Raw genomic sequence first — 107,500 nt, forward strand, 5'->3', positions numbered from 1 at the left:
GAAGAAGATGGAGAAGAAGAAAAGAAGAAGAAGGAGAAGAAGAAGAAGAAGAAGAAGAAGACCCTTTTCAATATGGAATAGCCTGACGCTTAGTTGTTCGTCCCCCCCCCAAAAAAAAAGAAGGAAAGGAAGAAAGGAAGGAATGTGAGGAGGAAAGGATTCAAGGAAGCACGCTCAATGTGTACAAATATCGATAGAAATATACAAGAGACATGGACACAGCTGAGTCGTCAGGCAAGTTGTGGCTGTGTAGATGTTTTTCGTCTTTCTCTTTATCTATCTCTTTCTCTATCAATCTATCTACCTACCTACCTACATACCTATCAATCAATCTATCCTATCACCTCAACTTCGCGACCCCCTCATCTGCATCGGAAAGATACTCCGGTGAAGAGATGAAATTAGAACCTTTACTATAGAGATAAGAGGATGGAGTGTCCTGACATCAAATAGAATATCAGGTGGAGAGATCAAGCTAGAACCGGTATATGACGGAGTAGGCTAACTATTAAGCATAGAAAACCAGCTTGAAGACATTAAATCAAAACATTTACCAGATCAACGCTAAGTACACTAACACGAGGCAAAAGGATATTAAGAGCAGAACGTTAGGAAAGAGCTTTATCCTGAAGTGGACCAATAGTGGCTGATGATGATGATAATACTGGCCCTTCCATGCGGCATCATCCTTGCATGCATATGATGGGTCTTTGGGACGCCCGTACAATGCTATTCAATGTGTGGGTGCCGGATGCTGCTGACGTAGCGTGATAAGATGATCTGATAGCATTGAGGGACGGAAAACAGAGGAAGTTCACTTTCTCAAACTCTTAAAGGAGATGTATATATATATATATATATATATATATATATATAGAGAGAGAGAGAGAGAGAGAGAGAGAGAGAGAGAGAGAGAGAGAGAGAGAGAGAGAGAGAGAGAGAGAGAGAGAGAGAGAAATAAATAAACAGATAGAGAGATAGATAGACAGACAGATAGATAGACATAGAAAGATAGATAGACATAGAAAGATAGATAGATATAGATGGATAAATGAATAGAGAGAACGTATACAGTACTGACAAATGATATATGGTCCTCTGTCAGAGCACTTAGGCAGTCTTATACATTCACAAATACGTTCCCAGTTGATTGATTCAGTTCCCCTTCCCGTGACCACGATTACAACGATTATAACGATCACAACGCACACGAAAAACTGTCTATACATGCCGCCTTTTTTCTTATTAGTAAAGAAGGTATACTAAAGCTCAATCGTGAAAACAATTAATTAAAACACTATAGTAACTTCCTTGCAAACAGAGGACAGTGAGAGTAGCCGAGAGAAGGGATCAATAATTTGGTATGAGAGGCTTCTTGATACTCCTCTCTCAATAAAACACCGCAACGAAGAAGGCTACTCTGTGCGAAGACCGTATATGATAAGCCGGAATTCTAAAACGTCTCTCCATGCACCTCGGTTCGCCTGTTTGACAACCCTTTCGTGGAAGCTGCTGGGCTTTTCATGGACTGTTTTGTGGTGCCAATGATGGTTTAATCCGATTTATGCACCTTCAACGGGAAAAAATTACCCATGAAAACTGTTTTGTGGTGCTAATGATGGTTTAATCCGATTTATGCACCTTCAACGGGAAAAAATTACCCATGAAAACTATTTTGTGGTGCCAATGATGGTTTAATCCGATTTCTGCACCTTGAACGGGAAAAATTACCCATGACAACCCGGCTAATCTCCTCTATGGCCTTGGGAAACAGTCGTAATGTGAGTCAGAAACGTTTAAGAATATGGACCATGAAGTTAGGGACCCACAGTAATAGGCTATGTGGAGATAACTTTCGTAATTTCGATTCCCACCCGAGAGTCGAAAAGAGGTAAGGGTTATAACATCCCACCCATATGGAAAAACTATACCAACGCGTGTCACTATCTACACGGCATTGAGATCCTACAGAAGAACACACATATATAGTCACTAAGGAACATCGAGTATTAGGATACATATTTCTATGTAGTGAATTAGTTTCCCTTCCCGCTGAAACAATCACCACACCACCCCCGTGAAAAAAAAAGTTAGAAACAATGAGTGTCACCTCCTGCAAAACAACGGGACACCATGGAAGATCACAAGTAGGTTATATAAATAGGCGCTTCGAGTATAATACATTTCCTGTCAGTGATTTTGTTTCCCTTCCTGCTAGCATGATCACCACTCCACCCACGTGAAAAATTTTACCAACGATGCGTGTCACTGCCTATAAAATAACGGGATTCTACTGAAAAACACGAGTAGTTAGCCTCATCGAGTATAAAGGTGGCGTCACACTGGACCAAATCTGTCGAGCACGAGCTTTTGCTGGCAGCTTTTGCTGGAGGGATGGCTTGCTCCCGAGCTTTTGCTCCTGCGTTTAGCTCGCCGCTTGGACGGGGAGCAGCTCGGCGAGCCGCAAGCAGGCAGTCAAATGAGCTCTTTGGTGCACCGATATGTGAATAATATATATATCCTAGTGTATTGAATCCGTATACCCATGATATTAGAAAACTTATTCTCAAACTCCTTTTATGTTTGACGGTGTTTGTAATATTTTATACTGTTGAGAAAAGTAGTGTTGGATTTTATTTTGATTTCCAAGACCAAGACCAAGACCGCCCAGGCCAGCTGATATAAACACTCGCCATGGCCACCTCTCCTCGTTCAAAAGTTCACTTGTCCTCCTTCATTGTACACTCTTTGATAGCAAGAGTCAGGGACCATCCCGAGTTATGGGACCACAGCCATCCAGATTTATGTAAGTCTACGCTGAAGAAAGTTATGATGTTATGATGTTGTACACATCATGGGTCTCCCTCCCTTCTCTTCAGCCATGACCGAACCCAGACTCGTCTTTTCTTCTTCTGAGCTCGTTGAATAACGGCAAGTAATGCCGTCACAGCTGCACACTTAGCCGTAATGCGAAGCGTAGGTGTAGTAGGCGCCATGGTCGAGGCTTTGTTTACAATGTTGCTCGCCGCTCGCCCCTCGTCGCTCGTCAGTGTGACGTCAAGTGACTTGCTCGCGAGCAAAAGCTGCCAGCAAGAGCTCGTGCTCGCCAGATTTGGGTACAGTGTGACGCCAGCTTAACACATTCCTATCAGTGATTTAGTTTCCCTTACCGCTACACGATCACCACTCCACCCACGTGAAAACTTTACCAACAATGCGTGTCACTGCCTATAAAATAACGGAATTCTACTGAAAAACACGAGTAGTTAGCCTCATCGAGTATAATACATTTCCCATCAGTGATTTTGTTTCCCTTACCGCTACACGATCACCTCTCCACCCACGTGAAAAACTTTACCAACAATGCGTGTCACTGCCTATAAAATAACGGAATTCTATGTAAAAACACGAGTAGTTAGCCTCATCGAATATAACACATTCCCCATCAGTGATTTAGTTTCCCTTCCCGCTAGCACAATTACCACATCACTCACGTGAAAAAAGTGTAGCCTCACTCACGTGAAAAAAGTGTAGCCTACCAATGCGTGCGTGTCACTATTTAGAAAGCATTTTCCAATGTACCAATGTGTCACCACTCACAAAGAAACAAGGTCCCTTTTGAAGAACCCATATAGCTAGGCGCATCCAGTAACGCATTTTCTTTTACTAATTATTTGTTATGATTCCTCTTCTTGTGACCCCTAACTGTTACACCTCTGCGTCTACATGTTGAAAGAAAGACAAGTTGAAACAAGGCCCCTTATAAATTAAATTATATTGGCACATCCAATTGCACATTTTCTTTTACTATTTGTTTTGATTCCCTTTCCTGTGACCATCAAGTATTACGACACTTCTCTGCACTGATGCATAACGAAAATAGACAAGTTGAAATAACCCAGACAGGAATCAAATAGTTTACATGGGGTCTTTCGCCACCTCGTTCACTACTTTATATACATGCAACGAGGAAATTCCGGTAAATACTTTTTTTATGTGGCTGAGTGGTTAGCGTGCGGGCCCCGCATTCACCGCGCCATGGACGACGTCGGTTCGAATCCCCACGCTATCATCTGGGATTTTTCAGTCACCGCCGAGTGGCCTAAGACTACCAACATGCTGTCCAGAAGACCACCCATCAACCCGGACTCTATCTAGAAGAAACCGTCCAAGTGAATCAAGAGTGATGTTCCGGGGGGCAGCATGAGCCAAGCATAACTGGCGCCACTATAAAAATTACCTGCGCCATGACGGGCTGGGGCCGACCACCAGGCCCCTGAAGAAAGCCTATTGGCGCTACAGGCGAAGACGTAAAGAGACAAAAAATGTAGTTAGACATGGAGTAACACGCTTCCCTATAATGTCATTGCTGTCCTTCAATCAACTTACACGAAATGAAAGACTATACCATAACAGGTGTCACCTTATGAGCATGGGCGTGGAGTCGGATATAAAAATAAAAAAACTTTAACGTTGCGACTCCGACCCTGAATCCCTCCCCCTTCTCCTCTTCTGCAGTACAGTGGCATCCAAATCAAACCCCGCCACAACACACACCACACCCCACCACACCACACACCAGTCCACCACACCACACCCCACACCACACCACACCACACTACATCCCGCCACACCACACCCAGCCGCACATCATACGTATCATACATGAATCGGAGTCAGATATATTTTTGCCGACTTCGATTCCGTACGCGTCTCCGGCGACTCCAACTCCGACTCCACACCCCTGCTTAATGAGACCATGAAACAAGGAACTATCGCACACAGGTAGGTAGGCTATTGTTAGATACACATCCAGTAAGACGAATCCCTTCCCGTGAGCCAAGACAGACGAGTATCATCTCACTCATGAACGCCTGAACCAATGGGTGTCACTACTTACAGAGTATTGAGGTTGCGCGGGAGAATAGCTGTACTATATATATATCCAGTGACAGGCTTCCCTCCGTGCGCAAGGAAGACAGGTAAAGGACTCCAGTAATATCTTCCTTCGCCAAGAGTGTCAGCTGAGCCACGTGAGGAAGGGAGGAGGAGAGAAGCAAGGCGCGTGTATCACTGACGGCCACAAGAAGCACTATGGCGGTGCGTGACGTGTTCCCGTGTGCGCCACGCTTTGCCTTCCACGCTCACTTCCCACGGGCGGTGGTTGCTGCTAGGAAGACACGAGCCTGCCTGCAAAATTCTGGAATCCCTGGCTGCCAATGTGCCAACAGAAGGTCCAATTCATTGAAGAAAAACTTATGCTCTTTTTTCCTTGCGCAGATCTACGTTTTTCAACACTTGTTCAGCCTCCATGTCGCTAAAACAGTATTTCTTCATTGTCCTTGTTATCAAAACTCAATTGATTACTGTAGACCTAAATAGAGGTATTTACAGCGAGATCACTACTTTATTTAAAAACTACATGTTATTTCAAGTGAATGGCTACATCCGTTTCCTGAACTTTTGTTCTGCTAAATTTAGTTTAGTGTCGCCTATGATCTTTAAGCTGTGCAGAGCCCAAGCCCACACCAGCCAACGGCTAGGCTTCCCTTCTTTTTTAGTCCTGTCTGTCACGAGCTCACTTACGTCACGTTTAATCAGCAAATACTCATTTTCTCTAGAAAGCCTTTAATGGATTCGCTTTCTAGTTGTCCATTCTCCCTATTGTCTCGTTAATTATCTCCCCTTTCCTTTCCCTTTCCCTTTTGTCTGTCATCACTGCTAATCTCTGCCATTCCGCATGCTTGTCTGTTTCTTTCTCTGAAGGAAAGTTGCAAAAACCGACAGAATTCATGCACTTCACAGCCCTGTGGCTCGTGACCACCAGACCGGTGAAAGTCATTATGTGGCAAGTGACGTGACGGTAACGTACTGAACACTTGGGAACACAGGGCTCGAGCCCCCCGGCGACGCCGGTGTGGTGTATCCGGCGCTCGGTGACAGGAGAGTAAGATGCAACAACAACGTTCATTTATATATATTTACATCCAACATTGGCACAATTCAAATTACATTATATACACGACGAATATAACGTCAGATAGGAGGTGATCGGGTAATATATAAATATAATATATATATATATATATATATATATATATATATATATATATATATATATATATATATATATATATATATATATATATATATATATATATATATATATATATATATATATATATATATATATATATATATATATATATATATATATATATATCTATATATAATCTTTATATACCACCTACAACATGACTTAACAGGGAGGTTTATTAAAATTGTAAAAGAAGTGTTTGCTATGTTACCTAACCATCATTTTTATGAGGTGAACAGTAATGGTTCCCCTGGGGTAGTAGTACAAGGGGTTGGTATCCTGTGTCAGGGTTTCCACACAAAGGAGTTTTCTACATTGAATAGTGACTCTACAACCTTCTACTGACACAAGCATCTGCCAGAAATTCAACGATGTAAAATAACTTTTCAATTCAATGTTTGCAGATTTGTCATGCACGAAACAAACATAATGATGGATGTTTTAGATATTGACACGTGTTTCTCACAATCAATTTGTCACCTGGGACTGAGAGGTGCTTGACACTTCACACTCAAGTGTCTGCCAGTGATAGGGGGGAGCAGCCTCTTTATGAGAACTGATACCGGGACTTCAGATATTACATACACTAATATTTGGCTTTAGTTCACGTTATGTAGAACAGTCACTGACAAAGCTTACGAATGTTACAGTTCTCTACAGAGACGTGACAAACTGTGGGACTGCCTGGATAATGAGATTGTCTAGAAAAAAAAATTAAACAAATTTCAAGTTAAATTTAACTGATTAAGACTTTGAGACAGGATCGTATGAGATTAGGTTATTTCCTGCATATCACAACTAGGTAAACACACCCACACCCACACTGTCTGTATATTTCTTTGCTCCACAGTCCTAAATTCTGTTCTGTTCTTGACTTTGGCTGTGGCACCTGAGGCAACACCAAAGTTCTATCTGTGACTGTTTTACAGGAATTTTCCTTTGGATTTGGGGTATAGATGTTACAAGAAAGCTGTTTACCTTCTAGTTTCATATATGTAAGACTCAGGTAATTTATGTTGATGAATTAAACATTAATACTTGATAACAGTGTTTTGGTCAACATACAAAAAAGTTATCTATAGGTACTTCCCATACATAGCATGTCTGTGTACTATTCCTATGTAACTCAAAGAAGCATGAACTGTGTACTCTTGAATGCATACAACAGTCCTCTGAATGATCCACTGTTCACATGGCCACATTTCAAGTCAACCATTCCCAGAAGGGTTTACTCATGCACTGAAGACAGTTCTGTAACTAAGAATTTTGGCTGAAAGTAAACCTGAGTTTGGATTGCTTTTTTTTGACTGCTGCTTCCATCTTAACCCCTAAATAGTGTTAAGCCTATAAATGTCTTCATTAAATACAAATATACAATACAGCAATTTTTATACATTTCTACTGGGATCAACAACACTTGAGGTACTGGTGACGGGGCTGCCATGCCACACCTCTGGGCAAACCACAGGGTCATGGGCCACTTAAATGTACTCGAGGCAGCACAATACATTTTGCAATGTGACAACTTTCATATTGCATAAAGTTCTCTGGTAATTTCCAATTAATTGCTAATTTTGTAAACTTAATGGCTCCTATGCTAGCAGTGCAGCTGATGCTTAATCACAAACATGTTTGTGAACATACACATTAACACACACCTGTGTGAGCCAACAGGAGGAGCCACAAGGAAAGGCAAAAGAGACATTTTACTGTTCTCCCCTAACAGCCAAGCAAAACTGAATTCCTATCTAATAATGTGTTTGCATTTTGTTGCAGTTTTGGCAAAGACCTTTTTAAATACAAGTGACTTAGTGCAAGTCAACATTATATACACGGCATAACCAAGGTAAACGTGCCATCTGCTAACATCCAACATAATGATTAAGGATACAAAAGCAGAGTGTTTTCTGCAGATGACCGACGAACTCAACTCTACTCAGGAGCGCACAAGACGGTATACAGCAGGGAATGCAACCACTCACAGGAACCTTTGGGAGGCCACTGGTTACACAAAGGTCATCCAGCTATTCAGGCCCATCACTAAGTCTCAGAGTCATAAGGACATTGACAGCTCCTATAGTTGCTACCATGGACTCATCCTCAAGTCCCAACCCCTTCTTAAAGTTGATGCTAATTGGCTGAGATTATTTTTATTTTTGACAGGAAAGATGCTCCAAACCTTGAGAATGATTATATATGTGAAAAAACTTTGGGGATAAAGTTGGGAATACCCTGGAGAGGGTGAGGGAGAGGATGGGGGTTTGGGGACAAGTTGCTGGCAGTGACTACAGTATTTTTTCGCACTACCCAAAAGCCCTTCTGGAGGTCACCTCCATGTAAACCAAGACAAAACAAAGGCAGAGATCATAACACAACAAGGTTTGCAGTTTAACATTTTGTGGTTAGGGTTGACCTTGTATCACACACACAACTACTAGATGATTGGGTTAAGGCCTCTTACATGGCAGATATATATTGATTCAAGAGCTGGCAGGGGCACACACCCTCTGTACACACTGCAGACCCTCCACCACCACTCTTTCCCTCTCTGCTTCCCATACATGATCTTACCCCTACAAAACACTTGAGTTAACCTTTCACATGCATTCTCTTGCCAGGAAATGCAATAAAAACAACACTGAGTGGCTCATTGCATTAACAAGTATCTATGAGGTTCGGTTCAAAGCTATTATTAAGAGAAATGTACACCATACATGGATTATATGTATTGCCATGAGTATGACGGCTTCCTTCCGCTACACAATGGAATGTTTCTCTCAAAGAAATATCAACAAAAACAGACTCACCGGTATTCTCAAGGCCACAACCCGGTTCTCCACCTGCCACTCTCTCTCACCCCTAAAACAACTATTACAAAAACAAGAATATTTTTATAAATAAAAATTCTATTTCTAACTAAGCTTACAACTAAAATATTATTGACTTTCCTCTCCATGCACACAGTAGTTTAATATTGTACACAACTTCAATGTACAGCACATTGTTCCTTCATGTTTAGTCTGACATGAAGGATGGGAAAGAAGTAACAGACATGACATAACAACAGCCTTGCATGTTACAGAAGGAAAATTTTGCAAAATATGGAGCTTTCAGTGTTGCAAAGGAATATTTAACAAGTGCAAAGGTAGGGAGCTAATGGTTGGTCATATACATTTCATTGTGAAATGAAAATGTTGATTTTAACAGCTTTATAAAAATAAACACATTAAAGGTGTAGTTTGTTTCTAGTTGTGATGACGTGAACAATATCAATGGATAAGTGTGAAGGATTAATAAAGAAGAAAAGGTAAATGGTAATGGGAGAATTTGTGGAACACACACACACACACACACACACACACACACACACACGAAGTATGAAAGAAAATAAATTAGTGGAATTAGTGTCAAACAACAGATGGGATTTTTTTCATATGTGGTTTTCCTTTCCCAATAACTTTCCATAAGGATCTCAGCACTGAAAGTGTATCCAGACACAGAGCAAACAGTACACTAGAACACTGGGTCTGTGAAAAACGGTGATTCTCATAAATCAGTGATAAATTACTTTTGCAACAAAAATTTTGTACCTCCTGTATAATGAAGTTCATTATGTAAAGTATTTTTTTTTCTTATAATGGAGAATGAATCTTTTTTAATATTAATGAACTACTCATAATTTTGTAATTTCATATTTGACCCATACCAGCTGCACAGCATGCTGCATTACATATTGGTGTTATACTTGTGGCCATTGGAAAATGTCCTTGTGATATTCCAATGTTTGTTTAAATAGTTCAAAGGTACCAAGAACAATATTTGGCTTGTCAATACTGATGACTACAATAGTGATGCTTAGCTACAAGCCTCTTCCTTTCCCTCACTCCCTTGTTGATTGGTCATCCTGACTTTCACTCTTCTCAGCTATGGCGAGAGAGTGATGTCTTGAAAGTTTGACTAAAGAGACCCTTGAGTGGCCCTTTTGTTATGCCCCAATTGGTTATGCTGCACCTTGGTACTCTAGAATAGAATGCTGATGTTGTTAACATTTTGGAGCAAACACTGCAAAACAATAATGAGAATAACTGAGTTACTGATAATTACTAATCCTCAACACATTATGAGACAAGTGTACTGTAATCATAAATATTAGCCAAAAATAATGACCCCCATCCACACACACTCAATTTAGACATAGGACTAACCTTCTTTCACTCCTCATAAACAAAGCTTTTCATCATGCTATGCAGCCATTATATTTGGGTACGCAAAATGCTTATATATATATATATATATATATATATATATATATATATATATATATATATATATATATATATATATATATATATATATATATATATATATATATATACTAACACATAATTCTCGTTCAACTATACACTATGAAAAGCTAAGGAAATAATTATTTACAACTTACCACAATAACTGCTACTTAGATATGTATATAATTATAATGACACCCACAACATGTATTAAAAATACTATATTTTAATATACATTTACCTCCATTAATGTGAAGTACATTGCTATGGTGTTTTACTAATACAAATAATTGTCTAGAGAGCTTAAAAAAAAAAAAAAAAAGAAGTGAGAAGGAAAATAATAATTACTAAGCAATTTTGAGACAAGTATGAATTGAAGGCATCCAGCAACAAAACAGGAGATTTATGTGTGACGGGCGGAGTGAGGCCGAGGGCTGTGCTGTGTGGTGACTGGTTGCACGCGGCAGCAGCAGCAACAGCACAAGTGTCTGGTGTATGGGAGGCTGGTGAGGCGCGCCTTGTCCTTCCCACTGACTAACAACTACTGTTACAAACACAGACATGTTGTTGCTTTCAATTAATTTTCAATTTTCTTAATGTCCACAAGCTTTTCCCTATTTGGGGTCACTGCCAGGTTTCACTTTTCATTTTTTTTGTCTAGCAAGCCTTCTCTTGTGAGTCCAACTTTGTTCACATCTCTTCAAACAGTCTTTCCCCTGATTCTTGTGTCACCCTTTGTATAAACTTGCAATGATGAAATTGACAATCATGTAACACCACAATGTTAAAAACTGAAACACTACTTAAACAACGAGGCAGTACTCTTAGTATGTGAAGGATCTCTCATTAGTGTATTCAGGTTTACACTCATCACTGTCTTTGTGTGGTAGGTGGTGGTTTGCATGAAAAGGCAGACTGCTGTGCCTCATGGCTGTGCCTCATGAAGCACAAAGTAGTGAAAGGCTCCACCTGCACTCCATACAACGGCTACTCAGGGGTATCAGAGGTCATGATTCACTGTGAATCCAGAAGGGAACCACACACATAATCATACTTGAAATTTATTTTGAGTGCATCACTTGTGTTTGGCAGAAGCTTCCCTCTATTGGCTGCTGTGTCTGCCAGTGTGCAAAGAGTGACCACAAAGCCACCATGGAGGAAAGATGAGGGCAGAGTTTATGGCATGGAGAAAGAGTAAGAAAAATCAAGGAGACAAAAACTTACAAAATATTCATCTGGAATCTATAGAACATATACACTACACAAAATGAGAAGACTGTGCCAAAATAATATTATATTTCTTCATGATGTTTATACAATTCGTCTCAGAAGTTAATAAGATTGCCTTAAAAGATTTAATGGATGAACTTGGAAGTGGGAACACTTGCAAAAAAAATATCTGAAGAAAATAAATTTTTACAAATAACATTCAACTTGTGGAAGAACTGATATTAATTTTACAATGCTTAGTTTTGTTGCACTCAACATGTATTTTCCCCTCACGGCGGGGGTCATCTGCATGTATATGTACGGCACATGGTGCACACAGACACTGGATATGAGACTATGAAACAAGCAAGTTTCTTACACTATCAAACAAGATCAGTGAGGTGAGGAAGAAGTTAGCCTGCCCTGGCCAGCCTGTGCTGCCTCCTTTCTGTCTTGAGTGAAGTCTTCAAACAGTGTTCTTCAAGGTATGGTTTGCACCCCATTAATGGGTGATGATAGGAATTTTCCTGGGTTGCCCCTTCTGTACATAACATAACACCAGACAATTGGAGATACTAACCTCTCCATATGATGTCAAGAGACTTGCAAATGGGTTGTGACAGTAATGCTTAAAAAAAAAAAAAAAAAAAAAAAAAAAAAAAAAAAGGAAGAAGTTTGAAGAGCACATCTCTCTACCATGAGTTCTGACAAATGAGATTTACGGTATTTACAAATCTTACATTTCAAAATATCCATTTTCAATTAAATAATGGGGCTTTGAGAGTGACAATATCTCAGTTAAAAAAAAGAAAAAAAGACATGCAGTTTTAAAATATGTGAAATTTCATCTTGCAAGAAGGGTTTTAGCAGCGTGAGGCAGGCTGAAAAAGGAATCCAAACAACACTGGAAAAGGAAAGCTCATGTCAAGCTGCCTCCACCTGTGGCCCACACAGTGGCTCTCACTGACTTCTTGGTCACATCACCCATGAGGCACCTCACAAACTGTGCTGTGAAGTGCTATCATGTCACTCCTAGGTAAGGGAACACTGAGACTGTCAACAAGATAGCTTCTGAAGAGAAGTACGTATGTATGAACACACATTTATGCAGGGATACACACACTCACCCCCAACCACCCACCCACCCATCCCCACCCCCACCCCCACACCTATTTGTAGCCTGGTAGACTACAAATAGGTAAATACACACACACACACACACACACACACACACTTTATATATCTTTGCACAAATTAACATGATACAAAATTTTGGCAGCAGCCTTCAACCTTACATTTAAAATGTTTTGTGTATTAAATGTTCGTGAAATCTCCCATCAGTAAGATGCAAAAGGAAACTCAAGAAAATAGTCAGAAAGAACAGTATACAGTGGATACTTTAGGAGTTTCCATTTGTCTGTACAGTTAAAATCTAATGCCCCTGCTTTATTCCAGTAATACTGCAGATCTGGCCACATTTACTATTCCATAGATTATATTGCTTCAGGTCTGGAAGAATGGCTGGACTGTACACAATGACTGTGCAAATGGTCACAGGCTTGTACGAGAACTCTGTACCACATCACACAAGGACACTAAGAAACAGCTTGTAGAGGGGGGGCAACACCATCAGGAGGTCACAAAACAATATCCGAGAGAGACGCTCAGCTTAACAGCCATCAACACATTACTGATCTAGGCCAGTATCCATTTGTTTGTGATCCATGATTATGTCTGTGTCTGCATCTGTATCTGTATTCATGGCATACTCTTTGGTAGTCAATAAATATGCTTTTAAGCTCACCTAACTGAACTTTTGAGGAAGGGCAATTTTAATGGGGAAATAAGTATTGCAGTTACTGCCACTAACATAGCTGTGGCAGAATCAATGACTGCTTTTTAGATTTTCCTATATGCTCAATTTTTCGCTGACCTGGATATGGAGACAGACACAAACATATCTCACAGATAAATGGATGCCAAATCTTATTTGTAAAAAAGGTATAGGAGAGTGACCTTAGGAAAGAACATCACACCTCTGCTCTCCTTCCCTATCACCTGTAACTTTACTAAATGCAACATTATATTGAACTGTAAACTCTATCAGCATTGAAAGAAATATACATCTGTGAACTGAAAGAGAAGTGCCAAATCAAACACTTTATAACTTCTTAATCAACTTACAAAAATAACATAAAAATAACCAAGTTCAGGTCACAGATATCATGGCCAAGGCAATAATCTTGCTTAACAGACACTCACACCCCTGCACCCTCCCTGACAGTGACATCTAATGCTCTAACACACTGGTTCTCAACTCATCACCGCCCATGGACCTCCAATCCAATAAAAAAGAATAGTCAACCATCACTTTTCTAGAGTAATAATAAAAAGCGAACGTAACAAACATGTTGATTTCAAATACATTTCTTACAGAGCAACTTTTTTGAAATTATATATAATAGTAGACAGCTAACACTTTGCTTTGAAATTTATTTCCTGTACCCAGAATATTGAAGCATGAGAATATGACAGCCAGCTCATGCCAACAGGCCAGCCAGCATTGCTGCTTCCCAGAAGACTAGTACTTCCTTTCACTACCTTCCTCAGATAATTCATGTTGCCATGGCAAGAGCATTGTTTTTGCTTACTATCAAACGTGCTGAAGACAACCAAAAGAGTAATCAAGAACCACCAGAGGTCCATGGACCACCAGCTGAGAACCACTGCTCTAACAGATCACAGGACATAGATACAGGCGAGATACAATCAACAAACCCTACTTGGCCGGGCATCCACTTGTCTGTGATTTGTGATCTGTGTCCTGCGTTTGAATCTCTATCCATGTCTGTGGCATAGCTTTTAGTGTCTTTAAGCTCAACTTACTAAACTTTTGATGGGGGGAGAATGTTGCAATTACTGCTGTAGTCATAGCCATCATAGAATCAGTGCATGCTTCTAGGCTGGATTTTTCACTGACAAGGATACAGGTGCTGACATGAACATGGATTACGAATGACAGCCAATTGGAAGCCCAGCCTTACCCTGCCCCAAAGTTTCTACTGAACAGTATGTCTGTCCCCACACAAGGAACAGAGAAATAAGTACCCACCAGCCCACAGCTTGAGGGGCCAAAGGTCTGTACTGACTAGTGTACCTCAGCACTGCCACAACACTCACTACTCTTACTCACTAATACTCTTAACGTACAGTCTGAGAATTTGTAGATGAGCACTGAAACCTGACTTGTACTCTTCAAATTAGTAAATAACTGCTGACCACAACAAACCTTGTGTACCTACTCGTGGGAAAGCCAAATTTTTTTGAACAATTTCTTAAGGCCAAGTACAGAGGGGCTGAGTTTGACATGGGTGCCTCTTTTCTATGGGCTACTACTGCTACTGCTACATTTCTAGGGGCTTAAATTTCCTCCTCAGTTGAGCATATCATAGCCTTGGGCAGGGAGGTTGGCTTTTATAAGAGACTGACTTTTACACGAGTATATACACAATGTAAGCAGAGTCCTCCAGGCAGTCAAGATAACTCTTATGTCTGCTGGGAAACATGCATATATCAGATGGAACTAAAATCTGCAGCAGTTATGCACAATGGAAGATTTTACTAGTGTTCAAACAAAAAATGGTGGTGGATCATAGGAGGTGTATGGGAAGATCCCTCAAGGTTCATTTCACAATAATTAAAAGATGAGTTGAGTTGAATTGTAACTGCCTTTTGTATTGAGAAAAAAATCATTAACAAGGACAGAGATGAGTGAAAATGCAGATAATATACAGAAAACTGACAACAATGAATGAACTGCTTTTTGAATTTTCAACAACTGTAGTATTGAGATAAAATAAACAAAACACTGACAGATGCAATAAACAAGTTGATGAAAGTGATGACAATGAATGCCCTGCTTGTTGAATTTTCAGTGACTTTAGTATTGAAACATAATCAACAAAATGTTGACAGATGCAGTACAAGAGCAGATGAAAGACAGGAAACTGAATGGCAAAGAATGGACAGCCAGATAAATTTTCTCAGATTCTCTTGTATTTAGCATTGGGATGAAATCCACAAGACAGGGAAGATGTGATAAAAAAATACATTAAACACACACACAAAACTCCATGCTAAACATAACTAAGAGATCCACCAGCACAAGTATGACACTTTTGATGAAGAGATGCAGAACTGTACCACATCCCAGCGTCTCAGTCAGAAACAATACTCGCCCTGTAATAGCTTTGTTCTTTACTGTTAGCCATTTTTCATGACAATATGAAGTGGACAACTGCATCATTGATTCTTTGATCATTGTCATTCAGATATAATGCCTTTTTGATAGCATTCTTCATCTACTGCAGGTAATAATACGTCAAAGAGTGTGTTGAGAAATTCCTGAAGCAACAGGGTGTTGATGTGCTTCAAGGCAGTCATGTGGTGAGCTTAATTTTTGACAGACTCACCAAAATGTGATAGAGTGTGTGGCAAAAGTGAAACAAAAACAGACTTACAGTAAGTGTGGCTCTGACCTGCCAGCTCAGAGGATTTTGGGGATGTGGTTCTGTGCCCCGTTGGCCTCTAGTGGACTACTTCTGGTCTGATGGGATGGCGGAAGGCTGTCTCCGTCCCTGTGAGCCTCACCCTCCTCCCCGCCCAGCAGCACCAGTTCCTCCCCACCACTGCTGCCCTCATAGTGTCTTGGGGACTTGGTTAAGATCACCTTCATTTCAATTTGCTGTTGTTGCTGCTGTTGTTGCTGTTGCTGTTGTGGTTGTGCATGTGTTTGTTGCTGTTGCTGAGGCTGCTGCTGCTGTGCCTGCTGAGGCTGCTGCTGTTGTTGCTGTCCGGTGGCATCACTACCACCATCAGAATCGCTGTTCATAACAGCACTGTTGCGGTTGCTGTTGGTCCCGTTGCGGTTTTCCTTCTCCTTCTCATGGCGGTGCTTCTCCTTCTTTTCTCCCTTCCGGTCACTGTCTCGCCGCTCACCATTTCTAGCCTTCTCCTTGTCCTTCCGTTTCCCAAGGTTGGGCTTCGAAATGATTGGGTTGGCAAACTTGAGCTTCTCCTTTCCCTCCTTCTCCTTCCCTTCCTTCTCCTTGCCTTCCTTTTCCCTGCTGGAGCCCTGAGGAGTGCGGATGGGCTTGCTCTTGTCATCAGCCACATCCCCTTCTTCCTGGATGGAGGTGAGCGGCCGCCCATCCTCCGTGTTCTGGATGGGAATGTCGTCTGTGGAGGAACGAGGGGTCAGTGGTGTGCATTGGGGGGCGGAGCATCAAGGAACAAGTGATGTGCACAAACAGTGAGCTGCAAAACACCCTCATCCAAAAATTAAAGAAACAGTTATTAAAGAAATAGATAAGTAAACATATCAGTAAATAATATAAAAAATAATAATAATAATAATAATAATAATAATGATAATATTAACAGCAATGATAATATCATAAATGTAAAATACTACAGCATCTAGAGATTTAGGATACATAATATAAATCATAAATGCAATACCAGCTTTTGAAAAGAAGTCTTTATAGTTCAGATTTCATTATTGGCCCCAAGGTCTTTTGACTTGCATAATCTCATTCTGAACAAGTGATCACTTCTCTTATCATTCAGACAAAACGAACAATTAAAGTGAAAAATCATTAAAAACATGTATTTAAGCAAGACTGTGTGTGTATAAGGGGAGCACTTTGTAAATGAAGCGTGTACCAGTAATTAAAGATGAAAGGAGGCTGTATTCATGGCTCTCCTGGAGGGAGTGTCCAACAGGGGACTAAGAGCCGGGTTCACAGACTAACCCAGTGGCTTTGTAAGTGACTAAACCAGCAAACTCCTCAAGTTTGTTAAGTGTTCCACAAAGCAGCAGGCCAGAAATTTCTTGTATAGTATCTTCAAGTTCAAGTCTGTTATATTTTCCATAACCATCAAAAACTACACAGGGAACTTCAGATTAGTCTTTGGCACCATGTAGAATACCAAACAAACTTGGGAAGTTGTTTGGTTTGGGAGCTCATGAAGGCACTCACTGTGTTGGACCGGAGAGCTGCCACTTACTGTTGAAAATTTGTGGGAAAAGAGGCACTGATAATTTTGCTTCCCTCTCTCTCCCTCAGGCAAAAGAAGTACATTTATCAAGAGTGGAGGATGGTTTGGTGGAGGTCTTTGTCACAGTCTCATTCCTCACCACATCTAAGTAAGTTTTATTGACAAACAGTTGATAGAAATAAAATTACTTTGTTGAATAAAGTAAAACAATAGCATACAGTTTTTGATAAAGCAATATTCTCAGCTACTTTTACTACTACTACTACTACTACTACTATTACTACTTTTGCTCCTCCTCCTCCTCCTCCTACTGCTACTACTACTACTATACCTACAGTTGCTACTCTTGCTACTACTACTGCTACAACTACTACTACTACAACCCATACCACTATTACTACTACAATTACTCCTCCTCCTACTACTACTACTACTACTACACCTACAATTGCCACTGTTGCTACTACTACTACTACTACTACTACTACTACTACTACTACTACTACTACTACTACAACCCATACCACTATTACTACTACAATTACTCCTCCTCCTCCTACTACTACTACTACACCTACAATTGCCACTGTTGCTACTACTACTACTACTACTACTACTACTACAACTACAACCCATACCACTATTACTACTACAATTACTCCACCTCCTCCTACTACTACTACCACTACAGCTACTACTACTATTACTACTACTACTACCACCACCACCACTATCACTGCTACTATTACTACCACAACTACTACTGCTATTACTGCTGTTAGGCTACTTACTACAACTACTACTACTACTGCTTCTAGTACAACAACACTTCTATGGATATTGGCATCAATAATAATAATTCATGACAAAAACAACAAAAGATAATAATAATAATAATAATAATAATAATAATAATAATAATAATAATAATAATAATAATAATAATAATAATAATAATAATAATAATAATAAATAATAGTAATAATAAAGATAATAACAACAATAATGATGGCCTCTTCCAGACCCAGAGTGCAAGGGAGGTGCAACACTACTCTATGAAACAGTATATTCTTCAAGGTCCCTGACTCAAACACTAAAGTTTCCAACACTGTATACAAGCTAAGTTTCAGGTCTTGGTTAACTAGATGTAATACCATGACACTACCAATGGAATACATTAGTACTTGGCTGACTGGCACTATCTGATCCACAGCAATCATACAGAAGCAATCATTATGTAGATGTATCATACAAAACTGAGGCAACCATGCTCATACCATGCATATGAAAGGAACTGATGTAATGGAGTACCAATAGCATTTTACCCAAGACATCATGGATTATTTTTTTTCAAATTGTAACCCAAACTAATGCTGTTGGTGTATTATTGCATAACTCATGTAAAAGTTGTGCCATGAGAAACTGATCTTTTCAGGATAAATCTTTTTTCCAACAACTTGTCTGGGATACTAACCTGTGCCCTTGAGATGTGAGGCTGACTCTCTAGTATTGAGCTAAAGAGGTACCTGCATGGCTTAAGGCTTTTAGAGCCTTTATCTGCATCTCAGACCATTACAGTTGACTCCCACAAAAAAAGTTAAGAATATAATTAAGCCACAAGACAAGAAGTGTTACCATGCCAAAGTCCACTCAGAGTTGAGATAAAAAAGTGGCTAAAAAAGATTCAGACTTTTACATGAGTATGCACTCTACATTACAAAAAATAATACATGATACTCAGGAGGAAAAAATATACAATTTTACATAATGAAACACATGAGATACACAAGAATAAGTGTCCAACAGTACCATGGCAGGAACCAGTGGGTGAGCAGGTGAATGTTGCCACTTACTAGTCCACCAAACCTGCAGCTACACACTCCTGGCCCAGCTCCTGCTCCAATGCCTCCTCCCTCCTGCCCCTCCACACTACACACACAACTTTGGAGCAAAATTCTTAAAGAAGCAAGGACCGTAACTAGAAATGGATTTCTTGGGGGGAAAGAGTAAGTGAAGCATACTTTGGATGCTGTTAAGCAATTAAGGATCATTTACAAACTATGCCAAAATCCACTTTAGACCAAGTAATATTACTGGGAGGTGGGATATATTCCCATAACCTCTCCCCTTAGATACACGCAAGAAGTAAGCAAGGATTCTACTCTCTGTAAGGAGGATGATACTGAATATTCACAATGAGTTGCTGTGGGTGTCCTCTTCATGCTGAGCTTTGCTGTTGCTGAGGATTGTGTTCACAGGTCCCACAAGCCTTCCTGCACCCTGTTGCCATCTACCACAATGCTGCGTGGCCTCAGTGGCGGCCCAGAGAGGTCAGCAGAGTGACGGTTCTGCATCTTGCTGGGTGTTGGTGGGGCAGACTGGTGGTGCAAGGCAGTGGTCCTCCCTGAGTCAGAGGAATGCCTCACATGGCCTTGCTGCCTCAGTGACCCACTTTTGGGGGAGGTGTTGGGAGCCTCCTCCTCGGGGGTACTGTTGGGGAAAGCCTGAGGGCGGAGGCTTATTCCTGGAGACTGGGCCGGTGAGCTGACAAAAGGGATGTGTGTTTTCAGAAATGATATGAATCTTCTGTCTGAGGTGGGGGAGGCATCCTTTGCTAGCTGTTCTGAGGATGTGGCTGGAGACTCACAAAATTTGCCTGCGGCATTGTCAGCTGTGCCTTGTCCCCCTGAAGAAAAGCGACCATGTCTGTGATTGATGTGTATGTCCAGAAAGTTTCCCTTGGGTGAAACTCCCTCTGCCTTGCCACCTGGAGCTCTAGTAGGTATGTTGGGTGAATCTCCAGGCTTGTTATGTTGGGCCTCAAAGCCAGCCTGAGAGCCTGACAATGACCTCTTGTGTTTGCGACCAATGTGCAGGTCCAGAAGGATTCCCTTGGGGGACTGAGCCCCCTCTCTGCCTGGTCTTGGGGACATGCTGGGGGACTCACCAGACTTGTTTGTGTGGTGCTCCCCCACACCCTGACCTCCTGAGGGCGTTCGTTTGTGTTTGCGACCCAAATGAAGGTCCAGCAGGTGGCCCTTGGGTGACTGGGAGCCAGTCTCTTGCCTGGCACTGGAGGGCCGGCTGCTTGAGTCACCTGAGCGCCGAGTCTCTGGACTCTTAACAACCTTGGACTCTGGAATCATCTTGAGGGCAGTGATGCCCATCTGGGGAGTGTGGCGGGTGGAGGAGGAGGAGGAGGCGGCGGGCTGGGCGACTGGGCCAGGTGCATGGGTGTGGCCTTGGCCGGGCTGGGTCGTGTGGCCAAACGTTGGGTCACGGCTAACATCCACATACCGGTCCAAGGCAAATGGGTCCTCCTCATCCCCAGTACACTCTAACAGATCATCTACCATGCCGCATGCAATAAACATGCAACAAATATTAATAAATACAGTTTTATAATGGCATAAGAATTTTTAAAAGGCTAGAGATACCTAAAAGCTTTTGTTAACAATCTAAACACATAACTATGATCATCTAAGACTCTAAGAAAGGCAGAGCTTGTGTGTGTGGCTGGAAGTGACCAGGACTGCTCAAACATACAACCTTGTGCTGTCTCAAAGCTAATCATCCCCAACCTTTCCATGAAAACATAACAAATTTACTGACCAGTTATAAATCTTGTGACAAAGTAGTACAGGTTGATTGTACCAAGACTGTCAAATAAATGTGTGTGGCTTTCTGTTATTAGGAAGGCAGAAAGCATGTGTGGATGTTCAAAATAGTAAAACCTAACAAATGAAAGGGACTGAAACTATCAAGATTCATCATGGGTCAATAATCTCTCTCTCTCTCTCTCTCTCTCTCTCTCTCTCTCTCTCTCTCTCTCTCTCTCTCTCTCTGTCTCTCTCTCTCTCTCTCTCTCTCTCTCTCTCTCTCTCTCTCTCTCTCTCTCTCTCTCTCTCTCTCTCTCTCTCTCTCTCTCTCTCTCTCTCTCTCTCTCTCTCTCTCTCTCTCTCTCTCTCTCTCTCTCTCTCTCTCTCTCTCTCTCTCTCTCTCTCTCTCTCTCTCTCTCTCTCTCTCTCTCTCTCTCTCTCTCTCTCTCTCTCTCTCTCTCTCTCTCTCTCTCTCTCTCTCTCTCTCTCTCTCTCCTTGGCAAGTGTTTGGTACAGTTGTGAATGAGAATATTAATCCACTTTACTCTATAGCTGTGACATGGCAGCCCTTTCTGTGGAGGGAGTCACACAGGGCAGGAAGAGAGTGGAGGGAGAGGAAGTGAGAGAGGGGGCAGGGGCAGGGGGGAAAGAGGAGACTTGCCATGCAGAAAGAAGCTACCGAGTCATCATCATCATCACCAGCAGTCCTTACTAGTACCAATATTCTCTGCCTCTTTAAGCCTATGTCTGTTGTTAGCATACTCCATCCTGGTAGATCAAAGGTTCTGATTTCATCTCTCTGCCTAGTTCTCTGTCCGCCATAACTAATTCAAAAATTCCTGGGTTGCCACGCTGCTACTTTGGTAGTGCGTCTTAACACAACACACGGTATGACCTGCCTATTTCTTCCAAGTCACAATGAATTCAAAGTAAGGTGGACTGATATTTTTGTCTACAACTGTACAGAAAGACAAGTCATCCACACAGCATATTTGTATTTGTGGTGCATCTTAAGAGGAACAGGTGGAGGAGGGAAGTGGAGGGAGGGGGAAAGAAGAGAGAACACATCCCCGTGACAATCAAATTGAGGGGTGACACAAACAATTGTCCCTCCTTGAAGTCTATGAGTCTCACCTTCCCCCTTCACTCACGCATTGCATGGCTAGTCACATTTGCATGAGAGGCTCACCCTGGTCACTCCACCACACCAAGCTCCCTAGGGGTACATGAGAGTGGCTGTGAGGAGGACAGACAAGTCAACGGTGGAGGGCATGAATGTTGCTGCATGGATGACTCGGATACTAGAGAACATTTGCTAAACACTGCTGTCCCTTAGGTCATCATGGGTTTTATGAATGGATGACTTGGCTAGCAGAGAACATTGGGAAAGCACTATCTTCATCCCTGAGGTCATGGCTCTTATACAGCTAAGGTGGTTGACCAGCTGCACTAAGCTATCGTTCCTCTAATACCTGACTGATATTAAGTGATTTTCTGCCTGCAGAAAGCCTAGACTCTAGCTTCTTGGTTGTTAGCATTAATTGCCCCTTTAGGCAGTAATTTCTTAATAACAAAACCTATCTTGACAAGTAAAAGCTCATAAATCATAGAGCTAAAAAAGTTCATTTAGGCAGCAAAATAATGAAGCAGTGACTTCTTGTCTACAAGAAACAAACAGTAGTTTCCCAAGGGAAACAGATGAAAAAAATATCTTTATCCCTGGCCCTGGTAAATTCTGAAGTTCATACAATGGTTCTAAGCTAAAATGAAAACCACTATATATACTTGTGGAAAGTTGATATCATCTATAAAGTATCCTTCCAGGGCTGTGCTGTGTCTGACTGAGGAATACATTTAAGACTCCTAAAATGTAGTGTCCAGTTGAAAGTTATCCTGCTGAACTTAACCTTAAAGAAATCTTTAATAAAATAACTTACACAAGCATATACATTGGCAATTCCTGGCTCTGATAAATTACAATGGCAAGACAGTGGTTTGTCAAAGGACACAGATAAGCTATAGAGGTAAGTCAGCAGTGTATGTGTCTTCCTACTTGATATCAGACTGATGACAACACCACCCCTGCACACTGCCCTGCTGCATCATGACCTAAATCCCAAACCTTCAACATGTTTCCAATTGTGAATACCAACACATGAAAACACAAATATTAGCAACAGCACTTTACCATGAACTTTCTTCCATGAACTCCAACTTTTTCTGTACTCAAATAATTATTGGAGTTGTGTGTTAAACTTGTGGGAAATAAACAAAAGATGTTATTGAGACAGAGGCTAGTTACAAATTTCTTATTGAATTCTGCTCCATACTGACTATACAGTGTTTTAGTCCATAAAAATAGTTTAATAAATGAATAAATTAATTCACTAATTTAGTATTTTTTGGTATGTTTAGAATTCACAGGACTGAGTCAACCTTATATGTTCCATACTTTATAAATCTTACTCATATAGTTCCTATTGCTGAGTTTTAAATTAGATAATGATATGATAATTCTTGCTTTTGGATGGCAATGAGAATTTCTCTATGATTCCACATATTATAAGTGTGAAATTGAAAAAAAAGAGGAAACAAAAATCCACTGCAAACTAACTATATATATATATATATATATATATATATATATATATATATATATATATATATATATATATATATATATATATATATATATATATATATATATATTTTCTGACTAGTGCATAAACATCTGGAAACCGGCACTTGCTTCAAATATTATTATAAGCATGAAATAGGAAAACATGATAAAATGTTGTGATGTCTTGCGACGGGTCAGGAGGTTAAGATAGATAGATGCATTGACAAAAAATATAAACACTTTTACATGTAGATGCTTCAATATGCATTTGAAAAATGAATCACCATAATCTCTTTAGCAGGAATGAATTTATATGTTTTGAGTTGCAAAAAAATGTTCTCTATTTTTGGCAGTTAACTGACGTAAGCCTTAACTGATCATTGTAGGGGTGGAGCACATGATGATGATTTTGCCACACAGTGGGGGGGAGGGGGGATGCCACTGTCCAATAAGAGTGAAAACTTTTCATTCACTAATTAACAGGCTAACCTTGTAGCCTTGTATATTAGTTCCCTTGACAAAACTTTCAATAAATATGTATTCTGCACCCTGGAGGTACAAGATCATAAAAAATTTGAATGAAAAAAAAAAAAAAAATACATGTAAAAAATGTCAGTAAAAAGACAATAGTACACGTTATGGATTTGTGTTTCTTTTGCGAAGAAAAACTGTACAGAACACAAAATGCACATGACCAGATTTACAAAGGAATTCAGTGTCTTGGCCTTTCTTTGTGTCAGGCGGCAACAGGGTGACTTACCTGGCAGCTTTTTGGTCCTGAAGGAGGCATTGGTGATGAAGGTCTTGGAGAGCGGCGTGTTGGTCGTGGTGGAGGGTGTGAGTGCCACGCTGATCCCCATCGGCCCATCGCTGGGCTGGCCTGAAAACACCACCAACTTTATCATCATCATCATCTATTCTTAGTTCACTGTAGGAATAAGACCTTTCCCAATGTTTTTCATCTCTGTCTGGTGCTAGGTGTACTCTTTCCTACTCCAGTAGCGGTTCTAATTTCATCTCTACCTGGTCCTCTATTGTCACTCACTTTTACAACTCCTGGTTTTCCACTTCTCTGTCTGATGTTAATGTACTATGTCCTCCTCTAGCAAGGATTCTACTTTCATTTCATCTGTTCCTGTTTGTCTTGACTTCTACAATTTCTGTGTTGCCACTCTGTTGATATGACCTGCCCAAATTTACTTTGTTCTTGATTGCAATAAGAATATTATCATACTCTCTTCACATCTCTCCATGATTCATGCAGTATTTTTCTCTCCATTTCTTATTGTGAGCTTTTTTAGCCTTGTCTCAAGATCTTTTGTGATGTGCCAAGTTTTTAATCATAACCTTAACTCTGGACCTGAGCCTAACACTACTCACTACAGTAGCTTATTGGCACAATTGCTTAACATCTGGCCTTCATTTTTAATTCTAACTATGGATGGATACAACACTGTTTTTTCTATGTTAACTCTGTTACAGTGATGGTCTCTGTCTGTATCTGTGCCTTGCTACTCACCACTTGGGTTGACCTTTAGTGAGTTCTTGATGCCATTTGTCATGAGGAGAACATCTGCAAACAGTTCATACTGCGCCCTCATGTGTATGTCTTCAAGAGCCTGTATTCCCAAGCTGGCAAACTCGTTGAACCTGAAGACAGGCTAAAATGAGGAAACTTCTTGGGTCCATTAACTGTTTTATGCATCAGCAGTAAAACTTGACCACAGACATCATTATAGTGACAATAATATGTAGCCAAATGAAGACAATGTATGTAAATCAAAACCTATAGACACAGGCTCAAATAAGGAGTCTCTGTGGGTCTTAACTGCTCCTAGGGATCAGTAGTAAAGCTTGACCAAGGATACAATTATAGGGACAATAATATGAAGCAAGATAATGATAATGTGTGTAAATAAGAAGACACAAGGGATAAATAATTATACAGCAATCTATCATAAATATGCAGAAGAAATGAATCTGTACAGGATGTCAATGAAAGAGGGAAATAATGTTAACAAACACCTTGTTCATGAAAAAATAAAGTGGTAGAATATTTAAGTATTAGTTGTACATTCATCTATCATTATTGGAGGTATATTTACAGGGAAAGAGTTTTTTATCATGCACAATCTACACACATGCCTCCGAGTGGACCTCCTGCTCACTCCACTGACTCGAGACTCAAGTGGCTGGCAATGAGAGAGCCAGGAGATAGATGGATACATGTATAGGTAGAGAGAAGCAGAGGTAGAGATAGTGGTAGAAGTAGAAAGATAGAGAGATTGAGGTGCGGTTAGAGGGGAAGAGAAAGAAAGATGCACAGATGGACAAATACAGGCAACAACTTGACAAGAAAGAGGTAGGAAAGGAGTGAAAGCCTTACTCTGCTTCCTGACCAAAACAAACCTTAATGAGAGAGAGATAGCACAGGCGTGGAAGCCTTGATACCTTTCCTAACTGAGACAACACCAAACTAGGAAGAGGTAGAAAAGGAGGAGAAATGGCAGCCTTGAACCTCTTTCCTCACCAAAGCAAAAGCTAACAAGAGAGAGGAAGAAAAGGAGAAATGGTAGCCTTTAATTCCTTTCCTCAGCAAGGCAAAAACTATTGAGAGTTAATAAAGGAGGTGACACAGCAGCCTTTAATCCCTTTCCCCACCAAAGCAACAACATCTGCTAAGGGAGAGGCAGGAGAGAAGGAAGAGCAGTAACTTTGCTTCCTTTTCTCACCAAGACAATACCTAATAAGATACTAATACCAATAAGACATTAATGTTGGAAGCTTTGCTCTTGTTGTATGCCATGATACCTGCAATTCATGTATACTAATTTTCTGTTGTACATGTTTTCATATTGTTCTCTATCTATTATGTGTACAACTATTTGGGATGTTCCTTCTTCTTGGTACTAGTATATTTACTTTCTTAGAAATTAATACTGTACGGAATAAAGCTTGAAAGTTTTCAATAAGTTCATAATCTCATGAGGTAGAAACCTTGCTCCCCTCCCTGAACAAGACAAGACCAGAGTGAAGAGCAGGAGCAGACCACGGCAACACAGTGCAAGAGGAGGCCCACCCAGCAGACACAACCATTACACACTCTACACCATGGTCCAGGAGACCCTAGGAGTCAGTGCTGCTACTCTACCCTGCTGTGAGGAAAATCAAACTGTTAAAATAAGAAAGAAGCATCCGAGAGCCGGCCCCCAGCCAGCTGCAACAAAAGAAGTCATAAAAAAAAACATCAGGAAGCAGTGAGTTATCTGTGGCTGAGGTGGATCCCCTGTGAGGGACATTGAAGCAGCTGCAGCTGATCATGTCCCAAGACACAGTATTAAAGGCTTTTCAACACTATACCTCACACTAGCATCTGTCAGAAACAATGCTCATCCTAAGGTATCAGCTTTGTTATTTTACTTCAACCCTATTTACTGTGATGGCAAAATGAAGGAAGCTGCATCATTAATGAAAATCGTGTATTAGGCACCATTCTTTATTTCCCTGCAGATATCGAGAGCTTGCTAAAACATAGCTTAAAGGAGCAGGGCAAGGCAGTCATGGTGAAGCTGTTGCCACAAAAATGAGCATAATTTTTGACACTCACTGCCGTGGGGTATATTGAACAATGACAGTGGCAAGGAATGGGACTCCTCATGTCCAGATCTGTGAGGGTGTTGGCTTCATTACAACATTGATTTACAGTGATCAGCTAATCAAAAGTGATCAGCTACATTTAAGTGATTAGTTTTTAGTTTTGTAAGTAAAACACTTTCTAGTTTCTAATCTACTGATAAGGTACAGTGAATGGGGAGCTGGGGAGGTCACTTTAGAGCATTAGTACTTAGCAAGGGAAGCAAGGTTCACTACTGAAGGATGTTTCTAAAGTCTTTCTGAGGGGATTTACAGCAGCAGGTCAGCTACACTTAAGAGCACGAACGACCCTGAGTTGGGGAAGAAGAGATGTGAGACAAGGGAGTACAATATGCAACTTGTCCAGAGTCAAACATCATGGACATTTACTTACTCAGAAAAGATAAACATATAATAGGAATAATAGCTACACTTCAGAGCATGAAATCCCTGGGTATTGAGGGAGAGGGGACATGAGACAAGGGGAGTGCAGCTTGCCTTGAGCCACAGGGCATGGACTTTTATTTACGCAGAAAATAATAATAATAATAATAATAATAATAATAATAATAATAATAATAACAGTGATAATAATAACAATAATGACAATAATAATGATACATAATAGGCTTTTCTGGTTCATGCAACCTTTTGAGGGGACAAGAGGGAGCCCGAGGAGTCATCGAGTCCCTTGCAAGCACCAAAGAAGCTGATCTATTATGGCAACACTACCTGCGCAGCTTGACATGGGGACTATGGTAACACTGGCCGGCACAATTGGGCATCATGGCGGGGCAAAGCATCCCCCCTCCCTTGGCTGCATTGTGGCTGCAAAGACTTCCATCATGAGCAACAACAAAAGGAGGAACCAGGGAGTGTTTGAAGACTTCTGGGGATAGGGTATGAGCTGGTGGTGATGTGACGGCATTTCAGGGGACAGTATGCAGGACTATCAGCTTCCCTGTTTTGTACTGAGACGAGGCTGAGCATAGTGAAAGGAACAAGAGTTAAGACTTCACAATACATTACCAGTTAGTGACATAAACCATTTACTACGCCTCTCCAAGCTTCCCTGCAATCACTGGCTACACCTCTCCAAGCCTCTGAGCGTGCTGCATACAAGTTCAGTTTCTAAGGCTCGTACACACTAGGGGTGATAATGCACACTATTGCCCATGTCAAGCTGCCAGGACTCATTTTCTGTCCTCTTTTCCTCACCCAGCATGGACTAGCACACTGACCCAATGAGATCTGGCAGGAGGCATTTATGGGTGGTGATGCACATCATCATTCATGGGACTAATTGCCATATTGAATAGGTGTATCATTGGTGGCCACTGTAAATGTCATAATGGCACAAGAAAATTTGTTTGTGGCGTGCAGCCCACCGCTGTCTGGCGTGTGGACTGACACCTTCAATCAGCATTACCCCCATACTTTGCGGAGTCCCATCACACAGCACAGGTGATCACTCCTAGTGTGTATGCCCCATTAGGCAAGGCTGTCACTCAAATCTGGCAGGACATTCGTACAACTTGTGTCCAGCTGCTGTTCCAAATCTTACTGCTCAAAGGATCTGACACAAAGCATATCAAGCCATGCCTGATGAGTACAAAAATCCTTTAGTTTTCTTTTGATAGTTTCACAAACTTTTAAGAAGTCCCTCTGACTCAGTTAGACATAGAACAGCATGATTTTGCTTGTTAATTTGAACATCTAGAAGACAGAAATACAAGAATTAGACAGTTAAATATTGCAAAAACTCCTCTATTAAATATATTGTAAGTACATTAGGCACTAACTCCAGTTGCTCTCTTCTAAGATGTGCACACATCTTTCTCTTCACCCTGAAAAAAGTACTGCATACACCTGTGTAAATCAATATTTTCTGAACAGTTTCTTTAAGGCTAAGTTTATAGGGTCAACATTTACAAGGATACCATTTTTTTGTAAGGGGTAAATGAAACTTAATATTGCCTAGAGGATTGTTTGAATATAAATGAGTATATGTGGCCAGTAATGGTGGAGTGAGCAGCAGCTAGGTGCATTCTGCCAGGAAACTGTTAACTACAAGCAGTAGAAGGGGAACAAATGAAATTCAGATATTCCTTACCAGCCTGAAAAAGAAGAAAATTTATTGATCATGGTTATAAACTTAAGTTATTACAGATACAGAAGCGCTTCAATCTAAAGCGATGCCTCCCTCTGTCTTCTACGTGGAGGCTTGAGTAGTGGGTACTGGTTGCTGACGTATTAAGGCAATTCTGAGTTACTCCAAACATAGTCACGCTCATCAATACACAGCAATTAAGAGTGAAGAACTGCAGTTTAGGGAAAATACTCACATCCAACCTGAACTATGTGATACCTTTGGAATCTAATTTACTACTGGCAAGTTTGTAGTCTACACCCGTTCCAGCACACCTGTCAAAAACACGCTCACCCTCTGGTCTATCGTTAAAAAAAAAACTGGGGAGTTGTGAAAAGAATTTTTCAGTAGTTATCAATCCATTGTAAAGGGCTGATAAAGATGCATACATAATTCAGTTGCATTTTCTATTAATCTATGGGTGAAAATATGTCACGAGTGTGTGTCAAAATGAAACTTGAAGGAAAAACAGGGTGTTAGTGCACACCATGGCAGTCAAGACAAAGCTCTTGCCATATAGTGAACACTGTATTGACAGATTTGCTGAAACAAGGTATAGTTTTTCTTACGGTGGCTGACCACTCAAACTGATGACGTGTTGACAGATATTCCATAAGTTGAGGGATGAAATGAAAGAAAAAGATGTGAGAAATAGGTCATACAGCTTTAGAAGGCAGAATAAGAGTTTCATCAACAAGAGATCCCAGAGAGAAAGAAATGTTTGAGTATAACATGAAGGTACAAAACAGACAAAGGTTGAAGAAATTTGAATGACAATTAAGAATGAGAAATGGACTTGGGAAGGTCATACCATGCCTAGGAATGATAACAGCTGGGGAACAAAATTAACAGAGTAGTAACTCCAAAACAGTAGAAGTACACTAACAGACGTGGAGGGAACAGGAAAAGGACTTGATCCTTTAGCAGATTTATAGTGACATGCTCTTCGTCATCATGTGGCTGGATATTAAGAGACCAATGGGGTGTATATTCATCCTTACCAGGTGCTACCACCAACTACATCTTTGTGTCCAAGAAGCTTGAACTCTTCTTTCAATTATTGTAAATTACCTGTGTTTCTCTGGGAATTATAACAATTACACTTTGCAATAAGTGATACTATTGTTAAAAATGTAGTTAATCATTCTTGTTTTATTTATTGGCAAACGAGAGAAAATAAATGACAACTGGAAGTTTCTCTGCATTTAAAATCTTTCTTGCAAGAAAGCCCTGCAAAATCAAGAAGAACTGGACATTTAATAAAATTCTAATTATCTACTATATAAAGGGCGACTCATGTCCATCTGTATGTGCTTTATAGACGTCCAAACGGTGATAGCTACAGACATAGGCTTTATATGTTTTTGACGCATACTTTGCTCCCGAGTAATCGTGGCACATAATATTTTTTTAAAGTTATTTAATAAAAACTATCAAAAATGGTCCAAACTTTGGGACCATCAGCGTTTTTATTTTATTAACCTAATAAATTATTTCTTTTATATTGTGAAATACAATTGTTTATCATATAAGAAATCTGTTGTTTTTCTGTGTCTTATTTCTTCTGGGCAGCACCGGGTACTTCAGCTAGTATTACAATATTTGCTGAGTACAAGCTTTGTGTGTATAAGTCTCACCTTTGACAAAATTCATCAAAAACATTAGGTATTTAGCATCTCAACAGAAACTGTAGCATCCATTGTTGCATCTTCATGAGGGTCACTGGCTTCCACTCCCATAATGTTACACCCCACCCTCAACTGGCCTTAAACGTCATCATCTTTGACCCGCCCACCCTCCTGGTAGTGGCAGGCATCCATTCCATGTGGTTCATCCTACACAACAACCATCAGTCAGTTGTTGTAACATGCTGGGAGCGGCAGCCAGTGGTCCTCACCGAGACCCAAACACTGGATGCTGCCTGACCATCCCAGCATTGGGATGATCTCTGTCAAGTTGCTAAACACCCTAAAATGTTTCTTGATAAATTTTGTCAAAAGCAAGACTGATACATCCTAAGTAGATACTCAGCAAATATTGCAAAATAAATAGAACTTTTTTAAATGCCCAATTCTGCTTGATTTTGCAGGACTTTCTACAAGAAAGATTTTTAAGGAAGATAAGCTTCCAATAGAAATTTATTTTCTCTTGTTCACCAATAAATATAAGAACGAGAATGATCAACTACATTTTTATTAACAATAGCATCACTTATTGTACTGAAGTGTATTTGTTACAAGTCCCAGAGAAAACAGGAATTTTATGATAATTGAAAGAAGAGTTCAAGTTTCTTGGGCACAAAGACGTGGTCATTGGTGACACCTGCTGATTGGCAACTCTGAATATACCCCATTCACAGGAAGGAGTCCTGGGAGCTACGTCATCCATTTATCAACACACAATGACAACAAGGAGAGGCAAAGGGAAGGACATGTGAAAAACTTAAGATGGTTTAATCAGCTGTAGAAGATGTGTAGGACAGAAATGGTAAAGGTAAAGGTGTTTTCCAATACTCTTACAAGCATAAGGAATAGATGAGAAGCATCACCTAGGTACAGAGCCAACAAGTTTCTTTCTCCACTGACTTTGTCCTCCCTAATTTAAGTGTAATCAGATACACTTCAAGGCTGGGTGAGCCTAGGAGATGGCCAGCAAATAAGACAAATGCCCTGGATGTGAGAAAGATATAACCTTGGTCACCAGTGAGTTAACAGAATGAGTAAGAAGGGTAAAGTAAGTAGGTATAAGAGGAAAGTCAACCACAACATTAAACACATAATGTTTTAATACCAAAGAAAAAAAGAGAGTTGGAAAAGCAAGGTGACAAGAGTAATGAATGTAGTTTAGACAGGAACAAGTACAGATTTTTAACAGTCAATGTTAACATGTAATTGTAGAATATCAAAATACAAAAGAGAGAGGAAACGGGAGATGATCAGTACCAATGAAGTGTGAAAAGATGGAGACAAATAGACTTATACCATGGCTTCCTCCTTGAGAAAGCTCCGAGGAGCAGCTGGAGCAGGTAAAGTTAGAGAAAAGACTGACGCACCTTGAGTAATGGAAGTGTGCGAGTGGCATGCTTATACAGGTGAGAGGTGGCAGGTCATGCAGGCTGCGCTCAGCTGGCCTGCAATGATAACACTCACATTCACACACACTCAAACAAATAAAGGCAAAATGCACACTGATCATGCTCATGCTGAAAGGTGCAATACTGTGGTGCAGAGGTTCTCAAACTGAGGCACACGACGGGAGTTTTGGGGGAACACGATGTGTCACAGAACATCTGCTTGATGGAGTAGTTTGCTTTGTACACAAGACTGCTGGGAGAGGGGCAAGACAGGGGTTAACAGTTTAGATCATGAGGTTGTCATCTCAAGATTTTCAAACTACAAATGACACACCAAACTAAGTCAGTGTTCCATTTGCTCCTATCTGAGCCTCCTTGAATTTATATTCTGGGTTATAGATATGTGACCAGCACTGAAAATTTCAACTGTTACTTTGGCTAATAAAGTTTGAGAACCACTGCTGCAGTGAATGCTTTGATGACAGCTTCTTTAATCAAATCAGTCCTACACAGAAAATAGTTGAAATAAAAGTGTACATAAATTATTAATTTCTTGTGAGCAGCAAATAAAACAAATTAAAAACAATATAACACAGCCAGTCTCAGAGTAGCCATGTAGGTGTGATGTGGAGCACAGCCATTCACACCAATACAGACGGCTGTCCAGGTGCCTCCAGAGCCTGCTGCCCTGACCCACACCAAGCAGCAGGTGTGATCACAGAACCATATACCTGAACACTTCACTGGAGAGCAAAGATACATGACCTCTACTGTATACAACCTGGACTATACCCTGCTCCAGCTTCTTGGCCAAAGACAAAACCCACCCTACACCAACAGCTATGTTTTTTTTACCTCAAAACAGTTTTAACAGCGTGAATCAGGCAGCTGTGCCATCAACTTTAAGATACTTATCAATCAGATATATTGGGTTGGTGAACAAAAGACATTTGATTGTGTTTTTATCCTCTGAAGATAAAGATATGTGGAGAGAGCTTGTCAACACAGACATTCTGGAGAAACAGGGTGTTTGCATATGGCAAGGCAGTCATGATGAAGCTGTTCTTATATAATGAGTGTTGTGTTTAAGGCTAACTAGAACAGGGTAGTCATTAGGTTAGGTTAGGTAGACACTCTTCCACAGTGATGGTTTAGTTATGATTGTGTTGTAGTAACTTGCCTGAGAGTCAAGTGTTCTGGTACTAGTTCTGAATTAGTGCTTGCCTCCTTCTGTGCTTAGATGCTTTACTGCCTACTCTACAAATGCAAGAACAACTGATGTGTTAACTTTCATGGCAATGGTATCTCACTGCACTGAGTGTTTATGAAATCCCTCAGGAAGAAGGTTTAAATAGTACGAGCAAAGAATACTTCATTTAAATCCTGTGTACATTGAGTATGTGTTTTCCTTCTCTCCTGTTCACAGTACCTAGCTGATACTAACTCAGTTTTAAGACAACTCTGATTATCTCTGTGTACTACATGAAGCATGTGTTCTTCCTTTCTACTCATGGTATTTCATAAAAATTCTATTGTTACTTAGATACTTCTAATAAATTCATCCCATGTGCTCACATCACTGCTGTTCAGAGCCAACATGCATCCTCCACATGATGGCACCAGCACATTAGTGAGCAGCTTTAGCACCCACTGGACCTGCAGTTGAAGAACCTCAAAATGCTTACTTGTCCTCATATATAGTCTCATGTTTCCCTTTTCAGGAAACCTCCTCCTACAACTTCCCCCACTTCAGGAAGGCAACTCAGCTTTAGCTCTTCAGTCAAATCTTATGTTATTATATCTGTATAATGAGTTAAGATTAATGCATTATTTTGAACTCCTAAGTTGATATCAATGTTTAACAATTTGGGAAGAAATATCAATAATCACCATAATGAACTAACACTATCCTGCTGACTAAGCACTGTCAGTCTCTTCAAATGTTCATCTTTTCCTGGTGCATGTAATTAGTGATTTTTTAGAACAAAATGTAAGGATTGATCAAAGTTGGATGGATGAGAGGAAAGCTTTGCCAGGCATCTGTTTTTCCATGACCTGTAATCCATATCTGTACTGGTGTGCATTTCCATGTCTGCAAAAAATTGAACTCATGGGAAAAAGCTGCAGTGCATCTATTGATCCTACCACAGCTATTATCATGGCAGTAATTACAACACTTTAATAACCCTTTGCCTCAAGAGTTCAGTAATTTAACCTTAAAACATATTTCTTGCACATTAAAGACAAAGCCAAACCACAGATATGGGAGCTTGCACAGACATGGATCATGGGCCATGGGAAAATGGATGCCTGGTTTTATCTTTCAAATCACCCTAAACAGACAATGGCTGCCTTGATTAACAGGGCAGCACATTGTTGAATGCCAAAAATGAAAGAAGAAACAAAGCATATTTAGTCACTCCTATGTTTGGATCACAATGCTTCTAAGCTGAACAAGAACAAGCTTAGTGCATTCAATTTCAGATGCAGGGCCGACTCACATGGCAAAGTACACGGCATGAAGGAACTCCTTGAGCAGCTCAGAGGTGACAGGTATCCTGGGCGTGGGTCGCGGGTACAGGCCAAAGCTGCTCTCGTTGCCGTAAGAGGAACGGTGGTGGTGGCCCGGCCGGTTGAAACCCTGGCACAGCAGCCTGCATAAGGAACTTGGTCAGTCTAAACAAAGGTCTCAGGATCAGTACATAGGAAACTGGTTAAAATTATCTTAGGGATAAAAAATTAACATACAGGTGAGGTGAGACAAGAGGTGCTGATGATGCACAAAGGGAGTATAAGGAGATGGAGGGATGGAGATGTTTATGTCATGTCTACTGCATCATGGGGAGAGTTACCAGAGGAATCAGTTTGAGCATTATAGAGACAGATGCGATACTTTGGTTGGTCAGCATGAGGATACATACAAAAACATCTACTTCTGAATTCAAAGGTAACCTGGACAGAAGAAATATAGAAATAGATTTCAAGAATGCAAGAGAGGAAACAATTTGACCCCATTACTTGGAAACAGCCTTGCAGAGGTGTACTAGCGCAATCTTTGGCAAGGTGGCCAAGCGTGCATTGAAGGCCACCATGATGGCAGTGGCCAAGTGATGTCGTGTGGAGGCCGTGATGGAGGTCATCTGTGTTGGGGGTCCCCATCGCACGGACTCCGTGTCCCAAATCTCCAGACGCTGCAGTGAGCCCACAGTAAAGGAGGCTGGTGCTAGGCTCTCAGGCTGTAAGAGGGGATGTGTTTTTGTTAATCTGTGTGAGTACAGAACAATTCAAAATAGCAAAAACAGAATGATATCAAAAAGTGTGATTCGTGACAGTGCAAACTAAAAATAGTCAACCATGAGTTAAATATTTTGGACTGAAGGATTGATCAAATATTGTAAGGCATCTTGAATAATACTAATCATAGACCAATATGAACTAATTCTATGGGAAACAGAGTTATAAGAGTAAAAATCAACACAGCAGCCCATGGGTTATATATATTGAAGGTAAAGTTTGGGGCACAAGCTATAGCTACACACTGCCTCAGTGCTCATCTCAATCTTCATCATCATCATCATTTCATCGACGCCTGCTCCTAGGAGCTCCCACCAGGGGATGGCCACGACAGAAGAGCTTCCAACTTTCTCTATCCAGACACTCCCTCCTTGCCTGCTCAAAGTTTCTCAAAGATCTTTCCCCCCTCTCCCCAACATACTCTTGCACCCTATCCCTCCATTTCACTGGAGGTCGTCCTCTAGCATTCCCTCCCTCTATCTCACTCACATACACCCTTCTGGTTATCTTACTCTCCTCCATTCGCTCCATGTGGCCAAACCACTTTAAGGTCTGTCGCTTCACTTTTTCCACCACTCCACACTTCTTCCCTTCACCCGTGACACATTCCAAAATGCTCGTACACACTTTCATTACTCATTCCATCCATTCTACTCACACCACAAGCACTCCTCAAATAACTCATTTCCACTGTCTGCACTCTAGACCTCTGACTTTCATTCCAGGCCCACGTTTCACTTGCATATGTGAGGGTTGGTACTATTATTGTATTTCTCATATCCCTCTTTACTTCCATGCTCACACTTCTGCCATTCATGATTCGTCCCAAAGACCCAACCACCCTTCTTCCTTGCAATGCCCTTTCTCTTATCTCTCCCTCCATACCACCATGCTTACACATAACTGATCCAAGGTACTTAAACTCATTGACCTCCTCCATTTCTTCACCATTCAAAATTATTCTGCATTCTTTTTCACATTCAATTCCCACTCTATATGGGCATACAAAATCTACAACCTCACTTTGGTCACAAACCATCACTTTACTTTTGTTGACATTTACTTTCAGCTTTCTCCTATTACAGACACTATCAAAAACACTGACCAAATTTTGTAGGTCACTTTCATTTTCTGCAATGAGCACTGTGTCATCAGCAAACAGTATCGAATTCAGTACCCACTTCCTTCCCTCATCGAACAGTCTTACTCCAACTTCTCCAACTTTGTCCTTCATTTCTCTAATGACACCATCCATATAAATATTGAATAACCATGGTGACATGACGCACCCTTGTCTTAAGCCCACTTTTATCTCAAAATGTTCACTTGTTTCTCCAGTAATTTTGATACATGCAGATGCATCCTCATAGAAAGACTTTATTGCACTAAGCAGTTTTCCTCCTACACCATAAATCTTTAAAACATCCCACAATGCAATCCCATCGACTCTGTCATAAGCTTTTTCCAAATCCATGAAGGCAGCGTCTTTGCCCTTATACTGAATAATGTGAATTAAACCAACATGAGCTTGTGGATTCACTAAATTATTTGCTATTTGGGATGCTAATGTGGTATGGGACTTTCATAGTATACCTGAGTGATACAAAAAGAGGAGGGAATACATATTTAAAGTAATAATTCTCCATTTTGAAATAGCCAAGCATAGGGGCAAATTTTGCAGAGATTTTGTGATCTGTACTCATATAAAATTCAATGATGATGAATAAAGTTCTTGCTATAAAAAACACATAGACACCTACAAAGGCCAGGACCAATAGAATGTCTCTCAAGAAAGCTAAGAGGTGCCGTGAGATCAAGAAATATGTTCTTTTGTCATATGTACTTGCAAATAAATTGGTATCATGTAAAAGGTATATATCCCCTCCAAGGCTACAATATTATGCTTGACTGAGAAACAAATTAAAGCCTCGAGAAGAGAATCTAAGCCTCTAGAAAATAATTCAAGCCTCTAGAAATTAATTTAAGTGTCTAAAAAAGTATAATTTATGTAAAAGTCAACCTCCTAAACTTTACCTTACGGAAATTGTTTAAAAACTACTTTCACACAAGTGTAGAGTTAATTCTCAAATGTACAATGGTCAGACCAAATTTGACCCTCCTTTTTCCTTTCCTATACTCTTTACAGGAGCAATTAAGAGGGTTTCATTATCTATTTATGTTTTGCCTTAGATCTAACTTCTTCAGTGTAAAAAAATGTAGAAGAGTCCGGTTATGCTAAGGAATTCATTTCTAAGACATTTATTATCTTAGCAAAATATCAGTTTCATTTAATGTTTATTGTGGTACTAATTAAGAGATATACTTGTTATTAAATGCTTGCTTCAGTCTTATCAACTTAAAATTTATTAGTGTCCCCACTTCTAATTAGTTTCTGATTTTATGCTACAGATGACTATGGAGGAGTTATGAGTTGAACAGAACATTGTTTCAGGAAGGCATTTGATCCCATACTACAGGCGCCATGGCACAACTCACCTCATGAAAGACTGACTGGCGTGCTAGGGTGGGCAGGCGGAACGGTGCAATCCTGGGTTGTCCCTGCTCGTCCAGCACCTCCATGTTGTACAGTGCCAGGAGAGCCACCTCCACACTGCCCACACCCTGAACAGAATACATTGGGATTCATTAGATTAGGTTAGGTATAATTCCCAGAGCTGGCATCAAAAAGTTCTTGCTCTGGGAAGGTGATGCTAGGCAAACATATATAAACTACTTTTTGGTGTTCTGATTATTAGTAAGCAAACTCTCACATGAAAAAAAAAAGTCATGTTATTTTGAGGGTCTCCATAAACACACTAATTGACCACAGTGAACTTTCTAACTTTAATTTCTATGGAGCTGAAATTTAAGAATATTCAGATTCAGATTACAGCATGGATAAAAAATCCAGATAAGAGTGAACTTGAGTATACATCTAACTACATGGTGTATTTTTGAACTTTTGACTGATGAAAAATATTAAGAGTCATCAGGCAACAGTCAATCCTTGCCCTCATTGAAGAAACTGAGAGTCATGAAATCACTTAAGCCCAGCTGGGCGAGAGAGTAACCAAAGCTCAGGGCAACATACTGTACATATTCTGCTAAGGGAAGCCCCCAAGAGCTGTGATATGTTCAAATGAGGAATTTAACCCAGTAGAAGAAGTAGTAGTATAATGCCCCAGATTCAATCATTATTAATAGTGTAGTAGAAATAATAGTAGTGGTAGTAATAGAAGTAGTAGTAGTAGTAGTAGTAGTAGTACTAAGCCCCTAAAAAGTACAGTTTCAATGTAAGAAAAAATACCCCTTGAAACTTAGACAATATTTTTAAAAACTGCACTCTTACAGAAGTACATATATATGGCAAGGAGAGAAAGTCACAGCTGATGCATCACACTTAACTCGAATAACAGACATGACACAGCAGTAAAACAAACAAGACAGCGCCTTGCCTATCCCCAGGGAAGCCAACAAACCTGATCTGACTAAAAAGAAAGCCTTGAGCACCAGGCATCTCGCCTCCCCTCTCTCAGCACGGGATTACACAAGTCACCTAATCCCTTTACCAAAGCTGCCGCAGAAAGCCTTGCTGTAGCCTAGGCCAAGAGTACCTAATCATGTCCAATGGAAATGCAAACCCATTGAGTAGTTTTACAAACAGTCTAGCTATGAAAAATTAACTATACAGCCATGGAAAAAATAATAAAATGAATAAATAAATAATTAAAATTTGTCCTTCAGTAAAGATATGAACGTTGTGCTCCATGATACTTATTGGATCCTAAAACCCAGTGAGAATAATATGTATTTCTCTTTATGGTAAAGGGATTCATTTCAAAGACAATAAAATAATCAAATAATTATAAAAAATATCCCTTACAAAACTGCTGCAGAAACCCAAGCAGTAAGATAGGCCCAAGTACCTAATCATGTCTTCTGCACTCACAAATCCAGTAAGGAATAGTTTTATTAATGACCAGGGGCTCAGGGGATATGTAAACAATACAAATAAATATAATATGCTCAGGGGATATAAAAAAAAAACTAAATAAATATAATATGACCTTAACCAAAGATGCTGCAGAAAACTATGCTTCATAATGTCTAATGGATCTACAAATCTAGTCAGAGGAATAAATCTTTTTGTGATAAAGGGATACAGTTCAAAGTTAATATTATAAATAAATAAATAAATGAAAAATATCCCTCTATAAAGATGTTGCAGAAAGCCATTCAGTGAGATAAGCCCGAGAACCTAATGGATCCACAAACCTAGGAAGATAAATATATCTGTACATTTTTTGTGGTAAAAGAATAGTTTAGAGATGATAAAGTAAGTAAATAAGTGCATGAAATAAACGAATTGCCTGCAACACACTACTCATTTATATATAGGATAGAAACTGTCAGAAAAGATATCAACTTTTACAGTATTATGCAACACTACACCTTCCTTTTATATTTACAATATAGGAGATTAGATGAGAATAAGACAAGAAAAAGAAAAGCTTAAAACATGCCACACGATATATAAAATACGACAGAGGAACAAGCTGAAAAGAATATTAAAATTTAGCTGGAGGTGTCATGATACTCCCCTCCTGAAAGAGTCAAAGTGATAGGGAGAAGGATATAATACGGTGAGAGGAAGGCTTCACCAGAGTTTACAATTTAGTAAAAGGAATGAAATAATGATAGTTAATTCTTCCATTAAGGAATTGAAAAACATAGATGTGAGCATGAGAAGAATCTAGCTAAATTGTGAAAAATATTCCTGCCTGCCAAGTACAAAATATCAAGTAGCTACCTTTTTATCCCCGAGGCTGATGGATGAAAGGTATATGAAGAGCAGACTCGGGGAGAAGAGGAGCACAAACTCCCGCAGCCTCTCATCCTTGCTGCGCGCTAGAGCAAACAACTGCTTGACTGTGCTCTCAAACAGCTCAGGACACCTTGGATGGGAAAAAAGACAGGATTATTATAAGATGTAACAACTTATTATATATTTTCATGTAAAAGTTTATCTCATGCAAGCATTGACCCCCAAGGTTTTGATATGTTTGATCAAGGAACAACTAAAGTCAATAGATGGTGTGTGTTGTACTTTGTCAGTAACTCAGACAGACTCACCACTATCATGGGTGATTAATCAACACTGTCTGTGATTGAATTCTGACCGAGTTGAATTATGGTATGCCGGTGTGATTCATATGTTCCATCTATTTTTCTGACAAAGACAAAATGTTCCCCAGAAACATGTCAAAGTGATTCGTCCTCCCTTCCTGCCCTACCTGGAGCGTTCGTCACAGAGGGTGTAGATGGCATGGCAGAGGCGCTCCTGATCGCACTGCAGACACTCATACAGTTGTTTGCTGTCTGAGGCCTGTTCACAGTCTGCCAGCCACTCCTCCACCACACCCACCAACCCATCCATGGTTGCAAGCGTTCTAGCTTCTGCAAATGGGAACAGATTAGTTTGATAAAACAAGGATATTTGCATATACACACAAACACACATACATGCACACACACCAGTTTCCATCATTGCATGATTTATTTCATGTTGCCACATGAGATTTACATCAGGTGACCATGTCTGTTCCATGTCTTTAGTTCCTGTTCTATTTTGACAGCGACTACCCATGACCCAAATGGAGTCAATGTTTTGGGGTTAGGGCGTGGAGTGGACACCAGATATCCTTTCTAATGATATCATGGGGAATCTGTCACTTTTTGAGACACGTGAGAAATATACCGACTTGGAAATAAATGTCTTTTCCAACAACCTGCCCAAGAATCTCAAGACAAGATGGGGACTCTTTAGTGTCAAGGGTATCTTAAGGTTTAAGTCTTTTAGAATCATTCCCAAATCATACATCATTGCATTGTGGTGGCACTGAGGTTAAAAGAACCTTATCCCTGCTTATTGTTTCCATGGCTTGATACCCAAACCCCTTGACCACTACATTCACACATTAGTCTTTAGTGTGCACTTATGGGGGCATTTTTTTCATTCACTTTTGCCTTTGAGCTGGAGGCCATGGTGACATATGGCAATCAATAGGGCACTCCCAGATCAGTTGACATTACGAGTGTCAGGGCTGTATGCCAGCCGTCACAAACAGGTTTATTTTATAACCAAAAATAGCTGGTAGTCACAATGATACGAGTACAAAAAAAATATGCTCAAAACTGCAAGGGTATGAGAGGGGCACACTAATGCACACCCCATGCTGTTTTGCTACCCTCATATTCATTCCTTATTTAGCCGTTTCTCAGCCACTTGCAGCTAAAAGTTTGCTGAAGCGGACGGGTTAAGGTACAGTTAGGTTAGCCAAGGTTGACTGTTATATCTGACAGGCCTCACCAAAAATACTGTCACCTGGGGGAGGCAGCAGAATGAAAATATAAATACCATATGTTGATTTCCACTAAAAACTGGTATTACTTAATTTAAAATTAAGTGAAAACATAAAAAATTGTTTCATCTGCCTCTGAAGTGAAAGAGTCATGCCACACACTCAAGGCCTTGCTCATTCCTGTTTTCACATAAGGGCTGCCACAGATTTTTCATTTGAATTTCTGCACTAGGACTTGAAATGCTGATGTTTTCTGCAAATAATCGTGAATCTGAGGAGCCTGCAGTGGCCACGCTGGGAGAACATCAAAATGGGACCCTTCACTGATTTGCTGACTTAGATCTTCCTTGCCACTCTTAACTGTCATTTAATTTTACTTCCTAATTTCAACACTGGGATAAGAGCCACTCATGTTTTCTAACAGTACCAATGGATCCGAAAGCTTGCAGTGGCCTGTCAGAGGTGAGAGATCTTAGAAAATAAGCTCTTTACTTTCAATGCTGGGGCATGGACTGCTGGTGATGTCTTCTGAGGGTAATTCATTGACCAAAAAATGCTTGCTATGGCCCAGTTAGAAATGATGACCTTCACTGACTCACTCCTTTTCCTTCATTTAAGTTGCCATATCATCCACCTCGTAATTCCAGCACAAGAACATGAACCATTTATATTTTCTGAGGGTAATGTGTGGACCAGAAAATGATTGCCATGGCCCAGTTGGAAATGACACCCTTCACTGGCTCACTTCTTTCCCTTCTCTCTTCAACAATCACGTCCTTCATTCCATATTTCCAGCACCAGTACATGAAGAACAGATGTTTTATAAGGATATCCATGGACCAGAAATTGCTTGCCATGGCCCAGGTAATGATGCCCTTCACTGGCTCACTTCTTTCCCTTCTCTTTTCAACAATCAAGTCCTTCATTCCATATTTCCAGCACCAGTACATGAAGAACAGACGTTTTGTAAGGATATCCATGGACCAGAAATTGCTTGCCATGGCCCAGGAAATGACACCCTTCACTAACTCACTCCTTTTCCTTCTCTCTTTATCTATCACGTCCTTTATTCCATATGCCCAGCACCAGTAGGCCTACATGAAGAACAGACGTTTTATAAGGATATCCATGGACCAGAAATTGCTTGCCATGGCCAGGTTGGAAATGACACCCTTCACTAACTCACACCTTTTCCTTCTCTCTTTATCTATCACGTCCTTCATTCCATATTTCCAGCACCAGTACATGAAGAAAAGACGTTTTGTAAGGATATCCATGGACCAGAAAATCCTCCCAGTGGCTCCTATAGAAGTGGGAGGATCCTGAAAAACGGGTACCTTTCCACTTTACCAGTCACTCTTCTTTTCACTTTCTCTCCCTTTCAAGCTGCCAGGGCCTTTTATCTCCTCATTTCAACAAGAGCACATGTTGAAATAACGTCCTCAAGAGCAACCTGCCGTGGCCGTGTCAGAAGTGGGAGGACCCCGAGACGAGACCTTTCACTCGGCCACCTCTCTTTTTTTTTTTTCTTCTCTTTTAACCTCTCACGGCCTCCATTTTCCTTAATTTGAACACCGGAACACGGATCACAGTTCTCTCTTGCCCATGGACACAAGAAAAGACGACGGGAGGAGGCGAGGAAGGGTAAAATGAAGATTGAGAAAGCCGAACTGGACCTTACATTCGCCTGGCACCACTAACTCGCGTCTTCTTTTTCTCTTCTTTTAACCTTCCATGACCTTCATTTCCCTTAATTTCAACACCGGAACACGGACCAAAGCTCTTTCTCGCCCATGAACACACGATAGGACACTGGAGGAGGCGAGGAAGGTTGAGAAAGCAAAACTCGACCTTACATTCGCCTGGCACCACTCACTCACGCCTCCTTTTTCTCTTTCATTAACCTTCCATGGCCTTCATTTTCCTTAATTTCAACACCAGAACACAGACCACACTTCTCTCTTCCCCATGGACACACGATAGGAAACTGGAGGAGGCGAGGAATGTTGAATAGGAAGGTTGAGAAAGCCAAACTCGACCTTACATTCGCCTGGAACCACTCACTAACGTCTCAATTTTCTCCTCTTTTAACCTTCCATGGCCTTCATTTTCCTTAATTTCAACACCAGAACACAGACCACACTTCTCTCTTCCCCATGGACACACGATAGGAAACTGGAGGAGGCGAGGAATGTTGAAAAGGAAGGTTGAGAAAGCCAAACTCGACCTTACATTCGCCTGGCACCACTCACTAACGTCTCAATTTTCTCCTCTTTTAACCTTCCATGGCCTTTATATCCCTTAATTTCAACACCAGAACACAGACCACACTTCTCTCTTCCCCATGGACACACGATAGGACACTGGAGGAGGTGAGGAAGGTTGAAAAGGAAGGTTGAGTAAGGCAAATTCTCAGGCGCACAGATCACTCCCCGACCTTCTTCTCGCCTTCCTGACCTTTTTTCTCACCTCCCCTCTCATTTATGGCCGCCAGACCCCCTTGACCCCCCTCGGACGCCCATAATTACCAAATCCAGTGAGTCCTGTGTCATTGGTACCTCGCCATGTCGTCTGCCACCCTGACACTGAGCACTGACAGGCGGAGATACACTGGGCCAGTCTCCCCTCCCTCCCTCTCTCCCTTTTCTTCCTCTTCCTCCTCTTCCCTCCCAGCCCCTCTTCCTCCCTCTGCTTCCTCCTCCTCCTCTTCCCTCCCAACCCCTCTTCCTCCCTCTGCTTCCTCCTCCTCTCCCTCGTTTCCTCCCTTCCTTCCTCTTCCTCTCCCTGGTCCCTTCCCCTCTTCTCTGGTTCTCTCCTTCCCTCCCTCCTCCTCATCATTCCCTCCTCATCCTCCTCCCTTTCATATCCCGCTAAATACAAATACCGTGAGTGATTCATTTATTCTGCTGCAGTCTACCCTTCCCACATGTCCCTATTTTCTCCTCCTGAAGGGAGAGAGAGAGGAGGGGGGGCCTCCTCTCTCTCCCCCCCTTTCTCTCCCTTCCCTAGCTCCTCCTCCTCCTCCAGTCTCTCTCTCTCTCTCTCTCTCTCTCTCTCTCTCTCTCTCTCTCTCTCTCTCTCTCTCTCTCTCTCTCTCTCAGTTCTTATAAATATACTAATTCTACATGGAATGGCAATGATTTCAATGTGTAAACTTCTATAATGCAAATGATAGCTATCCCGTCTCTGGCACATACATACTAGAGCTTTGTTTTTTTCCTTTCTTTCTGGAGTGGGATCAAAACAGCTTTATCTTGGGTGACATCCGCTGGTAAGTCCAAGGTTGCTATGTGGAGCCTTGGGATAACGGTTGATACAATGATATAGCCGCTCCTTACATAATTTATTTCCAAAGGCTAAAAAGATCAGTCGGGTTATAATGAGTGTTTTTTTAGGTTCATGGTACATACAGAAAAAGCGTGAAACTACTAAAGGGGTCAAAAAATTACTACTGGAAAGCTCCGACCACAACTCTTACGAAAGTCTTGTCAAATATGTATGCTCGGGCGCCGATATGTTTAATGAAGAATATATGGTCCCGATACCCCGTGCATCTATATAGAGACCCCATATAGAGTCTCTACCTTGCAAAATTATAATATGAGTGTGTGTGTGTGTGTGTGTGTGTGTGTGTGTGTGTGTGTGTGTGTGTGTGTGTGTGTGTGTTTCAAAGGTAGAAAGGAATCAATTAAGCGTGTATGCTATAATTATGTACTACTTATTTTATGAAGCGGTAAATAAAACAGCCAAGTCACGACGCAGGAACAAAACCATTTTAATACACATATACATTGTACTTTATTACCTAATTAGACACTCGTGAGGCTGGTCATGACATGCACACTGACTACTGAATTACCACCTTATGTAGGCACAGAGAGTCTCCCTCCCTTCTTTACCTTAAAAAAATAGATGCTGAGTAAATGGCATGTAAATTTAGTAACAGAAAGATGAACAAAACTTCCCACGTTCGAGAACAGACAAAGGTTGAACAATGATGATTAAAGTAAGAAGAATACATGGACTTAGGAATATTATATCATATGTAAAACCGACAGTAGAATGATGGACAACCGAAGTAATAGCTTGGCAAACCCCGAATCTAATTAGAGGTCAGGGAATAGGTACAGAGAAGATATAAAGAGAGAAAATTAAATCAAAACCCAAAAACTGTGTAGATCTGAGTCAGTACTGATAAAGAACTAGATGGAAAGATGAAAATATATAACCTTTGCCGGAGCAGGATGGAGTGACGTCACCACCAGACAGGAAGTGGATAATGTTGGGAAAGGCCTTTATGCTGCCGTGAACTAGTAATGACTGCTGTTGATGATGACAGTGGGAGAAAAAAAGGGTGCAGTGAAAAGTGACGTAATGAGAAGGGGAAATAGATAATATATAAAACACGGAGCCCCCTTCCCGGTTGTCTGTACGAGTGCATGGTGTGTGTGTGTGTGTGTGTGTGTGTGTGTGTGTGTGTGTGTGTGTGTGTTGGGAGCAGAACAATATATAATTTTCTTTTGCAATACAGAACAAAGCATATTACTGAACACACACACACACACACACACACACACACACACACACACACACCTGTTCACCAGAGTGGGTGTGGGTTCAAGGCTGTTCGAATGCGTTTGCTGGGTCAAATAAGCTGGTTAAGGGGGACTGTGGAGGTGTCTGGCTTGAATGGCTTGGTGAGGGGAGGTCAGACTCCTGTTGTAAGTCCCTATGCTTTGGCAGCCTTGGTGAGAGTGGCAGGGGTATCGCAGGCTTGTGCGGGAGTTGTGTGTCGTGCTGTGGGTTTAGGTGTGTCCCTCTGCTGGGGTAGGAGAAGTAAGAGCATTTACGCCTCGTGTTAATTGCAGAAGGGGCCGAGTACCCGGGTGTGGATGGGTCTGACACCGGGCGAGGCTTGTTAGACCTGTGTGGAGGCGGCATTGCTGGCCTGGATGGGTTCTGGGTGTGGGTCTTGGACAGGGGCATCCTTGACGTTAGAGGTGGAGGTGGTGGGGGGGGCTTCTGTGGAAGGTTGGGGTCTGGTAGTTGAAGTGGATGCGGTATGGAGGGTTTGCGTTGTCGCAGAGGTGGACGCGACAGGGGGGGCTTGGGTGGGAGGAAGGGTTTGGGTAGATGATTGACGGCTGGCGGCGAAGATGAACACAGTTTGGAGTGCTCGCGTGGAGGGCTGGAGGCTGGCGGCAGAGGTGGACGCGCTAGGGTGTACTTGCGTCCAGGTAACTGAGGCGGGGTTGCTGACGTTGACGGCTGTTGTTTTGGAATCTTTTTCTTCTCGTCTCTAATCATTCCTATATAAGGGGGTCCTTCTTCGGACGATGATTTAGATTCTTCAATCATGAACCCTGCCTGAAAATCACTTGACACATCACTATAAATGGAGTCTTCTTTATCCAAACTCTCATCCACGCGTTCTTCATTAGCACACTGTACGTTTACATATCCAGATTCCTCCTGGATATACGAGGCTTGTAATTTTTTGTTGAGGTTAATGTATTTGGCCTCTGGAGGAGTTCGACAGGGCAAGTAGATTTCCTCTGAGCCTAGGCTGTCGCGGAGAGCGGAGCTAGGCGGGGCACTGTAGTCATACACTTGCTCGTACATGGACTCGTCGAACCAGATCTCCTCACCGTGAACCCTGCCGGAGTGAAGAGTGATATAATGATGCAGGCTCCTAAAGAAATAGCATGGTCTATGTCTTTAGGGAGACATCTAATGGTACATATTTTATGTAGAGAGAAAAAAATCCCTATACTTAAGATGTACAGCGTCAAGGCGAGTGTTAGAAGGAATAGAGAAGATACGGGAAGAGGAAGGAAGGAGGAAAAGAGAAAAGATGCTGAACTACAGCTGTTCTATATTCACTCTGCCGGAATGAAATATGACAAAATTAAGTAATGTCGATAAGAATAAAGGAATGGGCAGGGAAAGGACAGAGGAGGCGAATGTATGAGGAGGAAGGGAATGGAGAAGAGGAGAAAATAGGCTCACCGTGAGAAAGGGCAGCTGAGGTGGCGAAAAACTGATGTGCGAACGTTACTGAGGTCGTCATCGGCGAGGTTCGAAGAAGCCACGACGAGGCCGCCACCACGCCCGCCGTATACGCCCACCGCCAGGTGGTGGAGGCGCGCTACCAACTGGTTCACCCCGCGGCTGCTCAGGCTGCTTCCGGCCAGTACCAGGTTCGCATATTTTCTGTGCGAGTGATAGATGTATGGTCAGGCCCATCCGCATAAAACGGTGTTGGGAGAAATATACTTAGGAAAGTACAGCAGGGATGAAGGATGAGTAGTAATACTGTAATAGTATACTATATAGCATACTATATAGTGTACAGGTAATAGTGATATATGTGTTGTAATTGCTATAGTAGTAGTAGTAGTAGTAGTAGTAGTAGTAGTAGTAGTAGTAGTGGTACTAGTAGTAGTAGTAGACTACTACTACTACTACTACTACTACTACTCATCCTCCAAATGTTTGCATTTAGAAACAATATAACATTGCAGTTTGTTAAGCAAAGTTTCCAACAACGTTCTGGATCCTCCGTAACAAATTTGGTGTTATACACAAAATGTTAACATATAGTTCAAAAGCACAAAATCTCGGCAAATCTTCTGCCATATTTACCACCGGCAGATTTATCGGCAGAATGTTTTTCAGCAAGATTTTCACCAGATTGCCACCAACTTTACATGCCTACACGACAAACAGTGTGTTACGGGCGGAGCGCTAACTAAACAGTAACGTATAAAAGTCTACGGACACCGTTCACCACGTTTACATTACCCAACGACCCTCGTGAAAAATAATCCGAGCACCACAGATTTACACCTCTAAAACAGATTTCATTCTACATCATCTCATTAGTAATATGTTAGCAGGACAGGTAATGAGCATGGTAATAAATCTTTGTATTATAGTGATTTTTCCCCCAGACACTCATTCTCTGTTTCAGCTCATAATTCCCGTTAGTTTTTAATAACAACAAAAGAGCATAAAGTAAAAGAAAACACGTAAGGAACGAAGTATGAGAGAGATGAGGTAAGTAAGCATTTTACCTATAATCTGGTTGCACCATCGTCTTCAAGAGACTTTTCTTTGTAAGGTGAAATGATTATTTCAATAACTTCAATAACTCTTGCAAATGTCAGTGATGTGTAAAAAGTGGTATAACATTTGTTCCAATCATAATTTCATTATTTTTTTTTGTTTTACTATTTTTTGACAAACACATTTCGGTTTTAGCATCACTTATGATTTCAATTGTGTCAACCATGGCTGTCTGTTATGCATATGAGGTTAGCTGAGGCAAATAATATAAAAAAAAACTAGCATGTGATCATGTGAATATGGCAGACAACCTCAGAGGGAGGTATTCAGCTTATCAGGAGAGGCATGACAAACACTGGCAAGACACAAGGACATTTCGTTTGAATAGACTAGTCTTAATTTGAGTTCCGCCCTTGTTAAGCTAAATTGTTGTGGCGAAACATCGCAAAGGGGAAGAATGGTGCTGCAGCAGTGTTGTGAAAGTCCTCAGCAGAACTTTTCTTGTCTTAATTCGGGTTCTGTCTTTCTTAGGCTTATATATATAATGACACAACGCACGATAAAAGAATATATACAGACACCGGTATTTCATTATTCACCCCGCAGCACTAAGGTGACGCAGATATAGAATACGTGCAGGCGCAGGAGTACCACAAGGAGCGCACAGCATTTATATATATTGCAGGTGAGCACAATGTCTGGTCGTGGCTACAAATACAACGAGAGAGACTCACGAGCTAGGGGGCAAGAGTGCGCGTGCCACCCGACTCGCCCAGGATATGCTGCCATCCCCGACGCTGGACAGGTAGAGTCGAGGGCGGTACCGGAGTTGTGGCAGGTTGGGCAAGAGGTCAGGGGTGACGTTCGCGGCGACGTGTAGCCCTGCAAGCAGACGAGGTGGGAGAATGGTCGAAATGAGGTGGTGGGAAAGGAAGAGTAGGTAGTACAAATTATAATATTCCACTTGTTAGTATCTTTTACGGATCAGGTTTATTCGCTTGAGGTTGTTGTGAGCGGCTATGTGCGGTCTGAGGTGAGGGAGGTGGCTGTTGATAAGTACCCATGCCTCTTTCAAAGTCATAGTTTATGCTCTCCAGTTTATTTAGTCTCAAAAATATAATTTGTAAGAATTCTAAATGTCATGACCACATTGGAAAGCAGTGTTTATAATTATATACTTGAATATGTTGCAGTTATTTGCATAGTTGTATACTTAACCAAATGTAGATAAGATAAAATCAAGGTAAATCAAAATGGGGAAAACACACACACACACACACACACACACACACACACACACACACACACACACACACACACACACACACACACACACACACACACACACACACACACACACACACACACACACACACACATAAAATAAAGTAGCTCGCACAAAAAGAAGACATGAAGATGCTGAAAGAATAATCAGTTTTGCGAGGCGTCTTGATAACCCTCCCCCCTGAAAGAGCTCAAGTCGTAGGAAGGAGAAGATAACTTTATAAGATGGAAGTACAAAAACCGGAAAATTCAGATGGAAACTGACATACAGGGAATACAAATGGAAACACAAATGTGCTGTAAACAAGATATACAAATAAATAGATAAATAAATAAAAGACTAGATACGAATGGAAACACATATACTGGGGATATAGATGGAAATACAAAAAAAAAAAAAGAATAGGAATGGACAGCGAAGACCACTCACAGATGCACTGCAGGAAAGGGAGCGTTTGGGTAAGCATCATCAGCTCACGGAACCAATCGAGAGCATCGTTGTCATCAGCCAAGGCCAGCTTGAGCTCCTTCAGGGAGGAGGGCAGATTGAGCACCGCCGGGCCACTGAAGCGACCCATCACCTCCACAAGGCAGATCTTGGGCTCACTGGAGGGCGGGGTGCCAATGGGGAGTCTGCGGACGGATGGCCCAGGGCTGTGTTGGGCCAGACATCCATTTGACATACAAAAACGCCAATAAGAGCAGTAAATTATACCCATGATAAGCTGACTTCCTGTGACAATCAATCAATCAGTCATTCAGTAGACCAATCAAAAAGTCAGTCAATCAATTTATTAATTAGTCAGTCAGCCGATCAGTCAAATAGTCTCACCAATCAATCAATCAATCTGTAATTCAGTCATTCAGTCAATCAATCAAACAAACAATAAGTCATTCAGCCACTTAGTCAATCAGTCAAACAGTTAATCAATTAGTCTAATATTAGATGACCACCACAGCCACATGGGCAGAAAAAACCAACCTTCTAAGTGGCACTTCAGCGTAACAATCGTCATCATCTTGCGAGTTGGTGCTGGAGCTTAGCAAGGAGGCCCTCGCGTTGCTGGGCCTCGCAGGTACCAGCAACTGCAGGAAGGGGTTGGAAAGGCCGGCCCCTGGGTGGCGCCAGTGGTGGTGGAGGTAAAGGGAAACCTTGCATCCACTGGCGGCCGCTATCTCCAGTAAGTCATGCAGCCGCGGCACCTTCTCCGGGTCGCCCATTATGTCGATGGTGAACTGAGTGGGACTTTGGTGGGAGAGGAAGGCAGCCGCCGCCTCCACGTGCTTGTCCCTCACCGTCCAGGAAAACTTTGGGAGTACTTTAGAAATCTCACCTGCGAAGACTGAGTTGTAGTTGGCCTCTTTTAGCACGTCAACCCAATCCTCAAACGACATGCCTTTCTCTGCCGCCAGGAGACTCACTACCTCCTCGGCGTGCTGCTCCGCGACGCTGTGCCCCATCTCGTCCCGGCCAGACCCGTGCAGCAGACTGACCAGGTGACATATAACATTCTGGTACCTCCCAAGGTCTGGTGACTCATACTGGTCTTGATGGAACTCAAGCAAGACATTGCGGATGGTGATTGGCTTGTCAAGAAGCTGGCGGGCATGTTTCATTACCTGCCGCCGCGGGAAGGCAGGCACCGAGGACTTAGCCATCAAGTTCTCTAGCTCCTGCAGGAAGCGAGTTAGGCCAGGGAAGTGACCTCTCACTAGGTGCAGAGTCACATGTCTGGCAGCGTAAAAATCCTGGATGCCTTTATGTGGAAAACTTAGTTCTTTGGCGTGGGCGAGGGTGCTGTCGTAAGAGACTGACACCAGGAAAGCCGAAAACATTTCCTCTGTAGGGAGACTCTGACTGAGGCAGTGTTCCCTTAACCTTTTGGTCGCAGCCTTGTCGAGGTACACCACGCCGGCTGACAGGGCACGCAGCGCCTCCTCGTACATGACAGCCAAGAAACTGTCACACTTGCGGGTCACCTTGGTGAGGGACAGGTGCTCTGTAGACGGATGGTACATCAGCCTCTCGAGCAACTTTTCGATCAGCAGCTTGTGGGTCTCCAGATAGAGCGCCGTCATGGAAGTAATTCTTGTGATTCTCGCCTTCGCGCTATCCCACAGGAAAGTAAGGAGTACTAGGTTGAGGGGAAACCTGAAGAAATCCTGAAGATGTGACGGCACACTGCGGAGGTATTCTAGAAGGCCGCTAAGGTCCTGCTGTGGGACGCCGCGCTGCTTCAGGCGAGAGTGGTACACCCGTACAAACTCCTCCCTCTTCTCGACGGGAATTCCTTGTAGTTTCAGGTGGACAACTCTCACTTTGTCGGATGCTAACCTGTACACTTCACGAATCTGTTCTGCTCGCGTTGTGCAGATAAGGGTGAGGTCACTCGAGCTCTTCCAGTACATGATTTCTTTCAAAACCTTCAGGGACGCTGAATTGAGTTCGTCAAGACCATCAACGAGAATCATGACCTTCAGGCTCAGGAAAATCTGCAGGATGTCCGTCTTGCGAAACCTGGTGGTAGTTTGTGGCATGTGAGAGAGAAGCAGTTGTGTTAGAGAATCGATGGAGGGGTCACGGCACTCAAAATGAAGGACGAGGTCGAAGTCGGAGAGTCCTCTGATGTCTCCTCCGCCAGCAATCCACTCTGACATGTATAGTCTCAGCAAGGTGGTTTTCCCGGAGCCTGGCTGACCCTCGAGAACCATCATGGGAAATTTCTGGGTCTCGTCCTTTCCTTCTTCATCACTCTCAACTTCAGATGACTCGGGCGTGGCGGCGTCACAGTATTCCAGCAGCTCTTGGTAATGAACTCTGTGACAATGGGCGTTGGTTCTTATGTCTTGAATCAAAAGGGAAATAAACACAGTCCCGACCCGTAAGTGACATTCGCTCTTATCCAGGAAGGAGAGAGGGTCCAGGAAGATCTTGGAACTGTAGATTTTCTTGAGCTCCTTGGCCCCATCAAGGCGCAAAGTCTCCCGTAGACTGTCGAACAAGAGGTTGCTGCGGTAATCTTCAAGGTCGAGAGGGGCGAAGGGTTGATCGCGTATGTTGGTTAAGTTAAAGTTGATACGCCGCAGGACCTCCTCTACCGTGCGGACGTTGATGCAGTACAGAGCTCCGCTGGCCTTGACCACTCGCGCCAAGAGGTCCCGGAGCGTCTCGATCTGCTGCACCATTTCCTCCTTCGTAATGGTAGGCATGTCGTGCACGAGGCCGTTACGGGAGTTTTTAAGGTGTGTCAGCAGGTACTCCAGGCACGTGTCGTCAGGGGTGGCCCAGGCCGCGTCACCCGGGGGTGCGAGGGAGTGACACGCCAGCTGGATCATCTTGTACAGTAGTGAGATGTCGAACCGATCGCCCGAAGGGTTGACTGAGATTTTCTCGCGCTGGTGCCTAGAGAAGTTTTTTCTGTAGGAGGTATGACTGACCCCCGAGGCGACCAAGTACTGGTCGAAGGTTTGGGTGGCGACCTTCGGGCAGCCCCAACTCAACACCTGGAACAGTACCAGACGCACCTCCGACATGTGGGCCTTGTACACCCGGAACAGGTGGTGATCCTCGCCAAGAGTGCTCGACTCCATTACTGTGTGTGAATAGCGACACGCCGCCGCAGCCTTGCACTCACACCTGGCTCTGTATGCTTACTTACTCAGAGTGAAGTGGTACCATGGGCGTCAACCGATGTGGCCTTACGAGATGCATATTGCTGCTAGGAAGAGGTGGTTGTAAAATACTATCACCACACATGTAGCCTACCTCCACCTCCACACAGTAACTATTATTAATAGCAGAACCAGTGAAGATGAGGTGGCGCCTGGCGTCATCGGAGGTGGACTTCTGGGCTGCGAGTAGTTCCTACGAGGTGGTGATAAAATGCCATCACTGGGTTTCGACGCATGCAACACTATTTATGTAAACCACCCACCCTCACCCACACACAGCCACGCGCGCGCACACACTCTCATGGATAAGACACGGGGCCTTCACAGTTCAGGATGTCAGAAGTTATCACGAGCCACGTAAAGATAAGCGGCGGAGCGAGCACACTGTTGGGTCCACACTGCTGAGAAGAGTCACTCAGTTCCCCAAAGCGCTGCGTCAATTTACAAGGGTGTGGCGTTGCCCAGTCTCCGTCAAGTGTTAATTAGAGTAATAATCCTTTTGTTCTGTCACTCTCCACTGCATATTTATTGGTACAAGCAAAGATATTAGTGAAAGATGATTGGTTCTTGAAAATTAGTTCTTATTTTCAAAGAACCCGTGAAACTGTAATCAGATCTTTGCGGAACGTGTGAACCAAGCGAGAGAAAGTGGCAACAAACGTCCTGAGTGAAGTGAACACACTGGACACCACAGTTTGACACAAGCACAGAAGCGAGTATGCTGCTGGCGGCGGGACTGTATAGGATGCGTGCCTGCCGAAGTGAGAGATCGTCAGCGTCATAGCTTCCGGAGTAGATTAACTGTAACCTTCATATTACCAGGTGACTCCGAGACGCCGCCTCCCCTGAGCCGACACACCACTACAACATGTAAGGAATGTGGACAATGTGGACAGGATTATTTAACCCATAGTGTAAAATGGAGATGGGTTCATAATGTAGTAAGTTACCCTGATGGTTGTTGTTGTTGTTGGGTGTTTCCCTGATGGTTCGTGGCCGTCGTTGCGTTCCCCTCACGCCCCTCATGTAAAGGTTGCTGTCAGTCAGTCAGCCGCCACACCAAACAACATACATTTAGACCTATCCCATTTCCTATAACTCTGATTACTTAAAATTTAAAGACACATACGAATCTAATTTAATATAATGCATTCATGAGTTTGATATGAACACAGGAACACACACGTAAGGACTCTGCAAGTGGCAACTCAGTCTACACGGGGGAATTCCCGTGAACCCATCATAATCTATCTTCCCCATCCACTGACTTATCTTTATCCATGAAGGATCTATCGCACTGGCACTCACCGCGCAACTGCCAAGCCTGTGCATTAAATTTTACCCAGCATATATTTAAGTATTTTAAGTAAACATGTTTTCGCCGATGCTCTTTGTTGAATCAGTAGAGGGATGATGATTCGGACAGTGAGATGGCCCGGACATTGCATTTATTGTATAACGTATGGGAGTGAGTGCCGCGAGATTTTGTGTGAATGTGCAAAACTTTGTTGCCTTGGCGCACATGGGACAATCCTTCACTACGAGTCTTACCCTACTACTTTACTTCTGAATTTCAAACTCTTACCTCGGATTTATTCAACTCATTTACTTCTGAATATATCTAACTCAGACTCATTACTACGAGTCCTACTCTGCTACTGAACTCTTACTACTGCGCGTGTCCTGTGTCAAAAAGGATCATTCTCTCTCTCTCTCTCTCTCTCTCTCTCTCTCCCAACCTTTCAGTCCGCCTCCCTTCCACAGCCTGTGATGGCCTCGGGGATGGACGCAGTGTTGCAAGGCGGCTCTCTGCCCTCCTCAGGCGCCCCCCCTTCAAGCTACCAACGCGGCTACCTCACCTCGGCCAGGCGCTTCCCGATGCCTGAGATGGGTGAGTACCAGTCTGCCAGTTTCTGGTGGAGAGTTACTCGTGAGCTTCCTCGCTAAAAAAAAAACAGCCCATAGTAGCCCAACGTGAAAATAACACCAACTCTGCGCTCTTAGAAAAAAAAAATAATAGGCTACAGAGGGAGAACCCGAGAGCAAGATCCATTATGATAAGAGTTGCCTTGATACTTATTTCCCCTTTTGAAGTAATCCAGGTCATAGAAGGAATGGAATGAATGAATGAATAAATGGATGGATGAGGGAAGGAAGGAATGAAGAAAGAAAGGAGAGAAGGAAGGCTTTTCCTGATATTTTCCTTCATCTTTCCTGACTCCCTTGCTTTTAACAGGCGTGGTCATGGGTCTGATAATAATTATGTGCCTTCATCTACCATTCACTGCCTCCATAGGTTGTTGCATTATCAGCAGCTTCCGCCTCTCACATCAACATCACTTGGGTTCTAATGAGTGTTTTCTTAGGTTCAAGGTACGGAAGAAGGCTCAAACTACCACATAAGATTACAGTTATAGTATTAAGAGGATAAGTGAAGAAGAGGAACGCAAGAGCTTGTTTTTTTTTTTCACTTTTCACTCCTTTATTGCGCAACGTTTCACCAAGTCACCGTTGGAGTCATCGGGCTAAAATAATTCCATTAAATACAGAGACTGCTTTGAAATTAGAATAAGAAAGTTTGAAACTTGTACGTTGGTTTCGTAATTGAGGAGTCATGGGATTCACTCACTTCCTGGCAAGATATGGAAGATTGTCCAGATAAGTGTATTCTGTGCGTTGCGCCAGTACAGGCAAGACGGGCTGGTCGGTACTCTTAGACGTTTCCACCACTTACATCAACTATTTTCAAAGGCCAAAAAAGAGATCAGTCGGGTTTTTATGAGTAGTATTTTCGGTTCATTGTACAGAAGAAGGCTCAAACTACCACTAGGATCATAAAACTACCCCTGGAAATGCCTACAACTCCTGCGAAAGCCTTATTAAATATGTGTGCTTGGGCTGCGCAATGTTTAAGAGTACAACCGAGGAAGGTCTGCACTGCGACGGGTGTGACGGCACAGGAAATGTGATGCCTATCATTTACTGCCTCCGCCGCAGGCGTGGTCCTCTCCTTATCATATCTTGCCTGTCTTCCTCTTCCTCTAGATAAGAGGTGCCTTATCTATATAGTTCCTTTTATTGTCCTTGTAAACCCCATTGCTACACTGCTCTTTCTTATCCTTTTCCTCCTCTGTTAATACCTAATTATCGTCGCCTTGTATTTTCTTCCTTTCGTGTGCCCCCCCCCCCCCCTCTCTCTCTCACCTGAGTTCCAATAATCGTCTGCTTTAATTCGTGATACTCCAATTAACGTTTGTATGTGTGTGTGTGTGTGCGTGCAATATTCCTCATGTACGTATCACACACACACACACACACACACAGGTGCTAAGGTATCTCCCCACTCCCTTGCTTTTTGTTGTTTTGCATGAAACAATAAACTATCAATCAATCAATCAACTTTCCTTATCTGGCACAGCGCACTGGTCCCCCCTTCCCTCATCTCCCCTCCCTCTCTCCCGCCGACATTAAGTTGCCTACACAGGACGTAACACATATACTATGGGTCGTATCATAAGACATTTCGCTGCCCAAGAACACATATTTGACAAGGCTTTCGTAGGAGTTGTGGGCATTTCCAGGAGTAGTTTTATGACCCTGGTGTTAGTTTGACCCTTCTTCTGTACCATGAACCTAAGGAAACACTCATTAGAACTCGATTGATCGCCTCTTTGACCTTTAGAAATAGCTGATGTGAGAACCGAAGGTGTCTTATAATACCGCCCTATAGGCTACACACAAATCCTTCCGTGCCTATTCATATATCGCATCTTATTTAACTATGAACTGACCAATGATAGTGTATCCTCCTCGATCCACCCTGTTCCAGCAATGCTATAATTTCACCTCTACCTAAGGCTATACTACCTGGTTTACTGACTGACCTGGCTTTCACAATTCCTGGATAGTCATTCTGTTGATTTGATAAGGTCTACGCATGATATGACCTGCCCAGATTAATTTCTTATTCTAATAGTGATGGCAGCATGTTCAACCTTTGCTCTCTGATCCTTGGTGTTCGCATCCTGTCCCTCCATGTTTTATCCATTTTTGTTTCCTGTTTGCTTTCTCCGTTCTAAATACTACTTATATGGATCTTGATATACTCGTAGGCTGCCCAAGTCCAATTCCTATACCCGATCGTCATTGGAACGCCCATTACAGTAGGTAAGCCTGTAGATATTCCTTATATAACAACTAACTACCACTGCTTCTTTGGCCCTGCAGAGGAGAGTCAGTTCATCGTCAAGATAGAAAAAGACACTCGACAGAAGCTTCCAGTGACTGATGATGAATATGACGATGAGGAGGAGGACGAGAAAAAGAAGACAGAGGTCTGGGTGACGCTGATGCTGCAGGGTGACAGGCTGGTGGTGGTGCGGGACGCTCGCTCGTGGGAGTGGAGGCTCGGCTACATCAGGCGCTACGGGTACTCCTCCTCCTCCTTCTACTTCGAGTCCGGCCGGAAGTCCAGAACTGGGAAGGCTGTGTACACATTTATCACAGACTGTGTGAGTATTCCTGGTTTGATTTTTGACTTGGTTTATGTATGTATAGATAGGTACAATTATTATTTCCATTATTACTATTGTTTATGATCATATTCATTCATGATTCTTTTTTATACCGATTCGATTTCTACTAAAAAAATTATGGAAAATTACCTCATATAGAAAACTTAAAGGGACCCATACAAATCTTTACCTTTTTCTTATTATTATTATTGCAAGAACATTTTCGACAAGTTGGGTGGGTATAGCAAGAGAAAGGTTAAGGGGGCGTCAGGAAAGGCCTTTTTTTTGTCCTGGAGTGGCCTTTTATAGGCTAACAGCTAACGATGGCACATAACAATACTATGTAGTACTATAACATCATGCATTACGGTAGAGTAATATCATGGGAAATATTTGGCAGGATCACATTTTAACTTTCCTTGTAATACTATCTTTTAAGGGTATAAGTAGACATGCACAGTATTTAACACTCGGCCAATAACTATTTAAGTAACAACAATAAGCAATAACTGTGAGGGGAGACGTAGTTATAAATAAAAGGACATATCCTAAAATCGAGTTCCTCCTCCCAGTGCCAAAGAATCCACTCGCGCCTCACGATGGTCAAGGAGTTCTGCCAATTTGACCTGTACTGCCAGCGAGGCGTGATTCTCGACCTGCTGCTCGTCAACAACACGCCGCCCTCCCGTGTTCGCAGCCTCAAAGACAAGGTTCATGCTGTGATGGTGGTAGTAATAGTAGTAGAAGTAGTAGTAGTAGTAGTAGTAGTAGTAGTAGTAGTAGTAGTAGTAGTAGTAGTAGTAGTAGTAATAATATTAGTATTATTAGTGGTAGTAATAGTGGTTATTGTTGTGGTAGTATAGTAGTGGTAGAAATGGTAAGAGTATTATTATTTTTTAATAGTGATGGAAATGGTACTGGTGCAAAAATTAGAAATAGAATTAGCAGTAGAAGTAATCATAGTAGTAGTAATAGTAACAGTAGTAGTAATTGTAGAAGCAATGGTATTAATATTAGTAGTAGCACAATACTTAACTATCAGTAAATGTAGTAAATACACTTTTATAAAAGTACATATAATGACAGCAAAATAAAAGAGCAGCAGAAACAGCACCAATAGTGCTAAGCATTCAAGCAAAATAAATTATCATTAGAGTAAGGCATATATTTGCTGATATTTCCATTAGCTCATAAAGATTAACTTGGTTTTCAGAGTGAGCGGGAGAATGACAGGAGAGGGAGAGGTGTAGAGGTGCGACGGACTTCCACAGGCTCCCTGCCATTCTGAGGCACTACCCCTCCACCACTTCCTCCCACTCAAGACAGACGTTGGCACATGGCCGGTTCCCAGTAAATGCAATAGAAGCAATGGATTGGGGCCCTGGGGTCTGTGAAGGACCCGAATATGTATATTCCAAAAGAGAACTACCATATATGTATACTCCTGTAAAAGTTAACTCCTCTTCAAAGGTTGTGATACATTCAATTGTTGAATAAACTAAACCCCTAGAATAATAGATTTGTTAAGGAAATTTGAATTTTATAAGAGTATAAACAGCAATTTGTACTTAACACTTTTTAAGTAAATTTTCTCCTAAATATTTTTGTTATAAGTGAAATGAGAAAAAATATATTGATACTGAAAATTTAAGATAATTTAATTACCTACCCTGTTACTGAAGGAGGAAGGGGGGGTATGATATGGGCAGCAAAACAATATCCTATTTAGTGGTCCCAAAGGCACTGAATGTACCAAAACGATTGGTAAAGTTTTGCTTTATTGACATAAGAATGATTATCTTTATAAACATGAGTCTGAGGGAGCTAAGGTAGAAAAATAGTAGTGTGCAGAGGAAGAGTGAAATGCTGCCTGTCAGCTAGTGAGAGGAAGCAGGGAAGGACCATGTCCACCCATGTATGTAGTATGCATCCTGTGGGTTCTATCCACTAAGCTTTATTCGACATAATAACTCATTTTGTCTTATTCGAGATTTAGGAGTGGATTTGCCTCAGCAGAGACGCTGGAGAATATTGAGAATTGTGTTGCCAGGCTTGCTGGAAATTAGGACCAATATGGGACTCTCATGTAGGACTAGAGCTCTCCTGAGGAGTTATGAAATATATTTTCACTTAATGATTTAATGTTTCAGATGCTCCTTGTCTCTCCTGAGGAGAGACAAGAAGGGCTATGTCAGGGGTCTCACTGAGGAAGTCAAGGTCCATTTAAATGCAAATGACCTCTGGCATGCTTACCAAGGACCGAAAATGCTCTTTTCCAAGCGTCCCTTTAAGGTGAGCGCTATCTGAACAATTGATGGCTGCCTTGTGTTGGACATGGATGGGCAGAGGGCTTGATGGGCTGAGTACTTTGAGCAGTTATACACAGCAGACCCTCCAAGTGGGCAGCTTCCAGTTGTAGGGTTGCAGGTGGTGGATGCTGATCCACCCATCAATGAAAGTCCACCCTCTCTTGAGGTCAGAGAGGCTGTGGAAAAGTTGAGGAATGGAAAGGCACCTGGTACCTGTAATATCAATGCAGAGCTGCTCAAAGCTGGAGGTGAGGCCATGATCTGCGGGATACATGCAGTCTTGACTGCCGTATGGCAATCTGGTACCATTCCTCCTGACTGGAAGCAGGAACATCCCAGTTACCTCTGGCTCATATAAAAAAGTGGGAGTTATAAGGCATACATGACTGAATACAACACAACATGTCATGGTAAAAATCAAACAAGATGCAAAACAACCGTTTTAATAACATTCTTATTTACATAGGAAAATATCATCTTAACTACATATTAGCAGATGTTCTGTACTGTTAAGCTTAATCTAAGTATAGTATTTGTGATTTCTTCATTACATGTATATACATTTTTAGAGACTCGACACAGGTCATCACTTAGCATGCTTACTGAAGTGACATTGGCCGTGTCATCGTCTGGGATATATGCTATTCATATTTGCATTGTTGGCATTGCTGGACACTTCATTTTGAAGCTGGGAAGGAACACAAAGCATCTTACACCTTAAGCACCTATCTGCCAACAGCAAGGAAACTAGTTTGTCTCAGAAACATGTTGCAAATAAATCCTTCACTGTTTAGTTGAGTAATCTCAGAGAAGAGAAGATATTCTTGTACAAAATGGAAAAATTCCAATTGCCAACATGAAAACACACTGAACCAACGGACCTATTGTTACCTAACTACACTCCACAGTTTGAAACAACCACAACATTATAACTGTAAACAATTGAGCTCAACAAAACTCAGTCACACATTCATACAAGCAGACACTCCAATCCATTTTCCATGCATTCAATTCAACTTTGGTAATTAAGTATTTATCAATAAACTAAAAAAGAATTTAGGCAGGTATATCTTCTATAAATCAATATCAAAATGCACTGAAGAGATGGTTTCCTATTAAATCTTTTGTGATGCAAGCCCTTTTTAGTGTCATTCATGCTTCTTTGTCAAACCTTTCTCCGCCTTCTTGCCTCACTGGTGTTCCACCCTAGAACTGTTCTCCAGTTTTATCCCTCAGATCTGGGTTGCCAAATCATTGCTAACACTACCCAAGGACTTCAGTGAAAAAAAGGACCCAAATCAGCCACACAAGGAACAACAGTAGTTTTATTAAACAGAAATAGCCTAATTATATGAGAAACCAGCATTCATTAAAAATATACATCTTTAACCTTGACTCATTCACCCCAAAATATTCCCTGTATGTCCAGTCCACTTCACACTGTTTTGTTTGAGCCACTCACTCACATCACAACACACACACACACACTCCTCACACACATACAAACTTTCCCTTATGCCCTAATTCTATATTGTTGAAGTGCCTCACACACATCTCAGGCAGCTTACCCATTACTGTCTTGATATAGAGAAGGCCTGACAGCTTGCTAGATTCTTTGCCGATGAGTCATCCAAGTAAGGCCGAGTGTGTCCTTCGCTCTCTAACTAAAATGTTATTTTTTGTGTGTTTTACTGCATATTTTTGTGTTAAATATATTTTTTATGACAAATAAAGGTTTTTCAACATCAATATCTAAACATCATCAAATTAGACCTAAAATAGAGGAAATAAATAAGATATTGTATAAGGAGAGGGAGAAATATTCACATAAAAAATTATATAAATACATTGACAGTCGTAACTGGGTAGACTCCTATTATTTTAATTTGTCACCGTATCTAAATATCTCTTTCGACATTCGTAATGCTGTCGTTACAATTACTATATTCAACAAGCCGATCCTCCATCCCTATACTATTATAGGCAACTCAGTCACCTACTATCTGGCATTACAAATTACATAAAGGTATTATCTTTTGACCTGTAACGCTTTGTATCGCTTCTTAGGTCCTCCTTCTCAACACTTCTATACTTCACACCATGCACTTAGTTAGTTCACAGTGCACACTTATACACTTCACCCTGAGCCTAGGTGTTTTTCTGTTATTTTCTTCCCCTGACTTTGCTTTTCTATGCCCTTTTGTTAGTTACCACTATTATAGTTGAGGGTTATAGCAGCCCCCTCACTCGTACTGCCAGATACCAGGTGACTGAGTTGCCTAGTATCGGGATGGAGGATCGGCTTGTTGAATATAGTAATGGTAATGACAGCGTTATGAATGTCAAAAATAGATATTTAGAAATGGTGACAAATCAAGCTAATAGGAATACCCAGTTATGACCGTCAATGTATTTATATATTTTTTTGTGTGAATATTTCTCCCTCTCCTTATACTAAATCTTATTTATTTCCTCTTTTTTATGTCTAATTTGATAATGTTTATAAGATATTAATGTTGGAAAACCTTTATTTATCACTGAAAAAAAAAATCACAAAGATATGCATTAAAAAAATTATTGAAGAGCGCGGGACACTCTCGGCCTTACTTGGATAGCACATAATTTGAGTTTTCAGGCCTTCTCTATATCGAGACAGCAATGGCTTACCCCCACACTACCTTTTTTTGTGCCCTAGTACAGGTAAAAGCCCATATTTCTAAGTTATATAATGGACCTTGAATAACCTCTTGTGATTAATACATACGATGAATTGAATACCACTTAAACTATAAAATGGAAGGAGGCATGGAAAGAAATTACAAGCTTGAAAGTCAGGTTGATGCAGCCCATCACAGCGATTGTCAAAAACAAAGCTCACTAATGTAATGGTGACAGCTTTATTCCTTTACTTCTAATTCACTTATCATGACACCATTAAGTAAACAAAGTTATCATTATTTTGGGGGTAGTTATCAATCACCTTGCATATCACACTTGCCCTGTGTTAATGGGTTCTGATCCATCACAAGATCAAAGGACAATGAGACATAGATGACAACTGAGGTCACGTGCATCTTATCATATGCCCTAAACTTCATCTTCATCAATTAATTATACATATTATTTTGATGAGAAAACATACATTTCATCATGTTTTCAAAGTAAACTGCATATGTTACAATACTGCCACTGAACAAAGCATATTTGAGAGAGAGACTGGAGTGTATAGACCAAAGTCAGGCCAATTTTTCAGAGTAGGGGCCAGATGAGATTTTCGGGAACAGATTGCTGGCCAGTGACAAACAAGAACCCAATAGGGACTATATATTTTTATTTATTTATTTTTTTTTTTTACGTTGTTGCCTATTGCGCCGGTAGGCATCTTCCTGGTGGGGCCTGATGGTCAGCCCAAGGCTTCTTCCAGGTGGGGCCTGATGGTCGGCCCAGCCCGTTCTGGCGCAGGCGAGTGTTTATAGTGGCGCCATCTTGCATATAAGAATTGTATTAAAAATATTCACATCCAATATATGGAAATGAATAATTAATTTTCAATTAGCTTCCTACCCCTGAGCCTATGAACAATGGTGTTCTGCAGACCTCTCCTGCTTTATTTTTGTTGTTTATTAATAATCTTTCAAAAACAAACTGTTCTATCTACTCCTACACTGATGAATTTACTCTCCATTACTCAACATCTTTCAACACAAGTCCCTCTCAACAGGAAATATGAAGGGAGATTCGATGCTAGATGCTATAGAACACTTGACCTCTGACCTTGGTATCATTCCTGAATGGAGTAGAAGGAACTTAGTGTCCTCCAATGCCTCATTTCCCTGTGTGTCTTTCTTATCATAACACAAAACAACTTTCCAGCCTCTGTTGTGACAGCCAGGTGACTGAATCTGGAGATGGTGACAAGGGTTGGCAGGTGATGCCTTGATCTACAATCTAACCCCCTATGGAAGTAAGTTGGGGCTATGGGTGAGTGTATGTCACATACTCAGGAATGGCCTGATAGGGGTGTGTGACAGCTTATGGATTAATAAGCAATGTGTCAGGCCATGTTAAGGCAGCTGTTGCCATTTGGCGAGCAATGTTTTTGACACTCACTGAAGCAGGGAGTAGATGAGGAGGTGGTTGGTATGGAGAAGTTTAGAAATAAAGTGCTAAAAAATACAAGAGAAGTGGCAGGGCTAGAGGCATGCTACAGCTTAGCCTTCAACTGAGCAGCCTGCTTCTGGAACTCTTGCAGCTTCATGGCCAGACCCATGTTACCCTTGATCTTCAGCTTGCCTTGGAAGAATGCCTTCTGAGCATTCAGCTTGCCCTCCATCAGGTCCACCAGGTCGTTGTCGCTCATGGTGATGGTAACATCTGCCTTGCCTGCACCACCACCACCACCACAATTAACATGATTATCCTCCTCATTACCTCCACCATGACCATCATCATCATTACAGTATTACCTCAATTTGCCAGACTTGGAACACCATGATTTTGGGAAACTTGGAGAAAATTGTAGCCTGGATGGTCTTGGGAAAATTGTTCTTGTCCATATTTATAGAGTATGCATTGGCACTGATCATTCAGCAGATGTGCACAACGCTATTTTCCTCATTCATTGTCAACTGAGTTCCATTTCTGCTTTATGTAAGACAACTGGTTTCAATGATCAGTTTTTGTTTTTAATATCTATGAAGGTACACTGCATGGTTGCATTTGCCTAATTACTGCATATAATTTATCCCATTCAATTTGCTGCACCAGGTAATTCTGTGCACTTTATTTTACTGCTGAAAATAAGAATTCCTGCCAATTTCAGATGAAGCATCCCCAGTTTAGTCCCAAAATTATTGAGGTAATACCATATATTAGTTTATCTTCACTGCAGGCATTATATGCATGAGCATCTTGTTTTATGGAAGTTCTTAAAACCATATACGAATTGTCTTATGAAAACGTAAGAGAGAAAGCTACAACACAAAACAAAAACTAGATTCAGTTAAAAACAAGGTTGGAGGGAGAGGGGAAAAAAGAAAAACTTTATATCCAAGAAAAATAAAGTAACAAACACTGGAGTCACTGACCTGTGCCATTGCGGATGACAGCTCCTGAGCCGTTCTTGGCATCCACGATCCACTTGCCCTCTGTTCCTCCAGGGCCGCCCTTCACTTGGAAGCAGTAGACACCCTTCACCTGAGACGAAAGTAATATGATTGAAAAATGATACCAGGATGCATCAAGAATAGGAAGATAATACTACCAGAAATGAAGAAATAACAGATTGGTTATGTTTAGGCCCCAGTGCATTGTTGCCCAGCACCTCAGGCAGCCTCGTACCTTGTCATCCCAACCTAAGAAGCATGTTGATAAGGGCAGGAAACACATGTACTCATATTACAAGATTATTACCTTACAATAATATATGTGGTCTAATTCTATCTCTGGCTCTATGATTCAAATTTTTCTCTCTGGCTTTTAGTTTGTGTTCTTCTACTTGAATTCTTCTACAGTGCTGCTTCTCTAGCTGTATTTCATTGATATTTTCATGTTCACTGCTCCTCTGAATTTGCCAACAATTTGCTTCCACTACTCCCTAGCTCACCCCTTTCCTATCTAAATTAATAATGCAAGACAATCAGTGTCTTCAATCACTCTTTCCTCATCACTACACAGAACTAATACTTCCTATATGTATACTTATGATACTGGTCTTTAGCTATTGTCTCTGTTTTAGTCTTTCTTCTCCTCTTTTTTTTATCCCCTCTTTACCACTTCCTTACCCCAAGCTCCCTTCCCTCCCTTCATCTCTTTCTCAATCAGTCACATGTCCTTCCTTTCTTCTCTTTTCCCTCCTTCCCTGCCTTTCTATCTCCCTCCCACTACTCACAATGTGCAGCTTCAATTTTCAGAGATCATGTAGGTGAGCAGACAAGCTCAAGCACCCACCTTGTTGACCAGAGCCGGCCCATCTTCCTTCAGGGCATTCTCAATAGCTGCGAAGATTGAGGCACTCTTGAACTCATCAGCTGCTGTGGCTGCAGCTACAATTCTGCCAATAAGAGTGTGTCATAAGGATATAAGAAGACGACAAGGGGCCAGTCATCTAACACATTGCAGCTCCTGAGTGCCAATTATTAGAATACACAAGATTATAAGGAGACTACAAGAGGCCAATCAGCTTGCACATGATAGTTCCTGAGTACTAGTTATTCACCAAGGCATAGGGCTGTATTTTTAAACATTTTGTCACCCACATTCACCTATTTGACAAGGCTTTCCTAAGAGTTTGGGGCATTTCCAGGAGTAATTTTATGACCCTGGTGGTAGTATGACCCTTCTTCTCTACCGTGAACCTAAAGAAACACTCATTAGTACCTGATTGACTCCCTCTTTGACCTTTAGAAATAGTTGATGTGAGAAGCGAAAGTGTCTTATAATACCGTCCTTAATGTCTTCCACTCATCTAACAACATATTCATGAACTAGTTGCTGCCTATCTCCTTCCTAAAGCTGAATTCATACAGTTTGTAATCATTGCAAACTGTCCTAACATCTTTTATGGTGTCAGTACAATGCCAAGATCATCTTCGTTGATTACCTTAGCCTATTTAGACACAAATACATGAATATACATTTCTAAATACAGACTTAACTTCTTTTTCTCAGAATGATTATCCCAAATTAGATGGTAATTTTAATTTTTATAACCTCCATTATGATCTGTTTTGTACAATTTGTTAATTGATGTTTTAGTTTCTTAAGTCTTCCTTGACACATTCCATCCACCCCTCTTTGATATTCCTCTCTCCTCTCTACCCTGTACTCCCATTCTCATTATTTGCTTCCTACATATGGTCCTCTTCATACAACAATTCAGCAATTACAATAAGAATCAGGCTGACAAGTTGTTCTTTTGTTTCTTACTTCCTGTCATTGCCTCTGAAGCCCATCTTGTAGATCGTGACAACGGCTGCTCCACCCAAACCAAGGTTGTGCTGAAGAGCTACTTTAGCCCCGGGAACCTGTCGCTTGTCGGCTTTCCCTCGCAACTGCCAGCACAGCTCGCTACACTGGGCAAGGCCTGTTAATGGAGAAGACATGGTTTTACATGCAACTTTCTTATCATAATTGCTTTCCAAATGTCACAAGCTTATTGACAAGTAATGAATGCATAAATAGAGAATAAAGATAATGGCTAGAGGAATAAACACAAAGTTAGTGTATATTAGGGATATACTGAGCGAATAGAAATGAGCATATATTAATGTGAAGGTATTCCTGTGTGTTGGTCATTCACCATACTTTAATCATGTACTGGACTAGTGATCGCCAGTCAGTGCACTCAGTGGAAGAGCTTGGAGTTGCATAGTGATGGATCTTTGGATACTTCTAGAGCCTCATATCAAACTGACACATACCAATGAGGCAGGATACAACCCCTGACTGACACCAAGTACCCATTCACTGCTTGGTGGACAGAGGAACGGATGAGAGGAGACTGCTCATTTTTCTCCACTGTCTGAGTTGTGACCTGAGTGCACTGACCACTGCATTACGCAGGTCTATGACAGCTAAATTCACTATGATCTGAGCATGCTCTAGACTTGCAATTGGCAGCCAGTACCTTCTACGAATGAGCTTGGAGCTCACAAGTGAAAGATTTTTAGATATGGCTGTGACCTCACCCCCCCACCAAACCTGAGAGATGGGACATAACCCCTGACTGGCACCCGGTGCACATTCACCGGTGGGTGGACAGGGGGCAGGGATTAAAGGAGACTGCCCATCCATCTCCGCTCCACCTGGAAATCGAACCTGTGAACTCTCAGTCATGAGGCAAGCGTGCTAACCATTGCACTATGGAGAGTATTTGTATGTCTCACCTGAACCAAAGCCTCAACACCAAAGGAGAATGAACTGGCCTTACCACTCTTTATCACAACAAAGATAACAATCAACAGCCACTACTGATAATGACCATGCGCACGCATGAGAGAAGGAGAAATGTACCCAATAAAATGTAACAGGGTGCCCACCAAGGTGATGAGACACACTATTGAATTCATATAGTTTTCTTCTAATTATCATAAGCATCTACACTTTTTGGTCATATACGTTCTCTTCCCTACCGCTACAGTGCCGCCCTACTAGTAATTATCAGTTGAATATTGTAGCTTGCTTTACCTGTGAATTATGTTATATAAACATGCAACGTCTGAGACTACTGTGTAGCTCAACGAGGGTGGTGGCTATGACCAAATGCTGCTGACAACAGAAATATGCACAACAAACTCAATTAAAACAAGTGTTGGTCTTCTTATTGGTCCCATTAGCTGAAATCTGTACACAAATAAGCACTTATGATCCCAAAATGGTGATCTAAAGCAATTTTTTATTAAAAGTTATTTTGGGGAATACACTAAACTAAACAGTGCTCATTTCTTCCTCATCTGCAAATGAGCCTATGGGGAGTACAAAAACAATTAACCTAGAGACAGAGGCAAGTGTGACATCTGAGTTAACTTCCCCAGCTTACCCGAAGTACCTATTTATCAACCAGCCCAAAGGAATGAATGAACAGCTCATTGGGCTGTGCTTTGACTGCCCAGGCCAGGATTCAAACCGGGACTTGCAGATTCATAGATAGGTGTGCTAATCGCCACATCATGGAGTGCTGGAGCTAACCATCACATTCACTGCCCACCCCATCCAACACCATTACCAGACCCAAAGAAGCCCTTGTTGTTGTTATTGGGAGATAAATAGCAAGAAGGGATGTCTGATGCTCTGGCACTCCCTCTCAGCCCACTCAATCCCTGCCCCACCAACACTCTCTCTCTCTCTCTCCAATACATTTCCTTGTGCAAATCACTGAATTTCCTAAATTCCCCCTCCTCCCTCCTACCTCAAACTAATTTGACATTAAAATCTATGGAGAAAAAAAAAAGTCAAGCACCAGTGGGTTGAGTGTAATTCTCAAATAACACTGCTCAGTTCTTGATCCTCACCACATACTGCTGGGACAATATAATGCCCCTTTATGTCACCGACTCTTCCCATAATGATATTATGAAAGATTCTTGGGCCTAGTAATACTGTTGGCTAAGTAAATGTGATGGAATTGCCACTCTCCTATTATTGCCAACATAGTAACCTAGCACTGCTCAGCGAGTTTACAGCTATGCATAAACTAACACACCACCAATGTAACCTAACCAATAGTGGTAACCTAACACCATAACACTGAAATAAGAAACTAGTGTAGGTAAACCACTTTTACCATTATCAAAGTTTAGGGACATGCATATTTGTAAGAGGTACAGGGCCCCTGATAACAGGCTGAGGGGGTCAAGAACTGGCCGAAGTGGGACAATACTCTGACCTTTGTACTGGGTGAGGCGTGCTGCTGGCCCTGTGCTGGGGTCAAGATAGGAGCCTCTCCACTCTACTGCTGTTGTTCACTGCCTTGATAACAGTGCCTCTCTCTCTCTTCTCTCTCTCTCTCTCACATCACTGCTGGACCCTTGGTCACTGCCTAATACCAATGCTTTTCTCTCTCCTCTAATACCAGTTCCTTTCTCTCCTCTAATACCAGTGCCTTTCCTCTAATAAGAGTGCCTTTCTCCCCTCCAATACCAGTGCCTTTCTCTCCTCTAATACCAGTGCCTTTCTCTCCTCTAATACCAGTGCCTTTCCTCTAATACCAGTGCTTTTGTCCTCTAATACCAGTGCCTTTCTCTCCTCTAATACCAGTGCTTTTGTCCTCTAATACCAGTGCCTTTCTCTCCTCTAATACCATTGTCTTTCTCAAATACCACTGCCCCTCTCCTATAATACCAGTGCCTTTTTTTCCTCTAATAAATGCCTTTCTCCCCTCTAATCCCAGTGCCTTTCTCCTTACATACCAGAGCCTTTCCTCTAGTACCATTGTCTTTCTCTAATACCATTGCCCCTCTCCTCTAATACCAGTGCCTTTCTCTCTCCTCTAATACTAGTGCCTTTCTCTCACCAATGCTGTCTGCTGCCTTGGTATTAATGTCTGCTGTTCCCGGTGACTATGCTGACAGGACCAAGGGAACGGGACTCTTTAGCTGCACTTTCCCCGGCCTGGCAACTCTCTCTCTCTCTCTCTCTCTCTCTCCACTGCTGTCTGCCTTGTTAACAGTGCCTCTCTCTCTCTCTCTCTCTCTTCAGTTTACTCGTAATGTCATGTCACCATTCACTCAGCGCCTCCTATATGACCATTCCTTGCTATGTAAATCTATGTAAATATTTCTCGTTTGTCCTTATCTCCCCCTCACATCAGCTCTTCTTGCCATTCCTTGCCTCTTTATCTCACCATTTCCTTTCAGTTTACTCGTTAAGCTATTATTATTCCTTCAATATTACTTCTACTCCAAGGTAGCTATATTAATTTCTTGCTATATATTAATTCTCTTGTTTGCTCTTATCTCCTCTCAATCAACTCCTAAACCTATTAATCATCCTTGCTTCATTATCTCAACATCTTTCAGTTTACTCGTAATGTCATCTTGTTAGTTAAGAGTTTTACGCCTATAACCATTCCTTCCTATGTAAATATAAGTAAATATTTCACGTTTGTCCTTATCACCAATTAATATCAGCTCTGTTAGCCACTGATCCTTGCTTCACTATATATCTCGTCGTCTTTATTACTTGTGTTGCTTTTACGCCTATTTGGAATGTAAATCCTAAGTCTATATATACCAAGTCAAGTCACTCTGCTTCAAAACTGTGACCGGTACGCGCAGGAGGCGGTTTTGGGGCGGAGCAGCGAGATGGTCACTTGAGGGAGAGAGAAAAAAAAAAAAAAAAAAGCCAGTTCAGGGGTGACTAAAATTGGGGCCGTATGTGCATTCTCGCCTTCTTTCACAGCGCATTCAGGCAAGCCACTGACGAAAAAATATGTCTTTTTATTGTGCTATTGCGTGACTGTAATTCCAATGCCTACAAATGGCGGTGTGGGGTGTGAGGGAGGGCATGTTGAAGTGATTGATTTAAATTAGTCCGCCTTTCCTCGTTTTCTCTAAATCCCTAGCTGTTTCTACATTCTCTAGTTTGGCTTCAAGCAGTGTCACGCATAAACCACGTCTCGGCCGTCTCCTCCCACAAACCTGCGTATGACTTGACTTGAATAGACTTGGTGCAAATCTGTGTAAATATTTCCGGTTTGTCCCTATCTCTCGGTCTTCTGTCAACTTCAGTATACAATTTCCTTTCATTTACCCCGCACTGTTGTTATTATTATCAATTCAATGTTATTTTTTACGCCTAAATATAGCCTCTCCTTGCTATGTAAATGTAGCAGATAGATCTCTCGATCGTTCGTCCTTATCTCCCAAGGATGAATGGCTATTGTTTTTCCTTTGGTGCATCTATTGTTGGGGTTCTGAATAGGTAGACACCAGCAGGTACACTAACCAAAATGGGCATAAGCGATTCCTGATGGGTAGGCCCTTGATTCAACACGAGAAAGGTAGCAAAGAAATTCATGTCCAAAAGAATTAATGCTAAAAAGAGGTGCTATTTCAATGGGCTTTATCGATATGGGACTGGTTGAATTTGTTGTGGAATCAGCTCGTTTAAATTAAAGAGATACAAAATACGCAGGCTGATCTAAAGCTGTTCCTGCAGCAGAAGACAGCAAAAGTATCCAAATGAGAATGTTAGTTTTGGATAGGTGTCTAGATATTACTCTCTTTATGAAAGAGTTCATGTCATAGGACGGAGATGATACAGGCACAGAAAGGCTGTTTCAGAGGTTACCAGCAATTCTGATTAATTCTTGCATAAGAGATTAAGATCATAGGGAATATGGAGTGGAGCAGTGTCATATAAACATAATTTTTTGTTTTAAGGAATCTTGTTCTTAAGAATCGTGCTAATGGTGGGGCAATTCTTGCTGTAACGAACAGGCAATGTTCACATTTTTTCATCTCACTCTATACTTATTATGTCCACTTTTGTTTTCATTGTGATGGCCTGGTGCTTCTTAGCCTTACCACCTGCATCACCAATGTTTTTGTGATTAACACCAGATATATTGGGGGTATAACAATCACAAATAATACCGAGTTTGTGAAGAAAACACAAGCACACGTATGAACTATGCTGCTAAAGTAGTATACCATTGGTTACATTTCAGCACTTCCTGCACTTCACTGCTGCCACCCTACAGTGGACTGCAAACTAAACCTTACTCCCAAAATTTTTACTTCATGGCAAATTGCTTGCATCACTGAAAGTTCACAACACACTGTTTGTATGTAGGTGAGACTCTAGTCTCCCTTGTCCTTACCTTGGCCAGGCTTCACATCCAGGCCAGAGGTGAGGTGGTGGGCTTACAAATAACAAAGATGCCTACTACAGAACTACTTATCAAGCTATGATGATCCCTCCAGCTCACTGGTTGATAGTGAATAGACCATAGCCATTAAACAGGATTGTAACACAATTAAAGAGACACAATGAAGGGGGAAAAGTAACAGAATGGCTGCTTCCCAAACCAAGACAATGACACTTACATAAAATCTTAATACTGTCTGATACATGCCAATGTCAGTGTAAGACATTAATATGTAGTGTTGCAATGACAATATAAAGCTGATTAGGCTGTCAAGTCTGCAAAGCCTGCACGACACATCTGCCTTGAGAGCCAGAAGAAAATGGGTTGAGAGACAAGATGGGTATGTGATTGTGTGTGCCTGTGTGTGTGTAGTGTGGTGACTCCTCACTAATATGCTCTGACTCTTTATAGTCAGAGCATATTAGTGAGGAGTCACCACACTACACACACAAAGGCACACACAATCACATACCCATCTTCTATATACAAGAACACAAAACCTAAAATCCTTTAACTGAATCTGTGAGAGATACAACTACCAGCACACTGCTCAACCACATCAAATAATCTTTACTGGACCACCACTGCTTGTAACACCACTAACACAAAGAACACAATATTAACCCTTAGATTAGACGATGGTGGAACTCTATATAGACGGTCCAAAATTCAGTTAGTCAGTTTTGTATGGCAGAAATATAACAACACTTCCAGATTGCAGTAGAATCCATATATAGACAATAGTTAAAACACATCTTGTGCGGCGTAACTATATTTATGCTACGGTCCTAAGCTCGGCAGTGACTATATAGAGACGATTCATTTAGGGGGAGCTACTCTTCAAATACTGCTGCCGTCTGAGGGTTAACTGAATTAGTGAAGTGAATACCTCCCAAGTGAAGTGCATTCACATAAAATATTGACTGAATGGAAATATGAGCTTGTGCAAACCTGCTAACCTAAACCTGCTGCCTGAAACGGTAGTTTAAACAATTATGTCTAGCTGAATAAAGCTAGCAATAGGTATAACTTGCTTACATATAGGTTGGTGATACAGTCTCCATACACTAAGTTGGTCCAGGAGCCCTACCCCCTCTTATATAGCTGCAGGAGCTGATTGGTTAGATGAAATGTGCTTGGAGTTAGAAGTCAATGTTCCTAAAAAGAGTAGGGTGAGGGAGAGGGGGGGCTTTTGGACCAACCTAGTGTGCAGCAATTTTAGTATGCCTGACTTCCTAGTAACATGAGGCTGATACTGATCATGTGTAAATCAAAGCCAAGCAAGGAAGCACCGACTTAACCACCGTCCACTTTTGAGACTTCTCTGGGTGGCTAAGGGTGGTGGTGCCTGTATATGAAGTCTCGCCCATTGCAAACAAGAAACCAAGCAGATTAAGGCATACCTGTGGCTCCGAGAGGGTGGCCTTTAGAGATGAGTCCGCCTGAGGGGTTGACCACATACTTCCCGCCGTAGGTGTTGTTGCCGGAGTCGATGAAGTGGCCGGCCTCTCCCTCCCCACACAGTCCTGTTGTACACACAAACACACACACACATACGTACATAGGTAAGTGATGTATCATTACTGACACACACACACACTTTATCTGTTTCAATCATTCCCTCCCTTTCCTCCCTCCTACACTCTCTCTCTTTCCTTCCTTCCTCCTCCTTCTCCTCTCATGTTATCTCCACTCCTTCCCATTCCTCCCTTCTTCATTTTCATTCTCCCTCTCCTTCCCTCCACTTCCCCTTCCCCTCATGTTATCCCCACTCCTTCCCTCCCTATCTCCCTTCCTCTTTTACCTCCTTCTAGCCTTTAATTCATCCACTCCTGGCCTCCCATGTTTTGCTCCCTCCCTTACCCCCTTTCCTTCTGTCAGTTACCCTCCCTCTTTCCATGCCTCCCTTTGCTTTCCTCCAGCCCTTGCCTCACCCTCTCTTTCTCCATTACTCTCCTCCTCCTTCAGTCTACCTCCACCCTTCCTTTACTCCCCTTCCTCTTTCACCTCTCCCCATCCCTCTTCCTCCTTCTCTCCCTTGCATCTCCACCTCCCTCTTACTCCCTCACTCCCTTCCTCCTTTATCTTTCTCATTCACTCTACTTCCACCCTTCCCTCACTCCCCTTCCTCCTTCCCTTCCTTGCCTCACCTAAAGCTTCGTAAGTGATGAGCTCGTTGGCGGAGAAACAGTCGTGCAGCTCAATAACATCCACGTCCGAGGGGGTCAGTCCAGCTGACTCGAATGCCCGCTCGGCTGCCACCTTGGTCATGTCATAGCCAACCTGCAGGAGCCAGATGAACAGATGTACGGAGAGACACAGAAAGAGATATAAATATAGACATAGATAGAAGAGCTCACCTGTGGGATAGAGAGAGACATAGAGATAAATAAAGATAAGCACAGAGTTAAACACAGAGATAAATATAGACAAAGGGAGAGAGATAAATAGGAGAGGTTACCTGTGGGAACCTGATGGACAAATGTACAGAGATTAACATAGAGAGAGATCAATATAGATAAACACAGATAGAGATAGATATGCATAAGGGAGGTCACCTTTGGGAACTAGATGTCTAGATGTAAAGAGAGGTGTCCACAAAATTTATTATGTAAGCTTCCCATGAACCTAAGTTTGTGTTGAATGTACAGTGTATATAAAGAACGAAAGATCTTCTCAAACTCACAATCTTCATGGCACTCTGGTCATTAAAAGTGGACTGGAAATCTGTGGTCATTTCCATCCCCACAATTTCCACCGCTTGGTCCTGGAGGCCGTGGGCAATGACGAACTCCTCCGAGGCGAGAATGGCAGCCCCGGAACCATCGGAGGTGGGGCAGCACTGCAGTTTGGTGAGGGGGCCAGTCACCTTGGGAGAGTTGAGGATCTGCTCCAGGGAATACTCTTCCTGGAACTGTGAGTACCTGCCAGGGGGGAAGACAGCTCAGAATAAGGCACGAGGCAGCAATGAGGGGAGGAGATGGACAGGTGATGATGGCCTCCAGTTTTATAAGAGGAGATGGACAGGTGGTAATGTCCTCCAATTTTATAAGAGGATATGGACAGGTGGTGCTGGCCTCCAGTTTTGAAAGGAAAGATGGACAGGTGGTGATGGCCTCCAGTCTTATGTATAGAGGAGATGGACAGGTGGTGATGGCCTCCAGTAATATTGATGTGATAAAAATTCTAAACTTCTTGATGGCCCAGGAATAAAACTTTAAGTAAGCTATATGCCAGATTTTTTAAAGAATGTATTAGTATTTATTAACAGTTATGTGGCTAGTTTTGCTTTTTAATACTTTTTTTTTGGACAGAATTAGTTAGAAGTGTTGAATTTTCACAGAGTTAAGTCGACATATTACAAACTCAGTCATAAAAAGTGACACAAAAAAATCAACAAAACTAACCATGCTTTAATAAACAGGTCCAAAATGACAAATCAGCCACATTATTGATGAGGAAGACTGATACAACGTTTTTAAATTAGGTGGTAGTAACAAGCTTGAAAGATTAAGAAAAAGTTTAGTTGTTTTGATATGTGTCATGACTCACCCTCCTTGATTCCGTCCTTCCTCTTTCCTGTCTACATTCTCTATCAGGGTTGACAGTCATGCTCTCTGCTCCTTTGATCTGTCTGTCTCTCTGTTTGTTTCTGTCTTTCCCATTTTTTCACTCTCAGTACCTTCCTACTTTTCTGTCTATCTATATGTATTATCAGTCTCCCTCTCTCCTTTCTCTTTCCCTGTTGCACACTCTCTTGTGGCCAATATTCTCTCTCTCTCTCTCTCTCTCTCTCTCTCTCTCTCTCTCTCTCTCTCTCTCTCTCATCCATCACTTAATCAATATTTGCCGCTAAAAAAATAAAAAATAAAATAAACTCACGGGTTGTTGGTGGAGTGTTTGTGGTTCTTGTGGGCAATCTTGGCCAGGTGGAGCTGGGTGGTGCCATACTTCTTCATGTGCTCCACCCCAGCATTGCCAAACATCTGGGGTGCGATGGGAGCAGCATCAAGCTCTGCCACTTCGGTGAGAGCCATCACGTGCTTCTCAACTGGGTTCTCCCGGTCGTGGTACTGCAGGTGAAGGGGAGAGTGAGAGGAGGAGGGGGAAGAGGTGGTAGGTTGAGGGTTTGAGGCACTGCAAGACAAGTGGCACATTCCAGTACAGGCTATAAGGGTTCAAGACATTGCAGGACACATGAGACATCCCAGTACAGGCTATAAGGGTTCAAGACACTGCAGGACACATGAGACATCCCAGTACAGGCTATAAGGGTTCAAGACACTGCAGGACACATGAGACATCCCAGTACAGGTTATAAGGGTTCAAGGTAGGGTTGCACCGATAAGCAATTTGGCCGATTACCGATTACCGATTAATCGGTAACCAATAATCGGCCGATACCGATTAATCGGCCGATTATTTATAAATTGTAAATGTGATTAATCTTCATTAATTATTGGACACTGGTACCACAAAGTTAAAGACATACCGTAACCCACATGTTTACAACTTTGTTTACTGCCCAACTGTCATCTGCATGGAGAACAAATACGCCTTGCTTTGTGGAAACATCCTGATTTTAATATGTTAGAATTTCCCAGTTTTCTCGTTCTTGTGGTGATCCTAGATGCTACTAGAAATGGTAGTGTACAGAAGGTTTATCAATCTCTCAAGTCTTCTACTAATTTACTGTCCTATGCACGGCAGGCTTGGTGAAGGACATTACTCAGTTACTGTGCTAAGCAAGTTGAAATAAGCATATAATTTTTCTTGGTTGTAATATAAAGTAATATGTTGATTTTTTTTTCTAGTTTCAAAGTTGAAGCAAATACCAGTGCTTCAGTTCATATCATAATTTTATATATCAATTTGAATTACATAATATACATTTGCATAGGGACTTGTTGGAAATAAATGCTGTGGAAAGGTATTAGAGTTTTGGTAACATCACCATCCTTACATTAACATTATTAGTACTGTGTTATGTACACTGTATTATAAAAGAGAGAAAAAATAATAATCGGCCCCGATTAATCGGTCAAAAGACCGATTACCGATTAATCGGCAAAGTGGCCGATTAGGCCGATTACCGATTACTTACCGATTAATCGGTGCAACCCTAGTTCAAGGCACTGCAGGACACATGAGACATCCCAGTACAGGCTATAAGGGTTCAAGGCACTGCAGGACACATGAGACATCCCAGTACAGGTTATAAGGGTTCAAGGCACTGCAGGACACATGAGACATCCCAGTACAGGCTATAAGGGTTCAAGACACTGCAGGATACGAGACATCCCAGTACAGGTTATAAGGGTTCAAGGCACTGCTGGACACATGAAACATCCCAGCACGTCTTATAGGGGTGTTGGTCAAGGGTTTTAGGCATTGCAAGATAAAGTGGCACACCCCAGTACTGGTTATAAGGGTTAAATGAACTGCACACATTAAAGTTAAAGTATGTGGCCTGGGTGGCTTAAGCCAAAGCAGGACACATGAAACATCTCAGTACATGTATAAGGGTGTTGGTTGAGGGTTTAAGGCACTGCACACATGAGTCATCCCAGTGCAAGCCAAAGGATGTGGCTGGGGGTTTAAAGCACTGCAGGACAAGTGACACACTAGCACAGGCTGTAAGGGTGTGGCTGAGGGTTTAGGGCACTGCAGGACAAGAGACACATCCCAGTACATGTTAAAGTGATAGTAAGTTGATACACATGATAACTGATTGGGTTTGAGTGAGGTTTGATTAAGTTTAGGGTACCTTCAAAGACATGACAGGCAGCAACTTATTGGAAAAATCACCAGAAAAGAGCCCACTTTCTTATAGAAAGTTCCATTACAGAGAAGCCATATAAAAATTTACTGTGTACACAAATTTGGTGACTGATTGGGTTACATCAAGGGTGAGGTTAAGGGTCTTTTCATGCACATAACAGGCAGCAGCTTATAGCAAAAATCAAGGAAGAGAGAGTTCACTTTGTTATGAAGAAAGTAGGGAGCATTAAGAAAAAGTATAAATAAATAAATAAAGCCTGCTATGCACTGCTCCTGTAAATCAATTCAGGTTGCAACACTTGTAGTCACCTTGCTGGAGAGGGACCCGCGCTCCATCTTCTCAAAGCCGAGGGCCAGCACACAGTCCGCCTGTCCGCCTCTCACCAGGTTGCGGGCCATGAAGAGTGCAGTGGAGCCAGTGGAGCAGTTGTTGTTGACATTGTAGACGGGGATGCCAGTCATGCCCACCTCATACAGGGCACGCTGGCCACAGGTGGAGTCACCTGCGTGGCATGACATTTGGTTAATAATAAGATGAGATGGAGTGAACAATAATATGAGTGTGTTTTTGAGTTGTGGTACGGATGGGAGCTAAATATGTAAAGTGTGGACTAATTCTTTGAGAAATTCATTAACCCTTGACAAAAAAGCTCACCTAATTGTAAATATAAGAATTCATACCCCTCAAATATTAATCAACTCAATAACAGTGACAAGATCTAAACTCTGAAATCATCCAGCTCAACACACCTCTCAAGATCACAGATTCTCTCTAAAAAAGTGTCTCAATTAACAATATGTGTGAGCTGCGGTAACACTCACCATACACGTAGCCGACGGCTGCCTGCTCTACTTTATCATAGGTGAGTTTGGCATCCTTGAGGGCCTTCCCGACAGCCTCCTTAGCCATGTCAGGGTAAGAAAAGTTTTCACGTCTCCCAGGCTTCTCAAACTGTATGAGAAGTGAGTGTTAGAAAATACTGGAATGGATCAAAATTACTATTGCATCACAAATGGGCTTATACAACCAAAAGAAAGGAGTCATTTGCACTGAGAACTGTGGCTGTATGGAACAGTTTGACCAAGGAAATAGTTTGATCACTAGGGGGGCTTTAGGATATATATATATGAGAAAAAAAAAGGGGCATGTTTAGATAGTGCTTCTATAATTTCCTCATGAAAAAAAGATCTATAAACAATATTAAATATATTCAAGGAAAAAATGACATATATTTATTTACGTACTTTACATTGCTTAGGACAGGGATATACTTGTGGGTGAATACGTGGGAAAAAAAGGTGGACAGAGGTGTGGGGGTGGGGGCTCATAAAGAGATCCAGCTTAGGGCCTCAGAAAGGCTAGAACAGGCACTGATGACTTCACTGGTAATGTCTTATGTGATGCCACAAGCACACCAAGGCTTGAAGAGTCCAGTAAGGAGGGACCTTTATAAAATGCTGCACTGGAAATCATCATTAGCTATCTATAAATAAGTAGTTAAATATTATCATCAGCATCATCATTATCAAATCAGGCTTAAAAATAATTCCACCACATCAGTTCAGGCTTATGGAGTTCTCGAGCATGTCACACTGATGTGCTACAAAATATATTAGAGCTTAGAGACAAGGCTTTTCTGAGTAGCCTCTGTTTTCTCTCTTAAGGTTGTGGACAGTATTGGCTGCATTATTAAGTCAAGTACAGATGGTGACTAATATGGTAGATGCTGGAAATGTTAAAAGTATGAAGTGTTTTGTGTAAGCTTCCTCCCACTTATCATATTATTGGAATGGGCTTGTGGACATCTTTGTGATATCTAGTGGTGACACAGCAAAGTCCAAGGTCACTGCTGAGGGTTCTTGTGGGTGGGTGTGCCGAGCCATTAGTAAAGCACCCATACTCAAGTCTTCTCATAAATCAACTGTATTGTAAGGAGCTTAATACTTATAAATGCTATCATCCTTACAAGCAAAACATCAGTGCCTCATTCTTGTGTATTATTAATGGAGTGGCTATTTACTAAATGTCAAATACTATTTTACAATTAGACCAGAATGTGATTGGCCAATAGTTAAGCGTCAATAGATTATTATTCTAGTGGCGATAGGTTAGCATCCATTGGGTTACAGTGGGGGTTTGTTTGTTGTATATAGGTACTATTATAAAAGGGAATGTATCACTTAACCTAAAATTTCCTGCTTAACCTAGGTACTAATTTTTCCATAACCTTAATATTGAGGCGTTTCAATGTCCTTCTGGCAATAGTTGTTTTCAAGTAACTTTAAACTAAGTGTCAATAGGTTACTGATTTAGTGGTGAGACGCAACAATTTTAGCAGTGATATCTTACTATATGATAGGTATAATATTACTGAATTATAGAGCTTCACAAGCTTGACTTATTATCTGAACTGCTTGATAAATATCTATAAATAGTCATCTCTTTGCTTGGTAAACAGCCTTAGCCATTGTAAAAAGGTCTAGTGAGTGTTGGCTCTGCTGTTTGGGTCCTTCTGTTCTTACCCACAAAAGACTCAAGGACAATGTGATGGAAATGAGCACTGAGGCCACGTGCATGTGCCCTTAACCCCTCCGCTGTGATTGGCATGGATTTCACCTTCACTGGTAGCCTAGTAACATATACTCTCAGGTCTTTTCTGCCTCTGTGTTGGATAGTGGAGTGTTTCCCATGTGGTATAGGAATGCTGTATTTCCTCTCCCAAGGTGCATGACTTTACATTTTTCTTCATTGAATTGCAGCAGCCACTTTTTGTTCCATTCCTGGAGCCTGGTGATGTCTTCTTGTAGGAAATCCACAGTCAAGGGGTTAACTGTCTATGCAGAAAAGCCCAAACAAGAGAATGACCAGGTGACATGCTTGCATTCTGACCTACCCTAAGAAATTAAGGTGATTATTGAGGAGAGGGTAGTTTACTAATTTTGAGACACTGACTGCTTATTTTTGAACAAAATATGAGGCTTTTTATTATGGAGATAGTATTTTTGGTAGTTCATTCTAACACGTCTATGTCACATTAATGAAATGCACATATCATGTAGGAAACTCAATTGATGGCCTTGCTGTAAACGTAAGTCTTTGGGGGGACCGTGGAGTGGCTGAAGGGAAGGCAGACTTCTTACAAAGAATTATCTTCTTTTTGGACAATTTACCGTTTCACCCAACCAACGATTTTCTTACGTGGTTCATGTTTTTCTGGTGATAGATGTAGTGAATTGCACGATTTTGTACCACATGACCGCACCGCATGCCGAATAATTCAACTAACCTAACCTAACCTAACGATCTAACTCAACCTACCTAATGAGGGCTTCGCCTCTCTCAACCCCTTTTACAGGGCCCACGACCACCCTGACAGGTGGACTTCACCCCCTCGACCCCCCTTCACTTTTCAGAAGTCATTTGTTACTACACTACATTCAGGGACCAAAAAAGAAGAGGAGGTGGCCGCCCTCTCTTCAATATTACCCGAAATTAATGTTAAATGACTCATGGACGAATAGCCACATCATGCACTTTTTTACCATTTAGAGCCTTATCTGCTGCCATACCTTTGTCATTCCCACACCGACCACGAAGACCCTCCTGTGGGCCTTGTTGGCCATTTTAGCGGCGGCGACGACACTTTTCATCCTCGGGGGCGGCGGGGCGGCGGCTGCGGAAGGTCGTCGAGTGAGAGCTGGGAGGTGCACCGTCGGCATGACGGCGGCGGCGCCCTGTTTGTTTACCCTTATCAGCTGACCTTTGCACCCGCAGCGTCTGATCCTTGTACCTTTAGGGCCTTGATAGCTGCATCTTTTCAATATTATAAATGTTGTCACTGGTATACTAAAGTTAGATATTGCATTTTTTGTTGTTGTTAGGTACTTTCTCCAGGACTCCAGCTGCCTGATGATTTTTTTTTGCGGGAACCGTCATCTTTACGTCCCCTCAGAGCCTGTTGCCATGGCTCTGTTTATCGTTGTTTGCATGCATCTTTATAATTTTATCCGTTATCATTGGTGTAGTACAGTTAGGTATTTTGCTATATATTTGTTGTTACTTTTTCCAACCGCTGATATGATTTTTTTTCTTTTACCATCATCTGTTCTGTTTATTGGTATCTACAAATTTTCTTTAATTTTATCCGTTATCACTGGTAGGTACTTCGAGTTCTTGCTATTCTTTTATTTCTTTATCTGCTGTGTTTTTGTTTACTGTCATCGGCACTTGCATTCCTTTTTGCTTTTATGATATTCTTATTACACTTACTGCTGTGATTCTTGTCTTCAGCACTTATTTTTCATTATTTTCACTATTATTATTATTGCATTTCCAAACTGTCACTCGCCTGTCAGATTTGTCGCCGTCCGCCGCCGCCTCAGCGACAAGCGCTTCCTCAATAATCCTGTGCCAGTGATTATTATGCTTGTATCTGCGCTGCTAAGGGTAAGACACTCCTTTTGAGCACGTAAATACTTTCCGTAACGTTGAGTCTACAAAATTTGAGGTCTTCGCTGCATAGTAGGTTATAAGTTCCGAAAATTGTCATCATAAGCTTTTCTCGCTGACAGAGGTAGGTGATCCTATACCTATTCCCGACACGCAAATACGCAGCTGTTTTCTTCAATATTTAATTTACTTATCCTACAACATATTGGTTAGGAGCCTCAGTATTATTACTTTAAAGGCTAATGAACCGCTTTGCGTATATAGTACATATTTCGTTAACTGATGAGAGAATAATAATGCCGAGGAAACACAAATGATGGGTATTTTGTAAAAGTGTCAGAAATGTTTTTGCTTGTCTGAGGTAATTGATTTTGGAAACGTAAATTTGTTTTCGATATTTAGTCTACAAGAAAGGTACATAGGTAGACTACTGGTTATTATGGTTATAAAATCTACGAAACAGGCATACTTACTTCACTGACAGATGTAATAACCCACTGCCCTGACTTGACCATTTTGGATACATAGCCTAAATGTTTTCTGTAATATTTGGTGATTCTCTACATAAGCATTGCACATTATTGTATGCAAGTCCAATAAGTCGGTATATCAGCAGATGTGCCGAGGGGAGCGTAAAGGATGTATGCTGCAGTTATAGAGGCGTCAGGAAGCCACGCCCGCCTATTCCGCATCGTCGCCGGCGGAAGCTGCGGCATCGCGTGTCCAAGGACATAGGCCTTGCTCGTGTCATGGCTCCCACATACACGTTCCCAAGTGCAGGGCGTGTGTGCTATGAGGGTATTTCAGTGGTACTGGCATCAGCCATGCGCCAGTCTGAGGCGGCAATGACATACGGGGGGGGGGGGGGGGGGGGGTTACTCACATAATTGAGGACTTTATATTGGCCGCTGAATTTTAGCTATATATGCGTGGAAATGCTCGCCGGGGAAAGGAAGTGATATAAAGATACATTTGCCCAGCTGAAACTCACGGTGTTGGGCCTTTTTGTCCTACCATCTCTTGGGGAGGGTCTGGAACGCTGCTCTTGGCTTTACTGATTTTGAGTCAGCAGGCTTGGGCTATTTTTTGTTTGTCACTGGGGGTATATCTGTTTATTACCAAGGCTACATCTGTCACTAGAGTTATTTCTGTAAAGAGGGTTATTTCTTTTACTAGCACAATCTTTGTCACCAGGACTATATCTGTCACTGTTCATAACTGCAATAGTCTTTTTTTTTTTTTTCATTTTTCTTGGTTGTTACTTTTGAGGGATGATTGAGAAATTGAAAATTTGAAAATTCATATTTTTCAAACCATTTATTTTTCCTGAGATTATTTGACATTTTATTTATCATGGGTGAAAGGTTGATGTACCATACTCGTCTCATTAACGAAGAGTATTTATTAAAAGAGGAAATACCAATTAGAGACTGTTCCTTTTAGCCTAAAAAGCCTTTTAGCGTGAAAAAGAAAAGAGTCAGAGATTGGATTTTAGGATTAGAGTAGACTCATATAGTGTCTTTAATTCATGCTAAGAACAAATTGCCATAACCCTAAAAAAATACACACACAAAAAAAAACCTCCGTCTAATAACAGAGGCATCCCTTTACCCTACTGGGACCGAGAGAGTTCTTTAGTGAAAAAAAGAGAAGAAAACTGTGCCGCTCAAATGAGGAGGGAGTAAGGTCAATCTTTTTATAGTTGCCTTCGGTTCGGTGCTTGCTGCAGATGATGTCTGATCCGAACCCTGTCTTGTGGCTTGGATAATTCCAATTTTTCAGAAAATAATGCCGAGTCCAAGGAATTCCGAATTACCGTGAGCTTGGGTGTGTGTTCTATATATGTGCATTTTTTTTTTCTTTGAGGATGTCTGTTTCAGGGTAGTTACTAGTCATAGTTAATTAAGGAGATGAATATAGTACACCAGCTAGTCCGTATATACCTCTGCTTCCCACATATGATATGCATACCTCACACAGGGGCGGAGTGACTCAAGGGGTGCTGGGCTGCCCATACCTAAGGGCGGAGGTCAGACAAGGTTGAGGAACACTGAACTGGAGAAACTAAAGGTGAGAATTAGAAGTAACAAAAGGAGTAGAAATAGGAGTGAGGTTAGGTTGCTTGGCCTATGATAATGATATAGAAGGAGGTAAAGTAAGGTAAAGTAAAATAAGGTAAAGGTATAGCACTGATCTGGAGGAACTAAATTTGATAACTAAAAGTAGAAAAGGAGTAAATAAAGGAGTGCGGTTAGGATGCTTGGCCTATGCTAATGACGCACAAGCAGGTAAACAGGCAGGTGAGCAGGAGGGGGAACAGGCAAACAGGTGTGGTCAGCAGATTCAGTCCCATAACCTGCAAAAAAAAAAAAAAAAAAAAAGTTGCATACCTACCTGTTGAAGCATATTACGAACTTATTAACATGTTTTGCTCCGTGACCGTAAGTAAGATATGGTGATGAAGATTTTAGCTCCCCGTCCCCCTCCCTCCCCCCCCCCTTTACACCTCCTCCCTCCTCTTTACGTCTCCTCTCCTCTCCCCCCTGCCCCGCCCCGCCCAGCCCCCCCAAGTCAGCATCAAGCCCGTGAGAGTTAGCCGGAGGTCAATCAACCGGGAATCTGGTGATGGTGAAGGTGGTGGTGGTGGTGATGGTGGAGGTGGTGGTATCTCCAGCTGGTTCTCGAATTCTCCTTCTCTTTTCCTCCTTATGTGTTTCTTTTTGTTCTTATTCATATTTTCTTTTTTTTCTCTCTATTTACTTCAGTCAGTTCTTGTTGCTGTTCTTGTTTATTTTCTTGTTCTTTTTCTTGTTCTTGTTCTTCTCGTTCTTGTTCTTGTTCTTGTTCTTTTTCTTCTTGTTCTTGTTCTTGTTCTTGTTCTTGTTCTTCTTCTTTTTGCTTTTCTTCTTCTTGTTCTTCTTGTTCTTGTTCTTCTTGTTTTTATTCTTCTTGTTCTTGTTCTAGTTCTTGTTCTTGTTCTTCTTCTCGTTCTTCTTGTTCTTCTTGCTATTGTTCTTCTCCTTCGTCTTGTTCTTGTTCTTCTTGTTCATGTTCTTCTTGCTCTTGTTCTTCTCCTTCGTCTTGTTCTTGTTCTTGTTCTTCTTCTTCTTGTTTTTCTTGTTCTTCTTGTTCTTGTTCTTGTTCTTGTTCTTGTTCTTTTTCTTTTTCTTCTTCTTCATGTTCTTGTTCTTGTTCTTCTTCCTCTTGTTCTTCTTGTTCTTGTTCTTGTTCTTGTTCTTGTTTTTCTTCTTCTTCTTCTTCTTTTTCTTCTTCTTCATCAACATCATCTTCCTCCTACTCTTCTTCTTCTTCTTCTTCTTCTTCTTCTTCTTCTTCTTCTTCTTCTTCTTTTTTCTTCGACTTTTCTTTTTTCTTCTTTTTCTCTTTTCCATCTGATTCTTTAAATCGCTTCGTTATCCTTCAATGGACACCAAAAAACGTTTCTTCCCCTCCCCCCCTCCCCCCCCCCCTCTCTCTCTCTCTCTCTCTCTCTCTCTCTCTCTCTCTCTCTCGAGTTCCTTACCGAGTCATGTGTGTGTGTGTGTGTGTGTGTGACTACCTTACATACCTTCCTACGTAACCTACCGCCACTCAGTCAGTCCATGTGCAGCCACGGTGACGAGCGGACGTACGCACCACGGCCCTATTAGCAGGAATCACATACCTTAGACACGGTTTCAAGCCTTCGCATAGCCTGATCGTGCTTTATAGAGGCTGAGAGTGGGCTTTGATCCTCCTTATAGACGTACTGTACTGTGTTAATGACTCTGTTGACATTGTGGATTTAAAAGGCTATTGAACTTTGTGGATTTCGAGTGTCTTGTGTTTGTGTGTGTTTCTATTTGCGTGTGACAGGATAAGGGAAGAATTGTAAAGGTAAAGAAGAAGTTAAGAAAGGAAGAGAGGGAAGTAAGGAAGGAGAGTTCAACTTGTGAACGTGAAAGAAAGGAGGAAAAGAGTAACGAAGAAGGGAAATACGAAAAAAGAGAGGGAAGCAAGAAAGGAAGGAAGACATAATCTGTGAACGTGAATAAAAGGAAGAAGGAAAGAACGAAGGAAAGAGAAAAAACGAAGGAAGGGAAGAAGGAAGGAAGGATATAAAAGTAAGTCCAGTTCCCATGTCTGTTCTTAAGTGTGTGTTCGTGTGTTTGTTCTTAAGTATTTTAATGAGTTAACTTACCTGCGTGAGTGTGTGTACCTTGTGTGTGTGTATGTGTGTGTGTGTGTGTGTGTGTGTGTTTGTGTGTGTGTGTGAACTTGCTCTGCCTAATTACCGGAAGTACTCTCACACACACACACACACACACACACACACACACACACACACACACACACACCTGTTGACACTGTCTTGCCCACGTGTTCCTCGCCTCATCTCACCTGTCAGAAGTAATTGTTTGTTTGTTTTGTTTGTTTTTGTGTTTGTTTTTTGTTGGTTTTGTTGATCTTTTTCCTGTTCTTTTGTCTTTTCCTTTCCTTTTATTTTTTATTTTCTGTCCTTTTCGTCATCTTCATCATCATCATCATCATCATCACTATCATCTATTTCCTTTTCTTCTTCTACTTCTTTTTCTTTGTTTTCTTCTTTTTCGTCTAATTCTTCTCTTCTTCTTCTTCTTCTTCTTCTTCTTCTTCTTCTTCTTCTTCTTCTTCTTCTTCTTCTTCTTCTTCTTCTTCTTCTTCTCCTCCTGTGCATGAATCGTGACAAATAGTTTCCTCTTATCTGCATCTGTCTGTCACTGTTTCTCCTTGTGTAACCGGCCTGTCTTTCTGCCTGTGTGTGTGTGTGTGTGTGTGTGTGTGTGTGTGTGTGTGTGATGCTTGTCTCTTTTCTTCTTCGTTTCCTTATTTGTCTTTCTTCTCTCTTTCTCACTTTCTTTTCTTTTCTTTCATTCTTTCTTTCTTTCTTTCTTCTGACACTGTTTTGCCTCCTGATTTTTTTTAGCCTCTTTTTCACTTTTTTTCTCACTCTGTCTTCCTTTCTTTCCTTTTTTACCTCTTTCCTTTTTTTTTCCTTTTGTCTCTTTTCATGCGATTGATTTTCCATTTTACTTCGCCACCATTCTTTCTCTTTTTTATTTTTCGCCTGTCTGTTTGTCTGTCTGTCTGAGTGATTGACTGACTGACTGACTGACTGACTAAACTGGCTGCTCCTCTCCTATTATTTTCCTTCCCTCCCTCCTCCCCTCATTCTTTCTTGCCCTCATTTTTTCCTCACTTTTTTCTTTCTTTCTTTTTTCTCTTCTTTTTTCCTTTCTTTCCTCCTTCTCCATTCCTACCTGTTAGTATTTCTCTCTGACTCCCTCTGTCTTCCTCTCGTTCTTCCTTCCTTCCTTCCCTTTCTCTACCTCCCTTTCCTTTTTTCCTCCAACTTCCTATAACCATTCTATCCTCTCTTCCTCTTCATTCCTCCCTCCCTCCCTCCTTTTTCTCTTCCCTCCCTCTCCCTCCCTAGCAAAGCAAAGCACACCTGGTTGTTACACCTGCCAGCTAATTATTGTTACCTGGGGTGCGTGCGTCTGTCTGTCTGTCTGTCTGTCTGTCTGTCTGTCTCTCTCTCTCTCTCTCTCTCTCTCTCTCTCTCTCTCTCTCTCTCTCTCTCTCTCTCTCTCTCTCTCTCTCTCTCTCTCTCTCTCTCTCTCTCTCTCTCTCTCTCTCTCTCTCTCTCTCATAGCTCGAGGGGGAGTCGGAGTCACCTTTTACCTTGTGTGTGTGTGTGTGTGTGTGTGTGTGTGTGTGTGTGTGCGTGCAAGTGTGTTATTATGTGGAGATGAAGACGGAAAAAAACGGTTGAAATGTGGAGGAGGAGGAGGAGGAGAGGGGGGGGGAGAAGAAGGAAAAGAAAGAGACAAAGAAAAAGAAGCAGTAATAGGTCGAGTGGAAGGAAACTGCAAGGAGGAGGAGGAGGAGGAGGAGGAGGAGGAGGAGGAGGAGGAGGAAGGATGAAGAGGTTGAATAGGATGAGGAGGAGTTGATGAAGAAACGGGAGAAGTGGAAGAAGGATGCACACTGGAGATGGAGAAAGTGGAAGAGGAGAATGTGGAGGAGGAGGAAGAGAAAGGAAGATTGATGCAGAAAGAGTAGAAGAGTAAGTGGAAGAGGAGGAAAAGGAAGGGAAGAAAGAATAATGCACAAAGAGGAGGAGAGTAAGTGGAGGAGGAGGAGGAGGAGGAGGAGGAGGAGGAGGAAAAGGAAGGGAAGGAAGAATAATGCACAAAGAGGAGGAGAATAAGTGGAGGAGGAGCAGGAAGAGGAGGAGGAGGAAAAGGAGGAGGAGGAGGAGGAGGAGGAGGAGGAGAGTGCAGGTAGGAGAAGGATAATGCAAGGAGGAGGAGGAGGAGGAGGAGGAGGCGTGACCCGTGCCTGGCTAGCGGAAGTCATGTGTTGGCCTGGAGGTCATGAGGTCAGCCATCCACCCCTCCCCCCTTCTCCCTCCTCCTCCCTTCTCTCCCTTTCTTTCCATCTTTTCATTTTTTTGTCCCTTTTTTCCCTTCCTATTCTTCCTCTCTTCCTTTAATTTTTACCTTCTCTTATTTTTCTCTTTTCACTTTCCTCTTCCTTCTTCCTATCTTCTTCCACCTCTATTCTCTCCCTTCTCCATTTTATTCCCTCTCCCCTTTTCTTCTTCCTTTCTTCCCTTCTTCTTTTCTTTCCTTTCTCTTTCATTTCACTCTTTTCTCTCTCTGGTTTTCATTCTTTTCTTCCTTCTACCTGTTTCTCCTCTCTCTCCCTCTCGTTTTCCTTCACTTCTTCCTTCCTCTCTTTTCTGTTCCCTTTTTCTCTCATTTCTTTTCTTTCTCTCCTTTTTTTTCTTTTCTCTCCCTCTCCTCCCGTAAACTTTCCTCCTTCCTCCTTCTTTTTTCCCTATTTTTCCCTTTTTTCCCTCTTTCCCTTCTCTTAGTCACGTTTTTTTCCTCTTCGTTTCCTCCCCATTTCCTCCTCCATTTCTTCTCTCCCTCACAGTTGTCTATTATTTCCCTCCATCATTATTTTTCTCTCCTTCCTTCTTTCTTCCTTATCTTTAATTATGTTTTCCTTATTTCTTTCTCCGGTCCTCTCTTCCACCTTCGTTTCTCTTTTTCCTTTTGTTCTGTGTCTGTTTGTCTGTCTGTCTGTCTGTCTGTCTCTCGTCTATCTTTATCTTTGTCTCTGTCCAGTCTACTTATCTCTGTGTATGGCCTGTCTTTTTCTTTCTTTTCGTCTGTCTGTCTGCCTGTCTGTCATGTCTGTCTGTCTGTCACTGTCTTTTTCTCTCTCTCTCTCTCTCTCTCTCTCTCTCTCTCTCTCTCTCTCTCTCTCTCTCTCTCTCTCTCTCTCTCTCTCTCTCTCTCTCTCTCTCTCTCTCTCTCTCTCTCCTACTCTTTTTTTTCTCTTTTTTTCCCTCGTTTTTAAATCCTCTGCTGTGATTGGCTACCGGGGGAGCTTTAACAGGCCAATTAGCGAGCGTTTACTGCCCCGAGGAGGATCACGAGGTCAAGGTTTCCAAGGGTCAAGGGTTACGTGAGGAGGAGGAGGAGGAGGAGGAGGAGAGAGCGGAAGTCATTGGGCGTGTCGGTGGTGGTGGTGGTGATGGAGGAGATTGTGTGTATGTGTGTGTGTGTGTGTGTGTGTGTGTGTGTGTGTGTGTGTGTCTGGGTAAGTCAATCCGTCTGTTCCCCTTTTTATACTGCATTTCTCTGTCTTTTATTCTTTCTTTATTCTTTTTATCCTTTGTCTGTCTGCCTATCAGTATCTACGTGTGTGTGTGTGTGTGTGTGTGTGTGTGTGTGTGTGTGTGTGTGTGTGTGTGTGTGTGTGTGTGTGTGTGTGTGTGTGTGTGTGTGTGTGTGTGTGTGTGTGTGTCTGTCGCTCTGTCTGTGTTTCCATATGTCTGACTGTCAGTCGTCAGAGAGAGAGAGAGAGAGAGAGAGAGAGAGAGAGAGAGAGAGAGAGAGAGAGAGAGAGAGAGAATATGCCAGAGGCTATAAAATTACAAAGGGCAAGAGGAGAAGAAGAAGAAGAAGAATGGGAAGATGATGAAGGTGAAACAAAAATCAGAGAAGGAGGAGGAGGAGGAGGAGGAGGAGGAGGAGGAGGAGACAGAGGAGGAATAATAATCTAAAGGAGTATAATTAAAAAAAAAGAGTGCAAAAGAAGAAAAAGGAGAGGATTAAGGAAAAGGAGAAGAAGGAGGAGAAGGAAGAAGGAGGAGGAGGAGAGAGGAAGAGGAGGAAATGGAGGAGGAGCAGAGAGGATGTAATACAGGGGTGGCTCATAATGTAAAAAAAAAAAAAATACAAAACAGGATAAATACAACAGAGAAAGAGGGAGGTAGAGGAGGAGGAGGGAGAAGAAGAAGAAAAAAGTAAAGAGAAGGAAGAGAAAAAGTGAATGAAGGAAAATTATTAAAATATATAACTTCGCAAGAGAGGTATTTGAAGGTATAGAACACAAGAAACAGGATGAAGATGAGGAGGAAGAGGAGGGGGAGGAGGAGGTAGAAGAGGAGGAGGAGGAGGAGGAGGAGGAGGAGGAGGAATGTAACCCTTTTGGCACAATTAACTTGCTGTATCATCAAGAAGAACAAGTTTTTGGTGTGTGTGTGTGTGTGTGTGTGTGTGTGTGTGTGTGTGTGTGTGTGTGTGTGTGTGTGTGTGTGTGTGTGTGTGTGTGTGTGTGTGTGTGTGTGTGTGTGTGTGTGTGTGGTATCTGTCGTCATTTATTGGGCGCCACTGACCATATCTCCTCCTCTTCCTCCTTCTCCTCCTCTTCTTCCTCCTCTTTCTCTTCTTTCTCTTCCTTTCCCCTCACTCTCTTTCCTCTTCTGCTTTTTTTTTCTGTTCTTCCTTGTTCTTCCTCCTCGTCTTCTTCCTCTTGCTTCTTCTCTTCCTCCTCCTTACCCTTGCCCGTGCTTCCTCTCCTGTGATTTTCCTCCTCCTCCTTCTCCTCCTCCTCCTCCTCCTCCTGGTCTGGCCTGAAGTCAAGACCAGTCATTCTCATTATGTTACTCTCTCTCTCTCTCTCTCTCTCTCTCTCTCTCTCTCTCTCTCTCTCTCTCTCTCTCTCTCTCTCTCTCTCTCTCTCTCTCTCTCTCTCTCTCTCTCTCTCTCTCTAGAGAGAGAGAGAAAATTGAGGGAGAGAGGAAGAAAACAAGATTAAGTTAGGGATGTAAGAGGGAAGAGAGGGAGGGAGGGAGGGAGGAAGGAAAGAAAGTACTCAGCAGGAGACGGAGGAGGAGGAGGAGGAGGAGGAGGAGGAGGAGGATATTATAGGGGTCAATATTCATCAGAAGGGGAGGTAATCTAGAAGGGAGGGAGAGAAAGGGGGGGGGGGAGGGGGGAGAGGAATGGAGGGAAGGAGAGAATGAGAAAAGGGGAACAATTAGAAGGAATGGGAAGGAAGAGGAGAAGATGAGGAGGGAAGGAAGAGAGGAAGGGAGGAAGAGAGGAAGGGAGGAAAAGGGAAGGGAGATTAAGTGAAGAGGATGGAGGGAATGAGATTTAGAGAGAGAGAGAGGGTAGGGTGTGAAAGGAAGCTATCAAAAGAGGGCCAATTATATCACCCTGGCAGCCCGCATCTTTAAATCTCTTCACAACATCGATGCCGGAGAGAGAAAAAGGGAGGAGGAGAAACAGGAGAAGGAGGAGGAGGAGGAGGAGGAGGAGGAGGAGGCCGCTACTTGCATTCCTCCATCGTTTTTTTCCTCTCCGTCCATCAGTCTCGCATTATCTTCCCTCCGTTCTCTCCCTCCCTTCTTCTCTCCTTCTCTCTCATTTCTCTTCCTCATCTCCCTCCCTTGTGTTTCTCCTCTTCTCTTCCTCTCCCATTCATTTTCCTTCCTTCCCCTATCTATCTTTTTATCTCCCTTTCTTCCCTTCTTTCTCTCCCTCCCTCCATCAGCGTCCTAGCTTCTCTTCTCGCCCTTCCTCTATAATTTTATTTCCTTCTCTTTACTCCCTTTCCTCCTCTTTTTACTTTCCTTTTCATTATTTCTGCTTCTTTTTTTTTCCCTCCCCTTCCCTCATTTTCCTTCTTCCCTTTCTCTTCCTCTCCCGTTCCCTTTCCTTTTTTCCGTTTTCTCCCTTCCTCCCTCCTTTTCCTTCCTCTCCTTCCCTCTCTTTTCCTTCCTTTTCCTTCCTTCCCTTTTCTCCCTCCCTCATTAATTTTCCTTCCACCTTTCCTGTCCCTCCCTTCCTCAATTTTCTTCCTTCCTTTCCCTACCTTTCTTCCTCATTTTCTTTCCTTCTTTTCTCTCCTTTCTCCCTTAATTTCTTCTCTCATCTCTCACTTTCCCCTTCATTTTCCCTCCTTTCCTTCTCTCCCTGTCTCCCTCATTTTCTTTCCATCCCTTTCCTCCCTTTCTCTTTCATTTTCCTTCCTTTCTCTTCCTTTCTTCCTTATTATTCTTTTTTCCTTTTCTCTCATTTTCCTTTATCCTTTTCTTTTTCCTCCTTATTTCTGTTTCTCTTCTTCCCTTCTCTCCCTCCCTCCCTTATTTTCCTCCCTTCCCATTTCTTCCTTTTCCCCTCATCTTCCTTCTTTCCTTTCCTTTCCTCCATCCCTCATTCTCCTTCCGTCCTTCCTCTCCCTCCCTTACTCATTTTCCTCCCTTCTTTTCTCTCCCTCTCCCTCTTCATTTTCCTCCATTCCTTTCTCTTCCTCTCTTACTTTTCTTCTTGTTTCTCTCTCCCTCCCTCCTTCATTTTCTTTCCCTCCCTTATTCTCCTTCCTCCCTTCTTTTCTCTCCCTCTCCCTCTTCATCTTCCTCAATTCCTTTCTCTTTCTTCCTCTCTTACTTTCCTTCTTTATTCTCTCTCTCCTTCCCTCCTTCATTTTCTTTCCCTCCCTTATTCTCCTTCCTCCCTTTATTTCTCTCTCCCTTCCTCATTTTCCTTCCTTCTCTTCTCTCCCTTTCTCCATCATTTTCTATCTCTCCTTTCTCCCCCTCCTTCTCTCCCTTATTATCCTTTCTTCCTTTCTCTCCCTCTCTACCTCCTTTTCCTTTCTTTCCTCTCCCTTGACTCCTGCCTCCCTGTCTTTGTTCCTTTCATTCTCTCTCCCTTTCCTTTGCTATGTTTCTTCCTCCCTCTCTTCCTTTTTTTTTTTTTTAGTCTCTTCCTTCCATCCTCCCTCCGTCTCTCTCTTCCATTTTTCTTTTCTCCCTTTTCTCTCCATTTTCCTCCTATCGCTTTTCTCTCCCTTCTTTGCAGAGTTCCGTTCTCCCTCCGTTTCCCTCCTTTTCCTCCCCTTTTCCCTCCCTTTATCCTTTTTTTTCTATCTTTCCTTCCCTCTGTCCCTCCCTCCTTCATTCTCTCCTCCTACCCTTTCCTCCCTCCATTCCTCCACTTTCTCCCTCCTTCCCTGCCATACTTCAATTCTTGCCTCCCTTCATATATCGTTCTCTCCGTCCCTTCCTTACCTCCCACCCTCCCTTCCTGCCTCCCTCCCTCTCTCTCTCTCTCTCTCTCTCTCTCTCTCTCTCTCTCTCTCTCTCTCTCTCTCTCTCTCTCCCTTCCTCCTCTCACACCCTCCCTTTATGGCTACGCGTACTTTTCTCCCTTTCCTCCGTCATCTCTCTCTCTCTCTCTCTCTCTCTCTCTCTCTCTCTCTCTCTCTCTCTCTCTCTCTCTCTCTCAGGTGTAAGGGTCATTGGGGAGGAAGGAAGTTACGCAGGAGGAGGAGGAGGAGGAGGAGGAGGAGGAGGAGAGGGAAAAGGAGGGCAGGGAGGAGAAATAGGAGGAGGAAGTGTTTATGAGTCACCTGTTTCATGTGGTTTCTCTCTCTCTCTCTCTCTCTCTCTCTCTCTCTCTCTCTCTCTCTCTCTCTCTCTCTCTCTCTCTTTTCCTACTACTACTACTACTACTACTACTACTACTACTACTACTACTACTACTACTACTACTACAACTAGCCGCACTGTCTATAGCAACAACATACATTCCCCCAAGAAGACCATGCCTGCCATACCCAGACACTCACAAATTATTATACAACAATCACCCCACACACATCATTGGCGACCTCAACGCCGAACACAGATCTTTTTATAGGAGCAGTGATTTGCGGGCTCTTTTTCATTATTTTTTTTTTTTGCCCTTGAGCTGTTTCCTTTACTTAAAAAAATAAGAAAAAATAACTGTCGGAATAAGTCTTGCAGTATTTATTCAAAATGGAAAAGCTATTTACCAAGGACGGAATTTCCCAACATTCTTCACTCAGAACACAGACACGACTCCCGACAGTGTCACATCCCGCAACAAAGCCTCACATGACGCAATAATTAACCCAGGACCACTCACCACCTCAGACCATTGGCTTATAATCATAACGCTGACAAGTGAAGCCATCACCACACCAACCCCAAAACCTATCATTTGAAGAAAGAAAACTGGAATAAACTAAAGGAAGAAGTGGAGCATGATATGAAAAAAAAAATATATCACATTAGACAGCAAATTAGAACAATGGTCATGGACAGCGATATTAGGTGGGGTTAGATACACGGGAGCTTAGGGTCAAAGGAGCTGCCTCGTACAGGCCTACCGGCTCTCTTCTTCTCTCCTGCGTTCAATGGTGCAGCATCATCGAAAAAGGAATAAATCACAACACACCAACAAACGCAACATAAAAAACAATATCAAGTCTACTCTTAAGACACTTAGAGCACCAATTCAAGCAACTACACCTACGGGCACAGGCACAAGGCTGGAACATCCAACAACACCTCCTTTACAGAACACTAAAAACAGAAATACAGCGTGAAAGTGAAACATTATACATATTAAAATGGTCTCTCTCTCTCTCTCTCTCTCTCTCTCTCTCTCTCTCTCTCTCTCTCTCTCTCTCTCTCTCTCTCTCTCTCTCTCTCTCTCTCTCTCTCTCTCTCTCTCTCTCTCTCTCAAAAATAAAAACAATGAGAGAAATCAGAAACAAAGAGGTAAACGGATTCCGCGCCGAAAACATTCTGCCGGCTTCCTGCCATCCCAGACTCAACAAACGGAGCCTTTGCGCCGTCACGGTGTTTACGATTAATTTAATATTCCCGTCTGGAGTTGTTCTGCAGTTGTCTGGAGTTGCCGCCCTCCCCCGCCTCGGCGGTGCTGGGGAGCGTCAGGGAGCCCAAGGTCTCCCTGGCGAGCGTCGCTGGGCTCAGGGGTTCCGGCAGGGCGTCTCGGCTCCCTCGGGGCGCCCATGGCGGTGCCATAGATCCCTAGTGTCCAGGGACGGGGGATGGGAGTGCGTTTGGTGTTGTGTGTTGGTGTGGGCGGGTCTTTTCTGGGGTGAAGGAGACTCATTCGTATCAGCACACATCACCAAGGAAAGGCGATTTCAGAACAACTCCACGACAGGGATATTACAGAAGAAACACCGAAAATAAGGAAAATAAACCAAAAGAACATCAGAAATAGGATAACACAGGAGAGGAATCCCAGGAAATAGATAAGATAGAAGCACAGATGAGAAAAGGAAAAATAAAACAAAAACACATTACAAAAATCCAGCATGAAGGCCTTTGGTGTGGTATATTGGTATGGGTGAGCCTTCTCTGGGGTGAAGGAGACTCAGCTGTAGCATGATACGGCACCAGGTAGAGGCGATGTAGATACTCTACATAACGCTGTCACACGACAAATACAGAGAAATAACACCGGAGACAGGATAATACAGAAAAGGAATGCCAGAAAAAAGAAATGATACAAAACACAACATTAGCAAAACGAACAACTTGGATTAAGGACTTTGGTGTGGTATGTTGGCACGGGTGAGCCTTCTCTGGGGTGAAGGAGACTCAGCTGTAGCAAGATACGGCACCAAGAAAAGCCGATATTGAAACAACACCAGAAAAAGGCAAATGAAGAAAGAGAAAACCAGCACAAGGAAAATACAGAAAAAAAGAACACCAGAAAAAAAATACGATAGAAACACAACATCTGTCGGAGTGGGATGCTGACCCTGACTTAATTGTCGGGGTGGGATGCTGACCCTGACTTAATTGTCGGGGTGGGATGCTGACCTCAGCTTGAATGTTGGGGTGGGATGCTGACCCTGACTTAATTGTTGGGGTGGGATGCTGACCCTGACTTAATTGTATGGGTGGGATGCTGACCCCAGCTTGAATGTTGGGGTGGGATGCAGACCCTGACGTAAATGTCGGGGTGGGATACTGACCTTTAAAGGAAGTTAGTTTTATCGACAAAGGAATCGACTTTTTGAGAAGAAAGAAAGGATGACGAGTTATTGCGACGTGTTTTTATCGACAAAGGAATCAACATTTTGGAAGCAGAGAAAGGAAAATATGGTTTTGAGTTGCTTTAGTTTCATCGACAAAGGAATCGACGTTTTGGAAACAAAGAAAGGAAAATATGGTTTTGAGATGGTTTAGTTTCACAGACAAAGGAATCGACGTTTTGGAAACAAAGAAAGGAAAATATGGTTTTGAGTTGGTTTATTTTCATCGGCAAGGGAATCGACGTTTTGGAAACAAAGAAAGGAAAATATGGTTTTGAGTTGGTTTAGTTTCATCGACAAGGGAATCGACGTTTTGGAAACAAAGAAAGGAAAATATGGTTTTGAGTTGCTTTAGTTTCATCGACAAAGGAATCAACATTTTGGAAACAAAGAAAGGATAACGAGTTATTGCGACGTGTTTTTATCGACAAAGGACAAAGATACGGCACCAGGTAGAGGCGATGTAGATTACACAACACTGTCACACGACAAATAAAGAAAAATAATACCGGAGACAGGATAATACAGAAAAGGAATACCAGGAAAAAGAAATCAGATACAAAACACAACATTAGCAAAACGATCAACTAGGATTAAGGACTTTGGTGTGGTATGTTGGCACGGGTGAGCCTTCTCTGGGGTGAAGGAGACTCAGCTGTAGCAAGATACGGCGTCACGAAAAGGCGATATAAATACTCCACACCACACCAGCACACGGGAAATAAAGAAAAATGACACCGGAGAAAGGGTAATGCAGAAAAAGAATACCAGGAAAAAGATCACATAGAAATACAACATCAACAATGGGTAAACAACAACAACAACAACGACAACAAAGTATACAAATAATAATCTAGCACACAGGCGTTTGGTGTGGTATGTTGGTACGGGCGAGGCTTCTCTGGGGTGAGGGAGACTCGTCTGTAGCAGGATACGGCACCAAGAAAAGCCGATATAGAAACACCAGAAAAAGAAAATGAAGAAAGAGAAAACCAGCACAAGGAAAATTATATAAAAGGAGAAAAGAACAAAAAGGAAAGAAAACATCAAAGAAGAAAAGAAAAAAGAAAAAGAAAAAGAAAAGGTAGGAAAGAAAAAAATAAACAAATAAATAAATAAATAAACAAATAAGTAAATAAATAAACATATAAATAAATAACCTTACAACTAACTATTTAATCAGCTCCTTCACTAATGAAGTATTTGTCTCATTGAAGATCGAGAAGAGACCTGTTAGACCAAAAATAAAGAGAAAAAAGATAAAGTTTAACAAAAACACCGAAAACATTTGATGAGGAATAGAAGGAAATGAATGTCACCCTAAATACGCTGTCATGTCTCCCGTTCTCTTTATATTGCTTACGAAAGAACTCTCTCTCTCTCTCTCTCTCTCTCTCTCTCTCTCTCTCTCTCTCTCAAAAAACAATGAGAGAAATCAGAAACAAAGAGGTAAACGGATTCCGCGCCGAAAACATTCTGCCGGCTTCCTGCCATCCCAGACTCGACAAACGGAGCCTTTGCGCCGTCACGGTGTTTACGATTAATTTAATATTCCCGTCTGGAGTTGTTCTGCAGTTGTCTGGAGTTCCCGCCCTCCCCCGCCTAGGCGGTGCTGGGGAGCGTCAGGGAGCCCAAGGTCTCCCTGGCGAGCGTCGCGGGGCTCAGGGGTTCCGGCAGGGCGTCTCGGCTCCCTCGGGGCGCCCATGGCGGTGCCGTAGATCCCGAGTGTCCAGGGACGGGGGATGGGAGTGCGTTTGGTGTTGTGTGTTGGTGTGGGCGGGTCTTTTCTGGGGTGAAGGAGACTCATTCGTATCAGCACACAGCACCAAGGAAAGGCGATTTCAGAACAACTCCACGACAGGGATATTACAGAAGAAACACCGAAAATAAGGAAAATAAACCAAAAGAACATCAGAAATAGGATAACACAGGAGAGGAATCCCAGGAAATAGATAAAATAGAAGCACAGATGAGAAAAGGAAAAATAAAACAAAAACACATTAAAAAAATCCAGCATGAAGGCCTTTGGTGTGGTATATTGGTATGGGTGAGCCTTCTCTGGGGTGAAGGAGACTCAGCTGTAGCAAGATACGGCACCAAGAAAAGCCGATATAGAAACAACACCAGAAAAAGGCAAATGAAGAAAGAGAAAACCAGCACAAGGAAAATACAGAAAAAAGAACACCAGAAAAAAAAATACGATAGAAACACAACATCTGTCGGAGTGGGATGCTGACCCTGACTTAATTGTCGGGGTGGGATGCTGACCTCAGCTTGAATGTTGGGGTGGGATGCTGACCCTGACTTAATTGTCGGGGTGGGATGCTGACCCTGACTTAATTGTCGGGGTGGGATGCTGACCCCAGCTTGAATGTTGGGGTGGGATGCTGACCCTGACGTAAATGTCGGGGTGGGATACTGACCTTTAAAAGAAGTTAGTTTTATCGACAAAGGAATCGACTTTTTGAGAAGAAAGAAAGGATGACGAGTTATTGCGACGTGTTTTTATCGACAAAGGAATCAACATTTTGGAAACAAAGAAAGGAAAATATGGTTTTGAGTTGCTTTAGTTTCATCGAGAAGGGAATCGACGTTTTGGAAACAAAGAAAGGAAAATATGGTTTTGAGTTGGTTTAGTTTCATCGACAAGGGAATCGACGTTTTGGAAACAAAGAAAGGAAAATATGGTTTTGAGTTGGTTTAGTTTCATCGACAAGGGAATCGACGTTTTGGAAACAAAGAAAGGAAAATATGGTTTTGAGTTGGTTTAGTTTCATCGACAAAGGAATCGACGTTTTGGAAACAAAGAAAGGAAAATATGGTTTTGAGTTGGTTTAGTTTCATCGACAAAGGAATCAACATTTTGGAAACAAAAAAATGATAACGAGTTATTGCGACGTGTTTTTATCGACAAAGGACAAAGATACGGCACCAGGCAGAGGCGATGTAGATACTCTACACAACACTGTCACACGACAAATAAAGAAAAATAATACCGGAGACAGGATAATACAGAAAAGGAATACCAGGAAAAAGAAATCAGATACCAAACACAACATTAGCAAAACGAACAACTAGGATTAAGGACTTTGGTGTGGTATGTTGGCACGGGTGAGCCTTCTCTGGGGTGAAGGAGACTCAGCTGTAGCAAGGCGATGTAAATCCTCCACACCACACCAGCACATGAGAAATAAAGAAAAATGACACCGGAGAAAGGGTAATGCAGAAAAAGAATACCAGGAAAAAGATCACATAGAAACACATCAACAATGGGTAAACAACAACAACAACAACAACAACAACAACAAAGTATACAAATAATAATCTAGCACACAGGCGTTTGGTGTGGTATGTTGGTACGGGCGAGGCTTCTCTGGGGTGAGGGAGACTCGTCTGTAGCAGGATACGGCACCAAGAAAAGCCGATATAGAAACACCAGAAAAAGAAAATGAAGAAAGAGAAAACCAGCACAAGGAAAATACAGAAAAAAGAACACCAGAAAAAAGAATGCGATAGAAACACAACATCTTAAAAAGGAAAAAGTCATCATCCACATTTTCGGCTCTCAATAACATCAAGAAAATGACGAGTGGGTCTCTTCCTTGGTGAAAGAGGCTCACCCGGACCAAAGGACATCGCAAGAGGGGGATGAAAATAAGAACATCAAGAATAGAAAGTTTTATAAAAGGAGAAAAGAACAAAAAGAAAAAAAAACATCAAAGAAGAAAAGAAAAAGAAAAAGAAAACATAGGAAAGAAGAAAATAAACTAATTAATAAATAAACATATAAATAAATAACCTTACAACTAACTATTTAATCAGCTCCTTCACTAATTAAGTATTTGTCTCATTGAAGATCGAGAAGAGACCTGTTAGACCAAAAATAAAGAGAAAAAAGATAAAGTTTAACAAAAACACCGAAAACATTTGATGAGGAATAGAAGGAAATGAATGTCACCCTAAATACGCTGTCATGTCTCCCGTTCTCTTTATATTGCTTACGAAAGAAGAACTCTCTCTCTCTCTCTCTCAAAAAACAATGAGAGAAATCAGAAACAAAGAGGTAAACGGATGCCGCGCCGAAAACATTCTGCCGGCTTCCTGCCATCCCAGACTCGACAAACGGAGCCTTTGCGCCGTCACGGTGTTTACGATTAATTTAATATTCCCGTCTGGAGTTGTTCTGCAGTTGTCTGGAGTTCCCGCCCTCCTCCGCCTCGGCGGTGCTGGGGAGCGTCAGGGAGCCCAAGGTCTCCCTGGCGAGCGTCGCGGGGCTCAGGGGTTCCGGCAGGGCGTCTCGGCTCCCTCGGGGCGCCCATGGCGGTGCCGTAGATCCCGAGTGTCCAGGGACGGGGGATGGGAGTGCGTTTGGTGTTGTGTGTTGGTGTGGGCGGGTCTTTTCTGGGGTGAAGGAGACTCATTCGTATCAGCACACATCACCAAGGAAAGGCGATTTCAGAACAACTCCAGGACAGGGATATTACAGAAGAAACACCGAAAATAAGGAAAATAAACCAAAAGAACATCAGAAATAGGATAACACAGGAGAGGAATCCCAGGAAATAGATAAAATAGAAGCACTGATGAGAAAAGGAAAAATAAAACAAAAACACATTACAAAAATCCAGCATGAAGGCCTTTGGTGTGGTATATTGGTATGGGTGAGCCTTCTCTGGGGTGAAGGAGACTCAGCTGTAGCAAGATACGGCACCAGGTAGAGGCGATGTAGATACTCTACACAACACTGTCACACGATAAATACAGATAAATAACACCGGAGACAGGATAATACAGAAAAGGAATGCCAGAAAAAAGAAATGATACAAAACAGAACATTAGCAAAACGAACAACTTGGATTAAGGACTTTGGTGTGGTATGTTGGCACGGGTGAGCCTTCTCTGGGGTGAAGGAGACTCAGCTGTAGCAAGATACGGCACCAAGAAAAGCCGATATTGAAACAACACCAGAAAAAGGCAAATGAAGAAAGAGAAAACCAGTACAAAGAAAATACAGAAAAAAGAACACCAGAAAAAAATACGATAGAAACACAACATCTGTCGGAGTGGGATGCTGACCCTGACTTAATTGTCGGGGTGGGATGCTGACCCTGACTTAATTGTCGGGGTGGGATGCTGACCTCAGCTTGAATGTTGGGGTGGGATGCTGACCCTGACTTAATTGATGGGGTGGGATGCTGACCCTGACTTAATTGTCGGGGTGGGATGCTGACCTCAGCTTGAATGTTGGGGTGGGATGCTGACCCTGACTTAATTGTTGGGGTGGGATGCTGACCCTGACTTAATTGTCGGGGTGGGATGCTGACCCCAGCTTGAATGTTGGGGTGGGATGCAGACCCTGACGTAAATGTCGGGGTGGGATGCTGACCTTTAAAGGAAGTTAGTTTTATCGACAAAGGAATCGACTTTTTGAGAAGAAAGAAAGGATGACGAGTTATTGCGACGTGTTTTTATCGACAAAGGAATCAACATTTTGGAAACAAAGAAAGGAAAATATTGTTTTGAGTTGCTTTAGTTTCATCGACAAAGGAATTGATGTTTTGGAAACAGAGAAAGGAAAATATTGTTTTGAGTTGCTTTAGTTTCATCGACAAAGGAATTGATGTTTTGGAAACAGAGAAAGGAAAATATTGTTTTGAGTTGGTTTAGTTTCACAGACAAAGGAATCGACGTTTTGGAAACAAAGAAAGGAAAATATTGTTTTGAGTTGGTTTAGTTTTATCGACAAAGGAATCGATGTTTTGGAAACAGAGAAAGGAAAATATGGTTTTGAGATGGTTTAGTTTCACAGACAAAGGAATCAACATTTTGGAAACAAAGAAAGGAAAATATGGTTTTGAGTTGGTTTAGTTTTATCGACAAAGGAATCAATGTTTTGGAAACAAAGAAAGGAAAATATGGTTTTGAGTTGGTTTAGTTTCATCGACAAAGGAATCAATGTTTTGGAAACAAAGAAAGGAAAATATGGTTTTGAGTTGGTTTAGTTTTATCGACAAAGGAATCAATGTTTTGGAAACAAAGAAAGGAATATATGGTTTTGAGTTGGTTTAGTTTCATCGACAAAGGAATCAATGTTTTGGAAACAAAGAAAGGAAAATATGGTTTTGAGTTGGTTTAGTTTCATCGACAAAGTAATCAACATTTTGGAAACAAAGAAAGGATAACGAGTTATTGCGACGTGTTTTTATCGACAAAGGACAAAGATACGGCACCAGGTAGAGGCGATGTAGATTACACAACACTGTCACACGACAAATAAAGAAAAATAATACCGGAGACAGGATAATACAGAAAAGGAATACCAGGAAAAAGAAATCAGATACAAAACACAACATTAGCAAAACGAACAACTAGGATTAAGGACTTTGGTGTGGTATGTTGGCACGGGTGAGCCTTCTCTGGGGTGAAGGAGACTCAGCTGTAGCAAGGCGATGTAAATCCTCCACACCACACCAGCACACGAGAAATAAAGAAAAATGACACCGGAGAAAGGGTAATGCAGAAAAAGAATACCAGGAAAAAGATCACATAGAAACACATCAACAATGGGTAAACAACAACAACAACGACAACAACGACAACAAAAAAGTATACAATTAATAATCAAGCACACAGGCGTTTGGTGTGGTATGTTGGTACGGGCGAGGCTTCTCTGGGGTGAAGGAGACTCGTCTGTAGCAGGATACGGCACCAAGAAAAGCCGATATTGAAACACCAGAAAAAGGAAAATGAAGAAAGAGAAAACCAGCACAAGGAAAATACAGAAAAAAGAACACCAGAAAAAAGAATGCGATAGAAACACAACATCTTAAAAAGGAAAAAGTCATCATCCACATTTTCGGCTCTCAGTAACATCAAGAAAATGACGAGTGGGTCTCTTCCTTGGTGAAAGAGGCTCACCCGGACCAAAGGACATCGCAAGAGGGGGATGAAAATAAGAACATCAAGAATAGAAAATTATATAAAAAGAGAAAAAAACAAAAAGAAAAGAAAACATCAAAGAAGAAAAGAAAAAGAAAAAGAAAACATAGGAAAGAAGAAAATAAACTAATTAATTAATAAATAAATAAATATATAAATAAATAACCTTACAACTAACTATTTAATCAGCTCCTTCACTAATTAAGTATTTGTCTCATTGAAGATCGAGAAGAGACCTGTTAGACCAAAAATAAAGAGAAAAAAGATAAAGTTTAACAAAAACACCGAAAACATTTGATGAGGAATAGAAGGAAATGAATATCACCCTAAATACGCTGTCATGTCTCCCGTTCTCTTTATATTGCTTACGAAAGAAGAACTCTCTCTTTCTCAAAAAACAATGAGAGAAATCAGAAACAAAGAGGTAAACGGATGCCGCGCCGAAAACATTCTGCCGGCTTCCTGCCATCCCAGACTCGACAAACGGAGCCTTTGCGCCGTCACGGTGTTTACGATTAATTTAATATTCCCGTCTGGAGTTGTTCTGCAGTTGTCTGGAGTTCCCGCCCTCCCCCGCCTCGGCGGTGCTGGGGAGCGTCAGGGAGGCCCAAGGTCTCCCTGGCGAGCGTCGCGGGGCTCATGGGTTCCGGCAGGGCGTCTCGGCTCCCTCGGGGCGCCCATGGCGGTGCCGTAGATCCCTAGTGTCCAGGGACGGGGGATGGGAGTGCGTTTGGTGTTGTGTGTTGGTGTGGGCGGGTCTTTTCTGGGGTGAAGGAGACTCATTCGTATCAGCACACAGCACCAAGGAAAGGCGATTTCAGAACAACTCCACGACAGGGATATTACAGAAGAAACACCGAAAATAAGGAAAATAAACCAAAAGAACATCAGAAATAGGATAACACATGAGAGGAATCCCAGGAAATAGATAAAATAGAAGCACAGATGAGAAAAGGAAAAATAAAACAAAAACACATTAAAAAAATCCAGCATGAAGGCCTTTGGTGTGGTATATTGGTATGGGTGAGCCTTCTCTGGGGTGAAGGAGACTCAGCTGTAGCAAGATACGGCACCAAGAAAAGCCGATATAGAAACAACACCAGAAAAAGGCAAATGAAGAAAGAGAAAACCAGCACAAGGAAAATACAGAAAAAAGAACACCAGAAAAAAAAATACGATAGAAACACATCTGTCGGAGTGGGATGCTGACCCTGACTTAATTGTCGGGGTGGGATGCTGACCCTGACTTAATTGTCGGGGTGGGATGCTGACCTCAGCTTGAATGTTGGGGTGGGATGCTGACCCTGACATAATTGTCGGGGTGGGATGCTGACCCTGACTTAATTGTCGGGGTGGGATGCTGACCCCAGCTTGAATGTTGGGGTGGGATGCTGACCCTGACGTAAATGTCGGGGTGGGATACTGACCTTTAAAAGAAGTTAGTTTTATCGACAAAGGAATCGACTTTTTGAGAAGAAAGAAAGGATGACGAGTTATTGCGACGTGTTTTTATCGACAAAGGAATCAACATTTTGGAAACAAAGAAAGGAAAATATGGTTTTGAGTTGCTTTAGTTTCATCGAGAAGGGAATCGACGTTTTGGAAACAAAGAAAGGAAAATATGGTTTTGAGATGGTTTAGTTTCACAGACAAAGGAATCGACGTTTTGGAAACAAAGAAAGGAAAATATGGTTTTGAGTTGCTTTAGTTTCATCGACAAGGGAACCGACGTTTTGGAAACAAAGAAAGGAAAATATGGTTTTGAGTTGCTTTAGTTTCATCGACAAGGGAATCGACGTTTTGGAAACAAAGAAAGGAAAATATGGTTTTGAGTTGCTTTAGTTTCATCGACAAGGGAATCGACGTTTTGGAAACAAAGAAAGGAAAATATGGTTTTGAGTTGCTTTAGTTTCATCGACAAGGGAATCGACGTTTTGGAAACAAAGAAAGGAAAATATGGTTTTGAGTTGCTTTAGTTTCATCGATAAAGGAATCGACGTTTTGGAAACAAAGAAAGAAAAATATGATTTTGAGTTGGTTTAGTTTCATCGACAAAGGAATCAACATTTTGGAAACAAAGAAAGGATAGGTAACGAGTTATTGCGACGTGTTTTTATCGACAAAGGACAAAGATACGGCACCAGGCAGAGGCGATGTAGATACTCTACACAACACTGTCACACGACAAATAAAGAAAAATAATACCGGAGACAGGATAATACAGAAAAGGAATACCAGGAAAAAGAAATCAGATACAAAACACAACATTAGCAAAACGAACAACTAGGATTAAGGACTTTGGTGAGGTATGTTGGCACGGGTGAGCCTTCTCTGGGGTGAAGGAGACTCAGCTGTAGCAAGGCGATATAAATCCTCCACACCACACCAGCACACGAGAAATAAAGAAAAATGACACCGGAGAAAGGGTAATGCAGAAAAAGAATACCAGGAAAAAGATCACATAGAAACACTACATCAACAATGGGTAAACAACAACAACGACAACAACAAAGTATACAAATA

The 107,500-nt window shown here is 41.9% G+C and overlaps 5 protein-coding genes and 2 long non-coding RNA genes across 31 annotated transcripts in view; 2 read left to right on the plus strand and 5 right to left on the minus strand.

Moving 5' to 3' along the window:
* Nucleotides 1-5,029, minus strand: part of LOC127005808 (uncharacterized) — a 105,276-nt gene extending 100,247 nt beyond the window's left edge. For 2 of the 5 annotated variants that reach the window (XM_050874934.1, XM_050874929.1), the window contains exon 1: nucleotides 4,901-5,026. The gene's annotated coding sequence lies outside the window, so the exon portion shown is untranslated. Of the gene's footprint in view, nucleotides 1-4,900 lie in introns of all 5 variants that reach the window. The other 3 variants (XM_050874936.1, XM_050874935.1, XM_050874932.1) reach the window with 3 other exon arrangements.
* A 3,258-nt stretch (nucleotides 5,030-8,287) lies between these two features.
* On the minus strand, nucleotides 8,288-45,024 carry LOC127005809 (hyccin-like). 8 transcript variants are annotated; one of them, XM_050874938.1, is made up of 11 exons: nucleotides 44,911-45,024; nucleotides 41,315-41,477; nucleotides 40,831-40,975; nucleotides 38,517-38,642; nucleotides 35,745-35,962; nucleotides 35,228-35,380; nucleotides 32,706-32,783; nucleotides 28,237-28,332; nucleotides 25,391-25,521; nucleotides 24,632-24,751; nucleotides 8,288-16,830 (listed from the first exon to the last, which is right to left on the minus strand). In XM_050874938.1, the coding sequence occupies exons 2-11, from the start codon at nucleotides 41,455-41,457 to the stop codon at nucleotides 16,139-16,141; spliced, it is 1,902 nt and encodes a 633-aa protein (XP_050730895.1). In that variant the 5' UTR covers nucleotides 41,458-41,477; nucleotides 44,911-45,024; the 3' UTR covers nucleotides 8,288-16,138. The 8 variants fall into 8 exon arrangements, with proteins under 8 accessions (XP_050730895.1, XP_050730897.1, XP_050730898.1 ...); XM_050874940.1 differs by having other exon boundaries at nucleotides 44,941-44,988; XM_050874941.1 differs by lacking the exon at nucleotides 44,911-45,024 and adding an exon at nucleotides 44,615-44,630.
* Nucleotides 45,025-46,133: 1,109 nt separating this feature from the next.
* LOC127005811 (uncharacterized) lies at nucleotides 46,134-54,325 on the minus strand. Of its 2 annotated transcripts, none has more exons than XM_050874946.1 (5): nucleotides 51,717-54,325; nucleotides 51,165-51,367; nucleotides 50,185-50,332; nucleotides 48,392-48,595; nucleotides 46,134-48,038 (listed from the first exon to the last, which is right to left on the minus strand). In XM_050874946.1, exons 1-5 carry the CDS (start codon nucleotides 54,323-54,325, stop codon nucleotides 47,000-47,002), a joined length of 4,203 nt encoding a protein of 1,400 aa, XP_050730903.1. In that variant the 3' UTR covers nucleotides 46,134-46,999. The 2 variants fall into 2 exon arrangements, with proteins under 2 accessions (XP_050730903.1, XP_050730902.1); XM_050874945.1 differs by having other exon boundaries at nucleotides 51,165-51,388.
* On the plus strand, nucleotides 53,899-60,571 carry LOC127005813 (uncharacterized). 2 transcript variants are annotated; one of them, XM_050874950.1, is made up of 5 exons: nucleotides 53,899-55,347; nucleotides 56,171-56,297; nucleotides 58,634-58,917; nucleotides 59,493-59,630; nucleotides 60,134-60,571. In XM_050874950.1, the coding sequence occupies exons 2-5, from the start codon at nucleotides 56,177-56,179 to the stop codon at nucleotides 60,206-60,208; spliced, it is 618 nt and encodes a 205-aa protein (XP_050730907.1). In that variant the 5' UTR covers nucleotides 53,899-55,347; nucleotides 56,171-56,176; the 3' UTR covers nucleotides 60,209-60,571. The 2 variants fall into 2 exon arrangements, with proteins under 2 accessions (XP_050730907.1, XP_050730906.1); XM_050874949.1 differs by having other exon boundaries at nucleotides 53,899-55,276.
* A 1,087-nt stretch (nucleotides 60,572-61,658) lies between these two features.
* On the minus strand, nucleotides 61,659-83,128 carry LOC127005812 (sterol carrier protein 2-like). The gene is made up of 11 exons (XM_050874947.1): nucleotides 82,951-83,128; nucleotides 80,203-80,332; nucleotides 79,690-79,883; nucleotides 77,482-77,672; nucleotides 76,286-76,523; nucleotides 75,750-75,882; nucleotides 75,003-75,125; nucleotides 68,157-68,313; nucleotides 67,179-67,281; nucleotides 66,317-66,425; nucleotides 61,659-65,612 (listed from the first exon to the last, which is right to left on the minus strand). Exons 1-11 carry the CDS (start codon nucleotides 83,098-83,100, stop codon nucleotides 65,434-65,436), a joined length of 1,707 nt encoding a protein of 568 aa, XP_050730904.1. The 5' UTR covers nucleotides 83,101-83,128; the 3' UTR covers nucleotides 61,659-65,433.
* A 13,700-nt stretch (nucleotides 83,129-96,828) lies between these two features.
* LOC127005814 (uncharacterized) lies at nucleotides 96,829-107,128 on the minus strand. Of its 11 annotated transcripts, none has more exons than XR_007758929.1 (4): nucleotides 106,188-107,128; nucleotides 103,115-103,176; nucleotides 100,307-100,461; nucleotides 96,829-97,823 (listed from the first exon to the last, which is right to left on the minus strand). It is a non-coding gene; the product is annotated as an uncharacterized LOC127005814 (long non-coding RNA). The 11 variants fall into 11 exon arrangements; XR_007758926.1 differs by having other exon boundaries at nucleotides 96,830-97,823; nucleotides 103,146-103,176; XR_007758928.1 differs by lacking the exon at nucleotides 96,829-97,823 and adding an exon at nucleotides 99,663-100,306 and having other exon boundaries at nucleotides 100,338-100,461.
* LOC127005815 (uncharacterized) lies at nucleotides 99,547-106,161 on the plus strand. Of its 2 annotated transcripts, none has more exons than XR_007758934.1 (2): nucleotides 99,547-99,674; nucleotides 105,590-106,161. It is a non-coding gene; the product is annotated as an uncharacterized LOC127005815 (long non-coding RNA). The 2 variants fall into 2 exon arrangements; XR_007758935.1 differs by lacking the exon at nucleotides 99,547-99,674 and adding an exon at nucleotides 102,066-102,288.
* Nucleotides 107,129-107,500: the final 372 nt, after the last annotated feature.

This window comes from Eriocheir sinensis, chromosome 31 (genome assembly GCF_024679095.1).
Source record: "Eriocheir sinensis breed Jianghai 21 chromosome 31, ASM2467909v1, whole genome shotgun sequence".
Taxonomy (NCBI): Eukaryota; Metazoa; Arthropoda; class Malacostraca; order Decapoda; family Varunidae; genus Eriocheir; species Eriocheir sinensis.

Bases quoted from the DNA above. Each gene is read 5' to 3' on its own strand.
- LOC127005809 (XM_050874938.1), bottom strand. From the start codon at position 41,457: ATGGATGGGTTGGTGGGTGTGGTGGAGGAGTGGCTGGCAGACTGTGAA. The intron at 32,784-35,227 runs GTGAGTCGGCCC...TTATCATTGCAG, and splicing joins CATGCCGTGTACTTTGCCAT to GCCAGCTGAGCGCAGCCTGC. The intron at 25,522-28,236 runs GTAGTGTTGCCA...GCCTGTCTTCAG, and splicing joins CCCCATGTCAAGCTGCGCAG to GTTCAACGAGTTTGCCAGCT.
- LOC127005811 (XM_050874945.1), bottom strand. From the start codon at position 54,325: ATGGAGTCGAGCACTCTTGGCGAGGATCACCACCTGTTCCGGGTGTAC. The intron at 51,389-51,716 runs GTTGGTTTTTTC...GGCCCAACACAG, and splicing joins GCTGAAGTGCCACTTAGAAG to CCCTGGGCCATCCGTCCGCA. The intron at 50,333-51,164 runs GTGAGTGGTCTT...GTCTGCTTGCAG, and splicing joins CCCTTTCCTGCAGTGCATCT to GGCTACACGTCGCCGCGAAC.
- LOC127005813 (XM_050874950.1), top strand. From the start codon at position 56,177: ATGGCCTCGGGGATGGACGCAGTGTTGCAAGGCGGCTCTCTGCCCTCC. The intron at 56,298-58,633 runs GTGAGTACCAGT...TTGGCCCTGCAG, and splicing joins CTTCCCGATGCCTGAGATGG to AGGAGAGTCAGTTCATCGTC. The intron at 59,631-60,133 runs GTTCATGCTGTG...CTTGGTTTTCAG, and splicing joins TTCGCAGCCTCAAAGACAAG to AGTGAGCGGGAGAATGACAG.
- LOC127005812 (XM_050874947.1), bottom strand. From the start codon at position 83,100: ATGCCGACGGTGCACCTCCCAGCTCTCACTCGACGACCTTCCGCAGCC. The intron at 77,673-79,689 runs GTGACTACAAGT...CTTCACCTGCAG, and splicing joins GCGGGTCCCTCTCCAGCAAG to TACCACGACCGGGAGAACCC. The intron at 75,126-75,749 runs GTGAGGCAAGGA...TGTGTACAACAG, and splicing joins CATCACTTACGAAGCTTTAG to GACTGTGTGGGGAGGGAGAG.